Here is a 133,050-nt window from a genome sequence, read left to right as displayed (position 1 = left end):
ACAGTCGTCCTCCCGCAGGACCAGAGGGACGGACAGCCGTATTCCTGCAGGACCAGAGGGACGGACAGTCGTCGTCCCGCAGGACCAGAGGGACGGACAGTCGTCCTCCCGCAGGACCAGAGGGACGGACAGTCGTCCTCCCGCAGGACCAGAGGGACGGACAGTCGTCCTCCTGCAGGACCAGAGGGACGGACAGTCGTCCTCCCGCAGGACCAGAGGGACGGACCAGAGGGACGGACAGTCGTCTTCCTGCAGGACCAGAGGGACGGACAGCCGTCCTCCCGCAGGACCAGAGGGACGGACAGCCGTCCTCCGGCAGGACCAGAGGGACGGACAGCCGTCCTCCCGCAGGACCAGGGGAACGGACAGCCGTATTCCTGCAGGACCAGAGGGACGGACCAGACGGACGGACCAGAGGGACGGACAGCCGTCCTCCGGCAGGACCAGAGGGATGGACAGCTGTCCTCCCGCAGGACCAGAGGGACGGACAGTCGTATTCCTGCAGGACCAGAGGGACGGACCAGACGGACGGACCAGAGGGACGGACAGTCGTCCTCCCGCAGGACCAGAGGGATTGACAGTCGTCCTCCTGCAGGACCAGAGGGACGGACCAGAGGGATGGACAGTCATCCTCCCGCAGGACCAGAGGGACGGACAGTCGTCTGCCTGCAGGACCAGAGGGACGGACAGTCGTCCTCCTGCAGGACCAGAGGGACGGACCAGAGGGACGGACAGTCGTCCTCCCGCAGGATCAGAGGGACGGACAGTCGTCTTCCTGCAGGACCAGAGGGACGGACCAGAGGGACGGACAGCCGTCCTCCCGCAGGACCAGAGGGACGGACAGCCGAATTCCTGCAGGACCAGAGGGACGGACAGTCGTCCTCCCGCAGGACCAGAGGGACGGAAAGTCGTCCTCCCGCAGGACCAGAGGGACGGAAAGTCGTCCTCCCGCAGGACCAGAGGGACGGACAGTCGTCCTCCCGCAGGACCAGAGGGACGGACAGCCGTATTCCTGCAGGACCAGAGGGACGGACAGCCGTATTCCTGCAGGACAAGAGGGACGGACAGTCGTATTCCTGCAGGACCAGAGGGACGGACCAGAGGGACAGACCAGAGGGACGGACAGTCGTCCTCCCGCAGGACCAGAGGGACGGACAGTCGTCTTACTGCAGGACCAGAGGGACGGACCAGAGGGATTGACAGTCGTCCTCCTGCAGGACCAGAGGGATGGACAGTCATCCTCCCGAAGGATCCGGAGGGATGGACAGTCGTCTGCCTGCAGGACCAGAGGGACGGAATGCCGTCCTCCCGCAGGACCAGAGGGAAGGACAGTCGTCCTCCCGCAGGACCAGAGGGACGGACCAGAGGGACGGATCAGAGGGACGGACCAGAGGGACGGACCAGAGGGACGGACAGCCGTCCTCCCGCAGGACCAGAGGGACGGACAGCCGAATTCCTGCAGGACCAGAGGGACGGACAGTCGTCCTCCCGCAGGACCAGAGGGACGGAAAGTCGTCCTCCCGCAGGACCAGAGGGACGGACAGTCGTCCTCCCGCAGGACCAGAGGGACGGAAAGCCGTATTCCTGCAGGACCAGAGGGACGACAGCCGTATTCCGGCAGGACAAGAGGGACGGACCAGAGGGACGGACCAGAGGGACGGACCAGAGGGACGGACAGCCGTCCTCCGGCAGGACCAGAGGGATGGACAGCCGTATTCCTGCAGGACCAGAGGGACGGACAGTCGTCGTCCCGCAGGACCAGAGGGACGGACAGTCGTCCTCCCGCAGGACCAGAGGGACGGACAGTCGTCCTCCCGCAGGACCAGAGGGACGGACAGTCGTCCTCCTGCAGGACCAGAGGGACGGACAGTCGTCCTCCCGCAGGACCAGAGGGACGGACAGTCGTCTTCCTGCAGGACCAGAGGGACGGACAGCCGTCCTCCCGCAGGACCAGAGGGACGGACAGCCGTCCTCCGGCAGGACCAGAGGGACGGACAGCCGTCCTCCCGCAGGACCAGGGGAACGGACAGCCGTATTCCTGCAGGACCAGAGGGACGGACCAGACGGACGGACCAGAGGGACGGACAGCCGTCCTCCGGCAGGACCAGAGGGATGGACAGCTGTCCTCCCGCAGGACCAGAGGGACGGACAGTCGTATTCCTGCAGGACCAGAGGGACGGACCAGACGGACGGACCAGAGGGACGGACAGTCGTCCTCCCGCAGGACCAGAGGGATTGACAGTCGTCCTCCTGCAGGACCAGAGGGACGGACCAGAGGGATGGACAGTCATCCTCCCGCAGGACCAGAGGGACGGACAGTCGTCTGCCTGCAGGACCAGAGGGACGGACAGTCGTCCTCCTGCAGGACCAGAGGGACGGACCAGAGGGACGGACAGTCGTCCTCCCGCAGGATCAGAGGGACGGACAGTCGTCTTCCTGCAGGACCAGAGGGACGGACCAGAGGGACGGACAGCCGTCCTCCCGCAGGACCAGAGGGACGGACAGCCGAATTCCTGCAGGACCAGAGGGACGGACAGTCGTCCTCCCGCAGGACCAGAGGGACGGAAAGTCGTCCTCCCGCAGGACCAGAGGGACGGAAAGTCGTCCTCCCGCAGGACCAGAGGGACGGACAGTCGTCCTCCCGCAGGACCAGAGGGACGGACAGCCGTATTCCTGCAGGACCAGAGGGACGGACAGCCGTATTCCTGCAGGACAAGAGGGACGGACAGTCGTATTCCTGCAGGACCAGAGGGACGGACCAGAGGGACAGACCAGAGGGACGGACAGTCGTCCTCCCGCAGGACCAGAGGGACGGACAGTCGTCTTACTGCAGGACCAGAGGGACGGACCAGAGGGATTGACAGTCGTCCTCCTGCAGGACCAGAGGGATGGACAGTCATCCTCCCGAAGGATCCGGAGGGATGGACAGTCGTCTGCCTGCAGGACCAGAGGGACGGAATGCCGTCCTCCCGCAGGACCAGAGGGAAGGACAGTCGTCCTCCCGCAGGACCAGAGGGACGGACCAGAGGGACGGATCAGAGGGACGGACCAGAGGGACGGACCAGAGGGACGGACAGCCGTCCTCCCGCAGGACCAGAGGGACGGACAGCCGAATTCCTGCAGGACCAGAGGGACGGACAGTCGTCCTCCCGCAGGACCAGAGGGACGGAAAGTCGTCCTCCCGCAGGACCAGAGGGACGGACAGTCGTCCTCCCGCAGGACCAGAGGGACGGAAAGCCGTATTCCTGCAGGACCAGAGGGACGACAGCCGTATTCCTGCAGGACAAGAGGGACGGACCAGAGGGACGGACCAGAGGGACGGACCAGAGGGACGGACAGCCGTCCTCCCGCAGGACCAGAGGGACGGACAGTCGTCCTCCCGCAGGACCAGAGGGACGGAAAGTCGTCCTCCCGCAGGACCAGAGGGACGGACAGTGGTCCTCCCGCAGGACCAGAGGGACGGACAGTCGTCCTCCCGCAGGACCAGAGGGACGGACCAGAGGGACGGATCAGAGGGACGGACCAGAGGGACGGACCAGAGGGACGGACAGCCGTCATCCCGCAGGACCAGAGGGACGGACAGCCGAATTCCTGCAGGACCAGAGGGACGGACAGTCGTCCTCCCGCAGGACCAGAGGGACGGAAAGTCGTCCTCCCGCAGGACCAGAGGGACGGACAGTCGTCCTCCCGCAGGACCAGAGGGACGGACAGCCGTATTCCTGCAGGACCAGAGGGACGGACAGCCGTATTCCTGCAGGACAAGAGGGACGGACAGTAGTATTCCTGCAGGACCAGAGGGACGGACCAGAGGGACGGACAGTCGTCCTCCCACAGGACCAGAGGGACGGACAGTCGTCCACCTGCAGGACCAGAGGGACGGACAGTTGTCCTCCCGCAGGACCAGAGGGACGGACAGCCGTCCTCCCGCAGGACTAGAGGGACGGACCAGAGGGATGGACCAGAGGGATGGACCAGAGGGACGGATAGTCGTTCTCCTGCAGGACCAGAGGGACGGACAGTCGTCCTCCCAAAGGACCAGAGGGACGGACAGCCGTCCTCCCGCAGGACCAGAGGGACGGAAAGTCGTCCTCCCGCAGGACCAGAGGGACGGAAAGTCGTCCTCCCGCAGGACCAGAGGGACGGACAGTCGTCCTCCCGCAGGACCAGAGGGACGGACAGCCGTATTCCTGCAGGACCAGAGGGAAGGACAGCCGTATTCCTGCAGGACAAGAGGGACGGACAGTCGTATTCCTGCAGGACCAGAGGGACGGACCAGAGGGACAGACCTGAGGGACGGACAGTCGTCCTCCCGCAGGACCAGAGGGACGGACAGTCGTCTTACTGCAGGACCAGAGGGACGGACCAGAGGGATTGACAGTCGTCCTCCTGCAGGACCAGAGGGACGGACCAGAGGGATGGACAGTCATCCTCCCGCAGGACCAGAGGGACGGACAGTCGTCTGCCTGCAGGACCAGAGGGACGGAATGTCGTCCTCCCGCAGGACCAGAGGGACGGACAGTCGTCCTCCCGCAGGACCAGAGGGACGGATCAGAGGGACGGACCAGAGGGACGGACCAGAGGGACGGACAGCCGTCCTCCCGCAGGACCAGAGGGACGGACAGCCGAATTCCTGCAGGACCAGAGGGACGGACAGTCGTCCTCCCGCAGGACCAGAGGGACGGACAGTCGTCCTCCCGCAGGACCAGAGGGACGGACAGCCGTATTCCTGCAGGACCAGAGGGACGACAGCCGTATTCCTGCAGGACAAGAGGGACGGACCAGAGGGACGGACAGTCGTCCTCCCGCAGGACCAGAGGGACGGACCAGAGGGATTGACAGTCGTCCTCCTGCAGGACCAGAGGGACGGACCAGAGGGATGGACAGTCATCCTCCCGCAGGACCAGAGGGACGGAATGTCGTCCTCCCGCAGGACCAGAGGGACGGACCAGAGGGACGGATCAGAGGGACGGACCAGAGGGACGGACCAGAGGGACGGACAGCCGTCCTCCCGCAGGACCAGAGGGACGGACAGCCGAATTCCTGCAGGACCAGAGGGACGGACAGTCGTCCTCCCGCAGGACCAGAGGGACGGAAAGTCGTCCTCCCGCAGGACCAGAGGGACGGACAGTCGTCCTCCCGCAGGACCAGAGGGACGGACAGTCGTCCTCCCGCAGGACCAGAGGGACGGACCAGAGGGACGGATCAGAGGGACGGACCAGAGGGACGGACCAGAGGGACGGACAGCCGTCCTCCCGCAGGACCAGAGGGACGGACAGCCGAATTCCTGCAGGACCAGAGGGACGGACAGTCGTCCTCCCGCAGGACCAGAGGGACGGAAAGTCGTCCTCCCGCAGGACCAGAGGGACGGACAGTCGTCCTCCCGCAGGACCAGAGGGACGGACAGTCGTCCTCCCGCAGGACCAGAGGGACGGACAGCCGTATTCCTGCAGGACCAGAGGGACGGACAGCAGTATTCCTGCAGGACAAGAGGGACGGACAGTCGTATTCCTGCAGGACCAGAGGGACGGACCAGAGGGACGGACAGTCGTCCTCCCGCAGGACCAGAGGGACGGACAGTCGTCCACCTGCAGGACCAGAGGGACGGACAGTTGTCCTCCCGCAGGACCAGAGGGACGGACAGCCGTCCTCCCGCAGGACTAGAGGGACGGACCAGAGGGATGGACCAGAGGGACGGATAGTCGTTCTCCTGCAGGACCAGAGGGACGGACAGTCGTCCTCCCGCAGGACCAGAGGGACGGAAAGCCGTCCTCCCGCAGGACCAGAGGGACGGACAGTCGTCCTCCCGCAGGACCAGAGGGACGGACAGTCGTCCTCCCGCAGGACCAGAGGGACGGACAGTCGTCCTCCCAAAGGACCAGAGGGACGGACAGCCGTCCTCCCGCAGGACCAGAGGGACGGAAAGCCGTCCTCCCGCAGGACCAGAGGGACGGACAGTCGTCCTCCCGCAGGACCAGAGGGACGGACAGTCGTCCTCCCGCAGGACCAGAGGGACGGACAGTCGTCCTCCCGCAGGACCAGAGGGACGGACAGCCGTATTCCTGCAGGACCATAGGGACGGACAGTCGTATCCCTGCAGGACCAGAGGGACGGACCAGAGGGACGGACCAGAGGGACGGACAGTCGTCCTCCCGCAGGACCAGAGGGACGGACCAGAGGGATTGACAGTCGTCCTCCTGCAGGACCAGAGGGACGGACAGTTGTCCTCCCGCAGGACCAGAGGGACGGACAGCCGTTCTCCTGCAGGACCAGAGGGACGGACAGTTGTCCTCCCGCAGGACCAGAGGGACGGACAGCCGTCCTCCCGCAGGACTAGAGGGACGGACCAGAGGGATGGACCAGAGGGACGGATAGTCGTCCTCCCGCAGGGCCAGAGGGACGGACAGTCGTCCTCCCGCAGGACCAGAGGGACGGACAGCCGAATTCCTGCAGGACCAGAGGGACGGACAGTCGTCCTCCCGCAGGACCAGAGGGACGGAAAGTCGTCCTCCCGCAGGACCAGAGGGACGGACAGTCGTCCTCCCGCAGGACCAGAGGGACGGACAGCCGTATTCCTGCAGGACCAGAGGGACGGACAGCCGTATTCCTGCAGGACAAGAGGGACGGACAGTAGTATTCCTGCAGGACCAGAGGGACGGACCAGAGGGACGGACAGTCGTCCTCCCGCAGGACCAGAGGGACGGACAGTCGTCCACCTGCAGGACCAGAGGGACGGACAGTTGTCCTCCCGCAGGACCAGAGGGACGGACAGCCGTCCTCCCGCAGGACTAGAGGGACGGACCAGAGGGATGGACCAGAGGGACGGATAGTCGTTCTCCTGCAGGACCAGAGGGACGGACAGTCGTCCTCCCAAAGGACCAGAGGGACGGACAGCCGTCCTCCGGCAGGACCAGAGGGACGGACAGCCGTCCTCCCGCAGGACCAGGGGAACGGACAGCCGTATTCCTGCAGGACCAGAGGGACGGACCAGACGGACGGACCAGAGGGACGGACAGCCGTCCTCCGGCAGGACCAGAGGGATGGACAGCTGTCCTCCCGCAGGACCAGAGGGACGGACAGTCGTATTCCTGCAGGACCAGAGGGACGGACCAGACGGACGGACCAGAGGGACGGACAGTCGTCCTCCCGCAGGACCAGAGGGATTGACAGTCGTCCTCCTGCAGGACCAGAGGGACGGACCAGAGGGATGGACAGTCATCCTCCCGCAGGACCAGAGGGACGGACAGTCGTCTGCCTGCAGGACCAGAGGGACGGACAGTCGTCCTCCTGCAGGACCAGAGGGACGGACCAGAGGGACGGACAGTCGTCCTCCCGCAGGATCAGAGGGACGGACAGTCGTCTTCCTGCAGGACCAGAGGGACGGACCAGAGGGACGGACAGCCGTCCTCCCGCAGGACCAGAGGGACGGACAGCCGAATTCCTGCAGGACCAGAGGGACGGACAGTCGTCCTCCCGCAGGACCAGAGGGACGGAAAGTCGTCCTCCCGCAGGACCAGAGGGACGGAAAGTCGTCCTCCCGCAGGACCAGAGGGACGGACAGTCGTCCTCCCGCAGGACCAGAGGGACGGACAGCCGTATTCCTGCAGGACCAGAGGGACGGACAGCCGTATTCCTGCAGGACAAGAGGGACGGACAGTCGTATTCCTGCAGGACCAGAGGGACGGACCAGAGGGACAGACCAGAGGGACGGACAGTCGTCCTCCCGCAGGACCAGAGGGACGGACAGTCGTCTTACTGCAGGACCAGAGGGACGGACCAGAGGGATTGACAGTCGTCCTCCTGCAGGACCAGAGGGATGGACAGTCATCCTCCCGAAGGATCCGGAGGGATGGACAGTCGTCTGCCTGCAGGACCAGAGGGACGGAATGCCGTCCTCCCGCAGGACCAGAGGGAAGGACAGTCGTCCTCCCGCAGGACCAGAGGGACGGACCAGAGGGACGGATCAGAGGGACGGACCAGAGGGACGGACCAGAGGGACGGACAGCCGTCCTCCCGCAGGACCAGAGGGACGGACAGCCGAATTCCTGCAGGACCAGAGGGACGGACAGTCGTCCTCCCGCAGGACCAGAGGGACGGAAAGTCGTCCTCCCGCAGGACCAGAGGGACGGACAGTCGTCCTCCCGCAGGACCAGAGGGACGGAAAGCCGTATTCCTGCAGGACCAGAGGGACGACAGCCGTATTCCTGCAGGACAAGAGGGACGGACCAGAGGGACGGACCAGAGGGACGGACCAGAGGGACGGACCAGAGGGACGGACAGCCGTCCTCCCGCAGGACCAGAGGGACGGACAGTCGTCCTCCCGCAGGACCAGAGGGACGGAAAGTCGTCCTCCCGCAGGACCAGAGGGACGGACAGTGGTCCTCCCGCAGGACCAGAGGGACGGACAGTCGTCCTCCCGCAGGACCAGAGGGACGGACCAGAGGGACGGATCAGAGGGACGGACCAGAGGGACGGACCAGAGGGACGGACAGCCGTCATCCCGCAGGACCAGAGGGACGGACAGCCGAATTCCTGCAGGACCAGAGGGACGGACAGTCGTCCTCCCGCAGGACCAGAGGGACGGAAAGTCGTCCTCCCGCAGGACCAGAGGGACGGACAGTCGTCCTCCCGCAGGACCAGAGGGACGGACAGCCGTATTCCTGCAGGACCAGAGGGACGGACAGCCGTATTCCTGCAGGACAAGAGGGACGGACAGTAGTATTCCTGCAGGACCAGAGGGACGGACCAGAGGGACGGACAGTCGTCCTCCCACAGGACCAGAGGGACGGACAGTCGTCCACCTGCAGGACCAGAGGGACGGACAGTTGTCCTCCCGCAGGACCAGAGGGACGGACAGCCGTCCTCCCGCAGGACTAGAGGGACGGACCAGAGGGATGGACCAGAGGGATGGACCAGAGGGACGGATAGTCGTTCTCCTGCAGGACCAGAGGGACGGACAGTCGTCCTCCCAAAGGACCAGAGGGACGGACAGCCGTCCTCCCGCAGGACCAGAGGGACGGAAAGTCGTCCTCCCGCAGGACCAGAGGGACGGAAAGTCGTCCTCCCGCAGGACCAGAGGGACGGACAGTCGTCCTCCCGCAGGACCAGAGGGACGGACAGCCGTATTCCTGCAGGACCAGAGGGAAGGACAGCCGTATTCCTGCAGGACAAGAGGGACGGACAGTCGTATTCCTGCAGGACCAGAGGGACGGACCAGAGGGACAGACCTGAGGGACGGACAGTCGTCCTCCCGCAGGACCAGAGGGACGGACAGTCGTCTTACTGCAGGACCAGAGGGACGGACCAGAGGGATTGACAGTCGTCCTCCTGCAGGACCAGAGGGACGGACCAGAGGGATGGACAGTCATCCTCCCGCAGGACCAGAGGGACGGACAGTCGTCTGCCTGCAGGACCAGAGGGACGGAATGTCGTCCTCCCGCAGGACCAGAGGGACGGACAGTCGTCCTCCCGCAGGACCAGAGGGACGGATCAGAGGGACGGACCAGAGGGACGGACCAGAGGGACGGACAGCCGTCCTCCCGCAGGACCAGAGGGACGGACAGCCGAATTCCTGCAGGACCAGAGGGACGGACAGTCGTCCTCCCGCAGGACCAGAGGGACGGACAGTCGTCCTCCCGCAGGACCAGAGGGACGGACAGCCGTATTCCTGCAGGACCAGAGGGACGACAGCCGTATTCCTGCAGGACAAGAGGGACGGACCAGAGGGACGGACAGTCGTCCTCCCGCAGGACCAGAGGGACGGACCAGAGGGATTGACAGTCGTCCTCCTGCAGGACCAGAGGGACGGACCAGAGGGATGGACAGTCATCCTCCCGCAGGACCAGAGGGACGGAATGTCGTCCTCCCGCAGGACCAGAGGGACGGACCAGAGGGACGGATCAGAGGGACGGACCAGAGGGACGGACCAGAGGGACGGACAGCCGTCCTCCCGCAGGACCAGAGGGACGGACAGCCGAATTCCTGCAGGACCAGAGGGACGGACAGTCGTCCTCCCGCAGGACCAGAGGGACGGAAAGTCGTCCTCCCGCAGGACCAGAGGGACGGACAGTCGTCCTCCCGCAGGACCAGAGGGACGGACAGTCGTCCTCCCGCAGGACCAGAGGGACGGACCAGAGGGACGGATCAGAGGGACGGACCAGAGGGACGGACCAGAGGGACGGACAGCCGTCCTCCCGCAGGACCAGAGGGACGGACAGCCGAATTCCTGCAGGACCAGAGGGACGGACAGTCGTCCTCCCGCAGGACCAGAGGGACGGAAAGTCGTCCTCCCGCAGGACCAGAGGGACGGACAGTCGTCCTCCCGCAGGACCAGAGGGACGGACAGTCGTCCTCCCGCAGGACCAGAGGGACGGACAGCCGTATTCCTGCAGGACCAGAGGGACGGACAGCCGTATTCCTGCAGGACAAGAGGGACGGACAGTCGTATTCCTGCAGGACCAGAGGGACGGACCAGAGGGACGGACAGTCGTCCTCCCGCAGGACCAGAGGGACGGACAGTCGTCCACCTGCAGGACCAGAGGGACGGACAGTTGTCCTCCCGCAGGACCAGAGGGACGGACAGCCGTCCTCCCGCAGGACTAGAGGGACGGACCAGAGGGATGGACCAGAGGGACGGATAGTCGTTCTCCTGCAGGACCAGAGGGACGGACAGTCGTCCTCCCGCAGGACCAGAGGGACGGAAAGCCGTCCTCCCGCAGGACCAGAGGGACGGACAGTCGTCCTCCCGCAGGACCAGAGGGACGGACAGTCGTCCTCCCGCAGGACCAGAGGGACGGACAGTCGTCCTCCCAAAGGACCAGAGGGACGGACAGCCGTCCTCCCGCAGGACCAGAGGGACGGAAAGCCGTCCTCCCGCAGGACCAGAGGGACGGACAGTCGTCCTCCCGCAGGACCAGAGGGACGGACAGTCGTCCTCCCGCAGGACCAGAGGGACGGACAGTCGTCCTCCCGCAGGACCAGAGGGACGGACAGCCGTATTCCTGCAGGACCATAGGGACGGACAGTCGTATCCCTGCAGGACCAGAGGGACGGACCAGAGGGACGGACCAGAGGGACGGACAGTCGTCCTCCCGCAGGACCAGAGGGACGGACCAGAGGGATTGACAGTCGTCCTCCTGCAGGACCAGAGGGACGGACAGTTGTCCTCCCGCAGGACCAGAGGGACGGACAGCCGTTCTCCTGCAGGACCAGAGGGACGGACAGTTGTCCTCCCGCAGGACCAGAGGGACGGACAGCCGTCCTCCCGCAGGACTAGAGGGACGGACCAGAGGGATGGACCAGAGGGACGGATAGTCGTCCTCCCGCAGGGCCAGAGGGACGGACAGTCGTCCTCCCGCAGGACCAGAGGGACGGACAGCCGAATTCCTGCAGGACCAGAGGGACGGACAGTCGTCCTCCCGCAGGACCAGAGGGACGGAAAGTCGTCCTCCCGCAGGACCAGAGGGACGGAAAGTCGTCCTCCCGCAGGACCAGAGGGACGGACCAGAGGGATTGACAGTCGTCCTCCTGCAGGACCAGAGGGACGGACAGTTGTCCTCCCGCAGGACCAGAGGGACGGACAGCCGTTCTCCTGCAGGACCAGAGGGACGGACAGTTGTCCTCCCGCAGGACCAGAGGGACGGACAGCCGTCCTCCCGCAGGACTAGAGGGACGGACCAGAGGGATGGACCAGAGGGACGGATAGTCGTCCTCCCGCAGGGCCAGAGGGACGGACAGTCGTCCTCCCGCAGGACCAGAGGGACGGACAGCCGAATTCCTGCAGGACCAGAGGGACGGACAGTCGTCCTCCCGCAGGACCAGAGGGACGGAAAGTCGTCCTCCCGCAGGACCAGAGGGACGGACAGTCGTCCTCCCGCAGGACCAGAGGGACGGACAGCCGTATTCCTGCAGGACCAGAGGGACGGACAGCCGTATTCCTGCAGGACAAGAGGGACGGACAGTAGTATTCCTGCAGGACCAGAGGGACGGACCAGAGGGACGGACAGTCGTCCTCCCGCAGGACCAGAGGGACGGACAGTCGTCCACCTGCAGGACCAGAGGGACGGACAGTTGTCCTCCCGCAGGACCAGAGGGACGGACAGCCGTCCTCCCGCAGGACTAGAGGGACGGACCAGAGGGATGGACCAGAGGGATGGACCAGAGGGACGGATAGTCGTTCTCCTGCAGGACCAGAGGGACGGACAGTCGTCCTCCCAAAGGACCAGAGGGACGGACAGCCGTCCTCCCGCAGGACCAGAGGGACGGAAAGTCGTCCTCCCGCAGGACCAGAGGGACGGAAAGTCGTCCTCCCGCAGGACCAGAGGGACGGACAGTCGTCCTCCCGCAGGACCAGAGGGACGGACAGCCGTATTCCTGCAGGACCAGAGGGAAGGACAGCCGTATTCCTGCAGGACAAGAGGGACGGAAAGTCGTATTCCTGCAGGACCAGAGGGACGGACCAGAGGGACAGACCTGAGGGACGGACAGTCGTCCTCCCGCAGGACCAGAGGGACGGACAGTCGTCTTACTGCAGGACCAGAGGGACGGACCAGAGGGATTGACAGTCGTCCTCCTGCAGGACCAGAGGGACGGACCAGAGGGATGGACAGTCATCCTCCCGCAGGACCAGAGGGACGGACAGTCGTCTGCCTGCAGGACCAGAGGGACGGAATGTCGTCCTCCCGCAGGACCAGAGGGACGGACAGTCGTCCTCCCGCAGGACCAGAGGGACGGACCAGAGGGACGGATCAGAGGGACGGACCAGAGGGACGGACCAGAGGGACGGACAGCCGTCCTCCCGCAGGACCAGAGGGACGGACAGCCGAATTCCTGCAGGACCAGAGGGACGGACAGTCGTCCTCCCGCAGGACCAGAGGGACGGACAGCCGTATTCCTGCAGGACCATAGGGACGGACAGTCGTATCCCTGCAGGACCAGAGGGACGGACCAGAGGGACGGACCAGAGGGACGGACCAGAGGGACGGACAGTCGTCCTCCCGCAGGACCAGAGGGACGGACCAGAGGGATTGACAGTCGTCCTCCTGCAGGACCAGAGGGACGGACAGTTGTCCTCACGCAGGACCAGAGGGACGGACAGCCGTTCTCCTGCAGGACCAGAGGGACGGACAGTTGTCCTCCCGCAGGACCAGAGGGACGGACAGCCGTCCTCCCGCAGGACTAGAGGGACGGACCAGAGGGATGGACCAGAGGGACGGATAGTCGTCCTCCCGCAGGACCAGAGGGACGGACAGCCGAATTCCTGCAGGACCAGAGGGACGGACAGTCGTCCTCCCGCAGGACCAGAGGGACGGAAAGTCGTCCTCCCGCAGGACCAGAGGGACGGACAGTTGTCCTCCCGCAGGACCAGAGGGACGGACAGCCGTCCTCCCGCAGGACCAGAGGGACGGACCAGAGGGACGGATAGTCATCCTCCCGCAGGACCAGAGGGACGGACAGTCGTCCTCCCGCAGGACCAGAGGGACGGACAGCCGTCCTCCCGCAGGACTAGAGGGACGGACCAGAGGGATGGACCAGAGGGACGGATAGTCGTCCTCCCGCAGGACCAGAGGGACGGACAGCCGAATTCCTGCAGGACCAGAGGGACGGACAGTCGTCCTCCCGCAGGACCAGAGGGACGGAAAGTCGTCCTCCCGCAGGACCAGAGGGACGGACAGTTGTCCTCCCGCAGGACCAGAGGGACGGACAGCCGTCCTCCCGCAGGACCAGAGGGACGGACCAGAGGGACGGATAGTCGTCCTCCCGCAGGACCAGAGGGACGGACAGCCGTCCTCCTGCAGGACCAGAGGGACGGACAGTCGTCTTCCTGCAGGACCAGAGGGACGGACCAGAGGGATTGACAGTCGTCCTCCTGCAGGACCAGAGGGACTGACAGTCGTCTTCCTGCAGGACCAGAGGGACGGACCAGACGGACGGACCAGAGGGACGGACAGCCGTATTCCTGCAGGACCAGAGGGACGGACAGTCGTCCTCCCGCAGGACCAGAGGGACGGACCAGAGTGACGGACCAGAGGGACGGACAGTCGTCCTCCTGCAAGACCAGAGGGACGGACAGCCGTCCTCCCGCAGGACCAGAGGGACGGACAGCCGTCCTCCCGCAGGACCAGAGGGACGGACCAGAGGGACGGACAGTCGTCTTCCCGCAGGACCAGAGGGACGGACAGTCGTCCTCCCGCAGGACCAGAGGGACGGACAGCCGTCCTCCCGCAGGACCAGAGGGACGGACAGCCGTATTCCTGCAGGACCAGAGGGACGGACAGTCGTCGTCCCGCAGGACCAGAGGGAGGGACAGTCGTCCTCAATCAGGACCAGAGGGACGGACAGCAGTCGTCCCACAGGACCAGAGGGACGGACAGCCGTATTCCTGCAGGACCAGAGGGATGGACAGTCGTCCTCCCGCAGGACCAGAGGGACGGACCAGAGGGACGGACCAGACGGACGGACCAGAGGGACGGACAGTCGTCCTCCTGCAGGACCAGAGGGACGGACCAGAGGGATGGACAGTCGTCTTCCTGCAGGACCAGAGGGACGGACAGTCGTCCTCCCGCAGGACCAGAGGGACGGAAGGTCGTCCTCCCGCAGGACCAGAGGGACGGACAGCCGTCCTCCTGCAGGACCAGAGGGACGGACAGTCGTATTCCTGCAGGACCAGAGGGACGGACCAGAGGGACGGACCAGAGGGACGGACCAGAGGGACGGACAGTCGTCTTCCTGCAGGACCAGAGGGACGGACCAGAGGGATTGACAGTCGTCCTCCTGCAGGACCAGAGGGACGGACCAGAGGGACGGACAGTCATCTTCCTGCAGGACCAGAGGGACGGACCAGACGGACGGACCAGAGGGACGGACAGCCGTATTCCTGCAGGACCAGAGGGACGGACCAGAGGGACGGACCAGAGGGACGGACCAGAGGGACGGACAGTCGTCTTCCTGCAGGACCAGAGGGACGGACCAGAGGGATTGACAGTCGTCCTCCTGCAGGACCAGAGGGACGGACCAGACGGACGGACCAGAGGGACGGACAGTCATCTTCCTGCAGGACCAGAGGGACGGACCAGACGGACGGACCAGAGGGACGGACAGTCATCTTCCTGCAGGACCAGACGGACGGACCAGACGGACGGACCAGAGGGACGGACAGTCATCTTCCTGCAGGACCAGAGGGACGGACCAGACGGACGGACCAGAGGGACGGACAGCCGTATTCCTGCAGGACCAGAGGGACGGACAGTCGTCCTCCCGCAGGACCAGAGTGACGGACCAGAGGGACGGACAGCCGTCCTCCCGCAGGACCAGAGGGACGGACAGCCGTCCTCCCGCAGGACCAGAGGGACGGACAGTCGTCTTCCTGCAGGACCAGAGGGACGGACAGTCGTCTTCCCGCAGGACCAGAGGGACGGACAGTCGTCCTCCCGCAGGACCAGAGTGACGGACCAGAGGGACGGACAGTCGTCCTCCTGCAAGACCAGAGGGACGGACAGCCGTCCTCCCGCAGGACCAGAGGGACGGACAGTCGTCCTCCCGCAGGACCAGAGTGACGGACCAGAGGGACGGACAGTCGTCCTCCTGCAAGACCAGAGGGACGGACAGCCGTCCTCCCGCAGGACCAGAGGGACGGACAGCCGTCCTCCCGCAGGACCAGAGAGACGGACAGTCGTCCTCCTGCAGGACCAGAGGGACGGACAGTCGTATTCCTGCAGGACAAGAGGGACGGACCAGAGGGACGGACAGTCGTCTTCCTGCAGGACCAGAGGGACGGACCAGACGGACGGACCAGAGGGACGGACAGCCGTATTCCTGCAGGACCAGAGGGACGGACAGTCGTCCTCCCGCAGGACCAGAGGGACGGACCAGAGGGACGGACCAGAGTGACGGACCAGAGGGACGGACAGTCGTCCTCCTGCAAGACCAGAGGGACGGACAGCCGTATTCCTGCAGGACCAGAGGGACGGACAGTCGTATTCCTGCAGGACCAGAGGGACGGACCAGAGGGACGGACCAGAGGGACGGACAGTCGTCTTCCTGCAGGACCAGAGGGACGGACCAGAGGGATTGACAGTCGTCCTCCTGCAGGACCAGAGGGACGGACCAGACGGACGGACCAGAGGGACGGACAGTCATCTTCCTGCAGGACCAGAGGGACGGACCAGACGGACGGACCAGAGGGACGGACAGCCGTATTCCTGCAGGACCAGAGGGACGGACCAGAGGGACGGACCAGAGGGACGGACCAGAGGGACGGACAGTCGTCTTCCTGCAGGACCAGAGGGACGGACCAGAGGGATTGACAGTCGTCCTCCTGCAGGACCAGAGGGACGGACCAGACGGACGGACCAGAGGGACGGACAGTCATCTTCCTGCAGGACCAGAGGGACGGACCAGACGGACGGACCAGAGGGACGGACAGTCATCTTCCTGCAGGACCAGACGGACGGACCAGACGGACGGACCAGAGGGACGGACAGTCATCTTCCTGCAGGACCAGAGGGACGGACCAGACGGACGGACCAGAGGGACGGACAGCCGTATTCCTGCAGGACCAGAGGGACGGACAGTCGTCCTCCCGCAGGACCAGAGTGACGGACCAGAGGGACGGACAGTCGTCCTCCTGCAAGACCAGAGGGACGGACAGCCGTCCTCCCGCAGGACCAGAGGGACGGACAGCCGTCCTCCCACAGGACCAGAGGGACGGACAGCCGTATTCCTGCAGGACCAGAGGGATGGACAGTCGTCCTCCCGCAGGACCAGAGGGACGGACCAGAGGGACGGACCAGACGGACGGACCAGAGGGACGGACAGTCGTCCTCCTGCAGGACCAGAGGGACGGACCAGAGGGATGGACAGTCGTCTTCCTGCAGGACCAGAGGGACGGACAGTCGTCCTCCCGCAGGACCAGAGGGACGGAAGGTCGTCCTCCCGCAGGACCAGAGGGACGGACAGCCGTCCTCCTGCAGGACCAGAGGGACGGACAGTCGTATTCCTGCAGGACCAGAGGGACGGACCAGAGGGACGGACCAGAGGGACGGACCAGAGGGACGGACAGTCGTCTTCCTGCAGGACCAGAGGGACGGACCAGAGGGATTGACAGTCGTCCTCCTGCAGGACCAGAGGGACGGACCAGACGGACGGACCAGAGGGACGGACAGTCATCTTCCTGCAGGACCAGAGGGACGGACCAGACGGACGGACCAGAGGGACGGACAGCCGTATTCCTGCAGGACCAGAGGGACGGACCAGAGGGACGGACCAGAGGGACGGACAGTCGTCTTCCTGCAGGACCAGAGGGACGGACCAGAGGGATTGACAGTCGTCCTCCTGCAGGACCAGAGGGACGGACCAGACGGACGGACCAGAGGGACGGACAGTCATCTTCCTGCAGGACCAGAGGGACGGACCAGACGGACGGACCAGAGGGACGGACAGTCATCTTCCTGCAGGACCAGACGGACGGACCAGACGGACGGACCAGAGGGACGGACAGTCATCTTCCTGCAGGACCAGAGGGACGGACCAGACGGACGGACCAGAGGGACGGACAGCCGTATTCCTGCAGGACCAGAGGGACGGACAGTCGTCCTCCCGCAGGACCAGAGGGACGGACCAGACGGACGGACCAGAGGGACGGACAGTCATCTTCCTGCAGGACCAGAGGGACGGACCAGACGGACGGACCAGAGGGACGGACAGCCGTATTCCTGCAGGACCAGAGGGACGGACCAGAGGGACGGACCAGAGGGACGGACCAGAGGGACGGACCAGAGGGACGGACAGTCGTCTTCCTGCAGGACCAGAGGGACGGACCAGAGGGATTGACAGTCGTCCTCCTGCAGGACCAGAGGGACGGACCAGACGGACGGACCAGAGGGACGGACAGTCATCTTCCTGCAGGACCAGAGGGACGGACCAGACGGACGGACCAGAGGGACGGACAGTCATCTTCCTGCAGGACCAGACGGACGGACCAGACGGACGGACCAGAGGGACGGACAGTCATCTTCCTGCAGGACCAGAGGGACGGACCAGACGGACGGACCAGAGGGACGGACAGCCGTATTCCTGCAGGACCAGAGGGACGGACAGTCGTCCTCCCGCAGGACCAGAGTGACGGACCAGAGGGACGGACAGTCGTCCTCCTGCAAGACCAGAGGGACGGACAGCCGTCCTCCCGCAGGACCAGAGGGACGGACAGCCGTCCTCCCACAGGACCAGAGGGACGGACAGCCGTATTCCTGCAGGACCAGAGGGATGGAAAGTCGTCCTCCCGCAGGACCAGAGGGACGGACCAGAGGGACGGACCAGACGGACGGACCAGAGGGACGGACAGTCGTCCTCCTGCAGGACCAGAGGGACGGACCAGAGGGATGGACAGTCGTCTTCCTGCAGGACCAGAGGGACGGACAGTCGTCCTCCCGCAGGACCAGAGGGACGGAAGGTCGTCCTCCCGCAGGACCAGAGGGACGGACAGCCGTCCTCCTGCAGGACCAGAGGGACGGACAGTCGTATTCCTGCAGGACCAGAGGGACGGACCAGAGGGACGGACCAGAGGGACGGACCAGAGGGACGGACAGTCGTCTTCCTGCAGGACCAGAGGGACGGACCAGAGGGATTGACAGTCGTCCTCCTGCAGGACCAGAGGGACGGACCAGACGGACGGACCAGAGGGACGGACAGTCATCTTCCTGCAGGACCAGAGGGACGGACCAGACGGACGGACCAGAGGGACGGACAGCCGTATTCCTGCAGGACCAGAGGGACGGACCAGAGGGACGGACCAGAGGGACGGACCAGAGGGACGGACAGTCGTCTTCCTGCAGGACCAGAGGGACGGACCAGAGGGATTGACAGTCGTCCTCCTGCAGGACCAGAGGGACGGACCAGACGGACGGACCAGAGGGACGGACAGTCATCTTCCTGCAGGACCAGAGGGACGGACCAGACGGACGGACCAGAGGGACGGACAGTCATCTTCCTGCAGGACCAGACGGACGGACCAGACGGACGGACCAGAGGGACGGACAGTCATCTTCCTGCAGGACCAGAGGGACGGACCAGACGGACGGACCAGAGGGACGGACAGCCGTATTCCTGCAGGACCAGAGGGACGGACAGTCGTCCTCCCGCAGGACCAGAGTGACGGACCAGAGGGACGGACAGTCGTCCTCCTGCAAGACCAGAGGGACGGACAGCCGTCCTCCCGCAGGACCAGAGGGACGGACAGCCGTCCTCCCGCAGGACCAGAGGGACGGACAGTCGTCTTCCTGCAGGACCAGAGGGACGGACAGTCGTCTTCCCGCAGGACCAGAGGGACGGACAGTCGTCCTCCCGCAGGACCAGAGTGACGGACCAGAGGGACGGACAGTCGTCCTCCTGCAAGACCAGAGGGACGGACAGCCGTCCTCCCGCAGGACCAGAGGGACGGACAGTCGTCCTCCCGCAGGACCAGAGTGACGGACCAGAGGGACGGACAGTCGTCCTCCTGCAAGACCAGAGGGACGGACAGCCGTCCTCCCGCAGGACCAGAGGGACGGACAGCCGTCCTCCCGCAGGACCAGAGAGACGGACAGTCGTCCTCCTGCAGGACCAGAGGGACGGACAGTCGTATTCCTGCAGGACCAGAGGGACGGACCAGAGGGACGGACAGTCGTCTTCCTGCAGGACCAGAGGGACGGACCAGACGGACGGACCAGAGGGACGGACAGCCGTATTCCTGCAGGACCAGAGGGACGGACAGTCGTCCTCCCGCAGGACCAGAGGGACGGACCAGAGGGACGGACCAGAGTGACGGACCAGAGGGACGGACAGTCGTCCTCCTGCAAGACCAGAGGGACGGACAGCCGTATTCCTGCAGGACCAGAGGGACGGACCAGAGGGACGGACCAGAGGGACGGACAGTCGTCTTCCTGCAGGACCAGAGGGACGGACCAGAGGGATTGACAGTCGTCCTCCTGCAGGACCAGAGGGACGGACCAGACGGACGGACCAGAGGGACGGACAGTCATCTTCCTGCAGGACCAGAGGGACGGACCAGACGGACGGACCAGAGGGACGGACAGCCGTATTCCTGCAGGACCAGAGGGACGGACCAGAGGGACGGACCAGAGGGACGGACAGTCGTCTTCCTGCAGGACCAGAGGGACGGACCAGAGGGATTGACAGTCGTCCTCCTGCAGGACCAGAGGGACGGACCAGACGGACGGACCAGAGGGACGGACAGTCATCTTCCTGCAGGACCAGAGGGACGGACCAGACGGACGGACCAGAGGGACGGACAGTCATCTTCCTGCAGGACCAGACGGACGGACCAGACGGACGGACCAGAGGGACGGACAGTCATCTTCCTGCAGGACCAGAGGGACGGACCAGACGGACGGACCAGAGGGACGGACAGCCGTATTCCTGCAGGACCAGAGGGACGGACAGTCGTCCTCCCGCAGGACCAGAGTGACGGACCAGAGGGACGGACAGTCGTCCTCCTGCAAGACCAGAGGGACGGACAGCCGTCCTCCCGCAGGACCAGAGGGACGGACAGCCGTCCTCCCGCAGGACCAGAGGGACGGACAGTCGTCTTCCCGCAGGACCAGAGGGACGGACAGTCGTCCTCCCGCAGGACCAGAGTGACGGACCAGAGGGACGGACAGTCGTCCTCCTGCAAGACCAGAGGGACGGACAGCCGTCCTCCCGCAGGACCAGAGGGACGGACAGCCGTCCTCCCGCAGGACCAGAGGGACGGACCAGAGGGACGGACAGTCGTCCTCCTGCAGGACCAGAGGGACGGACAGTCGTCTTCCTGCAGGACCAGAGGGACGGACAGCCGTCCCCCCGCAGGACCAGAGGGACGGACAGCCGTATTCCTGCAGGACCAGAGGGACGGACAGTCGTCCTCCCGCAGGACCAGAGGGACGGACAGTCGTCCTCCTGCAGGACCAGAGGGACAGACAGCCGTATTCCAGCAGGACCAGAGGGACGGACAGTCGTCCTCCTGCAGGACCAGAGGGACAGACAGCCGTATTCCTGCAGGACCAGAGGGACGGACCAGACGGACGGACCAGCCGTAGTTTTTCAGATCCAACAAGAATTACTTCAGTCTTATCTGAGTTTAAGAGGAGAAAATTTCTAGACATCCAAGTCTTTATGTCTATGAGACAATTTTGTAGCCTATTGGGCTGATTTGTTTCATCTGGTTTAAAGGATAAGTATAGTTGAGTATCATCTGCATAACAATGAAAGTTTATTCCATGCTGTCTAATAATTTTGCCTAAAGGGAGCATATATAGCGTGAAGAGTATTGGTCCAAGTACAGAACCTTGAGGAACTCCATGACTTACTGTAGTTTGGGAGGAGGACTTGTCATTTACATTAACGAACTGAAGTCTATCAGATAAATATGATTTAAACCAGCTTAACGCTGTACCTGTAATTCCAATCACCTGTTCTAGTCTCTGTAACAGAATGTTATGATCGACTGTATCAAATGCAGCACTAAGATCAAGCAAGATAAGTACGGACAGAAGTCCTTTGTCTGAGGCCATAAGAAGGTCATTAGTAACTTTCACCAATGCCGTCTCAGTGCTATGATGAGCTCTAAATCCTGACTGAAACTCCTCGCATAAATTATTTCTGCTCAGGTGGGCATGTAGCTGAGCTGAAACTATTTTCTCCAGAATTTTGGACATAAACGGGAGGTTAGATATAGGTCTATAATTTGCTATCACCTCTAGATCCAGAGATTGCTTTTTAAGTAAAGGCTTGATTACAGCAGTTTTAAATGATTGTGGTACATATCCTGTCACTAAAGACATATTGATAAGATTTAGTAGTGATGTATTAATTAAAGGGAAAATGTCCTTAAAGAAACCCGCCACCGACCCCGCCGTGAAAATCGCCACCGACCCCGCCGTGAAACCCGCCACCGACCCCGCCGTGAAAATCGCCACCGACCCCGCCGTGAAACCCGCCACCGACCCCGCCGTCAACTTGCCACCGACCCCGCCGTCGACAGGTTCAGTTCATCCCACCACAAACTAAAGAAGCAACACACATATCCTGGAGAAACCCCCCCTCCCCCACTGAAACTACCATTACTCCACTTCTGCACATAAACCCCATCTCACCTTAAGCTGCTTCTCCTTCTTTTTGCGCACCTCCTCCCACTCATTGACGATTCGGCCCCACAGGATCCAGGTGTCCTCCTCCAGATGGGACAGGTTGGAGGAAGCCGAGGAGCTGGAAACCAGGGAGGAGCCACTGTTTCTCCGAGAGCCGTTCATGGAGCGCAGAGACTTGCTGTCCGTCTCCAGAAGCCTGTAGACATGACACATTTATCACTGCAGACTACATGTGCAGACTACATGTGCAGACCACATGTGCTGACCACATGTGCAGACCACATGTGCTGACTACATGTGCAGACTACATGTGCAGACCACATGTGCAGACCACATGTGCTGACCACATGTGCAGACTACATGTGCAGACTACATGTGCAGACCACATGTGCTGACTACATGTGGAGACTACAGCCCAGATTGAGATCTCTGCCTTGAGGCCCTCCACTCCGTGTCATCACCTGAACTGCCACTGTAATCACGACGACGCTTCGTCTTGTCCCACACCTGACGCTCGTCTTTTCCTCGCTCGTCTTTTCCTGTCACGTCCCCTAAAAGTTACTTCGGTCTGGCTGTGATCGTCGTATCTTCCATGTCTGTGTCCCCCGTTGTGTCGTTTCTCACTTCCCCCGACTTCTTTCTCGTTTCGGCGTCCAATTTCTCCCTCATCACGGCATCCGATCTCTCTCTCATCCTCATCTTCATCTTCACTGTCACTGTCAGTCTCCTCTTACAAACCAAAGATCGAGTTGCCGGAGTCCAGAATCATTTTGAGGGCCTCTGTAGCGGAGTACATTTTCTGTGGAGCTGGCATTGTCAATCTTAAGTGTGTTAGTGTCGTTTACTGTGTTGCTATATGATACCAGTTATTTGTGTTTATTTACTAAATCAGCCGCAGCCCCGCCCACATTTTAAGCGCGAAAACACAGATTGCCGGAAGATCTCGTCATCGGCAGGGAAGTTGTAACGTGAATGACGGAATATCTCGTCAATGGCGGAGAAAAAGTTAAATACCTGAACTAACAGCTGCGGTTTCAGTTATTTTCCGATTAAGAGTCGACAACATGTGAAAAGTTTTCACCCATATTAATAGACAATAATATCTGACAGGAAACCAGGATGAATTAACCAGTCATCTTGATGGAAAAATCTTGTAATTATGATATTGAGAGGATCTGTCGAAAAGAGATGGAAAGAGATTGGGTGGTAGAAGTTCTTATCTCATACTGTAAAGTGTTTCTGGAATGTAAACATCTGCAAAGGACATAACCCCTCTGCTGGAAATCGGTGTCGTGAAGCTCACTCTGGGGGTCCTACAACAAGAACAGGGACAATGATGTTGCCAGATTTGTTTGGCAAAAGAAAAGTGTGTCATTTTAAGTTTATTGCTGGTTCACCTTGTTCACGGACTGGTGTCAGTTGGTCTGCCGGCTTGTATGAACTCCTTGCAAGTTAAACTTTTGTACATTTTCACTGATCTATTGTTCAATGGGAGTTTTTTCTCCAACACAACTTTAGTCTGATCATGCAGCAGAGGAGATCACTGGCTGTGGTGTGGAACTGCATGTGGAAAGAGCTACGTATGTGTTCTTCCATTCTAGACTATGCCGTCTGTTGGCAGCAAATTGTAGTAGCTCTGACATGCTATCTTGATTTTTTTTTTAAAAGTACAAAGATATTAGCTCAAATTAGGTCTTTTTTTTTTTAATGAGGATTTCATGCCGGTTCGGAGGGTGTGCTGCAAGGAGGATTTTTCTGCATATTTTTGTTCTTACAAGGCTTGTTATGATGAGTTTCCATGGCAACAAAAGACTTGTTTACAATCGGGATCAACTGATTAACCTCTCCAAAATCAGGATTATCAGCGAAACAACACATCAAATCCAGATGGAGTTGAAAAGAAAGAGAAGAGGATGCAGAGCGGGAGTCAGAGAGCAAAGAAAGCTATGGAGATTTAAACCATTTGTCCCGACCGTCATCATGGGTAATGTGAGATCGCTAGCTAACAAAACGGACGAGCTCGAGATGCTAACAAGGTCTCAGAAAGAATACAGAGAGTGCAGTATTATGTGCTTCACCGAGACATGGCTGCATGAACACATCCCTGACTGTAATGTGTCTGTACCGGGCTTTAAAACGGTCCGTGCAGACCGCAGTAGACAACACAGCGGAAAGCTAAAGGGTGGTGGAATTGCAGTGCTGGTTAACCAGCGTTGGTGTCATCCTGGACTTGTTACTGTTAAGAAGAAGATATACACAAGGGACATGGAACTGTTAGCTGTGAGCCTCCGTCCATATTATTTACCCAGAGAGTTTACCTGTGTTATTCTGGTAGTGGTTTATATAATACCTGGTACCGCACCAGACACAGCCTGTGACGTCATCAGCTCCGTCGTTGCTCGGCTACAAACACAGCATCCAAACTCATTCACGGCGATCTCCGGAGACTTCAACAACGTCTCCCTCTCTGCAACTCTACCAACATTCCAGCAGTTTGTCAGCTGCTCCACCAGAGAAAATAAGATCTTGGACTTATTTTATGCAAATATGAATAATGGATACAGTTGTTCTGTCCTGCCTCCTTTAGGAAGATCTGACCATAATCTGGTTCTTCTCACCTCCACCTACAAGCCCATCGTTCAGCAGCAACCAGTCATCACAAAGACTATCAAAATCTGGTCTGCTGAAGCTGAAGATGCTCTTAGAGGAGGCTTTGAGGCTACAGACTGGAACGTCCTCTGTGAACCTCATGGAGACGACATCAACGCCATGACTGAGTGTGTGACAGATTACATAAACTTCTGTGTGGACAGCATCGTCCCAACAAGAACAGTGAGGTGCTTCCCCAATAACAAACCCTGGATCACCAGTGAGCTGAAAAAGCTGCTGAACATCAAAAAGAAAGCCTTCAGGGATGGAGACAGGGAGTTATTGAGGGCAACACAACTTAAAACACAAACTAAGAAGTGCAAGGAGGACTACAGGAAGAAGTTAGAAAGTCAGCTCCAGCAGAATAACCTGAGGGATGTGTGGTCTGGAATGAAGAAGATCACCGACTTCAAGTTAAAGGGGGACCAGCCTGATGGAGGTCTGGACAGAGCTAATGAGCTGAACATATTCTTCAACAGGTTCAGTTCACCCCCTACCTCCAGCCCAACAGACCACACACCCTCCATAAGCCCACTGCTTTCCTGTCACGCCTCCAATCTGTCACCCTGCAGCTCAGTCATGGACCAGAACACAGCTTCATCTCCCTCCACATCAGGACATCCTGAGACCTCCACCTTGTTTGTCTCCTGCAATCAGGTTAAGAAGCAACTTGAGAAACTGAACCAGAACAAGGCTGCAGGTCCAGATGGTGTCAGTCCCAGAGTTCTCAAGTCCTGCTCAAAACAACTTTGTCCGATTCTCCAGCACCTTTTCAACACCAGTCTGAGACAAAATAGAGTCCCAGTGCTGTGGAAAACCTCCTGCCTTGTTCCAGTGCCTAAAAAAACACAACCAGCTGAACCAAGTGACTACGGACCAGTTGCCCTGACATCTCACATCATGAAAGTCCTGGAGGGACTCTTACTGGCTCACCTCAACAAGCAAGTAAACACCTTTCAGGACCCATTCCAGTTTGCATATCGTAATGGACTTGGGGTTGAAGATGCCATCATATCATATATATAAATATATATATATATATATATATATATATATATATATATATATATATATATATATATATATATATGTATACATAAATACAAGACCCGTCCCTAGATAAACTCTCAAAACAAGAACCTTCCTTAGATAAACTCTGAAACAAGAACCTTACCTAGATAAATTCTGAAACAAGAACCTTACCTAGATAAACTCTGAAACAAGAACCTTACCTAGATAAATTCTGAAACAAGAACCTTACCTAGAAAAACTCTGAAACAAGAACCTTCCTTAGATAAAACTGAAACAAGAACCTTCCTTAGATAAACTCTGAAACAGGAACCTTACCTAGATAAACTCTGAACCCAGAACCGTCCCTAGACAAACTCTCAAAACAAGAACCTTCCTTAGATAAACTCTGAAACAAGAACCTTACCTAGATAAATTCTGAAACAAAAACCTTACCTAGATAAATTCTGAAACAAGAACCTCCTTGGATAAACTCTGAAACAAGAACCTTACCTAGATAAATTCTGAAACAAGAACCTTACCGAGATAAACTCTGAAACAAGAACCTTCCTTAGATAAAACTGAAACAAGAACCTTACCTAGATAAATTCTGAAACAAGAACCTTACCTAGATAAACTCTGAAACTAGAACCTTCCCTAAATATACTCTGAAACAAGAACCTTACCTAGATGAACTCAGAAACTAGAACCTTCCCTAAATATACTCTGAAACAAGAACCTTTCCTAGATAAACTCTGAAACAAGAACCTTAGCTAGATAAACTCTGAAACAAGAACCTTCCTTAGATAAACTGAAATAAGAACCTTCCTTAGATAAACTCTGAAACAAGAACCTTCCTTAGATAAACTGAAAAAAGAACCTTCCATAGATAAACTCTGAAACAAGAACCTTACCTAGATAAACTCTGAAACACTAACCTTACCGAGATAAACTCTGAAACAAGTACCTTCCTTAGATAAACTCTGAAACAAGAACCTTACCTAGATAAACTCTGAAACAAGAACCTTCCTTAGATAAACTCTGAAACAAGAACCGTATCCAGCTAAACTCTGAAACAAGAACCGTATCCAGATAAACTCTGAAACAAAAACCTTACCTGGATAAACTCTGAAACAAGAACCATCCCTAGATAAACTCTGAAACAAGAACTTTCCCTAGATAAAATCTGAAACAAGAACCTTACCTAGATAAAATCTGAAACAAGAACCTTACTTAGATAAACTCTGAAACAAGAACCTTCCTTAGATAAACTCTGAAACAAGAACCTTCCTTAGATAAACTCTGAAACAAAAACCTTACCTGGATTGACTCTGAAACAAGAACCATCCCTGGATAAACTCTGAAACAAGAACCATCCCTAGATAAACTCTGAAACAAGAGCCTTACCTAGATAAATTCTGAACAAGAACCTTACCTAGATAAATTCTGAAACAAGAACCTTACATAAATTCTGAAAAAAGAACCTTCGTGAGATGAACTCTAAAACAAGAACCTTACCTAGATAAATTCTGAAACTAGAACCTTACCTAAAAATACTCTGAAACAAGAACCTTCCCTAGATAAACTCTGAAACTAGAACCTTCCCTAAATATACTCTGAAACAAGAACCTTACCTAGATAAATTCTGAAACAAGAACCTTACCTAGACAAACTCTGAAACAAGAACCTTCCTTAGATAAAACTGAAACAAGAACCTTCCTTAGATAAACTGAAACAAGAACCTTCCTTAGATAAACTCTGAAACAAGAACCTTACCGAGATAAACTCTGAAACAGGAACCGTATCCAGAAAAACTCAGAAAATAGGACCTTACCTCGATAAACTCTGAAACAAGAACCTTACCTAGATGAACTCAGAAACTAGAACCTTCCCAAGAAAAACTCAGAAACTAGAACCTTCCCTAGACAAACTCTGAAACAAGAACCTTCTCTAGATAAACTCTGAAACAAGAACCGTTTCCGGATAAACTCTAAAACAAGAACCTTCCTTAGATAAACTCTGAAACAAGAATCTTACCTAGATAAATTCTGAAACAAGAACCTTCCCTAGATAAACTCTGAAACAAGAACCTTCCCTAGATAAACTCTAAAACAAGAACCTTCCCTAGATAAACTCTGAAAAACTAACCTTCCCTAGATAAACTCTAAAACAAGAACCTTCCCTAGATAAACTCTGAAACAAGAACCTTCCCTAGATAAACTGAAACAAGAACCTTCCCTAGATAAACTCTGAAACAAGAACCTTCCCTAGATAAACTCTGAAACAAGAACCTTCCCTAGATAAACTCTGAAACACTAACCTTCCCTAGATGAACTCTAAAACAAGAACCTTCCCTAGATAAACTCTGAAACAAGAACCTTCCCTAGATAAACTGAAACAAGAACCTTCCCTAGATAAACTCTGAAACAAGAACCTTACCTAGACAAACTCTGAAACAAGAACCTTCCTTAGATAAACTGAAACAAGAACCTTCCTTAGATAAACTCTGAAACAAGAACCTTCCCTAGATAAAATCTGAAACAAGAACGTTACCTCAATAAACTCTGAAACAAGAACTGTATCCAGATAAACTCTGAAACAAGAACCTTCCCTAGATAAACTCTGAAACAAGAACCTTCCCTAGATAAACTCTGAAACAAGAACCGTCCCTAGATAAACTCTGAAACAAGAACCTTCCCTAGATAAACTCTGAAACAAGAACCTTCCCTAGATAAACTCTGAAACAAGAACCTTCCCTAGATAAAATCTGAAACAAGAACCTTACCTCAATAAACTCTGAAACAAGAACCGTATCCAGATAAACTCTGAAACAAGAACCTTCCCTAGATAAACTCTGAAACAAAAACCTTACCTGGATAAACTCTGAAACAAGAACCTTCCTTAGATAAACTCTGAAACAAAAACCTTACCTGGATAAACTCTGAAACAAGAACTTTCCCTAGATAAAATCTGAAACAAGAACCTTCCCTAGATAAAATCTGAAACAAGAACGTTACCTCAATAAACTCTGAAACAAGAACCGTATCCAGATAAACTCTGAAACAAGAACCTTCCCTAGATAAACTCTGAAACAAGAACCTTCCCTAGATAAACTCTGAAACAAGAACCTTCCCTAGATAAACTCTAAAACAAGAACCTTCCCTAGATAAACTCTGAAACACTAACCTTCCCTAGATAAACTCTAAAACAAGAACCTTCCCTAGATAAACTCTGAAACAAGAACCTTCCCTAGATAAACTGAAACAAGAACCTTCCCTAGATAAACTCTGAAACAAGAACCTTACCTAGACAAACTCTGAAACAAGAACCTTCCCTAGATAAACTCTGAAACACTAACCTTCCCTAGATAAACTCTAAAACAAGAACCTTCCCTAGATAAACTCTGAAACAAGAACCTTCCCTAGATAAACTGAAACAAGAACCTTCCCTAGATAAACTCTGAAACAAGAACCTTACCTAGATAAAATCTGAAACAAGAACCTTCCCTAGATAAACTCTGAAACAAGAACCGTATCCAGATAAACTCTGAAACAAGAACCTTCCCAAGATAAACTCTGAAACAAGAACCGTCCCTAGATAAACTCTGAAACAAGAACCTTCCCTAGATAAACTCTGAAACAAGAACCTTCCCTAGATAAACTCTAAAACAAGAACCTTCCCTAGATAAACTCTGAAACACTAACCTTCCCTAGATAAACTCTAAAACAAGAACCTTACCTCAATAAACTCTGAAACAAGAACCGTATCCAGATAAACTCTGAAACAAGAACCTTCCCTAGATAAACTCTGAAACAAGAACCTTCCTTAGATAAACTCTGAAACAAGAACCTTCCTTAGATAAACTCTGAAACAAGAACCTTACCTCAATAAACTCTGAAACAAGAACCGTATCCAGATAAACTCTGAAACAAGAACCTTCCCTAGATAAACTCTGAAACAAGAACCTTCCCTAGATAAACTCTGAAACAAGAACCGTCCCTAGATAAACTCTGAAACAAGAACCTTCCCTAGATAAACTCTGAAACAAGAACCTTCCCTAGATAAACTCTGAAACAAGAACCTTCCTTAGATAAACTCTGAAACAGGAACCTTACCTAGATAAACTCTGAACCCAGAACCGTCCCTAGACAAACTCTCAAAACAAGAACCTTCCTTAGATAAACTCTGAAACAAGAACCTTACCTAGATAAATTCTGAAACAAGAACCTTACCTAGATAAACTCTGAAACAAGAACCTTACCTAAAAATACTCTGAAACAAGAACCTTACCTAGATAAATTCTGAAACAAGAACCTTCCTTAGACAAACTGAAACAAGAACCTCCTTGGATAAACTCTGAAACAAGAGCCTTACCTAGATAAATTCTGAAACAAGAACCTTACCTAGATAAATTCTGAAACAAGAACCTTACTTAAATTCTGAAAAAAGAACCTTCGTTAGATGAACTCTAAAACAAGAACCGTACCTAGATAAATTCTGAAACTAGAACCTTCCCTAAAAATACTCTGAAACAAGAACCTTCCCTAGATAAACTCTGAAACTAGAACCTTCCCTAAATATACTCTGAAACAAGAACCTTACCTAGATAAATTCTGAAACAAAAACCTTACCTAGACAAACTCTGAAACAAGAACCTTCCTTAGATAAAACTGAAACAAGAACCTTCCTTAGATAAACTCTGAAACAAGAACCTTACCGAGATAAACTCTGAAACAGGAACCGTATCCAGAAAAACTCAGAAAATAGGACCTTACCTCGATAAACTCTGAAACAAGAACCTTACCTAAATGAACTCAGAAACTAGAACCTTCCCAAGAAAAACTCAGAAACTAGAACCTTCCCTAGACAAACTCTGAAACAAGAACCTTCTCTAGATAAACTCTGAAACAAGAACCGTTTCCGGATAAACTCTAAAACAAGAACCTTCCTTAGATAAACTCTGAAACAAGAATCTTACCTAGATAAATTCTGAAACAAGAACCTTCCCTAGATAAACTCTGAAACAAGAACCTTCCCTAGATAGACTCTGAAACAAGAACCTTCCCTAGATAAACTCTGAAAAAAGAACCTTCCCTAGATAAACTCTAAAACAAGAACCTTCCCTAGATAAACTCTGAAACACTAACCTTCCCTAGATAAACTCTAAAACAAGAACCTTCCCTAGATAAACTCTGAAACAAGAACCTTCCCTAGATAAACTGAAACAAGAACCTTCCCTAGATAAACTCTGAAACAAGAACCTTCCCTAGATAAACTCTGAAACAAGAACCTTCCCTAGATAAAATCTGAAACAAGAACGTTACCTCAATAAACTCTGAAACAAGAACTGTATCCAGATAAACTCTGAAACAAGAACCTTCCCTAGATAAACTCTGAAACAAGAACCTTCCCTAGATAAACTCTGAAACAAGAACCTTCCCTAGATAAACTCTGAAACAAGAACCTTCCCTAGATAAACTCTGAAACAAGAACCTTCCCTAGATAAACTCTGAAACAAGAACCTTCCCTAGATAAACTCTGAAACAAGAACCTTCCCTAGATAAAATCTGAAACAAGAACCTTACCTCAATAAACTCTGAAACAAGAACCGTATCCAGATAAACTCTGAAACAAGAACCTTCCCTAGATAAACTCTGAAACAAAAACCTTACCTGGATAAACTCTGAAACAAGAACCTTCCTTAGATAAACTCTGAAACAAAAACCTTACATGGATAAACTCTGAAACAAGAACCTTCCCTAGATAAAATCTGAAACAAGAACCTTCCCTAGATAAAATCTGAAACAAGAACGTTACCTCAATAAACTCTGAAACAAGAACCTTCCCTAGATAAACTCTGAAACAAGAACCTTCCCTAGATAAACTCTGAAACAAGAACCTTCCCTAGATAAACTCTGAAACAAGAACCTTCCCTAGATAAACTCTGAAACAAGAACCTTCCCTAGATAAACTCTAAAACAAGAACCTTCCCTAGATAAACTCTGAAACACTAACCTTCCCTAGATAAACTCTAAAACAAGAACCTTCCCTAGATAAACTCTGAAACAAGAACCTTCCCTAGATAAACTGAAACAAGAACCTTCCCTAGATAAACTCTGAAACAAGAACCTTACCTAGACAAACTCTGAAACAAGAACCTTCCCTAGATAAACTCTGAAACACTAACCTTCCCTAGATAAACTCTAAAACAAGAACCTTCCCTAGATAAACTCTGAAACAAGAACCTTCCCTAGATAAACTGAAACAAGAACCTTCCCTAGATAAACTCTGAAACAAGAACCTTACCTCAATAAACTCTGAAACAAGAACTGTATCCAGATAAACTCTGAAACAAGAACCTTCCCTAGATAAACTCTGAAACAAGAACCGTCCCTAGATAAACTCTGAAACAAGAACCTTCCCTAGATAAACTCTGAAACAAGAACCTTCCCTAGATAAACTCTGAAACAAGAACCTTCCCTAGATAAACTCTGAAACAAGAACCTTCCCTAGATAAAATCTGAAACAAGAACCTTACCTCAATAAACTCTGAAACAAGAACCGTATCCAGATAAACTCTGAAACAAGAACCTTCCCTAGATAAACTCTGAAACAAGAACCTTCCTTAGATAAACTCTGAAACAAGAACCTTCCTTAGATAAACTCTGAAACAAGAACCTTACCTCAATAAACTCTGAAACAAGAACCGTATCCAGATAAACTCTGAAACAAGAACCTTCCCTAGATAAACTCTGAAACAAGAACCGTCCCTAGATAAACTCTGAAACAAGAACCTTCCCTAGATAAACTCTGAAACAAGAACCTTCCTTAGATAAACTCTGAAACAAAAACCTTACCTGGATTGACTCTGAAACAAGAACCATCCCTGGATAAACTCTGAAACAAGAACCATCCCTAGATAAACTCTGAAACAAGAGCCTTACCTAGATAAATTCTGAAACAAGAACCTTACCTAGATAAATTCTGAAACAAGAACCTTACTTAAATTCTGAAAAAAGAACCTTCGTTAGATGAACTCTAAAACAAGAACCTTACCTAGATAAATTCTGAAACTAGAACCTTCCCTAAAAATACTCTGAAACAAGAACCTTACCTAGATAAACTCTGAAACTAGAACCTTCCCTAAATATACTCTGAAACAAGAACCTTACCTAGATAAATTCTGAAACAAGAACCTTACCTAGACAAACTCTGAAACAAGAACCTTCCTTAGATAAAACTGAAACAAGAACCTTCCTTAGATAAACTGAAACAAGAACCTTCCTTAGATAAACTCTGAAACAAGAACCTTACCGAGATAAACTCTGAAACAGGAACCGTATCCAGAAAAACTCAGAAAATAGGACCTTACCTCGATAAACTCTGAAACAAGAACCTTCCCTAGAAAAACTCTGAAACTAGAACCTTCCCTAGACAAACTCTGAAACTAGAACCTTCTCTAGATAAACTCTGAAACAAGAACCGTTTCCGGATAAACTCTAAAACAAGAACCTTCCTTAGATAAACTCTGAAACAAGAATCTTACCTAGATAAATTCTGAAACTAGAACCTTCCCTAAATATACTCTGAAATAAGAACCTTACCTAGATAAACTCTGAAACAAGAACCTTACCTAGATAAACTCTGAAACTAGAACCTTCCCTAAATATACTCTGAAACAAGAACCTTCCTTAGATAAACTCTAATACAAGAACCTTACTTAGATAAACTCTGAAACAAGAACCTTCCCTAGATAAACTGAAACAAGAACCTTCCCTAGATGAACTCTAAAACAAGAACCTTCCCTAGATAAACTGAAACAAGAACCTTCCCTAGATAAACTCTGAAACAAGAACCTTACCAAGACAAACTCTGAAACAAGAACCTTCCTTAGATAAACTGAAACAAGAACCTTCCTTAGATAAACTCTGAAACAAGAACCTTCCCTAGATAAAATCTGAAACAAGAACGTTACCTCAATAAACTCTGAAACAAGAACTGTATCCAGATAAACTCTGAAACAAGAACCTTCCCTAGATAAACTCTGAAACAAGAACCGTCCCTAGATAAACTCTGAAACAAGAACCTTCCCCAGATAAACTCTGAAACAAGAACCTTCCCTAGATAAACTCTGAAACAAGAACCGTCCCTAGATAAACTCTGAAACAAGAACCTTCCCTAGATAAACTCTGAAACAAGAACCTTCCCTAGATAAACTCTGAAACAAGAACCTTCCCTAGATAAAATCTGAAACAAGAACCTTACCTCAATAAACTCTGAAACAAGAACCGTATCCAGATAAACTCTGAAACAAGAACCTTCCCTAGATAAACTCTGAAACAAGAACCTTCCCTAGATAAAATCTGAAACAAGAACCTTCCCTAGATAAAATCTGAAACAAGAACCTTCCCTAGATAAACTCTGAAACAAGAACCTTACCTAGACAAACTCTGAAACAAGAACCTACCTTAGATAAACTGAAACAAGAACCTTCCTTAGATAAACTCTGAAACAAGAACCTTCCCTAGATAAAATCTGAAACAAGAACGTTACCTCAATAAACTCTGAAACAAGAACTGTATCCAGATAAACTCTGAAACAAGAACCTTCCCTAGATAAACTCTGAAACAAGAACCTTCCCTAGATAAACTCTGAAACAAGAACCTTCCCTAGATAAACTGAAACAACAACCTTCCTTAGATAAACTCTGAAACAAGAACCTTCCCTAGATAAAATCTGAAACAAGAACGTTACCTCAATAAACTCTGAAACAAGAACCTTCCTTAGATAAACTCTGAAACAAGAACCTTCCCTAGATAAACTCTGAAACAAGAACCTTCCCTAGATAAACTCTGAAACAAGAACCTTCCCTAGATAAAATCTGAAACAAGAACCTTACCTCAATAAACTCTGAAACAAGAACCGTATCCAGATAAACTCTGAAACAAGAACCTTCCCTAGATAAACTCTGAAACAAAAACCTTACCTGGATAAACTCTGAAACCAGAACCTTCCTTAGATAAACTCTGAAACAAGAACCGTCCCTAGATAAACTCTGAAACAAGAACCTTCCCTAGATAAACTGAAACAAGGACCTTCCTTAGATAAACTCTGAAACAAGAACCTTCCCTAGATAAAATCTGAAACAAGAACGTTACCTCAATAAACTCTGAAACAAGAACTGTATCCAGATAAACTCTGAAACAAGAACCTTCCCTAGATAAACTCTGAAACAAGAACCGTCCCTAGATAAACTCTGAAACAAGAACCTTCCCCAGATAAAGTCTGAAACAAGAACCTTCCCTAGATAAACTCTGAAACAAGAACCGTCCCTAGATAAACTCTGAAACAAGAACCTTCCCTAGATAAACTCTGAAACAAGAACCTTCCCTAGATAAACTCTGAAACAAGAACCTTCCCTAGATAAAATCTGAAACAAGAACCTTACCTCAATAAACTCTGAAACAAGAACCGTATCCAGATAAACTCTGAAACAAGAACCTTCCCTAGATAAACTCTGAAACAAAAACCTTACCTGGATAAACTCTGAAACAAGAACCTTCCTTTGATAAACTCTGAAACAAAAACCTTACCTGGATAAACTCTGAAACAAGAACCTTCCCTAGATAAAATCTGAAACAAGAACCTTCCCTAGATAAAATCTGAAACAAGAACCTTCCCTAGATAAACTCTGAAACAAGAACCTTACCTAGACAAACTCTGAAACAAGAACCTTCCTTAGATAAACTGAAACAAGAACCTTACCTGGATAAACTCTGAAACCAGAACCTTCCTTAGATAAACTCTGAAACAAGAACCTTCCCTAGATAAACTCTGAAACAAGAACCGTCCCTAGATAAACTCTGAAACAAGAACCTTCCCTAGATAAACTCTGAAACAAGAACCTTCCCTAGATAAACTCTGAAACAAGAACCTTCCCTAGATAAAATCTGAAACAAGAACCTTACCTGGATAAAATCTGAAACAAGAACCTTCCCTAGATAAACTCTGAAACAAGAACCTTACCTAGACAAACTCTGAAACAAGAACCTTCCTTAGATAAACTGAAACAAGAACCTTCCTTAGATAAACTCTGAAACAAGAACCTTCCCTAGATAAAATCTGAAACAAGAACGTTACCTCAATAAACTCTGAAACAAGAACTGTATCCAGATAAACTCTGAAACAAGAACCTTCCCTAGATAAACTCTGAAACAAGAACCGTCCCGAGATAAACTCTGAAACAAGAACCTTCCCTAGATAAACTGAAACAACAACCTTCCTTAGATAAACTCTGAAACAAGAACCTTCCCTAGATAAAATCTGAAACAAGAACGTTACATCAATAAACTCTGAAACAAGAACTGTATCCAGATAAACTCTGAAACAAGAACCTTCCCTAGATAAACTCTGAAACAAGAACCTTCCCTAGATAAACTCTGAAACAAGAACCGTCCCTAGATAAACTCTGAAACAAGAACCTTCCCTAGATAAACTCTGAAACAAGAACCTTCCCTAGATAAACTCTGAAACAAGAACCTTCCCTAGATAAAATCTGAAACAAGAACCTTACCTCAATAAACTCTGAAACAAGAACCGTATCCAGATAAACTCTGAAACAAGAACCTTCCCTAGATAAACTCTGAAACAAAAACCTTACCTGGATAAACTCTGAAACAAGAACCTTCCCTAGATAAAATCTGAAACAAGAACCTTCCCTAGATAAAATCTGAAACAAGAACGTTACCTCAATAAACTCTGAAACAAGAACCGTATCCAGATAAACTCTGAAACAAGAACCTTCCCTAGATAAACTCTGAAACAAGAACCTTCCCTAGATAAACTCTGAAACAAGAACCTTCCCTAGATAAACTCTGAAACAAGAACCTTCCCTAGATAAACTCTAAAACAAGAACCTTCCCTAGATAAACTCTGAAACACTAACCTTCCCTAGATAAACTCTAAAACAAGAACCTTCCCTAGATAAACTCTGAAACAAGAACCTTCCCTAGATAAACTGAAACAAGAACCTTCCCTAGATAAACTCTGAAACAAGAACCTTACCTAGACAAACTCTGAAACAAGAACCTTCCCTAGATAAACTCTGAAACACTAACCTTCCCTAGATAAACTCTAAAACATGAACCTTCCCTAGATAAACTCTGAAACAAGAACCTTCCCTAGATAAACTGAAACAAGAACCTTCCCTAGATAAACTCTGAAACAAGAACCTTACCTCAATGAACTCTGAAACAAGAAATGTATCCAAATAAACTCTGAAACAAGAACCTTCCCTAGATAAACTCTGAAACAAGAACCTTCCCTAGATAAAATCTGAAACAAGAACCTTCCCTAGATAAACTCTGAAACACTAACCTTCCCTAGATAAACTCTGAAACAAGAACCTTCCCTAGATAAAATCTGAAACAAGAACCTTCCCTAGATAAACTCTGAAACAAGAACCGTATCCAGATAAACTCTGAAACAAGAACCTTCCCAAGATAAACTCTGAAACAAGAACCGTCCCTAGATAAACTCTGAAACAAGAACCTTCCCTAGATAAACTCTGAAACAAGAACCTTCCCTAGATAAACTCTGAAACAAGAACCTTCCCTAGATAAACTCTGAAACAAGAACCTTCCCTAGATAAAATCTGAAACAAGAACCTTACCTCAATAAACTCTGAAACAAGAACCGTATCCAGATAAACTCTGAAACAAGAACCTTCCCTAGATAAACTCTGAAACAAGAACCTTCCTTAGATAAACTCTGAAACAAGAACCTTACCTCAATAAACTCTGAAACAAGAACCGTATCCAGATAAACTCTGAAACAAGAACCTTCCCTAGATAAACTCTGAAACAAGAACCTTCCCTAGATAAACTCTGAAACAAGAACCGTCCCTAGATAAACTCTGAAACAAGAACCTTCCCTAGATAAACTCTGAAACAAGAACCTTCCCTAGATAAACTCTGAAACAAGAACCTTCCCTAGATAAACTCTGAAACAAGAACCTTCCTTAGATAAACTCTGAAACAGGAACCTTACCTAGATAAACTCTGAACCCAGAACCGTCCCTAGACAAACTCTCAAAACAAGAACCTTCCTTAGATAAACTCTGAAACAAGAACCTTACCTAGATAAATTCTGAAACAAGAACCTTACCTAGATAAATTCTGAAACAAGAACCTTACCTAGATAAATTCTGAAACAAGAACCTTACTTAAATTCTGAAAAAAGAACCTTCGTTAGATGAACTCTAAAACAAGAACCTTACCTAGATAAATTCTGAAACTAGAACCTTCCCTAAAAATACTCTGAAACAAGAACCTTACCTAGATAAACTCTGAAACTAGAACCTTCCCTAAATATACTCTGAAACAAGAACCTTACCTAGATAAATTCTGAAACAAGAACCTTACCTAGACAAACTCTGAAACAAGAACCTTCCTTAGATAAAACTGAAACAAGAACCTTCCTTAGATAAACTGAAACAAGAACCTTCCTTAGATAAACTCTGAAACAAGAACCTTACCGAGATAAACTCTGAAACAGGAACCGTATCCAGAAAAACTCAGAAAATAGGACCTTACCTCGATAAACTCTGAAACAAGAACCTTACCTAGATGAACTCAGAAACTAGAACCTTCCCAAGAAAAACTCAGAAACTAGAACCTTCCCTAGACAAACTCTGAAACAAGAACATTCTCTAGATAAACTCTGAAACAAGAACCGTTTCCGGATAAACTCTAAAACAAGAACCTTCCTTAGATAAACTCTGAAACAAGAATCTTACCTAGATAAATTCTGAAACAAGAACCTTCCCTAGATAAACTCTGAAACAAGAACCTTCCCTAGATAAACTCTGAAACAAGAACCTTCCCTAGATAAACTCTGAAAAAAGAACCTTCCCTAGATAAACTCTAAAACAAGAACCTTCCCTAGATAAACTCTGAAACACTAACCTTCCCTAGATAAACTCTGAAACAAGAACCTTCCCTAGATAAACTGAAACAAGAACCTTCCCTAGATAAACTCTGAAACAAGAACCTTCCCTAGATAAACTCTGAAACAAGAACCTTCCCTAGATAAACTCTGAAACACTAACCTTCCCTAGATGAACTCTAAAACAAGAACCTTACCTAGATAAATTCTGAAACAAGAACCTTACCTAGACAAACTCTGAAACAAGAACCTTCCTTAGATAAAACTGAAACAAGAACCTTCCTTAGATAAACTGAAACAAGAACCTTCCTTAGATAAACTCTGAAACAAGAACCTTACCGAGATAAACTCTGAAACAGGAACCGTATCCAGAAAAACTCAGAAAAAAGGACCTTACCTCGATAAACTCTGAAACAAGAACCTTCCCTAGATGAACTCAGAAACTAGAACCTTCCCAAGAAAAACTCAGAAACTAGAACCTTCCCTAGACAAACTCTGAAACAAGAACATTCTCTAGATAAACTCTGAAACAAGAACCGTTTCCGGATAAACTCTAAAACAAGAACCTTCCTTAGATAAACTCTGAAACAAGAATCTTACCTAGATAAATTCTGAAACAAGAACCTTCCCTAGATAAACTCTGAAACAAGAACCTTCCCTAGATAAACTCTGAAACAAGAACCTTCCCTAGATAAACTCTGAAAAAAGAACCTTCCCTAGATAAACTCTAAAACAAGAACCTTCCCTAGATAAACTCTGAAACACTAACCTTCCCTAGATAAACTCTGAAACAAGAACCTTCCCTAGATAAACTGAAACAAGAACCTTCCCTAGATAAACTCTGAAACAAGAACCTTCCCTAGATAAACTCTGAAACAAGAACCTTCCCTAGATAAACTCTGAAACACTAACCTTCCCTAGATGAACTCTAAAACAAGAACCTTCCCTAGATAAACTGAAACAAGAACCTTCCTTAGATAAACTGAAACAAGAACCTTCCTTAGATAAACTCTGAAACAAGAGCCTTCCCTAGATAAAATCTGAAACAAGAACGTTACCTCAATAAACTCTGAAACAAGAACTGTATCCAGATAAACTCTGAAACAAGAACCTTCCCTAGATAAACTCTGAAACAAGAACCGTCCCTAGATAAACTCTGAAACAAGAACCTTCCCTAGATAAACTGAAACAAGAACCTTCCTTAGATAAACTCTGAAACAAGAACCTTCCCTAGATAAACTCTGAAACAAGAACCTTCCCTAGATAAACTCTGAAACAAGAACCTTCCCTAGATAAACTCTGAAACAAGAACCTTCCCTAGATAAAATCTGAAACAAGAACCTTACCTCAATAAACTCTGAAACAAGAACCGTATCCAGATAAACTCTGAAACAAGAACCTTCCCTAGATAAACTCTGAAACAAAAACCTTACCTGGATAAACTCTGAAACAAGAACCTTCCTTAGATAAACTCTGAAACAAAAACCTTACCTGGATAAACTCTGAAACAAGAACCTTCCCTAGATAAAAATCTGAAACAAGAACCTTCCCTAGATAAAATCTGAAACAAGAACGTTACCTCAATAAACTCTGAAACAAGAACCGTATCCAGATAAACTCTGAAACAAGAACCTTCCCTAGATAAACTCTGAAACAAGAACCTTCCCTAGATAAACTCTGAAACAAGAACCTTCCCTAGATAAACTCTGAAACAAGAACCTTCCCTAGATAAACTCTAAAACAAGAACCTTCCCTAGATAAACTCTGAAACACTAACCTTCCCTAGATAAACTCTAAAACAAGAACCTTCCCTAGATAAACTCTGAAACAAGAACCTTCCCTAGATAAACTGAAACAAGAACCTTCCCTAGATAAACTCTGAAACAAGAACCTTACCTAGACAAACTCTGAAACAAGAACCTTCCCTAGATAAACTCTGAAACACTAACCTTCCCTAGATAAACTCTAAAACATGAACCTTCCCTAGATAAACTCTGAAACAAGAACCTTCCCTAGATAAACTCTGAAACAAGAACCTTCCCTAGATAAACTGAAACAAGAACCTTCCCTAGATAAACTCTGAAACAAGAACCTTACCTCAATAAACTCTGAAACAAGAACTGTATCCAGATAAACTCTGAAACAAGAACCTTCCCTAGATAAACTCTGAAACAAGAACCTTCCCTAGATAAAATCTGAAACAAGAACCTTCCCTAGATAAACTCTGAAACAAGAACCGTATCCAGATAAACTCTGAAACAAGAACCTTCCCTAGATAAACTCTGAAACAAGAACCGTCCCTAGATAAACTCTGAAACAAGAACCTTCCCTAGATAAACTCTGAAACAAGAACCTTCCCTAGATAAACTCTGAAACAAGAACCTTCCCTAGATAAACTCTGAAACAAGAACCTTCCCTAGATAAAATCTGAAACAAGAACCTTACCTCAATAAACTCTGAAACAAGAACCGTATCCAGATAAACTCTGAAACAAGAACCTTCCCTAGATAAACTCTGAAACAAGAACCTTCCTTAGATAAACTCTGAAACAAGAACCTTCCTTAGATAAACTCTGAAACAAGAACCTTACCTCAATAAACTCTGAAACAAGAACCGTATCCAGATAAACTCTGAAACAAGAACCTTCCCTAGATAAACTCTGAAACCAGAACCGTCCCTAGATAAACTCTGAAACAAGAACCTTCCCTAGATAAACTCTGAAACAAGAACCTTCCCTAGATAAACTCTGAAACAAGAACCTTCCCTAGATAAACTCTGAAACAAGAACCTTCCTTAGATAAACTCTGAAACAGGAACCTTACCTAGATAAACTCTGAACCCAGAACCGTCCCTAGACAAACTCTCAAAACAAGAACCTTCCTTAGATAAACTCTGAAACAAGAACCTTACCTAGATAAATTCTGAAACAAGAACCTTACCTAGATAAACTCTGAAACAAGAACCTTACCTAGATAAATTCTGAAACAAGAACCTTACCTAGATAAATTCTGAAACAAGAACCTTCCTTAGATAAACTCTGAAACAAGAACCTTCCTTAGATAAAACTGAAACAAGAACCTTCCTTAGATAAACTCTGAAACACTAACCTTACCGAGATAAACTCTGAAACAAGTACCTTCCTTAGATAAACGCTGAAACAAGAACCTTACCTAGATAAACTCTGAAACAAGAACCTTCCTTAGATAAACTCTGAAACAAGAACCGTATCCAGATAAACTCTGAAACAAAAACCTTACCTGGATAAACTCTGAAACAAGAACCATCCTTAGATAAACTCTGAAACAAGAACCTTACCTAGATAAACTCTGAAACAAGAACTTTCCCTAGATAAAATCTGAAACAAGAACCTTACCTAGATAAAATCTGAAACAAGAACCTTACTTAGATAAACTCTGAAACAAGAACCTTCCTTAGATAAACTCTGAAACAAGAACCTTCCTTAGATAAACTCTGAAACAAAAACCTTACCTGGATTAACTGTGAAACAAGAACCATCCCTGGATAAACTCTGAAACAACAACCATCCCTAGATAAACTCTGAAACAAGAGCCTTACCTAGATAAATTCTGAAACAAGAACCTTACCTAGATAAATTCTGAAACAAGAACCTTACTTAAATTCTGAAAAAAGAACCTTCGTTAGATGAACTCTAATACAAGAACCTTACTTAGATAAACTCTGAAACAAGAACCTTCCTTAGATAAACTCTGAAACAAAAACCTTACCTGGATAAACTCTGAAACAAGAACCTTCCTTAGATAAACTCTGAAACAAAAACCTTCCCTAGATAAACTCTGAAACAAGAACCTTCCCTAGATAAAATCTGAAACAAGAACCTTACCTCAATAAACTCTGAAACAAGAACCGTATCCAGATAAACTCTGAAACAAGAACCTTCCCTAGATAAACTCTGAAACAAAAACCTTACCTGGATAAACTCTGAAACAAGAACCTTCCTTAGATAAACTCTGAAACAAAAACCTTACCTGGATAAACTCTGAAACAAGAACCATCCCTAGATAAAATCTGAAACAAGAACCTTACCTCAATAAACTCTGAAACAAGAACCGTATCCAGATAAACTCTGAAACAAGAACCTTACCTGGATAAACTCTGAAACAAGAACCTTACCTCAATGAACTCTGAAACAAGAACCGTATCCAGATAAACTCTGAAACAAGAACCTTCCCTAGATAAACTCTGAAACAAGAACCTTCCCTAGATAAACTCTGAAACAAGAACCTTCCCTAGATAAACTGAAACAAGAACCTTCCCTAGATAAACTCTGAAACAAGAACCTTACCTAGACTTCTCTGAAACAAGAACCTTCCCTAGATAAACTCTGAAACACTAACCTTCCCTAGATGAACTCTAAAACAAGAACCTTCCCTAGATAAACTCTGAAACAAGAACCTTCCTTAGATAAACTCTGAAACAAAAACCTTACCTGGATAAACTCTGAAACAAGAACCTTCCCTAGATAAAATCTGAAACAAGAACCTTACCTCAATAAACTCTGAAACAAGAACCGTATCCAGATAAACTCTGAAACAAGAACCTTACCTGGATAAACTCTGAAACAAGAACCTTACCTCAATGAACTCTGAAACAAGAACCGTATCCAGATAAACTCTGAAACAAGAACCTTCCCTAGATAAACTCTGAAACAAGAACCTTCCCTAGATAAACTCTGAAACAAGAACCTTCCCTAGATAAACTGAAACAAGAACCTTCCCTAGATAAACTCTGAAACAAGAACCTTACCTAGACTTCTCTGAAACAAGAACCTTCCCTAGATAAACTCTGAAACACTAACCTTCCCTAGATGAACTCTAAAACAAGAACCTTCCCTAGATAAACTCTGAAACAAGAACCTTCCTTAGATAAACTCTGAAACAAAAACCTTACCTGGATAAACTCTGAAACAAGAACCTTCCCTAGATAAAATCTGAAACAAGAACCTTACCTCAATAAACTCTGAAACAAGAACCGTATCCAGATAAACTCTGAAACAAGAACCTTACCTGGATAAACTCTGAAACAAGAACCTTACCTCAATGAACTCTGAAACAAGAACCGTATCCAGATAAACTCTGAAACAAGAACCTTCCCTAGATAAACTCTGAAACAAGAACCTTCCCTAGATAAACTCTGAAACAAGAACCTTCCCTAGATAAACTGAAACAAGAACCTTCCCTAGATAAACTCTGAAACAAGAACCTTACCTAGACTTCTCTGAAACAAGAACCTTCCCTAGATAAACTCTGAAACACTAACCTTCCCTAGATGAACTCTAAAACAAGAACCTTCCCTAGATAAACTCTGAAACAAGAACCTTCCCTAGATAAACTGAAACAAGAACCTTCCCTAGATAAACTCTGAAACAAGAACCTTACCTAGACAAACTCTGAAACAAGAACCTTCCTTAGATAAACTGAAACAAGAACCTTCCTTAGATAAACTCTGAAACAAGAACCTTCCCTAGATAAAATCTGAAACAAGAACGTTACCTCAATAAACTCTGAAACAAGAACTGTATCCAGATAAACTCTGAAACAAGAACCTTCCCTAGATAAACTCTGAAACAAGAACCGTCCCTAGATAAACTCTGAAACAAGAACCTTCCCTAGATAAACTCTGAAACAAGAACCTTCCCTAGATAAACTCTGAAACAAGAACCTTCCCTAGATAAAATCTGAAACAAGAACCTTACCTCAATAAACTCTGAAACAAGAACCGTATCCAGATAAACTCTGAAACAAGAACCTTCCCTAGATAAACTGAAAAAAGAACCTTCCTTAGATAAACTCTGAAACAAAAACCTTACCTGGATAAACTCTGAAACAAGAACCTTCCTTAGATAAACTCTGAAACTAGAACCTTCCCTAAATATACTCTGAAACAAGAACCTTCCTTAGATAAACTCTAATACAAGAACCTTACTTAGATAAACTCTGAAACAAGAACCTTCCTTAGATAAACTCTGAAACAAAAACCTTACCTGGATAAACTCTGAAACAAGAACCTTCCTTAGATAAACTCTGAAACAAGAACCTTCCCTAGATAAACTCTGAAACAAGAACCTTCCCTAGATAAACTCTGAAACAAGAACCTTCCCTAGATAAAATCTGAAACAAGAACCTTACCTCAATAAACTCTGAAACAAGAACCGTATCCAGATAAACTCTGAAACAAGAACCTTCCCTAGATAAACTCTGAAACAAAAACCTTACCTGGATAAACTCTGAAACAAGAACCTTCCTTAGATAAACTCTGAAACAAAAACCTTACCTGGATAAACTCTGAAACAAGAACCTTCCCTAGATAAACTCTGAAACAAAAACCTTACCTGGATAAAATCTGAAACAAGAACCTTACCTCAATAAACTCTGAAACAAGAACCGTATCCAGATAAACTCTGAAACAAGAACCTTACCTAGATAAACTCTGAAACAAGAACCTTCCCTAGATAAACTCTGAAACAAGAACCTTCCCTAGATAAACTCTAAAACAAGAACCTTCCCTAGATGAACTCTGAAACACTAACCTTCCCTAGATAAACTCTAAAACAAGAACCTTCCCTAGATAAACTCTGAAACAAGAACCTTCCCTAGATAAACTCTGAAACAAGAACCTTCCCTAGATAAACTGAAACAAGAACCTTCCCTAGATAAACTCTGAAACAAGAACCTTACCTAGACTTCTCTGAAACAAGAACCTTCCCTAGATAAACTCTGAAACACTAACCTTCCCTAGATGAACTCTAAAACAAGAACCTTCCCTAGATAAACTCTGAAACAAGAACCTTCCCTAGATAAACTGAAACAAGAACCTTCCCTAGATAAACTCTGAAACAAGAACCTTACCTAGACAAACTCTGAAACAAGAACCTTCCTTAGATAAACTGAAACAAGAACCTTCCTTAGATAAACTCTGAAACAAGAACCTTCCCTAGATAAAATCTGAAACAAGAACGTTACCTCAATAAACTCTGAAACAAGAACTGTATCCAGATAAACTCTGAAACAAGAACCTTCCCTAGATAAACTCTGAAACAAGAACCGTCCCTAGATAAACTCTGAAACAAGAACCTTCCCTAGATAAACTCTGAAACAAGAACCTTCCCTAGATAAACTCTGAAACAAGAACCTTCCCTAGATAAAATCTGAAACAAGAACCTTACCTCAATAAACTCTGAAACAAGAACCGTATCCAGATAAACTCTGAAACAAGAACCTTCCCTAGATAAACTGAAAAAAGAACCTTCCTTAGATAAACTCTGAAACAAAAACCTTACCTGGATAAACTCTGAAACAAGAACCTTCCTTAGATAAACTCTGAAACTAGAACCTTCCCTAAATATACTCTGAAACAAGAACCTTCCTTAGATAAACTCTAATACAAGAACCTTACTTAGATAAACTCTGAAACAAGAACCTTCCTTAGATAAACTCTGAAACAAAAACCTTACCTGGATAAACTCTGAAACAAGAACCTTCCTTAGATAAACTCTGAAACAAGAACCTTCCCTAGATAAACTCTGAAACAAGAACCTTCCCTAGATAAACTCTGAAACAAGAACCTTCCCTAGATAAAATCTGAAACAAGAACCTTACCTCAATAAACTCTGAAACAAGAACCGTATCCAGATAAACTCTGAAACAAGAACCTTCCCTAGATAAACTCTGAAACAAAAACCTTACCTGGATAAACTCTGAAACAAGAACCTTCCTTAGATAAACTCTGAAACAAAAACCTTACCTGGATAAACTCTGAAACAAGAACCTTCCCTAGATAAACTCTGAAACAAAAACCTTACCTGGATAAAATCTGAAACAAGAACCTTACCTCAATAAACTCTGAAACAAGAACCGTATCCAGATAAACTCTGAAACAAGAACCTTACCTAGATAAACTCTGAAACAAGAACCTTCCCTAGATAAACTCTGAAACAAGAACCTTCCCTAGATAAACTCTGAAACAAGAACCTTCCCTAGATAAACTCTGAAACAAGAACCTTCCCTAGATAAACTCTAAAACAAGAACCTTCCCTAGATGAACTCTGAAACACTAACCTTCCCTAGATAAACTCTAAAACAAGAACCTTCCCTAGATAAACTCTGAAACAAGAACCTTCCCTAGATAAACTGAAACAAGAACCTTCCCTAGATAAACTCTAAAACAAGAACCTTCCCTAGATAAACTCTGAAACAAGAACCTTCCCTAGATAAACTGAAACAAGAACCTTACCTAGACAAACTCTGAAACAAGAACCTTCCCTAGATAAACTCTGAAACAAGAACCTTCCCTAGATAAACTGAAACAAGAACCTTCCCTAGATGAACTCTAAAACAAGAACCTTCCCTAGATAAACTCTGAAACAAGAACCTTCCCTAGATAAACTCTGAAACAAGAACCTTCCCTAGATAAACTGAAACAAGAACCTTCCCTAGATAAACTCTGAAACAAGAACCTTCCCTAGATAAAATCTGAAACAAGAACGTTACCTCAATAAACTCTGAAACAAGAACTGTATCCAGATAAACTCTGAAACAAGAACCTTCCCTAGATAAACTCTGAAACAAGAACCGTCCCTAGATAAACTCTGAAACAAGAACCTTCCCCAGATAAACTCTGAAACAAGAACCTTCCCTAGATAAACTCTGAAACAAGAACCTTCCCTAGATAAACTCTGAAACAAGAACCTTCCCTAGATAAAATCTGAAACAAGAACCTTACCTCAATAAACTCTGAAACAAGAACCGTATCCAGATAAACTCTGAAACAAGAACCTTACCTAGATAAACTCTGAAACAAGAACCTTCCCTAGATAAACTCTGAAACAAGAACCTTCCCTAGATAAACTCTAAAACAAGAACCTTCCCTAGATAAACTCTGAAACACTAACCTTCCCTAGATAAACTGAAACAAGAACCTTCCCTAGATAAACTCTGAAACAAGAACCTTCCCTAGACAAACTCTGAAACAAGAACCTTCCCTAGATAAACTCTGAAACACTAACCTTCCCTAGATAAACTCTAAAACAAGAACCTTCCCTAGATAAACTCTAAAACAAGAACCTTCCCTAGATAAACTCTGAAACAAGAACCTTCCCTAGATAAACTGAAACAAGAACCTTCCCTAGATAAACTCTGAAACAAGAACCTTACCTAGACAAACTCTGAAACAAGAACCTTCCTTAGATAAACTGAAACAAGAACCTTCCCTAGATAAAATCTGAAACAAGAACGTTACCTCAATAAACTCTGAAACAAGAACCTTCCCTAGATAAACTCTGAAAAAAGAACCTTCCCTAGATAAACTCTAAAACAAGAACCTTCCCTAGATAAACTCTGAAACACTAACCTTCCCTAGATAAACTCTAAAACAAGAACCTTCCCTAGATAAACTCTGAAACAAGAACCTTCCCTAGATAAACTGAAACAAGAACCTTCCCTAGATAAACTCTGAAACAAGAACCTTCCCTAGATAAACTCTGAAACAAGAACCTTCCCTAGATAAAATGAAACAAGAACCTTCCTTAGATAAACTCTGAAACAAGAACCTTCCCTAGATAAAATCTGAAACAAGAACGTTACCTCAATAAACTCTGAAACAAGAACCTTCCCTAGATAAACTCTGAAACAAGAACCTTCCCTAGATAAACTCTAAAACAAGAACCTTCCCTAGATAAACTCTGAAACACTAACCTTCCCTAGATAAACTCTAAAACAAGAACCTTCCCTAGATAAACTCTGAAACAAGAACCTTCCCTAGATAAACTGAAACAAGAACCTTCCCTAGATAAACTCTGAAACAAGAACCTTCCCTAGATAAACTCTGAAACACTAACCTTCCCTAGATGAACTCTAAAACAAGAACCTTCCCTAGATAAACTCTGAAACAAGAACCTTCCCTAGATAAACTGAAACAAGAACCTTACCTAGACAAACTCTGAAACAAGAACCTTCCCTAGATAAACTCTGAAACAAGAACCTTCCCTAGATAAACTGAAACAAGAACCTTCCCTAGATAAACTCTAAAACAAGAACCTTCCCTAGATAAACTCTGAAACAAGAACCTTCCCTAGATAAACTGAAACAAGAACCTTACCTAGACAAACTCTGAAACAAGAACCTTCCCTAGATAAACTCTGAAACAAGAACCTTCCCTAGATAAACTGAAACAAGAACCTTCCCTAGATGAACTCTAAAACAAGAACCTTCATTAGATAAACTCTGAAACAAGAACCTTCCCTAGATAAACTCTGAAACAAGAACCTTCCCTAGATAAACTGAAACAAGAACCTTCCCTAGATAAACTCTGAAACAAGAACCTTACCTAGACAAACTCTGAAACAAGAACCTTCCTTAGATAAACTGAAACAAGAACCTTCCTTAGATAAACTCTGAAACAAGAACCTTCCCTAGATAAAATCTGAAACAAGAACGTTACCTCAATAAACTCTGAAACAAGAACTGTATCCAGATAAACTCTGAAACAAGAACCTTCCCTAGATAAACTCTGAAACAAGAACCGTCCCTAGATAAACTCTGAAACAAGAACCTTCCCCAGATAAACTCTGAAACAAGAACCTTCCCTAGATAAACTCTGAAACAAGAACCTTCCCTAGATAAACTCTGAAACAAGAACCTTCCCTAGATAAACTCTGAAACAAGAACCTTCCCTAGATAAACTCTGAAACAAGAACCTTCCCTAGATAAAATCTGAAACAAGAACCTTACCTCAATAAACTCTGAAACAAGAACCGTATCCAGATAAACTCTGAAACAAGAACCTTCCCTAGATAAACTCTGAAACAAAAACCTTACCTGGATAAACTCTGAAACAAGAACCTTCCTTAGATAAACTCTGAAACAAAAACCTTACCTGGATAAACTCTGAAACAAGAACCTTCCCTAGATAAAATCTGAAACAAGAACCTTCCCTAGATAAAATCTGAAACAAGAACGTTACCTCAATAAACTCTGAAACAAGAACCGTATCCAGATAAACTCTGAAACAAGAACCTTACCTAGATAAACTCTGAAACAAGAACCTTCCCTAGATAAACTCTGAAACAAGAACCTTCCCTAGATAAACTCTAAAACAAGAACCTTACCTAGATAAACTCTGAAACACTAACCTTCCCTAGATAAACTCTAAAACAAGAACCTTCCCTAGATAAACTCTGAAACAAGAACCTTCCCTAGATAAACTGAAACAAGAACCTTCCCTAGATAAACTCTGAAACAAGAACCTTCCCTAGACAAACTCTGAAACAAGAACCTTCCCTAGATAAACTCTGAAACACTAACCTTCCCTAGATAAACTCTAAAACAAGAACCTTCCCTAGATAAACTCTAAAACAAGAACCTTCCCTAGATAAACTCTGAAACAAGAACCTTCCCTAGATAAACTGAAACAAGAACCTTCCCTAGATAAACTCTGAAACAAGAACCTTACCTAGACAAACTCTGAAACAAGAACCTTCCTTAGATAAACTGAAACAAGAACCTTCCCTAGATAAAATCTGAAACAAGAACGTTACCTCAATAAACTCTGAAACAAGAACCTTCCCTAGATAAACTCTGAAACAAGAACCTTCCCTAGATAAACTCTAAAACAAGAACCTTCCCTAGATAAACTCTGAAACACTAACCTTCCCTAGATAAACTCTAAAACAAGAACCTTCCCTAGATAAACTCTGAAACAAGAACCTTCCCTAGATAAACTGAAACAAGAACCTTCCCTAGATAAACTCTGAAACAAGAACCTTCCCTAGATAAACTCTGAAACAAGAACCTTCCCTAGATAAACTGAAACAAGAACCTTCCTTAGATAAACTCTGAAACAAGAACCTTCCCTAGATAAAATCTGAAACAAGAACGTTACCTCAATAAACTCTGAAACAAGAACCTTCCCTAGATAAACTCTGAAACAAGAACCTTCCCTAGATAAACTCTAAAACAAGAACCTTCCCTAGATAAACTCTGAAACACTAACCTTCCCTAGATAAACTCTAAAACAAGAACCTTCCCTAGATAAACTCTGAAACAAGAACCTTCCCTAGATAAACTGAAACAAGAACCTTCCCTAGATAAACTCTGAAACAAGAACCTTCCCTAGATAAACTCTGAAACACTAACCTTCCCTAGATGAACTCTAAAACAAGAACCTTCCCTAGATAAACTCTGAAACAAGAACCTTCCCTAGATAAACTGAAACAAGAACCTTCCCTAGATAAACTCTGAAACAAGAACCTTACCTAGACAAACTCTGAAACAAGAACCTTCCTTAGATAAACTGAAACAAGAACCTTCCCTAGATAAAATCTGAAACAAGAACGTTACCTCAATAAACTCTGAAACAAGAACTGTATCCAGATAAACTCTGAAACAAGAACCTTCCCTAGATAAACTCTGAAACAAGAACCGTCTCTAGATAAACTCTGAAACAAGAACCTTCCCTAGATAAACTCTGAAACAAGAACCTTCCCTAGATAAACTCTGAAACAAGAACCTTCCCTAGATAAAATCTGAAACAAGAACCTTACCTCAATAAACTCTGAAACAAGAACCGTATCCAGATAAACTCTGAAACAAGAACCTTCCCTAGATAAACTCTGAAACAAAAACCTTACCTGGATAAACTCTGAAACAAGAACCTTCCTTAGATAAACTCTGAAACAAAAACCTTACCTGGATAAACTCTGAAACAAGAACCTTCCCTAGATAAAATCTGAAACAAGAACCTTCCCTAGATAAAATCTGAAACAAGAACGTTACCTCAATAAACTCTGAAACAAGAACCGTATCCAGATAAACTCTGAAACAAGAACCTTACCTAGATAAACTCTGAAACAAGAACCTTCCCTAGATAAACTCTAAAACAAGAACCTTCCCTAGATAAACTCTGAAACAAGAACCTTCCCTAGATAAAATCTGAAACAAGAACCTTACCTCAATAAACTCTGAAACAAGAACCGTATCCAGATAAACTCTGAAACAAGAACCTTCCCTAGATAAACTCTGAAACAAAAACCTTACCTGGATAAACTCTGAAACAAGAACCTTCCTTAGATAAACTCTGAAACAAAAACCTTACCTGGATAAACTCTGAAACAAGAACCTTCCCTAGATAAACTCTGAAACAAAAACCTTACCTGGATAAAATCTGAAACAAGAACCTTACCTCAATAAACTCTGAAACAAGAACCGTATCCAGATAAACTCTGAAACAAGAACCTTACCTAGATAAACTCTGAAACAAGAACCTTCCCTAGATAAACTCTGAAACAAGAACCTTCCCTAGATAAACTCTAAAACAAGAACCTTCCCTAGATGAACTCTGAAACACTAACCTTCCCTAGATAAACTCTAAAACAAGAACCTTCCCTAGATAAACTCTGAAACAAGAACCTTCCCTAGATAAACTCTGAAACAAGAACCTTCCCTAGATAAACTGAAACAAGAACCTTCCCTAGATAAACTCTGAAACAAGAACCTTACCTAGACTTCTCTGAAACAAGAACCTTCCCTAGATAAACTCTGAAACACTAACCTTCCCTAGATGAACTCTAAAACAAGAACCTTCCCTAGATAAACTCTGAAACAAGAACCTTCCCTAGATAAACTGAAACAAGAACCTTCCCTAGATAAACTCTGAAACAAGAACCTTACCTAGACAAACTCTGAAACAAGAACCTTCCTTAGATAAACTGAAACAAGAACCTTCCTTAGATAAACTCTGAAACAAGAACCTTCCCTAGATAAAATCTGAAACAAGAACGTTACCTCAATAAACTCTGAAACAAGAACTGTATCCAGATAAACTCTGAAACAAGAACCTTCCCTAGATAAACTCTGAAACAAGAACCGTCCCTAGATAAACTCTGAAACAAGAACCTTCCCTAGATAAACTCTGAAACAAGAACCTTCCCTAGATAAACTCTGAAACAAGAACCTTCCCTAGATAAAATCTGAAACAAGAACCTTACCTCAATAAACTCTGAAACAAGAACCGTATCCAGATAAACTCTGAAACAAGAACCTTCCCTAGATAAACTGAAAAAAGAACCTTCCTTAGATAAACTCTGAAACAAAAACCTTACCTGGATAAACTCTGAAACAAGAACCTTCCTTAGATAAACTCTGAAACTAGAACCTTCCCTAAATATACTCTGAAACAAGAACCTTCCTTAGATAAACTCTAATACAAGAACCTTACTTAGATAAACTCTGAAACAAGAACCTTCCTTAGATAAACTCTGAAACAAAAACCTTACCTGGATAAACTCTGAAACAAGAACCTTCCTTAGATAAACTCTGAAACAAGAACCTTCCCTAGATAAACTCTGAAACAAGAACCTTCCCTAGATAAACTCTGAAACAAGAACCTTCCCTAGATAAAATCTGAAACAAGAACCTTACCTCAATAAACTCTGAAACAAGAACCGTATCCAGATAAACTCTGAAACAAGAACCTTCCCTAGATAAACTCTGAAACAAAAACCTTACCTGGATAAACTCTGAAACAAGAACCTTCCTTAGATAAACTCTGAAACAAAAACCTTACCTGGATAAACTCTGAAACAAGAACCTTCCCTAGATAAACTCTGAAACAAAAACCTTACCTGGATAAAATCTGAAACAAGAACCTTACCTCAATAAACTCTGAAACAAGAACCGTATCCAGATAAACTCTGAAACAAGAACCTTACCTAGATAAACTCTGAAACAAGAACCTTCCCTAGATAAACTCTGAAACAAGAACCTTCCCTAGATAAACTCTGAAACAAGAACCTTCCCTAGATAAACTCTGAAACAAGAACCTTCCCTAGATAAACTCTAAAACAAGAACCTTCCCTAGATGAACTCTGAAACACTAACCTTCCCTAGATAAACTCTAAAACAAGAACCTTCCCTAGATAAACTCTGAAACAAGAACCTTCCCTAGATAAACTGAAACAAGAACCTTCCCTAGATAAACTCTAAAACAAGAACCTTCCCTAGATAAACTCTGAAACAAGAACCTTCCCTAGATAAACTGAAACAAGAACCTTACCTAGACAAACTCTGAAACAAGAACCTTCCCTAGATAAACTCTGAAACAAGAACCTTCCCTAGATAAACTGAAACAAGAACCTTCCCTAGATGAACTCTAAAACAAGAACCTTCCCTAGATAAACTCTGAAACAAGAACCTTCCCTAGATAAACTCTGAAACAAGAACCTTCCCTAGATAAACTGAAACAAGAACCTTCCCTAGATAAACTCTGAAACAAGAACCTTCCCTAGATAAAATCTGAAACAAGAACGTTACCTCAATAAACTCTGAAACAAGAACTGTATCCAGATAAACTCTGAAACAAGAACCTTCCCTAGATAAACTCTGAAACAAGAACCGTCCCTAGATAAACTCTGAAACAAGAACCTTCCCCAGATAAACTCTGAAACAAGAACCTTCCCTAGATAAACTCTGAAACAAGAACCTTCCCTAGATAAACTCTGAAACAAGAACCTTCCCTAGATAAAATCTGAAACAAGAACCTTACCTCAATAAACTCTGAAACAAGAACCGTATCCAGATAAACTCTGAAACAAGAACCTTACCTAGATAAACTCTGAAACAAGAACCTTCCCTAGATAAACTCTGAAACAAGAACCTTCCCTAGATAAACTCTAAAACAAGAACCTTCCCTAGATAAACTCTGAAACACTAACCTTCCCTAGATAAACTGAAACAAGAACCTTCCCTAGATAAACTCTGAAACAAGAACCTTCCCTAGACAAACTCTGAAACAAGAACCTTCCCTAGATAAACTCTGAAACACTAACCTTCCCTAGATAAACTCTAAAACAAGAACCTTCCCTAGATAAACTCTAAAACAAGAACCTTCCCTAGATAAACTCTGAAACAAGAACCTTCCCTAGATAAACTGAAACAAGAACCTTCCCTAGATAAACTCTGAAACAAGAACCTTACCTAGACAAACTCTGAAACAAGAACCTTCCTTAGATAAACTGAAACAAGAACCTTCCCTAGATAAAATCTGAAACAAGAACGTTACCTCAATAAACTCTGAAACAAGAACCTTCCCTAGATAAACTCTGAAAAAAGAACCTTCCCTAGATAAACTCTAAAACAAGAACCTTCCCTAGATAAACTCTGAAACACTAACCTTCCCTAGATAAACTCTAAAACAAGAACCTTCCCTAGATAAACTCTGAAACAAGAACCTTCCCTAGATAAACTGAAACAAGAACCTTCCCTAGATAAACTCTGAAACAAGAACCTTCCCTAGATAAACTCTGAAACAAGAACCTTCCCTAGATAAAATGAAACAAGAACCTTCCTTAGATAAACTCTGAAACAAGAACCTTCCCTAGATAAAATCTGAAACAAGAACGTTACCTCAATAAACTCTGAAACAAGAACCTTCCCTAGATAAACTCTGAAACAAGAACCTTCCCTAGATAAACTCTAAAACAAGAACCTTCCCTAGATAAACTCTGAAACACTAACCTTCCCTAGATAAACTCTAAAACAAGAACCTTCCCTAGATAAACTCTGAAACAAGAACCTTCCCTAGATAAACTGAAACAAGAACCTTCCCTAGATAAACTCTGAAACAAGAACCTTCCCTAGATAAACTCTGAAACACTAACCTTCCCTAGATGAACTCTAAAACAAGAACCTTCCCTAGATAAACTCTGAAACAAGAACCTTCCCTAGATAAACTGAAACAAGAACCTTACCTAGACAAACTCTGAAACAAGAACCTTCCCTAGATAAACTCTGAAACAAGAACCTTCCCTAGATAAACTGAAACAAGAACCTTCCCTAGATAAACTCTAAAACAAGAACCTTCCCTAGATAAACTCTGAAACAAGAACCTTCCCTAGATAAACTGAAACAAGAACCTTACCTAGACAAACTCTGAAACAAGAACCTTCCCTAGATAAACTCTGAAACAAGAACCTTCCCTAGATAAACTGAAACAAGAACCTTCCCTAGATGAACTCTAAAACAAGAACCTTCATTAGATAAACTCTGAAACAAGAACCTTCCCTAGATAAACTCTGAAACAAGAACCTTCCCTAGATAAACTGAAACAAGAACCTTCCCTAGATAAACTCTGAAACAAGAACCTTACCTAGACAAACTCTGAAACAAGAACCTTCCTTAGATAAACTGAAACAAGAACCTTCCTTAGATAAACTCTGAAACAAGAACCTTCCCTAGATAAAATCTGAAACAAGAACGTTACCTCAATAAACTCTGAAACAAGAACTGTATCCAGATAAACTCTGAAACAAGAACCTTCCCTAGATAAACTCTGAAACAAGAACCGTCCCTAGATAAACTCTGAAACAAGAACCTTCCCCAGATAAACTCTGAAACAAGAACCTTCCCTAGATAAACTCTGAAACAAGAACCTTCCCTAGATAAACTCTGAAACAAGAACCTTCCCTAGATAAACTCTGAAACAAGAACCTTCCCTAGATAAACTCTGAAACAAGAACCTTCCCTAGATAAAATCTGAAACAAGAACCTTACCTCAATAAACTCTGAAACAAGAACCGTATCCAGATAAACTCTGAAACAAGAACCTTCCCTAGATAAACTCTGAAACAAAAACCTTACCTGGATAAACTCTGAAACAAGAACCTTCCTTAGATAAACTCTGAAACAAAAACCTTACCTGGATAAACTCTGAAACAAGAACCTTCCCTAGATAAAATCTGAAACAAGAACCTTCCCTAGATAAAATCTGAAACAAGAACGTTACCTCAATAAACTCTGAAACAAGAACCGTATCCAGATAAACTCTGAAACAAGAACCTTACCTAGATAAACTCTGAAACAAGAACCTTCCCTAGATAAACTCTGAAACAAGAACCTTCCCTAGATAAACTCTAAAACAAGAACCTTACCTAGATAAACTCTGAAACACTAACCTTCCCTAGATAAACTCTAAAACAAGAACCTTCCCTAGATAAACTCTGAAACAAGAACCTTCCCTAGATAAACTGAAACAAGAACCTTCCCTAGATAAACTCTGAAACAAGAACCTTCCCTAGACAAACTCTGAAACAAGAACCTTCCCTAGATAAACTCTGAAACACTAACCTTCCCTAGATAAACTCTAAAACAAGAACCTTCCCTAGATAAACTCTAAAACAAGAACCTTCCCTAGATAAACTCTGAAACAAGAACCTTCCCTAGATAAACTGAAACAAGAACCTTCCCTAGATAAACTCTGAAACAAGAACCTTACCTAGACAAACTCTGAAACAAGAACCTTCCTTAGATAAACTGAAACAAGAACCTTCCCTAGATAAAATCTGAAACAAGAACGTTACCTCAATAAACTCTGAAACAAGAACCTTCCCTAGATAAACTCTGAAACAAGAACCTTCCCTAGATAAACTCTAAAACAAGAACCTTCCCTAGATAAACTCTGAAACACTAACCTTCCCTAGATAAACTCTAAAACAAGAACCTTCCCTAGATAAACTCTGAAACAAGAACCTTCCCTAGATAAACTGAAACAAGAACCTTCCCTAGATAAACTCTGAAACAAGAACCTTCCCTAGATAAACTCTGAAACAAGAACCTTCCCTAGATAAACTGAAACAAGAACCTTCCTTAGATAAACTCTGAAACAAGAACCTTCCCTAGATAAAATCTGAAACAAGAACGTTACCTCAATAAACTCTGAAACAAGAACCTTCCCTAGATAAACTCTGAAACAAGAACCTTCCCTAGATAAACTCTAAAACAAGAACCTTCCCTAGATAAACTCTGAAACACTAACCTTCCCTAGATAAACTCTAAAACAAGAACCTTCCCTAGATAAACTCTGAAACAAGAACCTTCCCTAGATAAACTGAAACAAGAACCTTCCCTAGATAAACTCTGAAACAAGAACCTTCCCTAGATAAACTCTGAAACACTAACCTTCCCTAGATGAACTCTAAAACAAGAACCTTCCCTAGATAAACTCTGAAACAAGAACCTTCCCTAGATAAACTGAAACAAGAACCTTCCCTAGATAAACTCTGAAACAAGAACCTTACCTAGACAAACTCTGAAACAAGAACCTTCCTTAGATAAACTGAAACAAGAACCTTCCCTAGATAAAATCTGAAACAAGAACGTTACCTCAATAAACTCTGAAACAAGAACTGTATCCAGATAAACTCTGAAACAAGAACCTTCCCTAGATAAACTCTGAAACAAGAACCGTCTCTAGATAAACTCTGAAACAAGAACCTTCCCTAGATAAACTCTGAAACAAGAACCTTCCCTAGATAAACTCTGAAACAAGAACCTTCCCTAGATAAAATCTGAAACAAGAACCTTACCTCAATAAACTCTGAAACAAGAACCGTATCCAGATAAACTCTGAAACAAGAACCTTCCCTAGATAAACTCTGAAACAAAAACCTTACCTGGATAAACTCTGAAACAAGAACCTTCCTTAGATAAACTCTGAAACAAAAACCTTACCTGGATAAACTCTGAAACAAGAACCTTCCCTAGATAAAATCTGAAACAAGAACCTTCCCTAGATAAAATCTGAAACAAGAACGTTACCTCAATAAACTCTGAAACAAGAACCGTATCCAGATAAACTCTGAAACAAGAACCTTACCTAGATAAACTCTGAAACAAGAACCTTCCCTAGATAAACTCTAAAACAAGAACCTTCCCTAGATAAACTCTGAAACACTAACCTTCCCTAGATAAACTCTAAAACAAGAACCTTCCCTAGAAAAACTCTGAAACAAGAACCTTCCCTAGACAAACTCTGAAACAAGAACCTTCCTTAGATAAACTGAAACAAGAACCTTCCTTAGATAAACTCTGAAACAAGAACCTTCCCTAGATAAAATCTGAAACAAGAACGTTACCTCAATAAACTCTGAAACAAGAACTGTATCCAGATAAACTCTGAAACAAGAACCTTCCCTAGATAAACTCTGAAACAAGAACTGTCCCTAGATAAACTCTGAAACAAGAACCTTCCCTAGATAAACTCTGAAACAAGAACCTTCCCTAGATAAACTCTGAAACAAGAACCTTCCCTAGATAAACTCTGAAACAAGAACCTTCCCTAGATAAAATCTGAAACAAGAACCTTCCCTAGATAAACTCTGAAACAAGAACCGTATCCAGATAAACTCTGAAACAAGAACCTTCCCTAGATAAACTCTGAAACAAGAACCGTCCCTAGATAAACTCTGAAACAAGAACCTTCCCTAGATAAACTCTGAAACAAGAACCTTCCCTAGATAAACTCTGAAACAAGAACCTTCCCTAGATAAACTCTGAAACAAGAACCTTCCCTAGATAAACTCTGAAACAAGAACCTTCCCTAGATAAAATCTGAAACAAGAACCTTACCTCAATAAACTCTGAAACAAGAACCGTATCCAGATAAACTCTGAAACAAGAACCTTCCCTAGATAAACTGAAACAAGAACCTTCCTTAGATAAACTCTGAAACAAGAACCTTCCTTAGATAAACTCTGAAACAAGAACCTTACCTCAATAAACTCTGAAACAAGAACCGTATCCAGATAAACTCTGAAACAAGAACCTTCCCTAGATAAACTCTGAAACAAGAACCTTACCTCAATAAACTCTGAAACAAGAACCGTCCCTAGATAAACTCTGAAACAAGAACCTTCCCTAGATAAACTCTGAAACAAGAACCTTCACTAGATAAACTCTGAAACAAGAACCTTCCCTAGATAAACTCTGAAACAAGAACCTTCCCTAGATAAAATCTGAAACAAGAACCTTACCTCAATAAACTCTGAAACAAGAACCGTATCCAGATAAACTCTGAAACAAGAACCTTCCCTAGATAAACTCTGAAACAAAAACCTTACCTGGATAAACTCTGAAACAAGAACCTTCCTTAGATAAACTCTGAAACAAGAACCTTCCTTAGATAAACTCTGAAATAAGAACCTTCCCTAGACAAACTCTAAAAAAAGAACCTTCCCTAGACAAACTCTGAAACAAGAACCTTCCCTAGATAAACTCTGAAAAAAGAACCTTACCAAAATAAACTCTGAAACAAGAACCTTCCCTAGATAAACTCAGAAACTAGAACCTTCCCTAGATGAACTCTGAAACAAGAACCTTCCTTAGATAAACTCTGAAACAAGAACCTTCCCTAGATAAAATCTGAAACAAGAACCTTACCTCAATAAACTCTGAAACAAGAACCTTCCCTAGATAAAATCTGAAACAAGAACCGTATCCAGATAAACTCTGAAACAAGAACCTTCCCTAGATAAACTCTGAAACAAGAACCTTCCCTAGATAAACTCTGAAACAAGAACCTTCCCTAGATAAACTCTGAAACAAGAACCTTCCCTAGATAAACTCTGAAACAAGAACCTTCCCTAGATAAACTCTGAAACAAGAACCTTCCCTAGATAAACTCTGAAACACTAACCTTCCCTAGATAAACTCTGAAACAAGAACCTTCCCTAGATAAACTCTGAAACAAGAACCTTCCCGAGATAAACTCTAAAAGAAGAACCTTCCCTAGATAAACTCTGAAACAAGAACCTTCCCTAGATAAACTCTGAAACAAGAACCGTACCTAGATAAACTCTAAAACAAGAACCTTCCCTAGATAAACTCTGAAACGGATCCTTACCGAGATAAACTCATGATGAATTCTTTATATCACAGCAGAGATCCACGTTGCAGTATCTTATGTCATTAGAACTCTGTCATCTGTTTGGCACTACACAACACACAATGTTATCTTTTACAGTATCTGCTCTCAGGGGTACAAAGGCCACAACACATACAAACACACTCATGGTCACCACTGACAATTTTTGTTTTGTCAAATATGAATACTTGAGTCGTCCGTGTTTGTCTTAATTCTGATCTGTAACAAAACTGATGATATAAGAACAAGATTACATTAACTTAATTCGATTTTTGTTGGTACGCTACATTAGAAAATCAACAGTCAAAAATTCATGCCAGGTTTCTGACAGCAATTGGATTTCCTGCAATTCAACTCTGGGTTTCCTTCTCTCCAGTCTCACCCCTTCCTAAACCATGCACCGGTCCCTGGGTTATCTGTCTTGGGGAGTGTGGTGGAGCCGGATCTTCCTGGGCATTTGGGGGGTTATGGGGAAGGGTTGTCCTCGGGCCACTGTGGCCCTGTCGTCTGCCTGCCTCTGGGAGGGTGGTGCCTGGCCTGCCATCGGAGTGGGCACGTGGCACCCCTGTGGTGGGTTGGCTGGCATACAGCCCCGGGATGAGGCTGGTCTCACGGATCCCATGGGCCCCCCCTGATCTGCCTCTGATCATTGCAGGGGTCTGGTTGCACTTACACAGTCACTAATCACTATTCATTCTTAAAATTTACTAACCTGCAGCTGATCCAGCCATTCTGTTACCCAGTGGGTTTAATCACCAACTAAAGTTCATGTTTTACATTGTGTGGATGATGTTTAGTTGTGATTAACATTTCTTTTGTTTCTTCATCAGCTTATGTGTTAATTTCCCCTGATAATTGTTGGTTTTCTTTTCTTGGAGATGTTGCAGGTGGTGTTCTGTTTTCTTGCAGGTGTAGCAGCTGGTTGTCTCTGTTTAGATTTAATGTTTCATAGTGTTGATATCTCTGTATCCTGGTGGAACCTTGTCCTTGTAACCTCACTCTCTCACTTTCCTCTTCTTTCCTGTTCACTTTCTCCTTTCTCTGTCCCCAACCCTCTTGTCCAACATTAAAGGGGTGCTGTGATGGTATTTCAAGTTTTCTGAGCTTTCTACAGTGTTACAGTGTTGAATCCTCATCAGACATGTGAACGACACAGTTTTTTATCACCTGTTTGAGTTTAAGTTTCAGCACTCTCTCTGTTCGGTTTCCATGGCAACGAAAAACGCGTGGTTTTAGAGAGTTTTTTCTACGTGGAAATCCTTGTGACGTCCCGGGGGATAAGGTTCGGTGATTGGTTACCTTCTACTGGTTAACAAGGGCATGTACAAATACATCAGGCGGGTGGAAACCGTGGGATAAAGTTATTTCCAACGATGGCTGGTGAGTTTACCAAAGAGAGACATCCTGCTGCATTCGTTGCTGTGGGTTGCTGTTTTCCACTTCGTTTTCAGGCTCTGATTCAGGTTCCAACATGTAGGGCTGGATGCTATGTGTTGACATTGTAGTTTGTTTTTTTATTGAGTTCATATGAGCCTAATCCTTCTGTTTATGAGATGTTACAATGACGGTGAAAGCAGTTGCGGTGCGCGCTCCCGATGTAGTGCAGTGGCGGGAGGCGGGGCTTAATGCGGAAGAGTCTCAATCCACTCGTTTTGCCCGCAGGCTGATCTGACAGCCTACGGAGAGGGTCGGTCTGAAGTAAATAAAGCCATTTGGGACAATAACTCCATCAATCCCAGACCTTCTGGGCTCAGAAATAAAAATAAATTAGCCTGAAATGCACCTAATAGTTCCACTTTAACGTCACATAACTCCCACATGGTTCAGGCAGCCCAGAAATTCACCATAAAACCAATGACATGAGGGTAGACATAGTTAATTCACCTGCTGACTGTATCAAGAAAAGATTTAAAACAACCCTCTCAATCCGATTGAAAATCCTTTCTGATCAAGTCCGACTGGATCGGTTGTGGTTACATGACACATTTTTATTATGATTGGACATTCAGTTGGATTAGAATAGATCCGTGTAAGAAAAGTTGATAAACATTTCAGTCTGTCCAGTGCTGGTATTAACTAGCTGTACAAAATAAACAGTTAAACCAATACTATTATAACCGTCCCTCCCATTACATTAGCTCTAATATCCACTAAATAAACTACATGAGTTTACTCTGAAGGGAAGGAATCATCTCATTCTTGCTCTTCCTGTTATCCAAACACAACCTCATTCAGACCCTCCTGGGACCACAGACACTTTTTATGAGAGTGAGAACCAGAATAATTCTTTCTCTTTTGTGGTGTTTATTGTGCAGATGTTGCAGAACAGATAGACCAACAGATCTGGAGCTAAATAGACACAACGGAGTGGTTTATGGATAAATGCTTTAGTTATTCACAGACCATGTATCCTGCACAAATACCAAACTGCTGCTTCATTCTAACATTCATTCATTCTTCTGGTATAAGAAGATCTTAATATTTGTCCTACTGTCCCTTAAATAAGACAGAAGTTTGTAATCCTCTACAAAGTGCTGACTGCAGAAAACTTGTTGCACAAGATTTTAACAGGACAAAATCAAAAACAAATATGATAGATTATTATTTAAATAAATAAATAATAAAATATCTAGAACTGTAAGCTGTTATAATGGGGTCCACTTATTAAAGAATGTGCATAGAATGCTGAGCTTTCTTTGGGTTTTCATAGGATTGATATTTACTGAATTTTAAATCTGTAGCTTTTTCATGCATTTAATGGCTGAATTAAAAATATTTATAGGATGCAGGATGGAGTCTGAATTAGCCATCGACAGGGGACACTGATGGGAAAATGGCTATCGTTTTGTACTGTGTCCTGAATTAACTAGCAAAACTGAAAAAGTCTAAGTCATTTGCTTCAGCTTACACTAGTTTTACAAGCCAAAATTTCACACTGTTCAGGTCAATACCCTTGAATAAGTTAGCGAAAATAAGTTTAGCATATTTTGCAATGTAACATCAGAAAACATTGTTCCAAGAGTGAAAATGCAGATTAGAAAAAGACTTGGATTTATTTAAGGAATGTGCCAATGTTAAGTAGGTGAAGTTACAAGTCATGGTTTGGGAGTTAGAGGCTAAAATATATGTCACCATATTAGTGTGGCTGGCATGTCACTTTTTAGATTTCTCTCCATGGAGAAGAGGTGCCCAAGCCCTGTAAATGCCATTGTCCATAAATTGTGGTTTGAACCACCCAGACACTTGGCACAGGGTCCTGAAAAAATCTGGGATGGGTATGATGGTGTCTGCTGTGTTTATAATTAATTTAGGCTATCTCTGATTGATGTTTGAGCAATTGAAAATAAATTTATGAATTTTGCCATTTCTAGACAAAAAATTTTAAATACTCATTAAAATACAAAGTTGTAAAATTCACAAATGATATATGTTCGGAGTTGTATAACTCTTTTGGGTGTATCTCCGACTTGTACTTGCTGAAAAAGAAGTTATTAATAGTCATTTTATAATTAAACTGAAAAAGATGTTGCTCATGAATCTTGATCTAACTTCACACATTTTATCAGCATGATCCATAGAATGACTGTGGCAAATTTGGTGCCAACTGACTAAGTAATCTGGTAAAAAAAAAAAAAAAAAAAAAGAGATTCACACTTTGACCTTATTTGCAAATTAGTGTGCAACTTCTCTGTGAACTGTAAGTTGCAGTAACACAAATTTCAGCAAGGTTCATGGGATATATCCTCCTAATCTGACCTCTGTAGAATATAGCGGTGATTGTTAGTGATTTTCAAAATCTGGAAGCAGAGCAAATTTCAGCTGCTCATAAACAAGACACGCTTTCTTTTATCATTATCACTACATTCCAGATATCATCTTAGGATGACTTGAGGTATATGTGTAAGAAGTTTTAAGCATATCCATCTGGCAATTTCTGAGATATGAACCACTTATATTGTGCCTTAGATTCAAATTTTCAAAAATGTGGCCAGCAGAAGTATCAAGTTATCCACCGGGTTAATAAATTTCATCTGATCATCTTACGCTGTTTTTGAGTTTAAAAAGATTTAAAAAGATTGAAAGACTGTTTTTATTAGATGGATCACTAGTTTGATGAGCCTAATTTTTGTAGAACAATTCCCCTTGGACTAGTTAACAATAATATGTTTTGCATATTTTGCTAAGTAAACACAAAAAATGTCTTTGTAGACAGAAATAGTCAAATAGCGACTAATAGGGCATGATACAATCTGGAAATGTATCATAAATGATTGTGATTATTGGTTTTAGCGTTAGAAGCCTAAATGTAAAGACCATCAGCAAAGCTACTTAGTAGTTTACATATGGCAATGTATGGATACAACACTGATGATGTGCACAAGTTGTGCATCAGTAGATGTTTTCTTAACCATTATATGTTGAAAGCTCCAGTAACACCCAGAAACAAACCACAGAGTGGACCACGGCAGCATTCCTGGCCAATCCCTTCGAGTTGACCAAGCGGCTCTCGGTCAAAAGAGGACTGACCGCCTTACTTGCTCTAAGGATGCCATTACTGCCCATCTCAAGGTCCTGTATAACAGCCCCACTAGCGAAGAACCATTGAGTCCATGCGATGCATTGACAACACCACCAGAGCCTACAGTGAATTTCAACCTAAAGGAGCCCTGTCTAAAGGAAGTGGAGAGAAAAAGCAAGATCAAGCTTAGTGCCAGGACCAAGTGGAGTGCCTTATAAAGTGTACAAGAACTACCCAAAGCTACTATATCAGTTTTGGAGGGCCCTAAGAGTGATCTGGAGGAGAGGGTAGATCACCCAATCATAGAGGTATGCCGAAGGAGTGTACATTCTGAAGGAGGATAGGTCTGAGAACATCAACCAGCTCCAAATTATCTCCTTGCTCAGTATGGAGAGTATGATCTTTTTCAGTATCGTGGCCAAGAGACTTTCTGACTTCCTACTCAGTAATAAGTACATCGACACATCATTGTAAAAAGGGAGGGATACCAGGAGTTTCTGGTTGCCTGGAAGACACAGACATTGTAACCCAGCTTATCAGGGCGGTAAAAGAAGGAAGAGGGGACCTGGCTGTGTTATGGCTGGATCTTACCAACACTTATGGATCAACAGCCCACAAACTGGTAGAAGTCGCACTGGAGAAACACCATATACCCCAGAGGGTGAGATCTAATCCGGGACTAGCTGAACAAGAGACAGTTAAGAATCCCATCACACATCACCCAAACCAGTTTGAGACCTGACAACACCTCAATCTCAGAGGCCACGAAACAACTAATCCTGCTTGAGTTAACAGTGCCCTGGGAAGAGAGTATGGAGGAGGCACATGAGGGAAAAGGATCAAGAGCTGGTGGAGGATTGTCAGAGTAATGTGTGGAGGACCAGGTGCATGCCATTGGAGGTGGGCAGTCGGGGATTTGCTAGTTATTCCCTGAGCAGGGCTGATGGTGCATTGGGCATAACACGTGCCAACAGACGAAGAGCCATCAGCAGCAATGCAGAGGAAGCAGAGAGAACCTCCAGATTGCTCTGGTTGAGGAGGGGAGCGCAGTGGGGGTAGCAGAACGCCACGTGGACACAGGCCGGGGTTTGATTTGCCCTGACAGGTCACTTGGAGGGTGTCTGTTGTAAGACCTGAAACACCCAGTGATTCCAGGATACAACACTGATGATGTGTCCAAGTTGTGTATCTTGACAGAATTCTCTACATAGACAATAGGTGTCCAATCTCTGTAAATGCTATTGTCCTTACATTATTGCCCATTATTCTCCCTTCCATGTGTAAATGGGGACATTCATTTCAAGGGAAAGATCCTCCAAGTCTTAGCTATATAGGACAAGTGACAAAGTGGGTAAGGTGCCACCACTTGTCACTGTTACTTAACACAAAAACAGCTAACCATTTTGTGTTTGAGTTACTGATAGTCTTCTTTATCCTCTCAGTGGTAAGCAGACATCAACTATCCTGGGTTTGTTTGTGTTTTGTGTTTGAGCAAAGTTAAAATATACAACCAATATAAATAATTTGGTTTAATATTCTCTTTGCTTTGTTAATGAAATGTTAGTATTCTTAATTTACTTATCATCCTTATGTTCTAGCACCAAAAGGAGGAAGAGCTGCTCATGTCCTGCATTTAGAGGGTTTTACCCAACTGGTGATGTCACTGGATGGTACCAAGTATGGGAAGGGGGGGGAGTTGTATTGTGTTACAGGAATTGGTTTGTCTTTTATAGGACATGTATTGTACCAGATGTTTGGGGATGGGGAAACAGTTTGGAGAGTTATCTGTGACAGCGGGGAAAGAATGACTAAGACATTATTTAGCGCGCGTACCTGAAAGGTGGAACATGCTGGGGGCGGCCATGTTGGGATTCAGGTGTGAGGGTACTTAAGGCGGGCATTTTGTTTGTCCGCGAGAGCCGATACTGGGTGCATGTTAGATTACTTTAGGCTTATTCGATATCAGTTATGTTTAGTGGGTAAAATGTAATGTGTGTAATGATAATTTTCCATTGTGGGTTTCTATGTGTTTTAAGACAACATGCAGCATCGCACAATAAATCCTCAACTTGTTGGAGGATGTCTGCTGACTGCCATCTGTTAGCCACTCTGGCAACGCAACCTACAATAGGACACAATGGCGATTTAGTGAATTTTTAAAATTCAGGGGTGGAGCCTTGTGTTCTGCTCAAAAACCACACCCACTTAGTCCAATTATTACTTTATTCTCATCTCGGGATTATGTGTGTATAAACTTTGAAGCATATCAGTGCAGCTGTTTTTGCGGTACACACTACTCAACGATATAGATCCCCGAGATTTAACATTTTCCAAAATATGACTACTAGGAAAGTATAAAAATCCTCCCTTGTTTAATAACTTCGATGTAATTATCTAATGCTGTTGTGGAGTTGTCAGCCAAGTTTTAGCATCATATTCAGATATGTAGATATGTATAGTGTCGTAATGGAGCAAAACAGTGACCATTTTGAAAGACTGTTTTTTAAAGCTGTGCCTCTAGTTTTATGAGCCAAATTTTTCCTGTGATTGTTTGTAAGCCATTGGACAAGTTCATGAAAATAGTTTTCATACGTTTTACTACCAGAGGTGTATAAAGTAGAAGTAAAAATAAATATCCTGCTATGGTCCTAGATCTACTGATGCATTTTGAACAGGTGTTTTCACTAAAAGGCTCATCTACCTGCAGTGGAGCTGATTAAATTCAGCTGGTTTAGTGCCTGGTTGGAAAGAGCTGCCGGACAGGACTTCTACTTTATACATCTGTGTTTGCTATTGACACATGGGTACATTTTTTGGCAATAAAGTATATTACAGAAAGATGGGGCATCATTCAAGGAATCTGGGAATGTATCATGATTGACTTTGCAACTTTGGGCACTCATATTAGACATCAAAGCATAACGACCTTCACCATAGCGCCACCTTTTTAGATTTTTGCATGAACAACTTTTGTTCAAGCCCTATAAATGCTACCATCCATACACGTATGGTTTAGACTGCCTGTGTAGTTTTTGGCATGAAGAAAAATAATAATAAGAATAAAATAAAGCAAAAAAAAACATAAGGGTTCCAGCATGCTGGAGTTCTAAGAACCGCACACAGAACTTTTGCCATTCCCCCCGCCATGTGCCCTCTACTGACATCTAATTCAGCATCCATCTTGCATCCTACCTGACCTCGCTCCAGCCAGGAAAATCCAATCTTACAATGACTTGAGTTTTTTCCCCTTTCTTTTAATCTTTTCCTTGCTATATCAGTGATGTTGCATGTTCAGAACAGTCAGTTCCTGACTATGCCATGAAGCGAACCTCTGCGGCAACGTCACATCGCGTCCCGGATGTAAAAGTTGTATGTTGTGGTTTCTCAGCCCCTGTACACTGCTGGATAGCAGCACCTCTAGAAATAAACATGGTAGATGTCACTTTTCTATTACACCTACAATTGCACAAAAACTAAATATCGCAATAAAAAAACGCTAATAGAAACACCTACATTTTGAAAAAAGTCTCAAATATCGCTTATAAGTTTTTACGCCCTCCTGAGGTGGCTTTTCAGACCTTTTTTAATATAGAAACATATCGCAAAAGTGGAATGGAATGGAATGTGAGGGGCCATAACCAGATCATTTCCGGTGAAGACGCAGTGTGGAACATTTCAAATTTTTAGAAATGAAAATGGGGGCGAAAAGCTGTAGCAATTTCTCCACAGGAAATAGAAAACCCCTAAATTAATCTACGTGGTGACCTTGCATAAACCCCAATTCCTGTAGTATCTCATCAACCGGACGGAATTTTAAGACAACTGAGCCATATGCGCTAAACACTGTTCAATGGAAACACCTGCAAAAAGCAATTGTTATTTGTCAACACTTAAAAGTATTGCAATTCTTTAGCAAAAAAATGTAACAGAAACACGGCTATTGTGTCACTTAACATGTCCAGAACGCAGAGTTTTATCAGAAAGTTACGTGATGCGTCTTTAACAATGGCTACAGTTACATGATGGGTTTTAATTTGGAATTAATAATTCGGAATTGAATAATTCGGAATTAACGTCTTCTCCTTCAAGTTTACATGACAATAATAATTCCGAATGGAAGTTTACATGAAACACGTCCTCACTTAATTCCTCTGAAGAGCGGTGGGTTGGGAAGGTTCTGATTGGACAGAGGGTGCATGTGGCGTATGATGTATACCAGAAATAAACAAAGTTGGCTCCCTGCTTCTCGTCTTTTCAGTCGTAACTTGTAAATACTACATAAAAAGTACCAGTTTCGCCGCTGTTTTTATTATAACTTTGAAGTAGCAGCTCAACACAAGCATACTACTTCACTTTTTGCAGAAACTGAGAAGGAGAAGAAAGATAGACCACCGGGAGGCAAAACAACGTCATCGTCGGGACAGGACGAGGTAACAAGCATGCTCAGAACGACCAGAATTAACTTCGAGTGGAATGAAGGTTTACATGACAGAGGAATTATGTAGTTATATATATAAAAATGTGCATTAGGAATGAAGTGTTTACATGGTCGTTTTTCAGTAGTATAAAGTGGAATTAACTTTTATTCAGAATCAAAGAGGAATTAAAACTCCCATGTAAACGTAGCAAATGAGACAGACAAAATCTACATGCAAACCCAGCTAGTAGGCTTCTCACCTGTTCTGCTCCTCCAGCTTTGCGAGCAGCTCCACATCATCCGGACTAAGCTGCACTGGTGACGACGGGGAGACAGCGGGGGATGACGGAGATGTGGACGGGGATGCGCCAGTGGTCTGTAAGGATGTGGGTGCAGCCACCTGACTTGCCATCTGACTGACGGTGTAGGAAACAGAGTTCTTTACCCATGAGAGAGTAGAACTCAGCTTTCCTGACACCTTGTCTGTCGCCACCTAAACCAAAAAAAGATACAGAAAAGGAACGATGCTTTGAATTATTTCATTACATCTCTGTAAGACAGTAGCATTTAGATCCTGACAGGACATGCTATTATCCCACCAGTAACACATCACGTGCTTCTGGTTCTGTTCAAGTAGCACACAGTCAGCACCGATAGTTTATTTTCAGTCAGCTTTAGTAAATTTGTCATTTTGAAAACACAATCAATCACAGTGACTGTGTGATTATCAGGTTTAGACTCAGGACAATCAGCAACAGCTCTTAAAGTCTGATTATCTTGAAAAAGACAAGTTCTTCTTCTTCTAAATATGAGAATTCAGTTTTATTCAGGTAAACGGTTGTATTAAACAAACCTAAACTGGAAATTTGGTTAATATAAAAACTGTATGTAGACTTGTTCACAGGTACTGCAGGCTAGGCCATACATGACAATAAACTGTAATCTACAGCTAAATAAAAATTAGAAGCACTCAAAGAGAACAGACTTCCATCCAGCAGTTGTCACTATTTGCTAGTAATTGAGGGTATTTTTTGAGTTAGAAACTCTAATGGGTATCAATCTCTGTCTCCCCATAGCAAAGAATCCTAAAAAAAAAAAAAAAAAAAAAGAGAAAAACCTCCTGGATCCAGGTAGTGATCTGGATCATGCCCAAAATCTAATAACTTTATATTTATTCCACTTCTTAGATTTCTGAGAATGTGTCCAGAACAAACTAAGAGAAAGGCAGACAGACTGATCCAGCTGAATACATAGCTTCTGTCTTGTTGGAGCTATTAAGATTTCTGATGATATTAGAAAACAACATGACAGCAGGGAATCATTCCTACCTGCAACTCCAAAAAATCCAACTTCCAGACTCTTGGGAAAGTGTTCCAAATTACCGTACATTTGTATCAGTTGAAAATGCAGACTTCCAGTAAGAAACCTTTGACCTTCTGCAGAGCACTCAATCTTCCAGTCATATTCAAATCACACACGAAGGGTCAAAGTTCTCCTGGAAAGATAGGCCTGCTCAAATCAGAGGACACCAGGAAGTTTACATCTGCACCTGGAAAGAAAAGACCTGACCAGCTTACGTCAGGGCTCCGTTTGGATCTTGAAAATCTCAAAATTCCTAACTCCTAACCCTCTTCCCAGTAGAACCCTTCACCCCCAAACTCCACATTTACTGCTAATTCCTAGAGGTTATAGGAGTAGAAAGGGAGACCTCCTGTTGTGGAACCAGCTCCCAGTTTGGCTTCAGGAAGCTGACCTCTTCTCTACCTTCAGATTAGGGTGTATTAGGGTCACACAGCAGGTCTTAACGCCCAGGTCAGATTGTTTTTGCTAAAATCCAGGTTGTTGTGGGTTTTATATTTGGTTTTTCACATTTTGACACAACCCCAAAGCCCCCAGAGGTGGGGGCTGTTTTAATACAACTACAGACATGTGTAGTCAGTGCTTTGCTTGATCACTCAAACTCCTTCATATTTTAGGTAAAGATGAAAAAGAACTAATTGCATACATTATTGTGAGAGCACACAACGGAAAATAAAACATAGACACTTCTACTAAAAGCACAGATTCCAAAAACAGTCACCCCACTATGGTTAAGATTCATCAAACCAGAAGCAAACTTTCTCATTTAATGAAGCGTAGCCATTCAGTGAAGGCCAAATTCATGCTACGTGTTTGAAAAATATGACAAACCACAACATTTCCAGTTGTGCTTTTGGATTAGTTTCCCATAAAAAAAAATCACAATTTTCTACCCGGTTACATGGGTTTGACTGACAATGACGGGTGTAAGCTTAATTTCAAAGCATTTATATATTATGGAATGCAAAGGTTAGGCAAGGAGAAAACTCTGAACTTTTTCCGACGTTCCATCTTCAGTTACTTTCACACAGTGGGATCTGTGGTGATCCTCCAAAAAGATTGTCTGTTCCCCCTTTCACAAGGAGAGCCTTCGTCTGATTACAGATGTACTAGAAAGAGCCCTTCAATACATGGTAGTTTTGCACAAACTGCTGTGTGGTAAGATTTGGAACGATGAGTCCCACCAGTATCTTGACCGAAGATGTCCACAGACGACAGGAGACCGCCGCATCCCGATCCATCTTAACACCATCTGAGAAAACTGGTATCAATGTCACTACATTTCTTTATTCTGAATGTAATCCAAAAATGCCAATGCCAAGGTAAGCTACAAGCTAGCAACAGCTGCAACAACATTATAAACTGACCACAAATAGTTACCTCTATCTGTAACATAGTAGCAGTTCTCTGCGTTTGATTAATCAATGTTGATGGACATCAACGGACAGTCATTAACGGATGACTTGTTCAAATGTGAAAGTCGACACAAATTTGGTGGGCCAAGAGCAGAACTTGCAGGGAATCACAGACTCCTCCACGGTTTACGATTTTTGCCAGAGCGCTGCTTCTTCTTCCTTTGAGGGAAGTGCCATAGCTTATAGCATATAAGCCATGGCACCATGTTTCTTCTTAAGCCCTTCTTGTTTCTTCTTAAGCCCTTCTTATGCCCTATTGGCATTCACATTATTGAGATCCTGTTCGGCCATTTTTATTATGATTCCACCAAACTTTGCTGCGCTACTCCTGTGCCGTTCAGGTCACTTCAATCATTCACATCTCAAACCCTGCAGCTCCTTCGGGAGATGTGTGCTACGACTTTTGTCATTTCAAATCTTTGTAGTGAGTTTGGTGAGTTGGCTCAGGTGTTAGGGGAGGAAGCTGGTCAGGTCTGGCAGGCCCAAACGTGTTGTGAGGGTCTGCTGGGAACGTCTGGCAGAGTCCCCCGTCAGAGCGAGCTTCAACTTCCACCTTCAGCAGAGCTTCAACCATGTCCCGAGTGAGGCGGGGGACATTGAGTCTGAATGGGCTGTGTTCCGTGCCTCTATTGCTGAGGCGACCAGCCGGAACTGTGGCCGTAAGGTCGTTGGTGCCTGTCGTGGCGGTAATCCCAGGATTCATTGGTGGACACCAGCAGTGAGGGATGCCGTCAAGCTGAAGAAGGAGTCCTATCGGGCCTTCTTGGCCTGTGGGACTCTGGAGGCAGCTGATGGGTACCGACAGGCTAAGCGGCATGCGGCTTCGGCTGTCACCAAGACAAAAACTCAGGCATGGGAGGAGTTCGGCGAGGCCATGGAGAAAGACTTCCGGACAGCTTTGAGGCGATTCTGGTCCACCATCCGGCGGCTCAGGAGGGGGAAGCAGTGCTCCATCAACACTGTGTACAGTGGAGATGGGGAGCTGCTGACCTCAACTCGGGACGTTGTGGGTCGGTGGAGGGAATACTTCGAAGACCTCCTCAATCCTACCAACACGTCTTCCGATGAGTAAGCAGAGCTGGGGGACTCAGGGGTGGACTCTCCTATCTCTGGGGCTGAAGTCGCTGAGGTGGTCAAAAAGCTCCTTGGCGGCAAGGCCCCGGGGGTGGATGAGATCCGCCCGGACCGATTAAACCTAAAATGGATTTTTGAACCAGGTTGTAAACATGTTTATTTCTGCTGGAAAGTTGGTCTTTTTAACATGGGAGTCTATGGGGATTTGCTCTGTTTTGCACCCTCTAGTGGATGAAGGGGGAACTGCAGTTTTATGCACTTCCGCATAGGCTTCACTTTTAACTACTGGAGGCTCTGTCCATCTTTCATGTACGGTCTATGGGAATAACCAGCTCATTCAGTATATTCAGGTATCAGCTGACCTCATTCTATAGACACGTAACAATGCTGAACCTGGACCTGAACTTGGATTTGACCAACTGCACCAACCCCAGATCATAGACTGCCCCTGCAGGCTTGTATTAGACACTATGCATGATGTCTGCATCACTTCATTCCCCTTTCTTCTTATTCTGATGCCCTCATCACTCTGGGTTAATCTGGTCTCAGCAGACCACTGGACCTTCTTCCAGCTCCAGAGTCAAGTCCTTATGGTCCAGAGCAAACCAAAGTCTCTTTTTCCAGTAATCCTCACTGATTAGAGGCTTTCTTGAGGCTGTGCAGCTGTTCAGTCCCAGTTCCTGGAGTTCCATCAGACTTTTCATGTGGAAATGTTCTTATTCTCACTATTAAACTTCATCCTGAGTTCTACTGATGTTCTTTTCTCATTTGATTTCCCCCAAATTCAAGTGATCGCCACCATTACGGATTATTTTTATATCTTTATGATGGTTCATCATCCAGCATCCAGGATGCTGTGGGGCTGTCCTGGCTGACACGCCTCTGCAGCATCGCATGGACATCGGGGAGAGTGCCGCTGGACCGGCAGATTGGGGTGGTGGTCCCCCTTTATAAGAAGGGGGACCGGAGGGTGTGTTCCAATTACAGGGGAATCACATAACTTATATGGACAGAATTTCTAGGTGCAGCCGAGGTGTTGAGGGGATCCGGCTTGGTGGCCTCAGGATTGGGTCTCTGCTTTTTGCAGATGACTTGGTCCTGTTGGCTTCATAAACATGAATAAACATAAATAAACATGTTTATTCCTGCTGTAAACATGTTTATTTCTGGTTTTTATGGTGATATTTAGTTTTTGCAAAGTTCGCAAAATTTCTAGGTGTGATGGAAACGCAGGGTTTTCAGTGTGGGAGGGGGCACATGCCACAGGGGTCTGAAGCCAGACGCAGCTGATAGGCTTGTCTTTTTTGCCAAAAATGGGTAAACTAAACAAAAACAGCAATAATGTAATAATACATGTATGTTAGAAATATAGCTTTTATTAACATTCAGGGATTTTTTAAAAAGTAGTATTTTGTATCAAAGAGGCCAATTTTCCCAAAACACATGTTAAGTGTTAAGAAACATTCATTTTTATTCCCTCATTGCCAATGTGGGAAATTGTTTTGGTTATTTAATGTCGAAATACTCTAAAAGGAATCACTATTTTTCTTCCAAGAGGAGGCATTTTTATTTATTTATCAGTTTTTTATTTTAGAATAAAGTTACACAAGCGAGATGAGGCCTATTCTTTAATGTATGATCGAAACTTAAAAACTCACAGTGGAAACGCACTAAGTACAAACATGTTACTTATGATGTTTACAGCGGCAGCGCCTGCATCTCTTTTTACAATTTAACAGCTTGTTTAGTTGCACTCTAAATTTAGGTAAACTTTTAGGCTGATCGCAATAAAAGCATTTTTGAAAAAGAATTATTTCACATTTGTCATTTTTTTCTTTTTCTTTACAGTAAAGGGAAAAAAATTGATTAAAATCGGAAATCGGATTTGGTTTAAAAAAAATCGGAGATTTTATTTTTTGGCCATATCGCCCAGCCCTACTAGGAACCTGAAAAAGGAACAACTGCCAGCCATCCCATCAGAGGAGTTTTTTCTGCTTGAGGATTTTATTTGACGTCATCACTTCATTTTACTGGATCTCTCTTCTAAAGGATTGAACATTTCTGTTCCATTTGCATTCATTTATTTGAAGTATTTGTGTTATTGTTCCGAAAGTCTGTTTTAAAATAAAAACATTGACATTAGAGTGTTTTACCTTATTATAAAAAGTTTAAAAAAAGTATGGAAATACAAAATGGCCTCAATATCAAAACAGAAACGTCGTATCGTGACAACCCCGGCTAAGTGATTACTGCTAGTAAAGAAAAACTGCTGTACTGTCTTGCTGGTAGTATCCTGATATATCGCAATATATCGTATAGTGATACGTATCGTATCGCCAGATTCTTTCCAATACCTGAGTCCATGTGTATGCGCAGCTTGTGCATGTGTGTGTACTAAACATTGAGTTATCATGGGAATGCAACCAGACCCCTCCATGGACCAGGGGCAGATCCAGAAGGCACCAAGTTCCAAACAGCCAGCAGCTGAGCTGAGACTGCCAACGCGAGCCACAGGTCGAAACCACAAACAGAAAAGCCCCGCCACCAGGAGTACGACCCAAGTAAGCCAGGCCAACAGCCCGCTCACCCTGCCAGGCACCAGCCCACCAAGCCAAAGGAAGAGCATGGAACCCAGAGCCCTTAACTCAATGAAAACTGGGGGGTAGTAACCACACTGTGAGGGGCCCCACAAGCAGCCCGAAGCCCCCTAAGGGACACTCTACATGAGACACCCACCAGACCTCTCCCTCAGAATCTGGTTCAGATATTATTTACATTTAACATGGAATTCCACACCATTAGTCTTTTCTTCTATAAACTTTTTATCCTGTAAGGTGTGACGTCTGAATTTTTTTTTCTCATTAAAAGGTGTTTTTCTCCTCTCTGTATGAATAAAAAATACTGTAAAGTATCGAGCACCATCCTTAGTATCAGTCATGTTTGAAATAGTTTTTTTTAGTTTATTTCAGTCTCATATTGCATGAACAAAGTGAAAAACAAAATGAAAAACAAAACTGTGGCTGTAAAGGCACAGGCAGAAGCAAAGCTTATTAACGCCCACCTATATTACATTAAACATTTTACCACTACAAGTAATTAAACAAAGGAGTTTAACAAGGAAAAGGAAATGCTGTAACAACTTCCATTTACAATTCCAGTTTCATTTGTAGCCATATTTATCAATCAAGGACTTATGTAATACTTTTTTGAAAACTGCTAAAGAACTGCGTGAGTTCGCCTTATTCCAAACTTGAACTCCTGCAAAGGAGATACTTCTAGTTTGAATATTTTTCTTAGCCCTTGGTAAAGGAAATTTACATTGGTCATGGAAATCATATTTGCTTTCAGGAATTGAAAAGAACTTTAGGATGCAATCAGGAGTGGCTCTTGTTTTAACTTTAAGCATAAATTGCATCGTTCGATAGTAGTATAAATCGTGTAATTTCAAGATACGAGATTTTGAACAATTTGTTTGTGTGCGCATAATAACCCGCATTGTTAATTATTCTTATTGCTTGTTTCTGTTTTAAAACACTGTACCAATTGGCTTTAATTAGGTCATTCTTTGGAGCTTCTTGTCTGTTCTGGCTTTTGAGTCTACCTAACCTAAATGATGGCACATCCTGTTTAGTCACATTGTTTAGCTTTGAGCTGTGTATTATTGCAAAAATGTCATTTAAGAACAGACCTGTTGTATGGCCATAAAGAGCTGAGAAAATGTTATTGATAAGTGTCGTACTGTCTTTTGTAATTCTACTAGGTTTATTTATGAGGCCGAAGGCTGAAACTAAATACTGTATTACAAACCTCTGTTGCCAACTTATGTTCTTTCCATTTTAACAAATCTATATTGAAGTCTCCACAGAGAAAATACACTTTTTACAGACATTTCCCAGTATCTCAACATTACTAGTAAATTGCTCTATGCAAGTACCAGGTGTCCTGTAAACACAAGTTAGAGCAGTGCTTTTAGATTTCTCCAAATTAATCTCAACAGCGAGGCTTTCCATAATATTCTCTACAACTGAAGTGTCAATTACTTTGCATTGTAGATCTTTTAACATAGACGCCAACACCACCACCCTGTTTATTTCTCCGGTTTGCCCCATAGAAATCGTAGTCCTCTAGTGTAAAATTTCTATCTTTTTGGTCTTGTATCCAAGTCTCTCTTATTGCAACAATTTGGAATGTATGCTTCAATGAATTTATACATTTGTTTAAGTGATCAAAATTTGCATAAAAGCTCTACTATTAAAGTGTATGAATGAAAATCCTTCTAAATTATCATTATTCCACTGATTGTCACTATAATATTTTGCATTACGCATATAATTTTCACCAGCATTTAACTCAGGATTGATATTATTTTTAAAAGAAAATAGCTTATGATCAGTCCTGTGAAGGCAACTTAATTTAAACTCTTCATTTGAACAGATATCAGGATCATTATTCAAATGTACACTTTGATCCAATGAGTATGATGATTCATTTGTCATGTTTCATAATATTCCATAAATATTCATTTGTCATGCAGTCAACATTTTTAAGAAGTAAGTAAAGAAACATAATAAATAAAAAGGAGTCACTCATTTAGGAGGGGAAATTCAGATTGACCTTTTTGCCGTTATTACCCAAATTGTTCCAAGTCCCTCAAGGTGCTTATCATGGCTGTTTTAGCTTGCTCTGGTGTCCCATTTAACTGAACAAACTTTACTATTTCTGGTCCAGGTGGATCTTTTGCTGCTTTCTGAGGATGTGGCAGTGTCCATGTCAGGCGCTCGTTGATGTAGACTCCAGTTTCTTTCAGCTTTTTAGCCTTTCTCAGAACTTCAGCTTCAGCTCCGATTAGCAAACGGTACAAAACTTGTAGATTTGGATTTTTCCTTCTTTGGAAAAGCATAGCAAGCAGAGATCTACTGCTTCTCTTCTGGAATATTTCTGTTATTATTAAAGTTTGCAACTCTTCTGGGGGTCCATCCTCACCTAGTGGGGGTCCATCCTCACCTAGTGGGGGTCTATCCTCACCTAGTGGGGGTCAATCCTCACCTAGTGGGGGTCTATCCTCATCTAGTGTCCATCCTTACCTTGTGGGGGTCCATCCTCACCTAGTGGGGGTCAATCCTCACCTAGTGGGGGTCTATCCTCACCTAGTGGGGGTCAATCCTCACCCAGAGGGGGTCAATCCTCACCCAGAGGGGGTCCATCCTCATCTAGTGTCCATCCTTACCTTGTGGGGGTCCATCCTCACCTAGTGTCCCACCTTACCTTGTGGGGTTCCATCCTCACCTAGTGGGGGTCCATCCTCATCTAGTGTCCATCCTTACCTTGTGGGGGTCCATCCTCACCTAGTGTCCCTCCTTACCTTGTGGGGGTCCATCCTCATCTAGTGTCCCACCTTACCTAGTGGGGGTCCATCTCACCTAGTGGGGGTCCATCCTCACCCAGAGGGGGTCCATCCTCATCTAGTGTCCATCCTCACCTAGTGTCCCACCTTACCTTGTGGGGGTCCGTCCTCACCTTGTGGGGGTCCATCCTCACCTAGTGAGGGTCCATCCTCACCTAGTGTCCCTCCTTACCTTGTGGGGGTCCATCCTCACCTAGTGTCCCACCTTACCTTGTGGGGGTCCATCCTTACCTTGTGGGGGTCCATCCTCACCTAGTGTCCCACCTTACCTTGTGGGGGTCCATCCTCACCTAGTGTCCCTCCTTACCTTGTGGGGGTCCATCCTCACCTAGTGGGGGTCCATCCTCACCTAGTGGGGGTCCACCTTGTGTGACTCCAGCTGTTGCTTGGGCATAGCGGCCATGTTTCCAACCCAGAGATAATTAGTTCTCCAGATCGAGCATTTTGCTCTCGATCGTCCAGTCTTTTCTCAAGAAGCTCAATCCTCTGATCCTTTCGCTTAATCATGGTTCATGGTCACGGGCTTGCTCCTAGATGCCTTTAAAGTTGATCTGCTGTTGAACCAGCTGGCCGATTTCTCCAAACATAAAGTTGAGAGATTTTTTAATTTAAAGTTGTGCTAACTTTTTTGAAGTTGCCATATTGTCCACTTCTTTGATTTATCAGTTCTATCAATGCTATTTCTAAGCGACTTGACAAGTCTCCTCAGAATGGCTCCCAGTGAAAGCATCAGAGTAAAATTTACTTGGCTGCAATATTCTGTAAAATCTTCCAAAAACTTTGTTTAGCATTCAAGGTTTTCTGATTTTGATCCAATGGCGCAATATTTTGAAGATTCATAATAGATTGAGTTGCTTGCAGAGAAGCTGCAGAGAAGCTGCAGCAGTTCCTCCATTTTAGTGACGTGACAACCCTAGTTACAACACAAGGAGGGATACATCTGTCCAGATTTCAACCTTTTAAGACCAGGACGAAACTATTCTGACAGATAGGCTTTTCTTTAAATGCCCCGTCCAGCTATTGCTGCTCCTTTCATTCACCACCAACTGAAAGAAGCCCTGAGATGCTCATTACATCGCTATGAAGGTCGATGCAAAGCAAAAATAAAGCCTCAGCAAAATGACTTGAGGAAAATCAGGGAAGTGAGAAAGACCAAGCCTTTCTCTGAACTTGGAACACCCCACATGGTCTGGAACAAGTCAGCAGAAAGGTTGTCACAAGTAAAACTGATGGAAAAGACATTAGAGTAGGGGAAAGATGACATCTGTGCAGTGTGGCAGCCATAAAACCAGACCTGGCTAACAAGAACACTTCGACCAAGGTGGGAAGGCCATACTTGCACCCATAGAGACTCCCATTTTCCACCAGTACAACAAACACTCTATATGTCCTGAATAAACTATTCTTAAAAATGCACCAACAGCTGTTGATCTTATATGGATGAACACAGTTTAATATGCTTTCACAAGTACCAAAATACAGGCCAGGTCCAAAACAGTCTTCATCAGCACATTTCTTCATTTACAGCACCTTCGTATTGTTATGAGAAAAACCCTTCAACATGAATATTGCTAAAACCCTGCAGATTAATTCCCTCTGCAGGCTGTGTCAGCAGTGGTACCTGTTTTGGGATGTACTACAACAGTACTGCAGCTCAGTTGGCCGGTGCTGTGGTCATTTTTCATGGTGCTGAAAGACTCAGAAAGCAGTGTGCAAAACTTGCTAAGTCAAAATAAATTACAAGGATGCCTTGTCGAATCATTTAAACCCCTTGCACCGATTTTCTTAACTGCTTAATCCATGTAAAGGGAGGCAGGGAAGCTGGAGCCTGTCCCAGCAAGCCTTAGGCAAGAGGCAGGGTACATTCTGGACAGGTTTCCAGTCCATCACAGGGCCTCATTTAAAACCAGCAATCTGAATTACCACCATCCACAAGTTCACAAACAATGGTGGGAAACTACAGCTGCTAACGTTAGCCTTCATATGGTACAGAATTTGATAACCTTTAGAAAGAAAATACCGCTTTATCGGTAAATATCAGTTATCGGGCAAAAATACAACAATTATATGTGACATCGGCTACAATCTTCTGGTTGGTGCATCCGTACCAGGTGGAGAACATTCTGGTTGGTGCATCCGTACCGGGTGGAGAACATTCTGGTTGGTGCATCCATACCGGGTGGAGAACATTCTGGTTGGTGCGTCCGTACCGGGTGGAGAACATTCTGGTTGGTGCGTCCGTACCGGGTGGAGAACATTCTGGTTGGTGCGTCCGTACCGGGTGGAGAACATTCTGGTTGGTGCATCCGTACCGGGTGGAGAACATTCTGGTTGGTGCGTCCGTACCGGGTGGAGAACATTCTGGTTGGTGCGTCCATACCGGGTGGAGAACATTCTGGTTGGTGCATCCGTACCGGGTGGAGAACATTCTGGTTGGTGCATCCGTACCGGGTGGAGAACATTCTGGTTGGTGCATCCGTACCGGGTGGAGAACATTCTGGTTGGTGCATCCGTACCGGGTGGAGAACATTCTGGTTGGAGAACATTCTGGTTGGTGCATCCGTACCGGGTGGAGAACATTTTGGTTGGTGCATCCGTACCGGGTGGAGAACATTCTGGTTGGTGCGTCCGTACCGGGTGGAGAACATTCTGGTTGGTGCGTCCGTACCGGGTGGAGAACATTCTGGTTGGTGCATCCGTACCGGGTGGAGAACATTCTGGTTGGTGCATCCGTACCGGGTGGAGAACATTCTGGTTGGTGCATCCGTACCGGGTGGAGAACATTCTGGTTGGTGCATCCGTACCGGGTGGAGAACATTCTGGTTGGTGCATCCGTACCGGGTGGAGAACATTCTGGTTGGTGCATCCGTACCGGGTGGAGAACATTCTGGTTGGTGCGTCCGTACCGGGTGGAGAACATTCTGGTTGGTGCGTCCGTACCGGGTGGAGAACATTCTGGTTGGTGCGTCCGTACCGGGTGGAGAACATTCTGGTTGGTGCGTCCGTACCGGGTGGAGAACATTCTGGTTGGTGCGTCCGTACCGGGTGGAGAACATTCTGGTTGGTGCATCCGTACCGGGTGGAGAACATTCTGGTTGGTGCATCCGTACCGGGTGGAGAACATTCTGGTTGGTGCATCCGTACCGGGTGGAGAACATTCTGGTTGGTGCATCCGTACCGGGTGGAGAACATTCTGGTTGGTGCATCCGTACCGGGTGGAGAACATTCTGGTTGGTGCATCCGTACCGGGTGGAGAACATTCTGGTTGGTGCGTCCGTACCGGGTGGAGAACATTCTGGTTGGTGCGTCCGTACCGGGTGGAGAACATTCTGGTTGGTGCGTCCGTACCGGGTGGAGAACATTCTGGTTGGTGCGTCCGTACCGGGTGGAGAACATTCTGGTTGGTGCATCCGTACCGGGTGGAGAACATTCTGGTTGGTGCATCCGTACCGGGTGGAGAACATTCTGGTTGGTGCGTCCGTACCGGGTGGAGAACATTCTGGTTGGTGCATCCGTACCGGGTGGAGAACATTCTGGTTGGTGCATCTGTACCAGGTGGATAATATGGAGGAAAACTCAGCTTTCTACTTAACAGGAAGAAAGCGAAGGCCTGGGGCTGCTTTGATTTGCATCGTGATAAGCTGCCAACGACCATACATACAACCCATAAGATGCACTTATTAAACTAGTTTTTATTACTAAATTCCTTTTTGGCCTCTTAAAGCAGCTCTATGATGCTATGTCTACATTTCTCAGCTGTTTACAGTGTCATAGGGATAAAAACTCATCAGACATGTGGGTGGCGCCATTTTTTATCACCTTAATGCATGTTTCAGTTTTCCAGCACTCTACGTTTGGTTTCCATGGTGACGGAAACCAGTGGTTTTAGAGAGTTTTTCCTGCTTGGAGAGTCTCATGACATCTTGGGGAAGGACTCAGTGATTGGTCATCTTCTTCAGGTTGTGCACGTTCATGAGGAGAAAGCCACGCCCACCATCAATGCTCAGTAAAACTACTCCTAGCAGTTGACCAATCAGATGCAGCTTTCTCTGTTGGCTTGTTTCTGGCTGATCTGAGTGTATCAATACAACATGAATGAAGAGCTTTGTGGAAAATGATTATTTGTTGCCTTTCTGGACCTGCATTTTAACATAAATTAGACTGAAAATGTTGCATCACAGAGACTATTCAATAACACATGCACACACACACACACACACGTACACACACACACACACACACACACACACACACACACACACAAACACACACACAGTCACTAGTGGGAACTAAAGAGCTTCTACTGGGAACTAAAGAGCTTCTACTGGGAACTAAAGAGCTTCTACTGAGAACTAAAGAGCTTCTACTGGGAACTAAAGAGCTTCTGCTGGGGAACTAAAGAGATTCTGCTGGGAACTAAAGAGATTCTACTGGGAACTAAAGAGCTTCTACTGGGAACTAAAGAGCTTCTGCTGGGGAACTAAAGAGATTCTACTGGGAACTAAAGAGATTCTACTGGGAACTAAAGAGCTTCTACTGAGAACTAAAGAGCTTCTACTGGGAACTAAAGAGCTTCTACTGGGAACTAAAGAGCTTCTGCTGGGGAACTAAAGAGATTCTGCTGGGAACTAAAGAGATTCTACTGGGAACTAAAGAGCTTCTACTGGGAACTAAAGAGCTTCTACTGGGAACTAAAGAGTTTCTACTGAGAACTAAAGAGCTTCTACTGGGAACTAAAGAGCTTCTACTGGGAACTAAAGAGCTTCTGCTGGGGAACTAAAGAGATTCTGCTGGGAACTAAAGAGATTCTACTGGGAACTAAAGAGCTTCTACTGGGAACTAAAGAGCTTCTATTGGGAACTAAAGAGTTTCTACTGAGAACTAAAGAGCTTCTACTGGGAACTAAAGAGCTTCTACTGGGAACTACAGAGCTTCTGCTAGGGAACTAAAGAGATTCTACTGGGAACTAAAGAGCTTCTACTGGGAACTAAAGAGTTTCTACTGAGAACTAAAGAGCTTCTACTGGGAACTAAAGAGCTTCTACTGGGAACTAAAGAGTTTCTACTGAGAACTAAAGAGCTTCTACTGGGAACTAAAGAGTTTCTACTGAGAACTAAAGAGATTCTGCTGGGAACTAAAGAGCTTCTGCCGTGTGGAAAGGTGTAATCTACCATGGACCTTTACCATGTAGAAAGAAGAACCGGGATGGGTGCGTGAGCCGCTCCAGTCATTCCTTTTATGGCTGGAATAGGATCCATTATCAAATTCAACAGTCTTCCACAAACATCTGTGACCGACCAGTTAGATAACCCTTAACCCCCAGCCTGAACATGTTCATTCAGCAGCAGTCACCAAAACAGAACCGCGTCTTTCACTCCATGATCCAAAACAGAACCATGGACATTTTCTCCATGATCCAAAACAGAACCATGGACCTTCACTCTATGGTCCAAAACAGAACCATGGACCTTCACTCCATGATCAAAAACAGAACCATGGACCTTCACTCTATGGTCCAAAACAGAACCATGGACCTTCACTCCATGATCAAAAACAGAACCATGGACCTTCACTCTATGGTCCAAAACAGAACCATGGACCTTCACTCCATGATCCAAAACAGAACCATGGACCTTCACTCTATGGTCCAAAACAGAACCATGGACCTTCACTCCATGATCCAAAACAGAACCGTGTCTTTCACTCCATGATCCAAAACAGAACCGTGTCTTTCACTCCATGATCCAAAACAGAACCGTGTCTTTCACTCCATGATCCAAAACAGAACCATGGACCTTCACTCCATGATCCAAAACAGAACCGTGTCTTTCACTCCATGATCCAAAACAGAACCGTGTCTTTCACTCCATGATCAAAAACAGAACCGTGTCTTTCACTCCATGATCCAAAACAGAACCGTGTCTTTCACTCCATGATCCAAAACAGAACCATGGACCTTCACTCCATGATCCAAAACAGAACCATGGACCTTCACTCCATGATCCAAAACAGAACCGTGTCTTTCACTCCATGATCCAAAACAGAACCGTGTCTTTCACTCCATGATCCAAAACAGAACCATGGACCTTCACTCCATGATCCAAAACAGAACCGTGTCTTTCACTCCATGATCCAAAACAGAACCATGGACCTTCACTCCATGATCCAAAACAGAACCGTGTCTTTCACTCCATGATCCAAAACAGAACCGTGTCTTTCACTCCATGATCCAAAACAGAACCGTGTCTTTCACTCCATGATCCAAAACAGAACCGTGTCTTTCACTCCATGATCCAAAACAGAACCGTGTCTTTCACACTATGGGGTTTTCTCCAGGACGTAGTCGGAGTCTTTAAGGACTTCTACTGACGTTTTTAACTCCAGCGGCGCTTCTGAGAAGTTGTAAAACTAGCTAAAAGTGACACAACAGTTTAAACCCATTAACTTAAATCTGCTGTCAGACCACACACTGCACTGTTCAGCCGAATGCGCTGGTATCTAGTGAGTCAGGATCCTTTCTAGAAGTTAGACACAGCCTGTCAGGGTCATTTCCAGTAATTAGACCCAGCCTGTAAAAGAAGGAGCATCGTTTACCTTGAAGCGTTTCTGGCCCGCAACAACACACGTCTCGCGCTTCCCATCCACCAAACTACTTTCCTGCTATTATTAGAGGAAAACAGTCGCATCTAAAAAGCTAAATGTCGTTTTCCTAACAGATAAACCACCATGGAAAGACTGTCTTAAAGCTAGCCAGCGTCCTGTTAGCTCCCGTTGACGTCCGACAGCCTACAACCGGCCTTTCGGCCTAAACTGTTTACATGTACAGAGCATGCGCAAACCAGGGAAAACACTGCCACCCGCTGTCCAGAATGCGGAACTGCACCTGAGAGGTTTTAAAGCCATTTCACAGAAACTGATCAACTTCACACATAGAAAAACACGTTTTCTCAGAAGTCAGTGAACAACATTCATTTCATTCATTTTCTAAACCGCTTAATCCGATTCAGGGTCACGGGGAGCTGGAGCCTATCCCAGCTGGCTTAGGGCAAAAGGCAGGGTACACCCTGGACAGCTTGCCAGTCCATCACAGGGCCACACAGAGACAAACAACCACTCACACCTAGGGGCAATTTAGAGAAACCAATTAACCTAACATGCATGTCTTTGGATGGTGGGAGGAAGCCAGAGTACCCAGAGAGAACCCATGCATACACAGGGAGAACATGCAAACTCCACACATAAAGGCCACTGACCAAACCTTGCTGCAGCCAAGTGATTGAACCAGTGACCCTCTTGCTGTGAAGCCACAGTGCTAACCACTATGCCACCATGCAACCAGTGAACAACATGTTACAGCCATTTCACAGAAACTGATAAACTTGGAAGCCTGGAGTCAATCCCTCAACTTACCAGTTGAAGGACAACTGCTCTTCCTCCTGAGCTACAGCCGACCCATGATAAAACTGAACTTCTCTCAATGTGGACACGAACTTCATTTTAATAATAAAATCTGTACAGCCAGACCCAGCAGGCATTTCAACATCAAGTCACCGTAAAAGCACATCGGGTGCCAACATTGAATAACTATTGAATTTGGTTTTGATTTTGCAAATTCAATCAAAGTTGATTTTAACGTTTAACGATTTCAACGTCATTTTAACGTCGAAATCTCTTGGGGCCCCTGTGGTCTTTGGAGGACACCAGTTGGTTTTTACCATGTTCGGCCTCCTCTGCAGCTCAGGTGTCAAACTCCAGTCCTCATAGGTCAATATCCTGCAGGTTTTTGTTGTCTCCATAATCCAACACAGCGGACCAAAAAGAATGACTCGGTTGACACGAAGCTGTTGAATCCATTTAATGTGAATGAAGTGTCTTGGTGGAGGGAAACAACACAAACATGTCAGATAACGGCCCTTGAGGACCGGAGTTTGACACCCCTGCTCTACAGGATCATAACAAACACCTTTTAACCATCTATTCCTGTTCTCAGAGTAAACATCCTAAAACTGAACATGAACTATGATGGCCCCGAAGGGCTGGGACAATATGCTTTTCCCCTCAACTCGATTTTTCACAAGTTTTTTAGCGATTCCTCAGTAATGTCGATTTTTGGTTTGCTTTTTAAATAGCAGACCATGTGAAAAAATTGCACGATGACCAGGTTTACAGACTACATCACGAGTCAGATTTCCCAAATAAAAACATCAACTGCATTAGTTTTAAGATTTATTCAGCAGTAATACATCTGAACCAGGCGTCTGAACTGGTATTCTTGTTTCAGAAGGTGGAACTGCACATAAAAGTGGTTTGAGTGTGTGTTGTCGAGCTGCTGCGCTGCGTTTGGCTGCGAGCTCTGCATTGACCTCAGGATGGGGTAGGTGGGCAGTAACGTTAGCCGTGTTAGTGCAGTATGCCACATGTGCATTACAGACAGCTTTCCACATGTCCAGCTCTGCTTTTTCTCTTCAAAGCAAAACATCCAACATGTGTCCAGAATTTTGACCTGAACTGTGAAGGTGGAGGATTTAGCTCTGCACATTTCTGCAGGCTGTCGCCGTTCTCTGTCTTCTGTTTAAGCCTTTTCCAAAACAGATATAATGTTACAAGACAGTTGAAGAGAAACATTTCGCCCCCTGCTGGAGAACAGCTGCAACTTCTTCTCCACCTGGCATCTAAACATAGAAACAATTAAAGAATGTGGTGGAATGAGATTCCCCCCTCCCACATTGCACCTCCAAGCTGCAGCAGATTGACAATCATTACTGGGTGGAGCTGGATGCCTTTATATTCAGCCAGGTGGCTCCTTCACCAGGGCTGTGTCTCAATCAGCGCACTAACACTACTTCGCGCACTATGTTTCAGTGCGTAGTGCGTTTACACAGACCAGTTTACACTGTGCAAAAAACTCGGTACCCGGATGCTGCCTGAAACCCGCCCATAAACACAGTGTGGAACGATGGACACTAAATCGACGCCATTTTGCTGACGTAGCAGACGAGGATGAACTTTCCATCAGTTTACCAGGTAAATAATAGCGGAGTTTAACGCCGGTCCAAGCGAGGATTCATTTGTGTAAATGTAAGTATTAAATGATTCCGTTATGATTGTGATGTATACTGCAACCTGCTAATCTATCCCTGACGACAGTTATGGATCTGACCATTTGTCAGACTCGGTAGTTAGCACCGTAGCTTAGCACACTGTTAGCAGTTTTTATCCGCTGTAGTGGACGTATACAGGTTATGTGTTATAAATGATGAATGTTACAGGTTCTGTATGTTCATTCATCCTTGCTGAACGTCCAGATGAAGCATTGTGGTGTTTATAACGTAAACCAATTAATTAATACCGATATAGCGCCAGTTTTTAGAGAGCGGTCCGTTACTATGGTTACCACTGATGCCATAAATCTGCATCATATCGTCAGATCTGAACTGCTGAGACTGAACGAGAAAATATAGATATAAAATAAACATAGTAGTGAATTTAGTTGGTTTGATTATTAGAGTGCAAAGTGTGTAACTTTCTTCTGCATGGCTCCACCTCGTCTGTCTCTGATTGAAAATCCATCGTGTGTGTGTGTGTGTGTGTGTGTGTGTTAGTTTACGTTGTAGTTGGTGTCATGTAATATTTACTGAATGTTTCGTGTGTTTTGTTTATGGTAATAAATGAATCATTACAAAATATTTAACTATATTATAAAAATGTAAAGAGAAGTTCATTGTAGATCTTCATCATATAGAGACACACAATTTGTTTCCCATTCGCCAAATTATTTATTGTTTAGATATAAATGCAGTCATGATCTGGGGAGTAACACATCATTACCATCCTCTGCCTCTCATCAGCCTCACAGACGGTTCCTGGAGATGCTGCTGGTTCTCCTGCTGGTTGTTCCCCAGCTGCCCTCCTGACATCTTCATCATCTTCATCATCATCATCATCATCATCATCATCATCTGGCTCCAGAAGGTCACCGCTGCTCATGCAGATGTTGTTGGGGACGGTGGACGTACTTCACCTCCTTCCAGAGTCTTTAGGAAGACGGGCCTCCACCTGGTCTCTAGGATCCTGAAAGACGGACCTCCACCTGGTCTCTAGGATCCTGAAAGACGGACCTCCACCTGGTCTCTAGGATCCTGAAAGACGGACCTCCACCTGGTCTCTAGGATCCTGAAAGACGGACCTCCACCTGGTCTCTAGGATCCTGAAAGACGGAACTCCACCTGGTCTCTAGGATCCTGAAAGACGGAACTCCACCTGGTCTCTAGGATCCTGAAAGACGGAACTCCACCTGGTCTCTAGGATCCTGAAAGACGGAACTCCACCTGGTCTCTAGGATCCTGAAAGACGGACCTCCACCTGGTCTCTAGGACCCTGAAAGACGGACCTCCACCTGGTCTCTGGGACCCTGAAAGACGGACCTCCACCTGGTCTCTGGGACCCTGAAAGACGGACCTCCACCTGGTCTCTAGGATCCTGAAAGACGGACCTCCACCTGGTCTCTAGGACCCTGAAAGACGGGCCTCCACCTGGTCTCTAGGACCCTGAAAGACGGGCCTCCACCTGGTCTCTGGGACCCTGAAAGACGGACCTCCACCTGGTCTCTGGGATCCTGAAAGACGGACCTCCACCTGGTCTCTAGGACCCTGAAAGACGGACCTCCACCTGGTCTCTGGGACCCTGAAAGACGGACCTCCACCTGGTCTCTGGGACCCTGAAAGACGGACCTCCACCTGGTCTCTGGGATCCTGAAAGACGGACCTCCACCTGGTCTCTGGGACCCTGAAAGACGGACCTCCACCTGGTCTCTGGGATCCTGAAAGACGGACCTCCACCTGGTCTCTGGGATCCTGAAAGACGGACCTCCACCTGGTCTCTGGGATCCTGAAAGACGGACCTCCACCTGGTCTCTGGGACCCTGAAAGACGGACCTCCACCTGGTCTCTGGGACCCTGAAAGACGGACCTCCACCTGGTCTCTGGGACCCTGAAAGACGGACCTCCACCTGGTCTCTGGGACCCTGAAAGACGGACCTCCACCTGGTCTCTGGGACCCTGAAAGACGGACCTCCACCTGGTCTCTGGGATCCTGAAAGACGGACCTCCACCTGGTCTCTGGGATCCTGAAAGACGGACCTCCACCTGGTCTCTAGGATCCTGAAAGACGGACCTCCACCTGGTCTCTGGGATCCTGAAAGACGGACCTCCACCTGGTCTCTGGGATCCTGAAAGACGGACCTCCACCTGGTCTCTAGGGTCCTGAAAGACGGACCTCCACCTGGTCTCTGGGACCCTGAAAGACGGACCTCCACCTGGTCTCTGGGACCCTGAAAGACGGACCTCCACCTGGTCTCTAGGATCCTGAAAGACGGACCTCCACCTGGTCTCTAGGACCCTGAAAGACGGACCTCCACCTGGTCTCTAGGATCCTGAAAGACGGACCGCCACCTGGTCTCTAGGACCCTGAAAGACGGACCTCCACCTGGTCTCTAGGATCCTGAAAGACGGACCTCCACCTGGTCTCTAGGATCCTGAAAGACGGACCTCCACCTGGTCTCTGGGATCCTGAAAGACGGACCTCCACCTGGTCTCTAGGATCCTGAAAGACGGACCTCCACCTGGTCTCTAGGATCCTGAAAGACGGACCTCCACCTGGTCTCTAGGATCCTGAAAGACGGACCTCCACCTGGTCTCTGGGATCCTGAAAGACGGACCTCCGCCTGGTCTCTAGGATCCTGAAAGACGGACCTCCACCTGGTCTCTAGGATCCTGAAAGACGGACCTCCACCTGGTCTCTAGGACCCTGAAAGACGGACCTCCACCTGGTCTCTAGGACCCTGAAAGACGGACCTCCACCTGGTCTCTAGGACCCTGAAAGACGGACCTCCACCTGGTCTCTAGGATCCTGAAAGACCTCTCCACACACACCTGGCTTCTGACAGGCAGCAGGTGAAGCGAGCTTGCAGGTGGGTTCAGACAGGCTGCCTGAGGAGCGTCATGAGGAAGATGGACCGCTACAAGCAGGAGGAGATTCAATAAAGGATTCAATAAAATGTTTCTAGAACAACTTTGCTGCATCTCTGTGTCTGAGCATCTTCTTTACAGCATTACATTCCCTACATTATCATTTATAATCCCTTTCCTGTTGCCAGATGTGCACAGCATCAGAGTAAACACCAGTTAAAACATGTGTTTCATGTAAAGGACATTTTTATACTGATAATATCTTTGCATATTTAAAAGCTGTTTTATTGTTTTGATTTGCACTTTATTATACTAATAAGCCTGTGGGAGACATGCAGAGACACATGACAGTCTAGTGTTGCTTTATATAATTAACAACTGAGATAGATCCCTCTAGTGTAGGCCATAATATATGATGATATGATACATAAAGTTATGTTTGCTGGATTTGTTCATTTATTTATTACAACTTCCTAAAAAGAATTTAGTGGGACGAACCGTCTCTGAAACGATGAGCCAACAATGAAGCGGGACTGGCAACAGGTCCGCGCTCTGGGTACGTATGCAGCGGGTCATACACGTTAGAAATAAATAAATATACGTACCAACTCATGTTCAGCCAATCAGAGGAGGATCCTTCGTCACCTTTAATACGATGGAGTTTCATGAGAAGCAAATTCATTCTCCTTATTTAGAGCTTTGTTTTACTTTTGGCGGCAGAATAATGGTGGTCAAATGCGAGTTCGTCACTACCGGTTAGTGCTCTACGTCCATGTTCCATTTGGGACAACACTTACCCACCGTAGTGCACACTACAGAAAAAGTGCGTAGTGCGAACTATGCACTAACGAATTGAGACACAGCCTAGATCTTCCTTGCCTGGAGTAGCAGACTGGTAGCTGTGGCTAGACTAGCCTGAATGCCAATTCCACTGCTCTGCATGCCACTGGCAGCTTAATTGGCCATCAGCAGAGTTGGGGGGCCTCACTTCTGATGGTTTGTGGACGGCTAAATTAGAGCCAGTGCTGGGACAGCGGTATTCCTGCTCTCTTCCTTGTGGGAGAGGCAACACTGGGTAAGGGCATGTTTTTTCCAAATCAACCGACAATTAACCCAGGTAATAAATAAATCTGTGCTTCAACAGGCCTGAGGAACTGCTGCTGCTTTTTCTCCCCTGTGCTCCTTGCTCATTCGTCCAGACTGCGGGCGGTCTCCCCCCCCACTCCATCTTGAAGTGTCACGGCTACTCTAGCACTGACTGTGGTTAGAGCTCAGGTCTGTTTGTTTTGTGCCTACATTTCTAATAACCATACTGAGGTGTGCTGTGTTATTTTTCTTTGCATGTTTCTTTTGTTTTTCAGGGCAAAAGCCAAGCTAATTGTGCCTGTGTACAAAAAGGGTGGGGGGTTTTTAATACTTCTATTGAACTGTTAAATAAAATATTGTGGTTTTTGTAACGAATTTGCCTACCATGGTGTATGTAATCGGACCTGTGGTTCATTTCTGGTGACTGGGCCGAGAGTACAATCCCCCTCCAGTCTGGCGTTGTTGGACAAAGTTTTCCCTTGGCTCCACGCCACAAGAAGTTAAAGAAAAAAAAATTACAAAGTCAATTTAAAAATTGGAATTTACATCAAATGGAGTACAATATTGCTAAAGAACAAACCAGTGTGTAACCAGTCAGTACTAGCACGGAACCAGAAAAACAGTTTTTACCAGCACCACATCAGAACCAATCCTTACCAACACAGAACCAGTTATGTCCAGCACAGAACCAGAAAAAGTTCTTACCAGCCCAGAACCAGTTATTACAAGCACAGAACCAGAAACTGTTGTTCTCAGCAAAGAACCAGACACAGTTCTTACCAACACAGAACCAGTAATGCCCAGCACAGAACAAGAACCAGTTATTTTTGCACAGAACCAGTTATTCCCAACACAGAACCAGAAACTGTTATTCTCAGCATAGAACCAGAAGCAGTTATTACCAGTACAGAACCAGTTATTACCGGAATTGGGACCAGAAGCAGTTATTACCAGTACGGGACCAGAAGCAGTTATTACCAGCACGGGACCAGAACCAGTTATTACCAGCACGGGACCAGAAGCAGTTATTACCAGTACGGGACCAGAAGCAGTTATTACCAGTACGGGACCAGAAGCAGTTATTACCAGCACGGGACCAGAACCAGTTATTACCAGTACGGGACCAGAAGCAGTTATTACCAGCACGGGGCCAGAAGCAGTTATTACCAGCACGGGACCAGAAGCAGTTATTACCAGCACGGGACCAGAAGCAGTTATTACCAGCACGGGACCAGAAGCAGTTATTACCAGTACGGGACCAGAAGCAGTTATTACCAGCACGGGACCAGAAGCAGTTATTACCAGTACGGGACCAGAACCAGTTATTACCAGCACGGGACCAGAAGCAGTTATTACCAGTACGGGACCAGAAGCAGTTATTACCAGCACGGGGCCAGAAGCAGTTATTACCAGCACGGGACCAGAAGCAGTTATTACCAGTACGGGACCAGAAGCAGTTATTACCAGCACGGGACCAGAAGCAGTTATTACCAGTACGGGACCAGAACCAGTTATTACCAGTACGGGACCAGAACCAGTTATTACCAGTACGGGACCAGAAGCAGTTATTACCAGCACGGGACCAGAAGCAGTTATTACCAGCACGGGACCAGAAGCAGTTATTACCAGCACGGGACCAGAAGCAGTTATTACCAGCACGGAACCAGAACCAGTTATTACCAGTACGGGACCAGAACCAGTTATTACCAGTACGGGACCAGAACCAGTTATTACCAGCACGGAACCAGAACCAGTTATTACCAGTACGGGACCAGAACCAGTTATTACCAGTACGGGACCAGAAGCAGTTATTACCAGCACGGAACCAGAACCAGTTATTACCAGTACGGGACCAGAACCAGTTATTACCAGTACGGGACCAGAAGCAGTTATTACCAGTACGGGACCAGAAGCAGTTATTACCAGCACGGGACCAGAAGCAGTTATTACCAGCACGGAACCAGGAGCAGTTATTACCAGCACGGGACCAGAAGCAGTTATTACCAGCACGGGACCAGAAGCAGTTATTACCAGCACGGGACCAGAAGCAGTTATTACCAGCACGGGACCAGAAGCAGTTATTACCAGCACGGAACAAGAACCAGTTATTACCAGCACGGAACCAGAAGCAGTTATTACCAGCACGGGACCAGAAGCAGTTATTACCAGTACGGGACCAGAAGCAGTTATTACCAGCACGGGACCAGAAGCAGTTATTACCAGCACGGGACCAGAAGCAGTTATTACCAGTACGGGACCAGAACCAGTTATTACCAGCACGGGACCAGAAGCAGTTATTACCAGCACGGGACCAGAAGCAGTTATTACCAGTACGGGACCAGAACCACTTATTACCAGCACGGGACCAGAAGCAGTTATTACCAGCACGGGACCAGAAGCAGTTATTACCAGCACGGGACCAGAAGCAGTTATTACCAGCACGGGACCAGAAGCAGTTATTACCAGCACGGGACCAGAAGCAGTTATTACCAGCACGGGACCAGAAGCAGTTATTACCAGCACGGGACCAGAAGCAGTTATTACCAGTACGGGACCAGAAGCAGTTATTACCAGCACGGGACCAGAAGCAGTTATTACCAGCACGGGACCAGAAGCAGTTATTACCAGTACGGGACCAGAAGCAGTTATTACCAGCACGGGGCCAGAAGCAGTTATTACCAGCACGGGACCAGAAGCAGTTATTACCAGTACGGGACCAGAAGCAGTTATTACCAGCACGGGGCCAGAAGCAGTTATTACCAGTACGGGACCAGAAGCAGTTATTACCAGCACGGGACCAGAAGCAGTTATTACCAGCACGGGACCAGAACCAGTTATTACCAGTACGGGACCAGAAGCAGTTATTACCAGTACGGGACCAGAACCAGTTATTACCAGTACGGGACCAGAAGCAGTTATTACCAGCACGGGACCAGAAGCAGTTATTACCAGTACGGGACCAGAACCAGTTATTACCAGTACGGGACCAGAAGCAGTTATTACCAGCACGGGACCAGAAGCAGTTATTACCAGCACGGGACCAGAAGCAGTTATTACCAGTACGGGACCAGAAGCAGTTATTACCAGTACGGGACCAGAAGCAGTTATTACCAGCACGGGACCAGAAGCAGTTATTACCAGCACGGGACCAGAAGCAGTTATTACCAGCACGGGACCAGAAGCAGTTATTACCAGCACGGGACCAGAAGCAGTTATTACCAGTACGGGACCAGAAGCAGTTATTACCGGCACGGGACCAGAAGCAGTTATTACCGGCACGGGACCAGAAGCAGTTATTACCAGCACGGGACCAGAAGCAGTTATTACCAGCACGGGACCAGAAGCAGTTATTACCAGCACGGAACCAGAAGCAGTTATTACCAGCACGGGACCAGAAGCAGTTATTACCAGCACGGGACCAGAAGCAGTTATTACCAGCACGGGACCAGAAGCAGTTATTACCAGCACGGGACCAGAAGCAGTTATTACCAGCACGGGACCAGAACCAGTTATTACCAGCACGGGACCAGAAGCAGTTATTACCAGCACGGGACCAGAAGCAGTTATTACCAGTACGGGACCAGAAGCAGTTATTACCAGCACGGGACCAGAAGCAGTTATTACCAGCACGGGACCAGAAGCAGTTATTACCAGCACGGGACCAGAAGCAGTTATTACCAGTACGGGACCAGAACCACTTATTACCAGCACGGGACCAGAAGCAGTTATTACCAGCACGGGACCAGAAGCAGTTATTACCAGCACGGGACCAGAAGCAGTTATTACCAGCACGGGACCAGAAGCAGTTATTACCAGTACGGGACCAGAAGCAGTTATTACCAGCACGGGGCCAGAAGCAGTAATTACCAGCACGGGACCAGAAGCAGTTATTACCAGCACGGGACCAGAAGCAGTTATTACCAGCACGGGACCAGAAGCAGTTATTACCAGCACGGGACCAGAAGCAGTTATTACCAGTACGGGACCAGAAGCAGTTATTACCAGCACGGGACCAGAAGCAGTTATTACCAGCACGGGACCAGAACCAGTTATTACCAGTACGGGACCAGAAGCAGTTATTACCAGTACGGGACCAGAACCAGTTATTACCAGTACGGGACCAGAAGCAGTTATTACCAGCACGGGACCAGAAGCAGTTATTACCAGCACGGGACCAGAAGCAGTTATTACCAGTACGGGACCAGAACCAGTTATTACCAGTACGGGACCAGAAGCAGTTATTACCAGCACGGGACCAGAAGCAGTTATTACCAGCACGGGACCAGAAGCAGTTATTACCAGCACGGGACCAGAAGCAGTTATTACCAGCACGGGACCAGAAGCAGTTATTACCAGCACGGGACCAGAAGCAGTTATTACCAGTACGGGACCAGAAGCAGTTATTACCAGTACGGGACCAGAAGCAGTTATTACCAGCACGGGACCAGAAGCAGTTATTACCAGCACGGGACCAGAAGCAGTTATTACCAGCACGGGACCAGAAGCAGTTATTACCAGCACGGGACCAGAAGCAGTTATTACCAGCACGGGACCAGAAGCAGTTATTACCGGCACGGGACCAGAAGCAGTTATTACCAGCACGGGACCAGAAGCAGTTATTACCAGTACGGAACCAGAAGCAGTTATTACCAGCACGGGACCAGAAGCAGTTATTACCAGCACGGGACCAGAAGCAGTTATTACCAGCACGGGACCAGAAGCAGTTATTACCAGCACGGGACCAGAAGCAGTTATTACCAGTACGGGACCAGAAGCAGTTATTACCAGTACGGGACCAGAAGCAGTTATTACCAGCACGGGACCAGAAGCAGTTATTACCAGCACGGGACCAGAAGCAGTTATTACCAGTACGGGACCAGAAGCAGTTATTACCAGCACGGGACCAGAAGCAGTTATTACCAGTACGGGACCAGAAGCAGTTATTACCAGCACGGGACCAGAAGCAGTTATTACCAGCACGGGACCAGAAGCAGTTATTACCAGCACGGGACCAGAAGCAGTTATTACCAGCACGGGACCAGAAGCAGTTATTACCAGCACGGGACCAGAAGCAGTTATTACCAGCACGGGGCCAGAAGCAGTTATTACCAGTACGGGACCAGAAGCAGTTATTACCAGCACGGGACCAGAAGCAGTTATTACCAGCACGGGACCAGAAGCAGTTATTACCAGCACGGGACCAGAAGCAGTTATTACCAGCACGGGACCAGAAGCAGTTATTACCAGTACGGGACCAGAACCAGTTATTACCAGTACGGGACCAGAAGCAGTTATTACCAGCACGGGACCAGAAGCAGTTATTACCAGTACGGGACCAGAAGCAGTTATTACCAGTACGGGACCAGAAGCAGTTATTACCAGTACGGGACCAGAAGCAGTTATTACCAGCACGGGACCAGAAGCAGTTATTACCAGTACGGGACCAGAAGCAGTTATTACCAGCACGGGACCAGAAGCAGTTATTACCAGCACGGAACCAGAAGCAGTTATTACCAGCACGGAACCAGAAGCAGTTATTACCAGTACGGGACCAGAACCAGTTATTACCAGCACGGGACCAGAAGCAGTTATTACCAGTACGGGACCAGAAGCAGTTATTACCAGAACGGGACCAGAAGCAGTTATTACCAGTACGGGACCAGAACCAGTTATTACCAGTACGGGACCAGAAGCAGTTATTACCAGCACGGGACCAGAAGCAGTCATTACCAGCACGGGACCAGAAGCAGTTATTACCAGCACGGGACCAGAAGCAGTTATTACCAGTACGGGACCAGAAGCAGTTATTACCAGCACGGGACCAGAAGCAGTTATTACCAGCACGGGACCAGAAGCAGTTATTACCAGCACGGGACCAGAAGCAGTTATTACCAGCACGGGACCAGAACCAGTTATTACCAGCACGGGACCAGTAGCAGTTATTACCAGCACGGGGCCAGAAGCAGTTATTACCAGCACGGGGCCAGAAGCAGTTATTACCAGCACGGGACCAGAAGCAGTTATTACCAGTACGGGACCAGAAGCAGTTATTACCAGCACGGGACCAGAAGCAGTTATTACCAGTACGGGACCAGAAGCAGTTATTACCAGCACGGGACCAGAAGCAGTTATTACCAGTACGGGACCAGAAGCAGTTATTACCAGTACGGGACCAGAAGCAGTTATTACCGGCATTGGGACCAGAAGCAGTTATTACCAGTACGGGACCAGAACCAGTTATTACCAGTACGGGACCAGAACCAGTTATTACCAGCACGGGACCAGAAGCAGTTATTACCAGTACGGGACCAGAAGCAGTTATTACCAGCACGGGACCAGAAGCAGTTATTACCAGCACGGGACCAGAACCAGTTATTACCAGTACGGGACCAGAACCAGTTATTACCAGCACGGGACCAGAAGCAGTTATTACCAGTACGGGACCAGAACCAGTTATTACCAGTACGGGACCAGAAGCAGTTATTACCAGCACGGGACCAGAAGCAGTTATTACCAGCACGGGACCAGAAGCAGTTATTACCAGTACGGGACCAGAAGCAGTTATTACCAGCACGGGGCCAGAAGCAGTTATTACCAGCACGGGGCCAGAAGCAGTTATTACCAGTACGGGACCAGAACCAGTTATTACCAGTACGGGACCAGAACCAGTTATTACCAGTACGGGACCAGAACCAGTTATTACCAGCACGGAACCAGAAGCAGTTATTACCAGCACGGGACCAGAAGCAGTTATTACCAGCACGGAACCAGAAGCAGTTATTACCAGCACGGGACCAGAAGCAGTTATTACCAGCACGGGACCAGAAGCAGTTATTACCAGCACGGGACCAGAAGCAGTTATTACCAGTACGGGACCAGAAGCAGTTATTACCAGTACGGGACCAGAAGCAGTTATTACCAGCACGGGACCAGAAGCAGTTATTACCAGCACGGGACCAGAAGCAGTTATTACCAGCACGGGACCAGAAGCAGTTATTACCAGCACGGGACCAGAACCAGTTATTACCAGCACGGGACCAGAAGCAGTTATTACCAGCACGGGGCCAGAAGCAGTTATTACCAGCACGGGGCCAGAAGCAGTTATTACCAGCACGGGACCAGAAGCAGTTATTACCAGCACGGGACCAGAAGCAGTTATTACCAGCACGGGACCAGAAGCAGTTATTACCAGTACGGGACCAGAAGCAGTTATTACCAGCACGGGACCAGAAGCAGTTATTACCAGTACGGGACCAGAAGCAGTTATTACCAGCACGGGACCAGAACCAGTTATTACCAGTACGGGACCAGAACCAGTTATTACCAGTACGGGACCAGAAGCAGTTATTACCGGCATTGGGACCAGAAGCAGTTATTACCAGTACGGGACCAGAACCAGTTATTACCAGTACGGGACCAGAACCAGTTATTACCAGCACGGGACCAGAAGCAGTTATTACCAGTACGGGACCAGAAGCAGTTATTACCAGCACGGGACCAGAAGCAGTTATTACCAGCACGGGGCCAGAAGCAGTTATTACCAGTACGGGACCAGAAGCAGTTATTACCAGTACGGGACCAGAAGCAGTTATTACCAGTACGGGACCAGAAGCAGTTATTACCAGCACGGGACCAGAAGCAGTTATTACCAGTACGGGACCAGAAGCAGTTATTACCAGCACGGGACCAGAACCAGTTATTACCAGTACGGGACCAGAAGCAGTTATTACCAGTACGGGACCAGAAGCAGTTATTACCAGTACGGGACCAGAAGCAGTTATTACCAGCACGGGACCAGAAGCAGTTATTACCAGTACGGGACCAGAAGCAGTTATTACCAGCACGGGACCAGAACCAGTTATTACCAGCACGGGACCAGAACCAGTTATTACCAGCACGGGACCAGTAGCAGTTATTACCAGCACGGGGCCAGAAGCAGTTATTACCAGCACGGGGCCAGAAGCAGTTATTACCAGCACGGGACCAGAAGCAGTTATTACCAGCACGGGACCAGAAGCAGTTATCACCAGTACGGGACCAGAAGCAGTTATTACCAGCACGGGACCAGAAGCAGTTATTACCAGTACGGGACCAGAAGCAGTTATTACCAGTACGGGACCAGAAGCAGTTATTACCGGCATTGGGACCAGAAGCAGTTATTACCAGTACGGGACCAGAACCAGTTATTACCAGTACGGGACCAGAACCAGTTATTACCAGCACGGGGCCAGAAGCAGTTATTACCAGTACGGGACCAGAAGCAGTTATTACCAGCACGGGACCAGAAGCAGTTATTACCAGCACGGGACCAGAAGCAGTTATTACCAGTACGGGACCAGAAGCAGTTATTACCAGCACGGGGCCAGAAGCAGTTATTACCAGCACGGGGCCAGAAGCAGTTATTACCAGCACGGGACCAGAAGCAGTTATTACCAGCACGGGACCAGAAGCAGTTATTACCAGTACGGGACCAGAACCAGTTATTACCAGTACGGGACCAGAAGCAGTTATTACCAGTACGGGACCAGAACCAGTTATTACCAGCACGGAACCAGAAGCAGTTATTACCAGCACGGGACCAGAAGCAGTTATTACCAGCACGGAACCAGAAGCAGTTATTACCAGCACGGGACCAGAAGCAGTTATTACCAGCACGGGACCAGAAGCAGTTATTACCAGTACGGGACCAGAAGCAGTTATTACCAGCACGGGACCAGAAGCAGTTATTACCAGTACGGGACCAGAAGCAGTTATTACCAGTACGGGACCAGAAGCAGTTATTACCAGTACGGGACCAGAAGCAGTTATTACCAGCACGGGACCAGAAGCAGTTATTACCAGCACGGGACCAGAAGCAGTTATTACCAGCACGGGACCAGAACCAGTTATTACCAGCACGGGACCAGAACCAGTTATTACCAGCACGGGACCAGAAGCAGTTATTACCAGCACGGGGCCAGAAGCAGTTATTACCAGCACGGGGCCAGAAGCAGTTATTACCAGCACGGGACCAGAAGCAGTTATTACCAGCACGGGACCAGAAGCAGTTATTACCAGCACGGGACCAGAAGCAGTTATTACCAGTACGGGACCAGAAGCAGTTATTACCAGCACGGGACCAGAAGCAGTTATTACCAGTACGGGACCAGAAGCAGTTATTACCAGCACGGGACCAGAAGCAGTTATTACCAGTACGGGACCAGAACCAGTTATTACCAGTACGGGACCAGAAGCAGTTATTACCGGCATTGGGACCAGAAGCAGTTATTACCAGTACGGGACCAGAACCAGTTATTACCAGTACGGGACCAGAACCAGTTATTACCAGCACGGGACCAGAAGCAGTTATTACCAGTACGGGACCAGAAGCAGTTATTACCAGCACGGGACCAGAAGCAGTTATTACCAGCACGGGGCCAGAAGCAGTTATTACCAGTACGGGACCAGAAGCAGTTATTACCAGTACGGGACCAGAAGCAGTTATTACCAGTACGGGACCAGAAGCAGTTATTACCAGCACGGGACCAGAAGCAGTTATTACCAGTACGGGACCAGAAGCAGTTATTACCAGCACGGGACCAGAACCAGTTATTACCAGTACGGGACCAGAAGCAGTTATTACCAGCACGGGACCAGAAGCAGTTATTACCAGCACGGGACCAGAAGCAGTTATTACCAGCACGGGACCAGAAGCAGTTATTACCAGTACGGGACCAGAACCAGTTATTACCAGTACGGGACCAGAAGCAGTTATTACCAGTACGGGACCAGAAGCAGTTATTACCAGTACGGGACCAGAAGCAGTTATTACCAGTACGGGACCAGAAGCAGTTATTACCAGCACGGGACCAGAAGCAGTTATTACCAGCACGGGACCAGAAGCAGTTATTACCAGCACGGGACCAGAAGCAGTTATTACCAGCACGGGACCAGAAGCAGTTATTACCAGCACGGGACCAGAAGCAGTTATTACCAGCACGGGGCCAGAAGCAGTTATTACCAGTACGGGACCAGAAGCAGTTATTACCGGCATTGGGACCAGAAGCAGTTATTACCAGTACGGGACCAGAACCAGTTATTACCAGTACGGGACCAGAACCAGTTATTACCAGCACGGGGCCAGAAGCAGTTATTACCAGTACGGGACCAGAAGCAGTTATTACCAGCACGGGACCAGAAGCAGTTATTACCAGCACGGGACCAGAAGCAGTTATTACCAGTACGGGACCAGAAGCAGTTATTACCAGCACGGGGCCAGAAGCAGTTATTACCAGCACGGGGCCAGAAGCAGTTATTACCAGCACGGGACCAGAAGCAGTTATTACCAGCACGGGACCAGAAGCAGTAATTACCAGCACGGGACCAGAAGCAGTTATTACCAGCACGGGGCCAGAAGCAGTTATTACCAGCACGGGACCAGAAGCAGTTATTACCAGTACGGGACCAGAAGCAGTTATTACCAGCACGGAACCAGAACCATTTATTACCAGTACGGGACCAGAAGCAGTTATTACCAGCACGGGACCAGAAGCAGTTATTACCAGTACGGGACCAGAACCAGTTATTACCAGTACGGGACCAGAACCAGTTATTACCAGTACGGGACCAGAACCAGTTATTACCAGCACGGAACCAGAAGCAGTTATTACCAGCACGGGACCAGAAGCAGTTATTACCAGCACGGAACCAGAAGCAGTTATTACCAGCACGGGACCAGAAGCAGTTATTACCAGCACGGGACCAGAAGCAGTTATTACCAGCACGGGACCAGAAGCAGTTATTACCAGTACGGGACCAGAAGCAGTTATTACCAGTACGGGACCAGAAGCAGTTATTACCAGCACGGGACCAGAAGCAGTTATTACCAGCACGGGACCAGAAGCAGTTATTACCAGCACGGGACCAGAAGCAGTTATTACCAGCACGGGACCAGAACCAGTTATTACCAGCACGGGACCAGAAGCAGTTATTACCAGCACGGGGCCAGAAGCAGTTATTACCAGCACGGGGCCAGAAGCAGTTATTACCAGCACGGGACCAGAAGCAGTTATTACCAGCACGGGACCAGAAGCAGTTATTACCAGCACGGGACCAGAAGCAGTTATTACCAGTACGGGACCAGAAGCAGTTATTACCAGCACGGGACCAGAAGCAGTTATTACCAGTACGGGACCAGAAGCAGTTATTACCAGCACGGGACCAGAAGCAGTTATTACCAGTACGGGACCAGAACCAGTTATTACCAGTACGGGACCAGAAGCAGTTATTACCGGCATTGGGACCAGAAGCAGTTATTACCAGTACGGGACCAGAACCAGTTATTACCAGTACGGGACCAGAACCAGTTATTACCAGCACGGGACCAGAAGCAGTTATTACCAGTACGGGACCAGAAGCAGTTATTACCAGCACGGGACCAGAAGCAGTTATTACCAGCACGGGGCCAGAAGCAGTTATTACCAGTACGGGACCAGAAGCAGTTATTACCAGTACGGGACCAGAAGCAGTTATTACCAGTACGGGACCAGAAGCAGTTATTACCAGCACGGGACCAGAAGCAGTTATTACCAGTACGGGACCAGAAGCAGTTATTACCAGCACGGGACCAGAAGCAGTTATTACCAGTACGGGACCAGAAGCAGTTATTACCAGTACGGGACCAGAAGCAGTTATTACCAGTACGGGACCAGAAGCAGTTATTACCAGCACGGGACCAGAAGCAGTTATTACCAGTACGGGACCAGAAGCAGTTATTACCAGCACGGGACCAGAACCAGTTATTACCAGCACGGGACCAGAACCAGTTATTACCAGCACGGGACCAGTAGCAGTTATTACCAGCACGGGGCCAGAAGCAGTTATTACCAGCACGGGGCCAGAAGCAGTTATTACCAGCACGGGACCAGAAGCAGTTATTACCAGCACGGGACCAGAAGCAGTTATTACCAGTACGGGACCAGAAGCAGTTATTACCAGCACGGGACCAGAAGCAGTTATTACCAGTACGGGACCAGAAGCAGTTATTACCGGCATTGGGACCAGAAGCAGTTATTACCAGTACGGGACCAGAACCAGTTATTACCAGTACGGGACCAGAACCAGTTATTACCAGCACGGGGCCAGAAGCAGTTATTACCAGTACGGGACCAGAAGCAGTTATTACCAGCACGGGACCAGAAGCAGTTATTACCAGCACGGGACCAGAAGCAGTTATTACCAGTACGGGACCAGAAGCAGTTATTACCAGCACGGGGCCAGAAGCAGTTATTACCAGCACGGGGCCAGAAGCAGTTATTACCAGCACGGGACCAGAAGCAGTTATTACCAGCACGGGACCAGAAGCAGTTATTACCAGTACGGGACCAGAACCAGTTATTACCAGTACGGGACCAGAACCAGTTATTACCAGTACGGGACCAGAAGCAGTTATTACCAGCACGGAACCAGAAGCAGTTATTACCAGCACGGGACCAGAAGCAGTTATTACCAGCACGGGACCAGAAGCAGTTATTACCAGCACGGGACCAGAAGCAGTTATTACCAGTACGGGACCAGAAGCAGTTATTACCAGTACGGGACCAGAAGCAGTTATTACCAGCACGGGACCAGAAGCAGTTATTACCAGCACGGGACCAGAACCAGTTATTACCAGCACGGGACCAGAACCAGTTATTACCAGCACGGGACCAGAACCAGTTATTACCAGCACGGGACCAGAAGCAGTTATTACCAGCACGGGGCCAGAAGCAGTTATTACCAGCACGGGGCCAGAAGCAGTTATTACCAGCACGGGACCAGAAGCAGTTATTACCAGCACGGGACCAGAAGCAGTTATTACAAGCACGGGACCAGAAGCAGTTATTACCAGTACGGGACCAGAAGCAGTTATTACCAGCACGGGACCAGAAGCAGTTATTACCAGCACGGGACCAGAAGCAGTTATTACCAGTACGGGACCAGAACCAGTTATTACCAGTACGGGACCAGAAGCAGTTATTACCGGCATTGGGACCAGAAGCAGTTATTACCAGTACGGGACCAGAACCAGTTATTACCAGTACGGGACCAGAACCAGTTATTACCAGCACGGGACCAGAAGCAGTTATTACCAGTACGGGACCAGAAGCAGTTATTACCAGCACGGGACCAGAAGCAGTTATTACCAGCACGGGGCCAGAAGCAGTTATTACCAGTACGGGACCAGAAGCAGTTATTACCAGTACGGGACCAGAAGCAGTTATTACCAGTACGGGACCAGAAGCAGTTATTACCAGCACGGGACCAGAAGCAGTTATTACCAGTACGGGACCAGAAGCAGTTATTACCAGCACGGGACCAGAACCAGTTATTACCAGTACGGGACCAGAAGCAGTTATTACCAGCACGGGACCAGAAGCAGTTATTACCAGCACGGGACCAGAAGCAGTTATTACCAGCACGGGACCAGAAGCAGTTATTACCAGTACGGGACCAGAACCAGTTATTACCAGTACGGGACCAGAAGCAGTTATTACCAGTACGGGACCAGAAGCAGTTATTACCAGCACGGGACCAGAAGCAGTTATTACCAGTACGGGACCAGAAGCAGTTATTACCAGCACGGGACCAGAAGCAGTTATTACCAGCACGGGACCAGAAGCAGTTATTACCAGCACGGGACCAGAAGCAGTTATTACCAGCACGGGACCAGAAGCAGTTATTACAAGCACGGGACCAGAAGCAGTTATTACCAGCACGGGACCAGAAGCAGTTATTACCAGCACGGGACCAGAAGCAGTTATTACCAGTACGGGACCAGAAGCAGTTATTACCAGCACGGGACCAGAAGCAGTTATTACCAGCACGGGACCAGAACCAGTTATTACCAGCACGGGGCCAGAAGCAGTTATTACCAGTACGGGACCAGAAGCAGTTATTACCAGCACGGGGCCAGAAGCAGTTATTACCAGCACGGAACCAGAAGCAGTTATTACCAGCACGGGACCAGAAGCAGTTATTACCAGCACGGGACCAGAAGCAGTTATTACCAGCACGGGGCCAGAAGCAGTTATTACCAGCACGGGACCAGAACCAGTTATTACCAGCACGGGACCAGAAGCAGTTATTACCAGCACGGGGCCAGAAGCAGTTATTACCAGTACGGGACCAGAAGCAGTTATTACCAGCACGGGGCCAGAAGCAGTTATTACCAGCACGGGACCAGAAGCAGTTATTACCAGTACGGGACCAGAAGCAGTTATTACCAGTACGGGACCAGAAGCAGTTATTACCAGTACGGGGCCAGAAGCAGTTATTACCAGTACGGGACCAGAAGCAGTTATTACCAGTACGGGACCAGAAGCAGTTATTACCAGCACGGGGCCAGAAGCAGTTATTACCAGTACGGGACCAGAAGCAGTTATTACCAGTACGGGACCAGAAGCAGTTATTACCAGTACGGGACCAGAACCAGTTATTACCAGCACGGGACCAGAAGCAGTTATTACCAGTACGGGACCAGAAGCAGTTATTACCAGCACGGGGCCAGAAGCAGTTATTACCAGTACGGGACCAGAAGCAGTTATTACCAGTACGGGACCAGAAGCAGTTATTACCAGTACGGGACCAGAAGCAGTTATTACCAGCACGGGACCAGAAGCAGTTATTACCAGCACGGGACCAGAAGCAGTTATTACCAGCACGGGGCCAGAAGCAGTTATTACCAGCACGGGACCAGAAGCAGTTATTACCAGTACGGGACCAGAAGCAGTTATTACCAGTACGGGACCAGAAGCAGTTATTACCAGTACGGGACCAGAAGCAGTTATTACCAGTACGGGACCAGAAGCAGTTATTACCAGCACGGGACCAGAAGCAGTTATTACCAGCACGGGACCAGAAGCAGTTATTACCAGCACGGGACCAGAAGCAGTTATTACCAGTACGGGACCAGAAGCAGTTATTACCAGTACGGGACCAGAAGCAGTTATTACCAGCACGGGACCAGAAGCAGTTATTACCAGTACGGGACCAGAAGCAGTTATTACCAGCACGGGACCAGAAGCAGTTATTACCAGCACGGGGCCAGAAGCAGTTATTACCAGTACGGGACCAGAAGCAGTTATTACCAGTACGGGACCAGAAGCAGTTATTACCAGTACGGGACCAGAAGCAGTTATTACCAGCACGGGACCAGAAGCAGTTATTACCAGCACGGGACCAGAACCAGTTATTACCAGTACGGGACCAGAAGCAGTTATTACCAGTACGGGACCAGAAGCAGTTATTACCAGCACGGGACCAGAAGCAGTTATTACCAGCACGGGGCCAGAAGCAGTTATTACCAGCACGGGACCAGAAGCAGTTATTACCAGTACGGGACCAGAAGCAGTTATTACCAGCACGGGACCAGAAGCAGTTATTACCAGTACGGAACAAGAACCAGTTATTACCAGCACGGAACCAGAAGCAGTTATTACCAGTACGGAACCAGAAGCAGTTATTACCAGTACGGGACCAGAAGCAGTTATTACCAGCACGGGACCAGTTCTTTCCAGCATGGAACCAGAGTTTCTAGTTCTTTCTTCTAGATGCTTCTGCATTGCAGTTCTTGTCAAGTCTGTATTTCCAGTTTAACTTAATATTTTAGTATTCCTCCTCCATCTCTTCCATCACCTCCAGGACCTCCACCTCCATGTCCTCCCTCCATCACCTCCCTCCATCACCTCCATCAGCTCCGCTTCCATCACCTCCATCACCTCCACCGCCACTCCCTCCATGTCCTCCCTCCATCACCTCCATTACCTCTGCTTCTATCACCTCCATCAGCTCCGCTTCCATCACCTCCATCACCTCCACCGCCAAATAACTCGGAACCTTGCACATTTCACCACGCGCCTGTGTGTACAACGGATACGTTATAAGGTTAGTACGCATGCGTCCTTCTTTAGAAACACCAGAAAAGGTTCGCGCTGGTGCAGGAGGTGAACAGGTTAGCAATAGTTAGGCCACATGGCTTCATTAGTTATGCTATAAGCACACTCTCACCATTCCTCTTCACTCTGTACACCTCAGACTTGCAGTACAACTCTGAGTCCTGTCATCTGCAGAAATACTCTGATGACTCTGCAGTTGTGGGGTGTATCAGGGATGGACAAGAAGCAGAGTACAGAGAACTGGTCAGTCAGTTTGTTAAATGGTGCGGTGACAATCATCTCATATTAAATAGCAGCAAAACAAAAGAGATGATTGTTGACTTCAGGAGGAAGGAGAATAAACAAAGCACTGTTTCCATCCTGGGAGAGGAGGTGGAGGTGGTGGAGGAATACAAGTATCTTGGAGTTCAGCTGGACAACAAACTGGACTGGAAATGCAACACTGACTACATCTACAAGAAAGGTCAGAGCAGACTGTACTTCTTAAGGAAGCTGAGATGGTTTAACGTCTGCACCAAGATGTTGCATATCTTCTAGAAGTCTGTTGTGGAGAGTGCAGTCAGCTTTGCAGCATCTGCTGGGGTAGTAGCATCAGAACCAGAGACTTGAAGAGAATCAACAAACTGATCCAGAAAGCTGCTTCTGGGCTTGGAGTAACTCTGGAGCTGATTGTCCAAAGAAGAATGCTGCACAAGCTGATGAAGATGATGGAGGATTCTTCACACCCTCTCCACAACACAGTGATGAAACAACAAAGTGTGTTCAGTGAGAGGCTTCTTCAGGTCCAATGTAAGACTGAAAGATACAGAAGATCATTCCTGCCAGCAGCCATCAGCCTCCGGAACAAGACCTCCTCTAGTTATTATTATATACTATAATATTGAATTTCCCTTTGGGGATTAATAAAGTATTTTTCATTTCATTTCATCACCTCCACGTCCACCTTCACCTCCATCATCTCCACCACCTCCACTTCCATCACTTGCCCCTCCATCCCTACAGACAGAATGTGATTCTGGAACCTAAAATGATTTCTGTTATAACCCGATGCTGTAGAAAAAACCAAAATGTTCTTGTCCACACGTGTTTGTTTTTTTTTTTAAACTTTATTTAAAGAGGTCTGCGATGGACTGGTGAGCTGTCCGGGGTGTGCCCTGCCTGTCGCCCAAAGCCGGCTGGGATAGGCTCCAGCTTCCCCGCGACCCTGAATTGGAATAAGCGGTTTGGAAAATGAATGAATGAATGAATGAATTTAAAGAGGTTGTTTGACAATACAGTTTGTAACATGTGTAAAGCTTTCCAGGTGCATATAGTGCAACTGAGCAGTAAAATTGTAACATTGTAACATGTATCAGAAGAAGACAAAAAAACAAAACAAAAAAACAAAAACAAACAAACATGAAAACAAAACAAACAAGATTAAGCACTATTGCCAACTAAAGTTTTCAAATATAGGTGGATAAATATATATATCCAATACATCCATTCCTTATGCATATGTAGAATTCTTTGTAGGGGAGAGGTCCACACATGGTAAGGACATCACATTCACTGTCTCGTAAAGATGAGGACACGAGACAAGTTTTATTTCTTTTCGGCTTTTCATTGGGTATTTAACATAACTCGTGTGTATTCTGTTAGTTTAAATGTTCAAGGTGTTGAAAGTTCTTACTGCATTTACAGTCCATTAAACACACACACAAATGCACACACATTACATAAGACAAAGACGTTTTAAATCCTTCACTAGTGTAAGAAAATATTAAAATATATTAAGTATTTGATTTCATGTGGATGAACTGTTGATATAAACAGATAAAAGCAATAAAAACGAGCGGAAGGGACGCTTATGATGGGAGTTGTGGAGGGAAGTGGCAGCCCCAGCTCGGTAGGGGGCAGTGCGGCGTGTAGCAGGCAGTGATGGCGCGTCCTCGGCCATACTTAGTGAGCATGCGCACAGCGCTCTTCCTTTTTCCAGTGCAGCGGAGTTAAAGTCCAGTCTTTGACTCCGGGCTCCTTCCTTAGGAGACTAAAAGACTGCAACATGGTTCGTAAATCCTCTTAATATGTGTCTGAATGCACACTACAAACATGCTTTAGTCCAGATGGGGCGATTTCTGGCCAGAAACACACTGATTGTGTTCAGATGAACATAGATTAGGTCCTACTGCTTCATCGTGGCCTTTCCGCTACTTCCCCACACTACTCCCTTAATAATAATAATAATAATAATAATGATAATTTACTGGGCTTCTTGTCAGTTACAGTCCGGCTGGAGGATAGTTAACCTGCTAAAATCCCACTTTCTACCATTGGAAACATGCTAATGTTAGCCTGTTTTTACTGGGCTTCCTGTCAGTTACAGTCTGGCTGGAGGATAGTTAACCTGCTAAAATCCCGCTTTCTACCATTGGAAACATGCTAATGTTAGCCTGTTTTTACTGGGCTTCTTGTCAGTTACAGTCTGGCTGGAGGATAGTTGACCTGCTAAAATCCCACTTTCTACCATTGGAAACATGCTAATGTTAGCCTGTTTTTACTGGGTTTCTTGTCAGTTACAGTCTGGCTGGAGGATAGTTGACCTGCTAAAATCCCACTTTCTACCATTGGAAACATGCTAATGTTAGCCTGTTTTTACTGGGCTTCCTGTCAGTTACAGTCCGGCTGGAGGATGGTTGACCTGCTAAAATCCCACTTTCTACCATTGGAAACATGCTAATGTTAGCCTGTTTTTACTGGGCTTCCTGTTAGTTACAGTCTGGCTGGAGTAACTTTCTTATTCTACCAGAGGACAGTAACGTAGTTGACAACGTGTTGTTTTATGGAGTTTCTGTTTCCTGCAGGGTTTTGTGAAGGTGGTGAAGAACAAGGCCTACTTTAAGAGGTACCAGGTGAAATTTAGGAGGAGGAGAGGTAAAACAGCAGCTGTTGATCTTTGTTCAGCATCTCATCTGTACTCTTACTCAGTGAGTTTTTGGTGTTTCTGTCCTCTCCAGAGGGAAAAACTGACTTCTTTGCTCGCAAGCGCCTGGTCGTTCAAGATAAGAACAAGTACAACACACCCAAGTACCGCATGATTGTCCGTTTCTCCAACCGGGACATCATCTGCCAGGTAAGCTTCAGGTATCCTCACTCAGCCAGAGCACCATGGCTCTGGGGCATGTGTGAATCAGTTCGTCATCTTAAAGATGCTGATCTGTTTGATGCTCAGTTTTCAGTTGAATCCTGGTCTACGGGGTCGTGGTCTTACTCTGATAGGCTGCTGTCATGTCTGGAGTGTTTTACCTACATGTTGTTAACGTGAGCATGTGTTTCATATTGCAGATTGCCTATGCTAAGATTGAGGGTGACATGATCGTGTGTGCTGCTTATTCACACGAGCTGCCAAAATATGGAGTCACTGTGGGTTTGACGAACTACGCAGCAGCCTACTGCACCGGTTTGCTGCTGGCCCGCAGAGTATGTATAAACCTGGTCCTCCTCTGGATTCTTCACGTCCTTTTTGTCTTTGGTAAGAACATAAAAATATGAGTCTACAGAAAAGGGTTACCTTCTGTCCTCTGTTGTCAGCTCCTGAACAAGTTTGGACTGGATAAGGTGTACGAGGGCCAGGTGGAGGTGACGGGTGACGAATTCAACGTGGAGAGCATTGATGGTCAACCAGGTGCTTTCACCTGCTACTTGGATGCTGGGCTGGCCAGAACCACCACAGGAAACAAGGTGTTTGGTGCCCTGAAGGGGGCTGTGGATGGGGGCCTGTCCATCCCACACAGGTAACCTCCTTTTCACACAAACATGGAGGTTGTCAAAGTTTTACGAGACATCTTCACATCAACAGTTTCTTTCATCTGCTTCCATCCCGATTAGCTCAATACCAAGCGTGTGTACTCATACTTCATAAAAGTACCAATACCACAACCGATACCACACTAGCCAAGCTAGCGCAGATGTGTTTGATGCTTCGGACATGTCGTAAAAGAGATAAATGCCTTGAATGTTAAAGTGTATCATTTTCTGTTCCACTAAAACAGCGATCCTCACTGTTAATGCAACAAGAGCTGCACTCAATATACTAAGACAGGAGAAGAGCTGCTGGATCAGAACTCCAAAACTCAGTCACCACATGGCGAAGTAACGTCAGAGGGCTAGTCACGACATGGTGAAGTAACGTCAGAGGGCTAGTCACGACATGGTGAAGTTACGTCAGAGGGCTAGTCGCTGCATGGCCAGGTAACGTCAGAATGCTAGTCACGACATGGTGAAGTAACGTCAGAGGGCTAGTCGCCACATGGTGAAGTAACGTCAGAGGGCTAGTCACGACATGGTGAAGTAACGTCAGAGGGCTAGTCACGACATGGTGAAGTAACGTCAGAGGGCTAGTCACGACATGGTGAAGTAACGTCAGACGGCTAGTCACGACATGGTGAAGTAACGTCAGAGGGCTAGTCACGACATGGTGAAGTAACGTCAGAGGGCTAGTCACGACATGGTGAAGTAACGTCAGACGGCTAGTCGCTGCATGGCCAGGTAACGTCAGAATGCTAGTCACGACATGGTGAAGTAACGTCAGAGGGCTAGTCGCCACATGGTGAAGTAACGTCAGAGGGCTAGTCACGACATGGTGAAGTAACGTCAGAGGGCTAGTCACGACATGGTGAAGTAACGTCAGAGGGCTAGTCGCTACATGGCCAGGTAACGTCAGAATGCTAGTCGCCACATGGTGAAGTAACGTCAGAATGCTAGTCGCCACATGGTGAAGTAACGTCAGAATGCTAGTCGCCACATGGTGAAGTAACGTCAGAGTGCTAGTCGCCACATGGTGAAGTAACGTCAGAGTGCTAGTCGCCACATGGTGAAGTAACGTCAGAGTGCTAGTCGCCACATGGTGAAGTAACGTCAGAGGGCTAGTCGCCACATGGTGAAGTTACGTCAGAGGGCTAGTCACGACATGGTGAAGTTACGTCAGAGAGCTAGTCGCCACATGGTGAAGTAACGTCAGAGAGCTAGTCACGACATGGTGAAGTTACGTCAGAGGGCTAGTCACGACATGGTGAAGTTACGTCAGAGAGCTAGTCGCCACATGGTGAAGTTACGTCAGAGAGCTAGTCGCCACATGGTGAAGTTACGTCAGAGGGCTAGTCACGACATGGTGAAGTTACGTCAGAGGGCTAGTCACGACATGGTGAAGTTACGTCAGAGAGCTAGTCGCCACATGGTGAAGTAACGTCAGAGTGCAAGTCGCCACGTGGTGAAGTTACGTCAGAGAGCTAGTCGCCACGTGGTGAAGTAACGTCAGAGAGCTAGTCGCCACATGGTGAAGTTACGTCAGAGGGCTAGTCACGACATGGTGAAGTTACGTCAGAGGGCTAGTCACGACATGGTGAAGTTACGTCAGAGGGCTAGTCACGACATGGTGAAGTTACGTCAGAGGGCTAGTCACGACATGGTGAAGTTACGTCAGAGAGCTAGTCACGACATGGTGAAGTTACGTCAGAGGGCTAGTCACGACATGGTGAAGTTACGTCAGAGGGCTAGTCACGACATGGTGAAGTTACGTCAGAGGGCTAGTCACGACATGGTGAAGTAACGTCAGAGGGCTAGTCGCCACATGGTGAAGTAACGTCAGAGGGCTAGTCACGACATGGTGAAGTTACGTCAGAGGGCTAGTCACGACATGGTGAAGTAACGTCAGAGAGCTAGTCGCCACATGGTGAAGTTACGTCAGAGGGCTAGTCACGACATGGTGAAGTTACGTCAGAGGGCTAGTCACGACATGGTGAAGTAACGTCAGAGAGCTAGTCGCCACATGGTGAAGTTACGTCAGAGGGCTAGTCACGACATGGTGAAGTTACGTCAGAGAGCTAGTCACGACATGGTGAAGTTACGTCAGAGGGCTAGTCACGACATGGTGAAGTTACGTCAGAGGGCTAGTCACGACATGGTGAAGTTACGTCAGAGAGCTAGTTGCTACATGGCCAGGTAACGTCAGAGTGCTCTTCCTCCCATCCTACTCTTCCTCCCATAATACTCTTCCTCCCATCCCACTCTTCCTCCCATCCCACTCTTCCTCCCATCCCACTCTTCCTCCCATAGTACTCTTCCTCCCATAGTACTCTTCCTCCCATCCTACTCTTCCTCCCATCCTACTCTTCCTCCCATCCTACTCTTCCTCCCATCCCACTCTTCCTCCCATCCCACTCTTCCTCCCATCCCACTCTTCCTCCCATCCCACTCTTGCTCCCATCCCACTCTTGCTCCCATCCCACTCTTGCTCCCATCCCACTCTTCCTCCCATCCTACTCTTCCTCCCATCCTACTCTTCCTCCCATCCTACTCTGACTCCCATCCCACTCTTCCTCCCATCCTACTCTTCCTCCCTTCCTACTATTCCTCCCAGCGTACCATCCTACTCTTCCTCCCATCCCACTCTTCCTCCCTTCCTACTATTCCTCTCAGCGTACCATCCTACTCTCCCTCCCATCCCACTCTTCCTCCCATCTAGACCTAGTAGCCTAGGTCTAAAGATAAACTCTCCTGCACGGCCACTAGCCAGAGGTTTGTTGCAGGTTCTTCTGCTGAGATTCCTCCTGCTGACAAGTTAAACTGAAGGACAAAACATTAGGACAGTAAAGTTGAAAGCTTTGTTCTTCTAAGCACTGAGACATAAATGGAATAATTTTATTAATATATTTTTAATTAATCTGTTATTGCATTCTTTCTGCTCAATATGCTCATTGGCCTGACAAACGCGTACCGTCTGCCTGAGATGGTTTTTCTGCATGTGTTTTTGTGCACTTTCTGGAGCTACTGTGCTAAACGTCTTTGTGGATGTTAAATGATGAAAAATGCTTTGTTGGCGTGTTATTTCAGTGGGATAGAAGGAATATTGAGGCTCTAAAGGAATGTGTTGAACCTGATGGACAGAATCACAGTTCAAATGCAAAACCAAACTCTAGAGCTCTTCCTCCCATCTAGACCTAGTAGCCTAGGTCTAAAGATAAACTCTCCTGCACGGCCACTAGCCAGAGGTTTGTTGCAGGTTCTTCTGCTGAGATTCCTCCTGCTGACAAGTTAAACTGAAGGACAAAACATTAGGACAGTAAAGTTGAAAGCTTTGTTCTTCTAAGCACTGAGACATAAATGGAATAATTTTATTAATATATTTTTAATTAATCTGTTATTGCATTCTTTCTGCTCAATATGCTCATTGGCCTGACAAACGCGTACCGTCTGCCTGAGATGGTTTTTCTGCATGTGTTTTTGTGCACTTTCTGGAGCTACTGTGCTAAACGTCTTTGTGGATGTTAAATGATGAAAAATGCTTTGTTGGCGTGTTATTTCAGTGGGATAGAAGGAATATTGAGGCTCTAAAGGAATGTGTTGAACCTGATGGACAGAATCACAGTTCAAATGCAAAACCAAACTCTAGAGCTCCGTTACACACTGCAGATACTTGAGATAATTTAGTGGTTCATGTCTGAGCTGGAAGTAAACTAGTCTGTAGTGAAGATGGTTTGATTGGTCAATGTGGATGGTCACCAGCAGCTGAAACGGGGGCCGTTATGTGCGTTGCAGAAGTCCTTCATGTGTAACCCATATATCCAAACGGCGATTAAAGTCTCTATTTTCCTCTTAACTTTTGGATTTTAATCTCCCCTCTCCCAGCACCAAACGCTTCCCCGGGTATGATGCCGAGAGCAAAGAGTTCAACGCTGAAGTCCACCGTAAACACATCATGGGCATCAACGTGTCGGAGTACATGAGCTACCTGATGGAGGAGGACGAGGAAACCTACAAGAAGCAGTTCTCCCGCTTTATCAAGAACGGTGTCACCCCGGATTCAGTAAGTCCTCGCTCCCATCGCTCGGCTCTGCATGTGGTTAGATCAGCTCAGTGTTGGTCAGACATGTCACCGCTGCACATGTTCTGTCGTCAGAGAAAATATACTTCTGCCTTTATTTCCATCACGGCAGACGTGTAGAAGCATCGCACCCCCGACAGGTTACCTGTTCTTTATTAGACATCGCACCCCCCGACAGGTTACATGTTCTTTATTAGACATCGCACTCCCTGACAGGTTACCTGTTCTTTATTCGACATCGCACTCCCCGACAGGTTACATGTTCTTTATTCGACATCGCACCCCCGACAGGTTACCTGTTCTTTATTAGACATCCCCGACAGGTTACATGTTCTTTATTAGACATCGCACCCCCGACAGGTTACATGTTCTTTATTAGACATCGCACCCCCGGGCAGGTTACCTGTTCTTTATTAGACATCGCACCTCCGACTGGTTACATGTTCTTTATTAGACATCGCACCCCCCGACAGGTTACCTGTTCTTTATTAGACATCGCACCCCCCGGCAGGTTATATGTTCTTTATTAGACATCGCACACCCCGACAGGTTACATGTTCTTTATTAGTCATCGCACCCCCCGGCAGGTTACATGTTCTTTATTAGTCATCGCACCCCCCGGCAGGTTACCTGTTCTTTATTAGACATCGCACTCCCCGACAGGTTACGTGTTCTTTATTAGACATCGCACCCCCGACAGGTTACATGTTCTTTATTAGACATCGCACCCCCGACAGGTTACCTGTTCTTTATTAGACATCGCACCTCTGACAGGTTACCTGTTCTTTATTAGACATCGCACCCCCGACAGGTTACCTGTTCTTTATTAGACATCGCACCCCCCGGCAGGTTACCTGTTCTTTATTAGACATCGCACCCCCGACAGGTTACCTGTTCTTTATTAGACATCGCACCCCCCGGCAGGTTACCTGTTCTTTATTAGACATCGCACACCCCGACAGGTTACATGTTCTTTATTAGACATCGCACCCCCCGGCAGGTTATATGTTCTTTATTAGACATCGCACCCCCCGACAGGTTACATGTTCTTTATTAGACATCGCACTCCCTGACAGGTTACTTGTTCTTTATTAGACATCGCACCTCTGACAGGTTACATGTTCTTTATTAGACATCGCACTCCCCGACAGGTTACATGTTCTTTATTAGACATTGCACCCCCGACAGGTTACATGTTCTTTATTAGACATTGCACCCCCCGACAGCTTACCTGTTCTTTATTAGACATCGCACCTCTGACAGGTTACCTGTTCTTTATTAGACATCGCACTCTCTGACAGGTTACCTGTTCTTTATTAGACATCGCACTCCCCGACAGGTTACTTGTTCTTTATTAGACATCGCACCTCCGACAGGTTACTTGTTCTTTATTAGACATCGCACCTCCGACAGGTTACATGTTCTTTATTAGACATCGCACCCCCCGACAGGTTACATGTTCTTTATTAGACATCGCACTCCCCGACAGGTTACATGTTCTTTATTAGACATCGCAGCCCCCTGACAGGTTACATGTTCTTTATTAGACATCGCAGCCCCCCGACAGGTTACATGTTCTTTATTAGACATCGCACCTCCGACTGGTTACATGTTCTTTATTAGACATCGCACCCCCCGACAGGTTACATGTTCTTTATTAGACATCGCACCCCCGACAGGTTACATGTTCTTTATTAGACCTTTCCTTTGGACCGGATCTGCTTTTACACGCTGCACATTGACGTCTAACTATCAAAGACACCAAGAAGAAATAGAAACACACACACACATGCCACATGCATGTATGGTGGAAGTAGATGTATTGAAGGAAATTGTGAACGTTTCCCTACTCCATGGGGTTACGATGCCAGCATGTTCTCAGTAAACTTTGCTGGTTCCAGGAAACTTGCAAAAAGTAAATATTTTACTGAAAGTGACGTAGAATCCTGCTATGTCCGTCCACGTTTATCTGTCCCATGTCTTCCCTTTCCCACCGTAAAATGAGCTGAAGAACGGCAAAGGCCACAGAGAAAACCCAGACATGGAGGATACTAACAGCATTGACGAAAAGTACACGCTTTGTGCATACATGTATACCTCTACATGGCCATGAGAGACCAGAGGCAAAACGCTCTGACCTGTACCCACCAGACCAGAGGACATGCAGATTCTCCACACAAAGCAGTAAGCTGTAGGGCAGTGTCAACGTGCTTTTCTCCCGATTCCATTCAGTTCTGATGCTTTGGGTCCCCATTGCAGTTAAATTGCTCACAATTCCTCCATATTGCTGATTTTTGTAGATTTAAAAAAAAAAAAAAAAAAAAGTAAATTTTTTTTCCTTGTAATTTTCTTTTTATTTTAATGAGGAAAAACCGATCCAGAAACCAGACCATCCTGCTGCCGTTAGACCCAGACCCACTAACCAGACTGTCATCCTGCTGCCGTTAGACCAAAGAAGACAAAAACATCAATAAATATGATCATGGATTATGTTTATTTTGGAAAAACATCTTTTTTTTTTCTTTTTTTTTTTTTTTAAATAAAAATACTGATTTTAAAGTTGTGAAGCTTTAAAACACGCACACACTGGTCGCCACGGTGACCTGCTCACCATTGTTTGATGCAAACGACGGCGGTGATCACGTCTGGTGGTGGTGACATGAATCTGTCAGACTGGGAGCACTGGGCAGACTGGGAGCTGGTTCCAGGTATTGAAGTGAAATTGTTGTGAATGTTTACAGATTGAGGAGATGTATAGAAAGGCTCACGCTGCGATCCGCCAGAACCCCGTTCATGAAAAGAAACCTGCCAGAGACGTCAAGAAGAAGAGGTGGGTCGCCATCAGGGGGGGTTTCTCTGTGTGTGTGTGTGTGTGTGTGTGTGTGTGTGTGTGTGTGTGTGTGTGTGTGTGTGTGTGTGTGTGTGTGTGTGAGTGAGTGAGTGTGTGAGAGTGAGAGAGTGAGAGAGAGTGCGAGAGAGAGAGAGAACTCATGGTTCCTGTGTGTCCTCTGCGGCAGGTGGAACAGAGCCAAGCTGTCTCTGGCCCAGAGGAAGGACCGCGTGGCCCAGAAGAAGGCGAGCTTCCTCCGGGCTCAGGAACAGGAGGCTGCAGACTGAGTCCTCTTCTATTCCTGATGCAGAATTTTCTTCTAATAAATGTGAAAAAGGCTGTGCTGTGTGTCGTTTGTTAGTTTCTTGTAAATGAACCCGATGAGTTAAAAATGGTGTAAGCAGTTTGCATCCCGATGCTGCAGGATGGCGAAGAGGCCTGGAAGAGAGGATGAAGGCGTTATCGACACGTCGCCTGGGATTTCCTGCCACCGCTGGGTGTTCAGGATGACTGATCGGATCTGTGGAGCCTCTGAAGGCGATGCAGGCGTACAGTACAGCTGCTTCTCCAGCTCTGCGCTCGCATCAGACGGCGCTCTGCAGAATGCAGTCAGTCAGGTTCGGCCTCGTCACAGCGCAGGTTTCAGGTCGGCTCCATACAGGCCCTCCTCCACCACGTTGCATCGCCTCGGTCCCCTCCTGAAACGCAAGAATGACGTCATGCCGGTCACTGTAGCCAGAAGTAGCAGCGCTCATGTCGCACACGTCTTCCACCAGCTCCAGCAGCCCGTTGGAAATCCTGACGGAATGAGCCACTGCTCCATCCAGGGGTGCAGCCCAGCAGGAATAAAACCAGTGTGAGGAGTAGCCCAGCAGGAATACAACCAGTCTGAAGAACATCCAGCTGGAATAAAACCAGTGTGAGGAACATCCAGCTGGAATACAACCAGTGTGAGGAACATCCAACAAGAATAAAACCAGTGTGAGGAACATCCAACAAGAATAAAACCAGTGTGAGGAGCAGCCCAGCAGGAATAAAAACCAGTGTGAGGAACATCCAGCTGGAATAAAACCGATTTGAGGAACATCCAGCTGGAATGAAACCAATTTGAGGAGAGGCCCAGCAAGAATAAAACTAGTGTGAGGAGCAGACAGGAGGAATGAAGCCAGTGTGTAGAACATCAAGCAGGAATAAAACCAATTTGAGGAGCAGCCCCGCAGGAATAAAAACCAGTGTGAGGAACATCCAGCTGGAATAAAACCACTGTGAGGAACATCCAGCTGGAATAAAACCAGTGTGACGAACATCCAGCTGGAATAAAACCAGTGTGAGGAAAATCCAGCTGGAATAATACCAGTGTGAGGAATATCCAGCGGGAATAGAACCAATGTGCGCAACATCCAGCTGAAATAAAACCAATTTGAGGAGCAGCCCAGCTGGAATAAAACCAGTGTGAGGAACATCCAACAAGAGTAAAACCAGTGTGAGGAACATCCAGCAGGAATAAAACCAGTGTGAGGAACATCAAGCTGGAATAAAACCAATGTGGAACATATAGCTGGAATAAAACCAGTGTGAGGAACATGCAGCTGGAATAAAACCAGTGTGAGGAATATCCAGCGGGAATAGAACCAATGTGCGCAACATCCAGCTGAAATAAAACCAATTTGAGGAGCAGCCCAGCAAGGATAAAAACTAGTGTGAGGAGCAGACTGCAGGAATAAAACCAGTGTGAGGAACATCAAGCAGGAATAAAACCAGTGTGAGGAACATCAAGCTGGAATAAAACCAGTGTGAGGAACATCCACCTGGAATAAAACCAGTGTGAGGAACATCCAACAAGAATAAAACCAGTGTGAGGAACATCCAGCAGGAATAAAACCAGTGTGAGGAACATCAAGCTGGAATAAAACCAATGTGAGGAACATCAAGCTGGAATAAAACCAATGTGCGGAGCAGCCCAGCAGGAATAAAACCAGTGTGAGGAGCAACCCAGCAGGAATAAAACCAGTGTGAGGAACATCCAGCTGGAATAAAACCAATGTGAGGAGTAGCCCAGCAGGAATACAACCAGTGTGAGGAGCAACCCAGCAGGAATACAACCAGTGTGAGGAACATCCAGCTGGAATAAAACCCGTGTGAGGAACATCCAACAAGAATAAAACCAGTGTAAGGAGCAGCCCAGCAGGAATAAAACCAGTGTGAGGACAGACTGCAGGAATAAAACCAGTATGACGAACATCAAGCAGGAATAAAACCAGTTTGAAGAACATCCAGCTGAAATAAAACCAATTTGAAGAACATCCAGCCGGAATAAAACCAGTGTGAGGAACATCCAACAAGAATAAAACCAGTGTGAGGAACATCAAGCTGGAATAAAACCAATGTGAGGAACATCAAGCTGGAATAAAACCAATGTGAGGAGCAACCCAGCAGGAATAAAACCAGTGTGAGGAGCAACCCAGCAGGAATAAAACCAGTGTGAGGAACATCCAGCTGGAATAAAACATATTTGAGGAACATCAAGCTGGAATAAAACCAATTTGAGGAGCAGCCCAGCAGGAATAAAACCAGTGTGAGGAGCAATCCAGCAGGAATAAAACCAGTGTGAGGAACATCCAGCTGGAATAAAACCGATTTGAGGAACATCCAGCTGGAATAAAACCAATTTGAGGAGAGGCCCAGCAAGAATAAAACTAGTGTGAGGAGCAGACTGGAGGAATAAAATCAGTGTGACGAACATCAAGCAGGAATAAAACCATTGTGAGGAGCAGCCCCGCAGGAATAAAACCAGTGTGAGGAATATCCAACGGGAATAAAACCAATGTGCGCAACATCCAGCTGAAATAAAACCAATTTGAGGAGCAGCCCAGCTGGAATAAAACTAGTGTGAGGAGCAGACTGCAGGAATAAAACCAGTGTGAGGAGCAGACTGCAAGAATGAAGCCAGTGTGAAGAACATCCAGCGGGAATAAAACCAGTGTGAGGAACATCCAGCTGGAATAAAACCAGTGTGAGGAACATGCAGCTGGAATAAAACCAGTGTGAGGAATATCCAGCGGGAATAGAACCAATGTGCGCAACATCCAGCTGAAATAAAACCAATTTGAGGAGCAGCCCAGCAAGGATAAAAACTAGTGTGAGGAGCAGACTGCAGGAATAAAACCAGTGTGAGGAACATCAAGCAGGAATAAAACCAGTGTGAGGAACATCAAGCTGGAATAAAACCAGTGTGAGGAACATCCAGCTGGAGTAAAACCAGTGTGAGGAACATCCAGCTGGAATAAAACCAGTGTGAGGAACATCCAACAAGAATAAAACCAGTGTGAGGAACATCCAGCAGGAATAAAACCAGTGTGAGGAACATCAAGCTGGAATAAAACCAATGTGAGGAACATATAGCTGGAATAAAACCAATTTGAGGAACATCCAGCAGGAATAAAACCAGTGTGAGGAACATCAAGCTGGAATAAAACCAATGTGAGGAACATCAAGCTGGAATAAAACCAATGTGCGGAGCAGCCCAGCAGGAATAAAACCAGTGTGAGGAGCAACCCAGCAGGAATAAAACCAGTGTGAGGAACATCCAGCTGGAATAAAACCAATGTGAGGAACATCCAGCTGGAATAAAACCAGTGTGAGGAATATCCAGCTGGAATAAAACCAATGTGAGGAATATCCAGCGGAAATAAAACCAATGTGAGGAGCAGCCCAGCAGGAATAAAACCAGTGTGAGGAATATCCAGCTGGAATAAAACCAGTGTGAGGAACATCCAGCTGGAATAAAACCAATGTGAGGAGTAGCCCAGCAGGAATACAACCAGTGTGAGGAACATCCAGCTGGAATAAAACCAGTGTGAGGAACATCCAGCTGGAATACAACCAGTGTGAGGAACATCCAGCTGGAATAAAACCAGTGTGAGGAACATCCAACAAGAATAAAACCAGTGTGAGGAACATCCAGCTGGAATAAAACCAGTGTGAGGAACATCACGCTGGAATAAAACCAATGTGAGGAACATGAAGCTGGAATAAAACCAATGTGAGGAACATGAAGCTGGAATAAAACCAATGTGAGGAGCAGCCCAGCAGGAATAAAACCAGTGTGAGGAATATCCAGCTGGAATAAAACCAATGTGAGGAGCAACCCAGCAGGAATGAAACCAGTGTGAGGAGCAACCCAGCAGGAATAAAACCAGTGTGAGGAACATCCAGCTGGAATAAAACATATTTGAGGAACATCAAGCTGGAATAAAACCAATTTGAGGAGCAGCCCAGCAGGAATAAAACCAGTGTGAGGAGCAATCCAGCAGGAATAAAACCAGTGTGAGGAACATCCAGCTGGAATAAAACCGATTTGAGGAACATCCAGCTGGAATAAAACCAATTTGAGGAGAGGCCCAGCAAGAATAAAACTAGTGTGAGGAGCAGACTGGAGGAATAAAATCAGTGTGACGAACATCAAGCAGGAATAAAACCATTGTGAGGAGCAGCCCCGCAGGAATAAAACCAGTGTGAGGAATATCCAGCGGGAATAAAACCAATGTGCGCAACATCCAGCTGAAATAAAACCAATTTGAGGAGCAGCCCAGCTGGAATAAAACTAGTGTGAGGAGCAGACTGCAGGAATAAAACCAGTGTGAGGAGCAGACTGCAAGAATGAAGCCAGTGTGAAGAACATCCAGCGGGAATAAAACCAGTGTGAGGAACATCCAGCTGGAATAAAACCAGTGTGAGGAACATGCAGCTGGAATAAAACCAGTGTGAGGAATATCCAGCGGGAATAGAACCAATGTGCGCAACATCCAGCTGAAATAAAACCAATTTGAGGAGCAGCCCAGCAAGGATAAAAACTAGTGTGAGGAGCAGACTGCAGGAATAAAACCAGTGTGAGGAACATCAAGCAGGAATAAAACCAGTGTGAGGAACATCAAGCTGGAATAAAACCAGTGTGAGGAACATCCAGCTGGAGTAAAACCAGTGTGAGGAACATCCAGCTGGAATAAAACCAGTGTGAGGAACATCCAACAAGAATAAAACCAGTGTGAGGAACATCCAGCAGGAATAAAACCAGTGTGAGGAACATCAAGCTGGAATAAAACCAATGTGAGGAACATATAGCTGGAATAAAACCAATTTGAGGAACATCCAGCAGGAATAAAACCAGTGTGAGGAACATCCAGCTGGAATAAAACCAATGTGAGGAACATCAAGCTGGAATAAAACCAATGTGCGGAGCAGCCCAGCAGGAATAAAACCAGTGTGAGGAGCAACCCAGCAGGAATAAAACCAGTGTGAGGAACATCCAGCTGGAATAAAACCAGTGTGAGGAACATCCAGCTGGAATAAAACCAGTGTGAGGAATATCCAGCTGGAATAAAACCAATGTGAGGAATATCCAGCGGAAATAAAACCAATGTGAGGAGCAGCCCAGCAGGAATAAAACCAGTGTGAGGAATATCCAGCTGGAATAAAACCAGTGTGAGGAACATCCAGCTGGAATAAAACCAATGTGAGGAGTAGCCCAGCAGGAATACAACCAGTGTGAGGAACATCCAGCTGGAATAAAACCAGTGTGAGGAACATCCAGCTGGAATACAACCAGTGTGAGGAACATCCAGCTGGAATAAAACCAGTGTGAGGAACATCCAACAAGAATAAAACCAGTGTGAGGAACATCCAGCTGGAATAAAACCAGTGTGAGGAACATCACGCTGGAATAAAACCAATGTGAGGAACATGAAGCTGGAATAAAACCAATGTGAGGAACATGAAGCTGGAATAAAACCAATGTGAGGAGCAGCCCAGCAGGAATAAAACCAGTGTGAGGAATATCCAGCTGGAATAAAACCAGTGTGAGGAACATGCAGCTGGAATAAAACCAATGTGAGGAGTAGCCCAGCAGGAATACAACCAGTGTGAGGAGCAACCCAGCAGGAATACAACCAGTGTGAGGAACATCCAACTGGAATAAAACCAATGTGAGGAGTAGCCCAGCAGGAATACAACCAGTGTGAGGAGTAACCCAGCAGGAATACAACCAGTGTGAGGAACATCCAGCTGGAATAAAACCCGTGTGAGGAACATCCAACAAGAATAAAACCAGTGTGAGGAGATGCCCAGCAGGAATAAAAACCAGTGTGAGGAGCAGCCCAGCAGGAATAAAACCAGTGTGAGGAACATCAAAAAGGAATGAATTAATGTGAGGAACATGAAGTTGGAATAAAACCAATGTGAGGAACATGAAGCTGGAATAAAACCAATGTGAGGAGCAGCCCAGCAGGAATAAAACCAGTGTGAGGAGCAACCCAGCAGGAATACAACCAGTGTGAGGAACATCCAGCTGGAATAAAACCAATGTGAGGAGTAGCCCAGCAGGACTACAACCAGTGTGAGGAGTAACCCAGCAGGAATACAACCAGTGTGAGGAACATCCAGCTGGAATAAAACCAGTGTAAGGAGCAGCCCAGCAGGAATAAAACCAGTGTGAGGGCAGACTGCAGGAATAAAACCAGTATGACGAACATCAAGCAGGAATAAAACCAATTTGAAGAACATCCAGCTGAAATAAAACCAGTGTGAGGAACATCCAGCTGGAATAAAACCAGTGTGAGGAACATCCAACAAGAATAAAACGAGTGAGAGGAGCAGCCCAGCAGGAATAAAAACCAGCGTGAGGAACATCCAGCTGGAATAAAACCAGTGTGAGGAACATCAAGCTGGAATAAAACCAATTTGAGGAGCAGCCCAGCAGGAATAAAACCACTGTGAGGAGCAATCCAGCAGGAATAAAACCAGTGTGAGGAACATCCAGCTGGAATAAAACCGATTTGAGGAACATCCAGCTGGAATAAAACCAATTTGAGGAGAGGCCCAGCAAGAATAAAACTAGTGTGAGGAGCAGACTGGAGGAATAAAATCAGTGTGACGAACATCAAGCAGGAATAAAACCAGTGTGAGGAGCAGCCCCGCAGGAATAAAACCAGTGTGAGGAATATCCAGCGGGAATAAAACCAATGTGCGCAACATCCAGCTGAAATAAAACCAATTTGAGGAGCAGCCCAGCAGGAATAAAACTAGTGTGAGGAGCAGACTGCAGGAATAAAACCAGTGTGAGGAGCAGACTGCAAGAATGAAGCCAGTGTGAAGAACATCCAGCGGGAATAAAACCAGTGTGAGGAACATCCAGCTGGAATAAAACCAGTGTGAGGAACATGCAGCTGGAATAAAACCAGTGTGAGGAATATCCAGCGGGAATAGAACCAATGTGCGCAACATCCAGCTGAAATAAAACCAATTTGAGGAGCAGCCCAGCAAGGATAAAAAGTAGTGTGAGGAGCAGACTGCAGGAATAAAACCAGTGTGAGGAACATCAAGCAGGAATAAAACCAGTGTGAGGAACATCCAACAACAATAAAACCAGTGTGAGGAACATCCAGCTGGAATAAAACCAGTGTGAGGAACATCCAGCTGGAATAAAACCAGTGTGAGGAACATCCAGCTGGGATAACACAAGTGTGAGGAACATCCAGCAGGAATAAAACCAGTGTGAGGAACATCCAACAAGAATAAAACCAGTATGAGGAGCAGCCCAGCAGGAATAAAACGAGTGTGAGGAACATGCAGCTGGAATAAAACCAGTGTGAGGAACATCCAGCTGGAATAAAACCAGTGTGAGGAACATCAAGCTGGAATAAAACCAATGTGAGGAACATGAAGCTGGAATAAAACCAATGTGAGGAACATGAAGCTGGAATAAAACCAGTGTGAGGAACATCCAGCTGGAATAAAACCAGTGTGAGGAACATCAAGCTGGAATAAAACCAATGTGAGGAACATGAAGCTGGAATAAAACCAATGTGAGGAACATGAAGCTGGAATAAAACCAATGTGAGGAGCAGCCCAGCAGGAATAAAACCAGTGTGAGGAGCATTCCAGCAGGAATAAAACCAGTGTGAGGAACATCCAGCTGGAATAAAACCGATTTGAGGAACATCCAGCAGGAATAAAACCAATTTGAGGAGAGGCCCAGCAAGAATAAAACTAGTGTGAGGAGCAGACTGGAGGAATAAAATCAGTGTGACGAACATCAAGCAGGAATAAAACCAGTGTGAGGAGCAGCCCCGCAGGAATAAAACCAGTGTGAGGAATATCCAGCGGGAATAAAACCAATGTGCGCAACATCCAGCTGAAATAAAACCAGTGTGAGGAACATCCAGCTGGGATAAAACAAGTGTGAGGAACATCCAGCAGGAATAAAACCAGTGTGAGGAACATCCAACAAGAATAAAACCAAGTATGAGGAGCAGCCCAGCAGGAATAAAACCAGTGTGGGGAACATCCAGCAGGAATAAAACCAGTGTGAGGAACATCAAGCTGGAATAAAACCAGTGTGAGGAACATCCAGCATTAATAAAACCAGTGTGAGGAACATCCAGCTGGAATAAAACCAGTGTGAGGAACATCCAGCTGGGATAAAACAAGTGTGAGGAACATCCAACAAGAATAAAACGAGTGAGAGGAGCAGCCCAGCAGGAATAAAACCAGTGTGGGGAACATCCAGCAGGAATAAAACCAGTGTGAGGAACATCAAGCTGGAATAAAACCAGTGTGAGGAACATCCAGCATTAATAAAACCAGTGTGAGGAACATCCAGCTGGAATAAAACCAGTGTGAGGAACATCCAGCTGGGATAAAACAAGTGTGAGGAACATCCAACAAGAATAAAACGAGTGAGAGGAGCAGCCCAGCAGGAATAAAAACCAGCGTGAGGAACATCCAGCTGGAATAAAACCAGTGTGAGGAACATCAAGCTGGAATAAAACCAATTTGAGGAGCAGCCCAGCAGGAATAAAACCACTGTGAGGAGCAATCCAGCAGGAATAAAACCAGTGTGAGGAACATCCAGCTGGAATAAAACCGATTTGAGGAACATCCAGCTGGAATAAAACCAATTTGAGGAGAGGCCCAGCAAGAATAAAACTAGTGTGAGGAGCAGACTGGAGGAATAAAATCAGTGTGACGAACATCAAGCAGGAATAAAACCAGTGTGAGGAGCAGCCCCGCAGGAATAAAACCAGTGTGAGGAATATCCAGCGGGAATAAAACCAATGTGCGCAACATCCAGCTGAAATAAAACCAATTTGAGGAGCAGCCCAGCAGGAATAAAACTAGTGTGAGGAGCAGACTGCAGGAATAAAACCAGTGTGAGGAGCAGACTGCAAGAATGAAGCCAGTGTGAAGAACATCCAGCGGGAATAAAACCAGTGTGAGGAACATCCAGCTGGAATAAAACCAGTGTGAGGAACATGCAGCTGGAATAAAACCAGTGTGAGGAATATCCAGCGGGAATAGAACCAATGTGCGCAACATCCAGCTGAAATAAAACCAATTTGAGGAGCAGCCCAGCAAGGATAAAAAGTAGTGTGAGGAGCAGACTGCAGGAATAAAACCAGTGTGAGGAACATCAAGCAGGAATAAAACCAGTGTGAGGAACATCCAACAACAATAAAACCAGTGTGAGGAACATCCAGCTGGAATAAAACCAGTGTGAGGAACATCCAGCTGGAATAAAACCAGTGTGAGGAACATCCAGCTGGGATAACACAAGTGTGAGGAACATCCAGCAGGAATAAAACCAGTGTGAGGAACATCCAACAAGAATAAAACCAGTATGAGGAGCAGCCCAGCAGGAATAAAACGAGTGTGAGGAACATGCAGCTGGAATAAAACCAGTGTGAGGAACATCCAGCTGGAATAAAACCAGTGTGAGGAACATCAAGCTGGAATAAAACCAATGTGAGGAACATGAAGCTGGAATAAAACCAATGTGAGGAACATGAAGCTGGAATAAAACCAATGTGCGCAACATCCAGCTGAAATAAAACCAGTGTGAGGAACATCCAGCTGGGATAAAACAAGTGTGAGGAACATCCAGCAGGAATAAAACCAGTGTGAGGAACATCCAACAAGAATAAAACCAAGTATGAGGAGCAGCCCAGCAGGAATAAAACCAGTGTGGGGAACATCCAGCAGGAATAAAACCAGTGTGAGGAACATCAAGCTGGAATAAAACCAGTGTGAGGAACATCCAGCATTAATAAAACCAGTGTGAGGAACATCCAGCTGGAATAAAACCAGTGTGAGGAACATCCAGCTGGGATAAAACAAGTGTGAGGAACATCCAGCAGGAATAAAACCAGTGTGAGGAACATCCAACAAGAATAAAACCAAGTATGAGGAGCAGCCCAGCAGGAATAAAACCAGTGTGGGGAACATCCAGCTGGAATAAAACCAGTGTGAGGAATATCAAGCTGGAATAAAACCAATGTGAGGAACATGAAGCTGGAATAAAACCAATGTGAGGAACATGAAGCTGGAATAAAACCAATGTGAGGAGCAGCCCAGCAGGAATAAAACCAGTGTGAGGAATATCCAGCTGGAATAAAACCAGTGTGAGGAACATCCAGCTGGAATAAAACCAATGTGAGGAGTGGCCCAGCAGGAATACAACCAGTATGAGGAGTAACCCAGCAGGAATACAACCAGTGTGAGGAACATCCAGCTGGAATAAAACCAATGTGAGGAGTAGCCCAGCAGGAATACAACCAGTGTGAGGAGTAACCCAGCAGGAATACAACCAGTGTGAGGAACATCCAGCTGGAATAAAACCAGTGTGAGGAACATCCAGCTGGAATAAAACCAGTGTGAGGAACATCCAACAAGAATAAAACGAGTGAGAGGAGCAGCCCAGCAGGAATAAAAACCAGTGTGAGGAGCAACCCAGCAGGAATAAAACCAGTGTGAGGAACATCCAGCTGGAATAAAACATATTTGAGGAACATCAAGCTGGAATAAAACCAATTTGAGGAGCAGCCCAGCAGGAATAAAACCAGTGTGAGGAGCAATCCAGCAGGAATAAAACCAGTGTGAGGAACATCCAGCTGGAATAAAACCGATTTGAGGAACATCCAGCTGGAATAAAACCAATTTGAGGAGAGGCCCAGCAAGAATAAAACTAGTGTGAGGAGCAGACTGGAGGAATAAAATCAGTGTGACGAACATCAAGCAGGAATAAAACCATTGTGAGGAGCAGCCCCGCAGGAATAAAACCAGTGTGAGGAATATCCAGCGGGAATAAAACCAATGTGCGCAACATCCAGCTGAAATAAAACCAATTTGAGGAGCAGCCCAGCTGGAATAAAACTAGTGTGAGGAGCAGACTGCAGGAATAAAACCAGTGTGAGGAGCAGACTGCAAGAATGAAGCCAGTGTGAAGAACATCCAGCGGGAATAAAACCAGTGTGAGGAACATCCAGCTGGAATAAAACCAGTGTGAGGAACATGCAGCTGGAATAAAACCAGTGTGAGGAATATCCAGCGGGAATAGAACCAATGTGCGCAACATCCAGCTGAAATAAAACCAATTTGAGGAGCAGCCCAGCAAGGATAAAAACTAGTGTGAGGAGCAGACTGCAGGAATAAAACCAGTGTGAGGAACATCAAGCAGGAATAAAACCAGTGTGAGGAACATCAAGCTGGAATAAAACCAGTGTGAGGAACATCCAGCTGGAGTAAAACCAGTGTGAGGAACATCCAGCTGGAATAAAACCAGTGTGAGGAACATCCAACAAGAATAAAACCAGTGTGAGGAACATCCAGCAGGAATAAAACCAGTGTGAGGAACATCAAGCTGGAATAAAACCAATGTGAGGAACATATAGCTGGAATAAAACCAATTTGAGGAACATCCAGCAGGAATAAAACCAGTGTGAGGAACATCCAGCTGGAATAAAACCAATGTGAGGAACATCAAGCTGGAATAAAACCAATGTGCGGAGCAGCCCAGCAGGAATAAAACCAGTGTGAGGAGCAACCCAGCAGGAATAAAACCAGTGTGAGGAACATCCAGCTGGAATAAAACCAGTGTGAGGAACATCCAGCTGGAATAAAACCAGTGTGAGGAATATCCAGCTGGAATAAAACCAATGTGAGGAATATCCAGCGGAAATAAAACCAATGTGAGGAGCAGCCCAGCAGGAATAAAACCAGTGTGAGGAATATCCAGCTGGAATAAAACCAGTGTGAGGAACATCCAGCTGGAATAAAACCAATGTGAGGAGTAGCCCAGCAGGAATACAACCAGTGTGAGGAACATCCAGCTGGAATAAAACCAGTGTGAGGAACATCCAGCTGGAATACAACCAGTGTGAGGAACATCCAGCTGGAATAAAACCAGTGTGAGGAACATCCAACAAGAATAAAACCAGTGTGAGGAACATCCAGCTGGAATAAAACCAGTGTGAGGAACATCACGCTGGAATAAAACCAATGTGAGGAACATGAAGCTGGAATAAAACCAATGTGAGGAACATGAAGCTGGAATAAAACCAATGTGAGGAGCAGCCCAGCAGGAATAAAACCAGTGTGAGGAATATCCAGCTGGAATAAAACCAGTGTGAGGAACATGCAGCTGGAATAAAACCAATGTGAGGAGTAGCCCAGCAGGAATACAACCAGTGTGAGGAGCAACCCAGCAGGAATACAACCAGTGTGAGGAACATCCAACTGGAATAAAACCAATGTGAGGAGTAGCCCAGCAGGAATACAACCAGTGTGAGGAGTAACCCAGCAGGAATACAACCAGTGTGAGGAACATCCAGCTGGAATAAAACCCGTGTGAGGAACATCCAACAAGAATAAAACCAGTGTGAGGAGATGCCCAGCAGGAATAAAAACCAGTGTGAGGAGCAGCCCAGCAGGAATAAAACCAGTGTGAGGAACATCAAAAAGGAATGAATTAATGTGAGGAACATGAAGTTGGAATAAAACCAATGTGAGGAACATGAAGCTGGAATAAAACCAATGTGAGGAGCAGCCCAGCAGGAATAAAACCAGTGTGAGGAGCAACCCAGCAGGAATACAACCAGTGTGAGGAACATCCAGCTGGAATAAAACCAATGTGAGGAGTAGCCCAGCAGGACTACAACCAGTGTGAGGAGTAACCCAGCAGGAATACAACCAGTGTGAGGAACATCCAGCTGGAATAAAACCAGTGTAAGGAGCAGCCCAGCAGGAATAAAACCAGTGTGAGGGCAGACTGCAGGAATAAAACCAGTATGACGAACATCAAGCAGGAATAAAACCAATTTGAAGAACATCCAGCTGAAATAAAACCAGTGTGAGGAACATCCAGCTGGAATAAAACCAGTGTGAGGAACATCCAACAAGAATAAAACGAGTGAGAGGAGCAGCCCAGCAGGAATAAAAACCAGCGTGAGGAACATCCAGCTGGAATAAAACCAGTGTGAGGAACATCAAGCTGGAATAAAACCAATTTGAGGAGCAGCCCAGCAGGAATAAAACCACTGTGAGGAGCAATCCAGCAGGAATAAAACCAGTGTGAGGAACATCCAGCTGGAATAAAACCGATTTGAGGAACATCCAGCTGGAATAAAACCAATTTGAGGAGAGGCCCAGCAAGAATAAAACTAGTGTGAGGAGCAGACTGGAGGAATAAAATCAGTGTGACGAACATCAAGCAGGAATAAAACCAGTGTGAGGAGCAGCCCCGCAGGAATAAAACCAGTGTGAGGAATATCCAGCGGGAATAAAACCAATGTGCGCAACATCCAGCTGAAATAAAACCAATTTGAGGAGCAGCCCAGCAGGAATAAAACTAGTGTGAGGAGCAGACTGCAGGAATAAAACCAGTGTGAGGAGCAGACTGCAAGAATGAAGCCAGTGTGAAGAACATCCAGCGGGAATAAAACCAGTGTGAGGAACATCCAGCTGGAATAAAACCAGTGTGAGGAACATGCAGCTGGAATAAAACCAGTGTGAGGAATATCCAGCGGGAATAGAACCAATGTGCGCAACATCCAGCTGAAATAAAACCAATTTGAGGAGCAGCCCAGCAAGGATAAAAAGTAGTGTGAGGAGCAGACTGCAGGAATAAAACCAGTGTGAGGAACATCAAGCAGGAATAAAACCAGTGTGAGGAACATCCAACAACAATAAAACCAGTGTGAGGAACATCCAGCTGGAATAAAACCAGTGTGAGGAACATCCAGCTGGAATAAAACCAGTGTGAGGAACATCCAGCTGGGATAACACAAGTGTGAGGAACATCCAGCAGGAATAAAACCAGTGTGAGGAACATCCAACAAGAATAAAACCAGTATGAGGAGCAGCCCAGCAGGAATAAAACGAGTGTGAGGAACATGCAGCTGGAATAAAACCAGTGTGAGGAACATCCAGCTGGAATAAAACCAGTGTGAGGAACATCAAGCTGGAATAAAACCAATGTGAGGAACATGAAGCTGGAATAAAACCAATGTGAGGAACATGAAGCTGGAATAAAACCAATGTGAGGAGCAGCCCAGCAGGAATAAAACCAGTGTGAGGAGCATTCCAGCAGGAATAAAACCAGTGTGAGGAACATCCAGCTGGAATAAAACCGATTTGAGGAACATCCAGCAGGAATAAAACCAATTTGAGGAGAGGCCCAGCAAGAATAAAACTAGTGTGAGGAGCAGACTGGAGGAATAAAATCAGTGTGACGAACATCAAGCAGGAATAAAACCAGTGTGAGGAGCAGCCCCGCAGGAATAAAACCAGTGTGAGGAATATCCAGCGGGAATAAAACCAATGTGCGCAACATCCAGCTGAAATAAAACCAGTGTGAGGAACATCCAGCTGGGATAAAACAAGTGTGAGGAACATCCAGCAGGAATAAAACCAGTGTGAGGAACATC

The 133,050-nt window shown here is 46.3% G+C and overlaps 2 protein-coding genes across 2 annotated transcripts; one reads left to right on the top strand and one right to left on the bottom strand.

Moving 5' to 3' along the window:
* Positions 1 to 22,091: 22,091 nt before the first annotated feature.
* LOC306759986 (ecotropic viral integration site 5 protein homolog) lies at positions 22,092 to 85,434 on the bottom strand (the record flags this gene model as incomplete). Its single annotated transcript, XM_079245732.1, has 3 exons — positions 85,232 to 85,434; positions 69,646 to 69,878; positions 22,092 to 22,314 (listed from the first exon to the last, which is right to left on the bottom strand). The coding sequence occupies exons 2-3, from the start codon at positions 69,795 to 69,797 to the stop codon at positions 22,092 to 22,094; spliced, it is 375 nt and encodes a 124-aa protein (XP_079101858.1). The 5' UTR covers positions 69,798 to 69,878; positions 85,232 to 85,434.
* A 24,142-nt stretch (positions 85,435 to 109,576) lies between these two features.
* On the top strand, positions 109,577 to 118,633 carry LOC306759793 (large ribosomal subunit protein uL18). The gene is made up of 8 exons (XM_079245525.1): positions 109,577 to 109,650; positions 110,447 to 110,516; positions 110,600 to 110,715; positions 110,928 to 111,062; positions 111,174 to 111,376; positions 115,269 to 115,446; positions 118,206 to 118,294; positions 118,482 to 118,633. Exons 1-8 carry the CDS (start codon positions 109,648 to 109,650, stop codon positions 118,579 to 118,581), a joined length of 894 nt encoding a protein of 297 aa, XP_079101651.1. The 5' UTR covers positions 109,577 to 109,647; the 3' UTR covers positions 118,582 to 118,633.
* The last annotated feature ends 14,417 nt before the right edge of the window (positions 118,634 to 133,050 follow it).

The sequence above is a fragment of the Telmatherina bonti genome (genome assembly GCF_933228915.1).
Source record: "Telmatherina bonti genome assembly, chromosome: 8".
NCBI lineage: Eukaryota > Metazoa > Chordata > Actinopteri > Atheriniformes > Telmatherinidae > Telmatherina > Telmatherina bonti.
The sequence above is the reverse complement of the archived record's forward strand: the minus strand, read 5'-3'. Positions and strand labels throughout refer to the sequence as shown.

Coding starts and splice junctions, on each gene's coding strand:
- LOC306759793 (XM_079245525.1), top strand. Junction 111,377..115,268: donor GGCCTGTCCATCCCACACAG/GTAACCTCCTTT, acceptor CCCCTCTCCCAG/CACCAAACGCTTCCCCGGGT. Junction 115,447..118,205: donor ACGGTGTCACCCCGGATTCA/GTAAGTCCTCGC, acceptor GAATGTTTACAG/ATTGAGGAGATGTATAGAAA.